This window comes from Culicoides brevitarsis, chromosome 1 (assembly GCF_036172545.1).
Source record: "Culicoides brevitarsis isolate CSIRO-B50_1 chromosome 1, AGI_CSIRO_Cbre_v1, whole genome shotgun sequence".
Taxonomy (NCBI): Eukaryota; Metazoa; Arthropoda; class Insecta; order Diptera; family Ceratopogonidae; genus Culicoides; species Culicoides brevitarsis.
In genome coordinates this window covers 39,042,382-39,174,542 of record NC_087085.1, presented here as the reverse complement: position 1 = coordinate 39,174,542, position 132,161 = coordinate 39,042,382, and the positions used below count along the sequence as shown (strand labels likewise).

At 27.2% G+C, this 132,161-nt stretch overlaps 20 protein-coding genes across 23 annotated transcripts in view; 11 read left to right on the top strand and 9 right to left on the bottom strand.

Annotated features, from left to right (window-relative positions):
• The window catches only part of LOC134837813 (zinc finger protein 780A-like), a 3,183-nt gene extending 3,134 nt beyond the window's left edge, over positions 1 to 49 (top strand). Inside the window, exon 5 of the mRNA XM_063853202.1 lies at positions 44 to 49. Coding sequence (XP_063709272.1) covers positions 44 to 49 — 6 coding nt within the window. The remainder of the gene's footprint in view (positions 1 to 43) is intronic.
• Positions 50 to 99: 50 nt separating this feature from the next.
• Positions 100 to 2,044, bottom strand: LOC134837812 (uncharacterized). The gene is made up of 3 exons (XM_063853201.1): positions 1,997 to 2,044; positions 201 to 1,937; positions 100 to 132 (listed from the first exon to the last, which is right to left on the bottom strand). The coding sequence occupies exons 1-3, from the start codon at positions 2,042 to 2,044 to the stop codon at positions 100 to 102; spliced, it is 1,818 nt and encodes a 605-aa protein (XP_063709271.1).
• Positions 2,045 to 14,526: 12,482 nt separating this feature from the next.
• LOC134838296 (probable tRNA N6-adenosine threonylcarbamoyltransferase, mitochondrial) lies at positions 14,527 to 15,919 on the bottom strand. Its single transcript, XM_063853796.1, has 2 exons — positions 15,737 to 15,919; positions 14,527 to 15,685 (listed from the first exon to the last, which is right to left on the bottom strand). Exons 1-2 carry the CDS (start codon positions 15,897 to 15,899, stop codon positions 14,586 to 14,588), a joined length of 1,263 nt encoding a protein of 420 aa, XP_063709866.1. The 5' UTR covers positions 15,900 to 15,919; the 3' UTR covers positions 14,527 to 14,585.
• A 1,360-nt stretch (positions 15,920 to 17,279) lies between these two features.
• Positions 17,280 to 18,994, bottom strand: LOC134827514 (large ribosomal subunit protein uL10). The gene is made up of 3 exons (XM_063840191.1): positions 18,913 to 18,994; positions 18,608 to 18,706; positions 17,280 to 18,375 (listed from the first exon to the last, which is right to left on the bottom strand). Exons 2-3 carry the CDS (start codon positions 18,659 to 18,661, stop codon positions 17,485 to 17,487), a joined length of 945 nt encoding a protein of 314 aa, XP_063696261.1. The 5' UTR covers positions 18,662 to 18,706; positions 18,913 to 18,994; the 3' UTR covers positions 17,280 to 17,484.
• Positions 18,995 to 19,343: 349 nt separating this feature from the next.
• On the top strand, positions 19,344 to 20,160 carry LOC134838114 (V-type proton ATPase subunit e-like). The gene is made up of 3 exons (XM_063853575.1): positions 19,344 to 19,528; positions 19,602 to 19,649; positions 19,808 to 20,160. Exons 1-3 carry the CDS (start codon positions 19,431 to 19,433, stop codon positions 19,917 to 19,919), a joined length of 258 nt encoding a protein of 85 aa, XP_063709645.1. The 5' UTR covers positions 19,344 to 19,430; the 3' UTR covers positions 19,920 to 20,160.
• Positions 20,161 to 23,105: 2,945 nt separating this feature from the next.
• LOC134837810 (cytochrome P450 4d2-like) lies at positions 23,106 to 23,789 on the bottom strand. The gene is made up of 3 exons (XM_063853200.1): positions 23,567 to 23,789; positions 23,322 to 23,504; positions 23,106 to 23,263 (listed from the first exon to the last, which is right to left on the bottom strand). Exons 1-3 carry the CDS (start codon positions 23,787 to 23,789, stop codon positions 23,106 to 23,108), a joined length of 564 nt encoding a protein of 187 aa, XP_063709270.1.
• Positions 23,790 to 32,035: 8,246 nt separating this feature from the next.
• LOC134837809 (zinc finger protein 69-like) lies at positions 32,036 to 35,648 on the top strand. Its single transcript, XM_063853199.1, has 5 exons — positions 32,036 to 32,879; positions 33,367 to 34,042; positions 34,106 to 34,259; positions 34,927 to 35,300; positions 35,356 to 35,648. Exons 1-5 carry the CDS (start codon positions 32,036 to 32,038, stop codon positions 35,630 to 35,632), a joined length of 2,325 nt encoding a protein of 774 aa, XP_063709269.1. The 3' UTR covers positions 35,633 to 35,648.
• On the bottom strand, positions 35,641 to 37,514 carry LOC134831643 (uncharacterized). The gene is made up of 3 exons (XM_063845436.1): positions 37,400 to 37,514; positions 36,705 to 37,344; positions 35,641 to 36,021 (listed from the first exon to the last, which is right to left on the bottom strand). The coding sequence occupies exons 1-3, from the start codon at positions 37,451 to 37,453 to the stop codon at positions 35,660 to 35,662; spliced, it is 1,056 nt and encodes a 351-aa protein (XP_063701506.1). The 5' UTR covers positions 37,454 to 37,514; the 3' UTR covers positions 35,641 to 35,659.
• Positions 37,515 to 42,086: 4,572 nt separating this feature from the next.
• LOC134833376 (DNA polymerase alpha subunit B) lies at positions 42,087 to 44,052 on the bottom strand. The gene is made up of 2 exons (XM_063847685.1): positions 43,982 to 44,052; positions 42,087 to 43,920 (listed from the first exon to the last, which is right to left on the bottom strand). Exon 2 carries the CDS (start codon positions 43,900 to 43,902, stop codon positions 42,154 to 42,156), a length of 1,749 nt encoding a protein of 582 aa, XP_063703755.1. The 5' UTR covers positions 43,903 to 43,920; positions 43,982 to 44,052; the 3' UTR covers positions 42,087 to 42,153.
• Positions 44,053 to 44,124: 72 nt separating this feature from the next.
• Positions 44,125 to 46,103, top strand: LOC134836994 (regulator of nonsense transcripts 3B-like). The gene is made up of 2 exons (XM_063852297.1): positions 44,125 to 44,261; positions 44,323 to 46,103. Exons 1-2 carry the CDS (start codon positions 44,142 to 44,144, stop codon positions 46,078 to 46,080), a joined length of 1,878 nt encoding a protein of 625 aa, XP_063708367.1. The 5' UTR covers positions 44,125 to 44,141; the 3' UTR covers positions 46,081 to 46,103.
• A 1,046-nt stretch (positions 46,104 to 47,149) lies between these two features.
• Positions 47,150 to 48,865, top strand: LOC134836733 (cyclin-dependent kinase 8). Its single transcript, XM_063851937.1, has 2 exons — positions 47,150 to 47,489; positions 47,543 to 48,865. The coding sequence occupies exons 1-2, from the start codon at positions 47,321 to 47,323 to the stop codon at positions 48,739 to 48,741; spliced, it is 1,368 nt and encodes a 455-aa protein (XP_063708007.1). The 5' UTR covers positions 47,150 to 47,320; the 3' UTR covers positions 48,742 to 48,865.
• A 1,911-nt stretch (positions 48,866 to 50,776) lies between these two features.
• LOC134827017 (TBC1 domain family member 4) lies at positions 50,777 to 95,154 on the bottom strand. 3 transcript variants are annotated; one of them, XM_063839546.1, is made up of 12 exons: positions 94,342 to 95,154; positions 88,774 to 88,871; positions 88,505 to 88,712; positions 56,765 to 57,244; positions 55,676 to 55,905; positions 55,515 to 55,583; positions 54,509 to 55,372; positions 53,858 to 54,003; positions 53,527 to 53,799; positions 53,296 to 53,460; positions 52,265 to 52,416; positions 50,777 to 52,200 (listed from the first exon to the last, which is right to left on the bottom strand). In XM_063839546.1, the coding sequence occupies exons 1-12, from the start codon at positions 94,459 to 94,461 to the stop codon at positions 50,905 to 50,907; spliced, it is 4,101 nt and encodes a 1,366-aa protein (XP_063695616.1). In that variant the 5' UTR covers positions 94,462 to 95,154; the 3' UTR covers positions 50,777 to 50,904. The 3 variants fall into 3 exon arrangements, with proteins under 3 accessions (XP_063695616.1, XP_063695623.1, XP_063695631.1); XM_063839553.1 differs by lacking the exon at positions 55,515 to 55,583; XM_063839561.1 differs by lacking the exons at positions 88,505 to 88,712; positions 88,774 to 88,871; positions 94,342 to 95,154 and adding an exon at positions 79,332 to 79,439.
• On the top strand, positions 66,166 to 67,227 carry LOC134827039 (uncharacterized). The gene is made up of 3 exons (XM_063839573.1): positions 66,166 to 66,394; positions 66,454 to 66,575; positions 66,636 to 67,227. The coding sequence occupies exons 1-3, from the start codon at positions 66,217 to 66,219 to the stop codon at positions 66,957 to 66,959; spliced, it is 624 nt and encodes a 207-aa protein (XP_063695643.1). The 5' UTR covers positions 66,166 to 66,216; the 3' UTR covers positions 66,960 to 67,227.
• On the bottom strand, positions 69,159 to 69,990 carry LOC134827049 (uncharacterized). The gene is made up of 3 exons (XM_063839585.1): positions 69,761 to 69,990; positions 69,582 to 69,703; positions 69,159 to 69,521 (listed from the first exon to the last, which is right to left on the bottom strand). The coding sequence occupies exons 1-3, from the start codon at positions 69,936 to 69,938 to the stop codon at positions 69,201 to 69,203; spliced, it is 621 nt and encodes a 206-aa protein (XP_063695655.1). The 5' UTR covers positions 69,939 to 69,990; the 3' UTR covers positions 69,159 to 69,200.
• LOC134827060 (uncharacterized) lies at positions 71,809 to 72,683 on the top strand. The gene is made up of 3 exons (XM_063839596.1): positions 71,809 to 72,159; positions 72,227 to 72,318; positions 72,382 to 72,683. The coding sequence occupies exons 1-3, from the start codon at positions 71,976 to 71,978 to the stop codon at positions 72,652 to 72,654; spliced, it is 549 nt and encodes a 182-aa protein (XP_063695666.1). The 5' UTR covers positions 71,809 to 71,975; the 3' UTR covers positions 72,655 to 72,683.
• On the top strand, positions 73,979 to 78,207 carry LOC134828108 (probable G-protein coupled receptor Mth-like 3). Its single transcript, XM_063841074.1, has 7 exons — positions 73,979 to 74,867; positions 75,902 to 76,185; positions 76,261 to 76,393; positions 76,446 to 76,524; positions 76,988 to 77,335; positions 77,573 to 77,769; positions 77,819 to 78,207. The coding sequence occupies exons 1-7, from the start codon at positions 73,979 to 73,981 to the stop codon at positions 77,938 to 77,940; spliced, it is 2,052 nt and encodes a 683-aa protein (XP_063697144.1). The 3' UTR covers positions 77,941 to 78,207.
• A 4,983-nt stretch (positions 95,155 to 100,137) lies between the features above and the next one.
• On the top strand, positions 100,138 to 108,453 carry LOC134830216 (ras-like GTP-binding protein RhoL). 2 transcript variants are annotated; one of them, XM_063843634.1, is made up of 5 exons: positions 100,138 to 100,724; positions 107,222 to 107,343; positions 107,408 to 107,517; positions 107,771 to 107,888; positions 107,955 to 108,453. In XM_063843634.1, the coding sequence occupies exons 2-5, from the start codon at positions 107,223 to 107,225 to the stop codon at positions 108,158 to 108,160; spliced, it is 555 nt and encodes a 184-aa protein (XP_063699704.1). In that variant the 5' UTR covers positions 100,138 to 100,724; position 107,222; the 3' UTR covers positions 108,161 to 108,453. The 2 variants fall into 2 exon arrangements, with proteins under 2 accessions (XP_063699704.1, XP_063699696.1); XM_063843626.1 differs by lacking the exon at positions 100,138 to 100,724 and adding an exon at positions 105,954 to 106,042.
• LOC134826972 (myosin-2 essential light chain-like) lies at positions 102,710 to 103,262 on the bottom strand. The gene has a single exon (XM_063839486.1). It carries the CDS (start codon positions 103,244 to 103,246, stop codon positions 102,800 to 102,802), a length of 447 nt encoding a protein of 148 aa, XP_063695556.1. The 5' UTR covers positions 103,247 to 103,262; the 3' UTR covers positions 102,710 to 102,799.
• A 938-nt stretch (positions 108,454 to 109,391) lies between the features above and the next one.
• On the top strand, positions 109,392 to 110,056 carry LOC134837808 (ras-like GTP-binding protein RhoL). The gene is made up of 3 exons (XM_063853198.1): positions 109,392 to 109,503; positions 109,561 to 109,670; positions 109,733 to 110,056. Exons 1-3 carry the CDS (start codon positions 109,392 to 109,394, stop codon positions 110,054 to 110,056), a joined length of 546 nt encoding a protein of 181 aa, XP_063709268.1.
• A 161-nt stretch (positions 110,057 to 110,217) lies between these two features.
• LOC134837807 (ras-like GTP-binding protein RhoL) lies at positions 110,218 to 110,933 on the top strand. Its single transcript, XM_063853197.1, has 3 exons — positions 110,218 to 110,409; positions 110,476 to 110,585; positions 110,640 to 110,933. The coding sequence occupies exons 1-3, from the start codon at positions 110,295 to 110,297 to the stop codon at positions 110,931 to 110,933; spliced, it is 519 nt and encodes a 172-aa protein (XP_063709267.1). The 5' UTR covers positions 110,218 to 110,294.
• The last annotated feature ends 21,228 nt before the right edge of the window (positions 110,934 to 132,161 follow it).

The following is a 132,161-nucleotide window of genomic DNA, read 5'->3' as shown; positions in this document are numbered from 1 at the left end:
AATTTTTTTTACAATATTTTCTTCTGTTTCTCTTTATCATAAGGCCTAAAATTCAAAATATCCGCTTCTCGACTCGGAAAATAGGCGAAAAAGGTATTTCTAATGCTTGGATGACACACCGAAGGACTCAAACTGTTCCAATAAACTCGCGAAATGTCAATTAATTCACGTTTATAATCTTTGTTATAATTTTCTCGCACTCTATTTGACAAATTTTCCAAAGATTTTCTCGAATCGTACGTCACAAAAGTTTTTCCCGGCAAAATTTCTTTGTTACTAATCAATTTTCTCTTTGGCATCGCTGTCGTTATAAAATTCCATTCCATCATATTTTGTTTTAAAATTTTTTCTTGCTGTTTTCTTGAATTTTTAAAGCCATAAAATTGTCTGAGCCATTCTTGCAGGACGGGATGATGATGCGCCTGAGGTAAGGATGCAAAAACGTATTTTGGATTTTTTGATAAAAGCAATAAATGGTCCTTGAGGAGCTTTGTGATGCTTTCTCGTGAGTCTTTTAACTCATATTTGATGAAATTTTCACTTCCTTGCTTCGAAAACATTTCTTTTTGTTTTTCATTCCACATTTCCAACTCAAATTTCCACACATTTTGCATCCAATTTCTTATCGCTTCGTCCTCTGTCTCAAAATTTTCCAAATCCAAGACTTTATTTAAGGCATTTTTAACGGGACACGTTTCCCGAAAGTCATCTTCGAAGATTTTTCGGTAGTTAAATTGAAAATTGTTCGTTTCAGGCGATTTTTTGACGTAAAAATCCCCATTTTCGCAGATTTTTTGTAGATTTTCCTGCGATAAATTTCGTAAAAGTAAATTTTTGTACAAATTTAGGTCTTCATTGCATTCCGAACAATTTTCACACGGCTCGATAAATTTTTTAGCAGTAACATCTAAAACCAACTCCTGAATTACTGATCGAACAATTGTCTGTTCCTGATATTTTTTCGCCAAATTTTCAAATTCTTCCCTTGTCGCAGCTAAATCCAACTCAATTTGATGAACGACGTCTCTTTCAATGTCCGAAGTGAAATTTCTCGGATTTTCTTGAAAAAGTTTCTCGAGAATTTTTCGTCGGCGGTTTGTGGTTTCTTCATTTTTGTGTTTAAAGCATAGCGCTTTCAGGACTTGAGATTTGTCAAAATTCGGCGAAGTAATTTTTTCAAGAGTTTCATCCAAAAATGCGTCAATAATTTTTTCGCCGCTGGATTTTGGACGAGGATCTGCGATTGACATGGCAGATTTTTGAGCGAACCAACGATTTTCTTCATTTTCGACGAAATAATTCGGATCATTCCATTTTTGATAAGGAAAAAGATCGACATTTTTCGGTTTGGGTCTCGTAAAATGCTTTGAAACAGGGATTTTTGGTTGCAGATTTGGAATTAAATACGGAGAAATTTTCTTTCGATGAATTTTTCTTGCAATTTTAGGCGGTTCATGAGAAGAAATTGAAATTTCAGGTAAACTTATTGCAGGTAAAATCCTCGCCAAGCCTCTGAGAGTTGTTATCATGTCCAAATGAGCGATGCAAGATATCAATAAACGTTCATTTAATGAATATTCTCGGATTTCCGTGAACTTTCTGAAGGTCAGGTAACAAATATCGAGCAAAAACCAGAGGAAAGCTAAGTCATTTCCACGACTAACTATCAAAACTTTGCTTATAATATCATCTTTGGCGACAGGATTCACTCCAAGCTGTTGTAAAATGCCTCTTACGCGGTAAGTTGTTCGAAAATCATGATCATCCCGAACATTTTCGTACAATTTATCGGCCAAAGTCATTTGTTTTTGCGATAATTCTTGATACCAAAGAGGTTTTTCCAAAGTTTTCTCGATAATTTGTTCGAAAATCTCCTCCGTTTGATTATTTTTATCCATCGCCTCGACCGCGATTCCCATTTTTTCGAGCCATGTTCGCTGAGTTTATGAGTTTTTTTTTAATTTTCAACGTTTTTTATCAAAAATTTTAAAATTACCTCTTTCGTTGAGCCACCTCGCTCGCAAACTTCTTTCAACCAACTCATTTTTGAGTATAAAAATTTTCATTCACAAAAAAAAATTTAGCAACAAACTTTTAACATAAAATTCAATGCTTACCTGTGTAAGAGCTGTAAGCCATATAGTCATCCAACATTTGTGTGTTCTCCTCGAAAGGATTGATGCCAAAACGCTCGTTGCAGACCGTGAGTTCATCCATGCCAGCGCAGCATCGTCGACATTCCTCGAATTCGCCAGGTACGTAGTAAAATCTTTATTAAAGGAAAAAAATAATTAAATTTAATTTTATTATTAAAAAAACATTTCAAAAATTGAAATTATTTTAAAAAAATAAATAATTGTAATAAAATAATCAAATTAAAAAAATATTTTGATTTAAAAAAAATAAATTAATGTTTTTAATTCACAAAAATATTTTTTAAAAATTTATTAGAATTTTTTTTAAATTTTTTTCATATTAAAAAAAATAAAATAATTAAGTTTAATTTATTAAAGAATTGAAAATTTATTAATTAATTAAATTAAAAAGTTTTTAAATAAATCCAAGATAATAAAATTACTCAATTTTAAATTTAAAAAAATTTTTATTTATTTTTATTTATTATAAGAATTTTTTTATTTCAATAATTTTATCATCATTAATGAAAAAATAAAATTGATATAAAATAATTTATTTGATTTAATTCAATTTTTTGTATTTTTTTTTTATTAATTATTTTATCTTAATGTTTTATTAAAAATTTTATTAATTTTATTCAAAATAATAATTTAATTAAAAAATTTTTTAGTAAAGTTAATTCTGATAAAGTAATTAATTCAATAAAGTAATTTTTAAAAAAAATTAATTAAAAATATTAATAATTATTAAAAATTTATTTATTTAATTTAATTTTAATTTTTAAAATAAAAAATATAAATCCCAATTAATTAAAAATTAATTATAATTTTTTTCTTTAATTTTTAATAACAAAAATTTAGAAACCAATTTAGGTAATTTAAATTTATAAAAAAAAATTAAACTAAAAAATAATTTAAAAATTAAATTTAATTTAATGTAATAATTTAATTGAATGTTTTATTTCATTATAATTTTTATGAAATTAAATTTAATTTTTTAAACTTACCTTGAATTAATAGGTTCTCCTGCAGGGCTTTGACTTCCAGATGATTCCTCAAATCCAGACTCAATTTTGCTTTAAATAACAAAAAAAAACAAAAAAATATTAATTTCTTTATTAATTCTCGAGGTTTTGATACAAGGGCATTCATGCGCTTCCAAATAACTTTCATGAACAAAAAAAAAACAATTGAATTAATTATTATTATTGAAATTTTTGTCCGAATTATGTTTGCGTGCAATATGCAATCAAAACAAAAAATAAAAATAGAGGAAAAAGTGTGTTAAAATTTTGCAACAATAAAAAGGGAAATCGCGCCTTGATACACTTACCTCTTCAAATAAATATAATTCTCCAAGTCCCACGGATCGATGTATTGCCGTGACTTTGGTTTCTTGCGATTTCCATTCATGCCGTCAGAGTCATCGGATTCCATGAGCACGTCGCGAATCGACATGTTGTAAATTTTTTCCGAGTAATGCGATGAAGGACGTCTCCCGGATGCCGACGATGACGCAAGTGATCGGGCTTTTCTCGGCATTCTACAAAAAACAAAAAAATATTTTGTAACATGAATCACGGAACACAAAAAAAAATATGAATCGGAACTAAAAACAAGAATCCACGCATAGATTTGAATTCTTCATTGACACTCGTCACGATGTCGCTTGACGAATATGAATAAAATTTGCATAAATTGAGTTTTGTAATCAAAAAGTCGTTCAAGTAGATCATTTTTTGGTTTTTTTATTTTTTCGAAGGAGACGACTTGTTACTCGCAACTTGTTAAAAAAATCATCCAAGTTTATCAATCAATAACGACGCAAAAGAATTTCCTGCCATTAAAAGTTGCTCAATTCGTTCACATTTTTTTTTTTTTGGTTTGCAATCGCAGCGATGAACCAACATAATGAGCGGCAGCGGCTTGACTTGACTCGTGTGCAAATTAGTGGAACGCTTCGAATATTTTTTTTTGTCAACACGCAGAAATATCTTTAATTTTTGTCCTAATTTCAGTGAACCATGGCTTCGTTTAATTGCTCTTTTCAAATATTTGGATAACGATATGGCGAGACGCGGCGTTGTAGTTCGATTCATGCAAAAATTACTGGTAATTGGTATTGTGCAATCGATGATTGCCTTCAACATGTGTACACTTTTTTTTCTTTAAAAGTGGTAATTGTTTGTATATTTGATAAAACGGTGATTTATTTATTTTTAACGTGAAAGAAATTTAAATCGCATTTGAGTTGTACGGTGAGTAAAGAAATATTTTTGTATTGAAGAATATTGAAGAAAAAAATTATATTAAGGTTATTTAAAATAATTTACATCTTTGAAAAAAATTATTTAATTTCGATTTATTTTTTTTAAATTAAATTCAATTTTTTTATATTATTTTTAATTATTAATTATTTTTTTTTATTTTTTTAATAAATTATTTTTTTTATCAATTTCTTAATTATTATTATTTTAGAATTTTATTTATTTTTAATTTAAATTTTTATTTTTTGTTAATTTGAATTTTATTTCTATTAATTTTTCTTCCAATTATTAAAAATTTAAACTTTTTATTAATTTTAAAAAAAAATTAAAAAATAATTAAAAAATGAATTTGTTAATAATTAATTTTAAATTTTTAATTTAATTTTAATTATTTTTATTATTTATTTAATTTTATTTTAATGCTTCTAGATTAAAATTTTATATTTTTTAGTTTTATACTGTTTTTGAATTTAATTTAATATATTTTTCCAATAGGTAGTTTATTGAAAATTTTTTAAATTAAAAAAAAAATTTAATAATTATCTTAAATTATTTTATTCTTTTAATTTAAAATTTTATAATAATTTTAATTAATTTAACATTAAAATTATAAATTTAAAAAAAAATTCAATTTTTAATTTAAAAAAAATAAAATATTTGTCAATATAAGATTTTGTTCGAGCTAAAAATTCATTTTTTTTAATTTAAAATATTAAATTAATTTTATTTTTATTTTAAATTGAATGTAAATTTAAAATAATTTAAAAAATTATTTAAAACTAGAAAAAAATAATTTAAAAAAATATATAAATAATTTAAATAAAATAAAAATAATATATAAATAAAAATTAAATTTGCCAATAAAAATTAGCAATTAAAAAAATAATAAAAAAAATTATTTTTTTTTTTTTTTTTATTTTATTCGAGCAATTTTTTAAATATTTTTTTAAATTTAATTTTAAAAAAATAATAATATATTTTACGTAAACCAACAATTTTTCATCAATTTTTACACGTAAAAACCATTTTTCAACCACAATCTCCCTAAACTTTCGTTTAAACCTGAATGCCTCATCTAATCTCTTGATTAAACAAAAATTGCAGTTGAAAAAATCAAGAAAAAGTGAAATTAATCGTGCACTTGAGCATTCAATCGAAAAACATGAAATATGACTATAAAACACGAACAACCACAATTGTCCGTTAAAAATCTACGGAAATCATGAAAAATATGAAAGGGTTTATTCACCTTGACTAAAATTCAACAAACAGGGCAAAATCATCTTCTTCTTCAACTTCAACAATGTTGTGAAAATTGTTCAACTTTTTAAGCAATTATTTTTTATTAGTTTCATCATCGATCAGCTTAGTCGTGATTTCCCTATTGCTTCGCTCAAAGTATGTGTTACACATCAATTTTTATTATTTTAAATTATAGTTCACATATTTTTACTCCATTTCCTATTTCAATGGAAAAAATGGGCGAAATGGATGATTGATCTAAATATTTAGAAGACGAGACACAATGAAATTTCACGCGCTCGTGATTTTGAAAGTAAAAATGACACAAGAGACCTTTAATTATTTCTTTATGAAGAAACAAAAAAAAAGTGACGACATAAACATTTTAATTATAGGTTTGGATTAATGACGTAATTTAGTTCTTTATAAAAAAAAAATTAATTTCTCTTTGCGATTATGCGAACAATGTCGATGGAAAAAATCTCCATTTAATTGCCGGTCATCATAAAATTTTTATATTCAATTAATGCTCATTGCTCATGGAAAAAAAAACAACAATAATGCCGAGTTGAAAGCGATTCACAAGCATTTCTCCAGCATGTAATTTAATGTAAAAAGCATAACTTGAACATTTCTCCGTGCATCTGCCGAAGATGTTGCATCTTTATTTATTTTACAAGTTTTGAACAAGTTTCGATTAAATTCCAAAATAATTTTTTTATTATTTAAAAAAAAAATTTCATTAAAATTCAAAAATTCATATTTTTATTGATTTAATGTTCGTCATAAATTTGTGGATTATGGAAAGAAAACAAATAAATAACCAAGTTACTTCCCCATATCCAAACACGCTTTACAAATACGAAATTTTCATGCTTTTTACTCATTAATTATCTTGTTTTCTCGTGTTTCTCGAATAAAAGAAGAAAAAACATGTAAAAAGTGGAAACTTGAATTCAAGTCCATCACAATTGAAAAAAATTATTAGAACTGGTTTACAAGTTGTTTTACTATTTTCTTCGCAACTTGGCAACACGTTTTTAATGGTAATGAAAGAAATGAAAAAAAAGGAAGTTATAATTTCACATTTTATATCAAGTGAAGTGCTGTATGTGATGCAACTGATCAACAATGCAACGACAGAAATAAATAACGTTAATGAAAAATAGAAATTGCAAGAAACGAGAAATGTTTTTTTTTGAGACAAACGGGGCGACACAATATGGCTTGAGGCGCTTTTGATATGTTAAATAGATAGAAAGACTGTCTTGTGGCTTTTCTATAATTTTAACTGATAAGCTTAATATAAATTATTCCTTGTAGGAATGACGAGATCGCTTTTTGAAAGGAGTCGAAATAAAGATTGAGGATTTGGAACAACAAAATTCTACTTGTAAGATATAATATTAAATTGAATTAAAATTTTAATTAATTAAAAATTTAATTATTTTTTTTTAAATAATTTAATTAAATTAATTAATTAATAAATTTTAATTAATTAATAACTTTATTATTTTTTTTTAAATAATTCAAATAAATTGATTAATTAATAAATTTTAATTTAATTTAATTAAATTAATTAACTAATAAATTTTATTATTTTTTTTAATAATTTAATTTAATTAAGCAATTAATAAATTTAATTTAATTTAATTAAATTTTAATTTAAATTAAATTAATTAATTAACTAATTTTTTAAATAAATTAAATTAAATTAATTAATTAATTAATAAATTTAATCTTTATTAAAATTAACTAATTTTATTAATTTTTATTTTAAATATCTTTTAGCTAGAATTAATTAATAAATTTTAATTCAATAAATTAATTAAAATTAAAAATTAATTTATTTTAAGTAAAATTTATTTATTTGAACATGACAACGAAGAACAAAGAAAATTAGATGTTAAGTGTGAAAATAAATTTGTTCAGTTAATTAAGTGAAATTATTGTCAAACGAAAATATGTAAGAAAAAAATGGATTTTCTAAAAGAAAATTCATTACGTGGAAAAGAAGAAAATAGATTCCAAAAGTAGAAGAAGTAGTAAGAATTAAAATTGAAGAAAAATGACCTAAAACCTATGAGGAAACTCACAGCAGAAAGCCAAAAGAGAAAATTTGAAAAAGTAAAAAATAGCAAGAAAACGACAAAAGCGAAAAAAAAATTAAAATGATACGAGAAAACTTTATTAATGTATCATTTGCAATTTATGGAAAGGAAAAAAGTCCAAATGCAACCAAAGCCTTACTTAAGGAATTATCGCCAATAAAAATGTCTTCATAATAGGCTCGAAAATTGATAAAAAAAACTGTTTACAAGCCCTAAACCTAATTCAATTAATTCAAACCAAGCAAAAAATAAAACGAATTAATTTTTTTGTTGAAGTCTAACCTAAACTGAAGATCTAACGGACATCCATTTAAACTACCATCACATTCCAATTTTCCAACTAAAACGCATTTAAACCGATAAACATTCGACAAGACAAGCGACATGATCAGCAATGGTCATAATTTAATTATAACTGTTCGTTTGTTTGTTTTTCCTTTGAATTATACATTCATGTACGTTTAGTAACAATTTTAAATGTAAATTCAATCAGATAATCGGCAAATTAATGTCTCGTATTCAAACAAGTATTTTTTTTTTTCAATAATTTTCTTCTACACAAATTTTCATCTGTACCAATAATAATGAAAGTAAAATCGAGAAACTTCCCATATAAAAGTTATTCAAAGCATCATTTTTGCTACTCTAATATTTTTTCACTACATTGTAGAGATTTTTTTCACGCAATGAAACTGTTTTCAGTTAAATTACTTCATTTCATAAGCAAAACAATAACAGAAAACAAAATGCGTTTAAATTGGTGTGAAATCGTTTTTTTTTCTTCTACACGTGGTCCATGCGTAGAGAAAATCTCACAAAGTAGTAAAAGAGTAATCGAAAAAAACTGCATTGTTTTTTTTTCATAGAAATTACTCGCATTTTAATGATAGCAAATAATAATAATAGATAGCATGCGAAAATGGGTGAAAATTTTTCTATAGCAACATTTATACTTAGCTGCATTGACAGAAGTTGTTGTTATCTCAATTTGAATACTTGACGTGCGTTTAAACTCACTTTCAATATCAAGGTAAAACATAAATTTAAATATTTTAATATTTTGCTCTAGATTTCACATGTGACTTAATTACAACTTTCAAGATTTTCATTTAATATTTACCTCGAATACAATTTTTCTCGTCACAAAACTAAACTTTTATCATTAAATTTTTCTTTCAATCGCTTGTTATTTTTTTTGCACTGAAACTTGTAATTTTGTGTCAGTCACAGATTTCCTGATCGTTAAAGATAATGGAGAGTAGCTTAGACAAACAGCAATAATAATAATAATAATTCGACGAAAATAATCGTTTGAGTAAAAAACTTGATTGCCGCTACTTATTTATTTATTTGCCACTTTCTTCGATAATATTTCTCGCTTTACCACGCATAATATTTTTTTTACTATTTATTTATATTCCGAAAAGGTTTGCGCGCACAACCGTTACCGTCGCTTGTTAAAATGCAACTAAACTCGACGATATGAAAGAGTTAATGAAAAATCGCGTATGTAGCTTAGGTGAACAGAGCGTGCGTACAAAAATGTCTGTTCGACTTGACTAGTTTGAAACTAAACATAAATAAATTATAACTATAGACATGGTTTGGATGATGTTGTGTTGATGGGTATGAATCTTGTGATTTAACTTTAAAAAATTTAATTTTAAGTTAAAATTTAAAAAAAAAATAATTAATTTAACTAATTTAAATTTAATTTAATTTTATAATTCAGGTTAAAAATATTTCAAATATTTTTCACAAGTTTTAAAAAAAATTTTATTTTTAATTTAAATTAAATTTATTTAACTTAATTAATATAAATTTAAAAAAAAGTTTTCTTATTAAATATGACTTAAGGTATAAATCACTTTTACTTAATTTTATAGATTTTTTTTCTTGTTCAAAAAATTCATAAAAAAAATTCTAAAATTAAGAATATTTCAAAAATTAAATTTTAATTAAAAAAAATTAAATTTTAAATATTTTAGAAAAATTTTTTAAAAAATTTAAAATAAATAAAATATTTTTAATTATTTATTATTTTTCATTAAATAAAAAACCTAAATTTTGTAAAAAAAATAAGGAAAAAAAATTTTTCAAAGTTTTTTATTAATTATTTTTTTTTAATATTAATTCATTTTTAATAATTTCAATTTTTAAGAATAAAAATAATTATTTATTATTTTATTATTTTTTTATTAATTTTATTTAAAGATTTTTTTTTAATTAAAAAATTTAAATTATGTAAAATTAAAAATATTTTAAAAAATATGTTTTAAAACTTAACTTTTTTTATAGCCCTTTATATTTTTTATTTTAATTTTTGTTTTGTTTTTTATTAAAATTTTTTTTATTAATTATATTTAAATCATTTTTTTTTTGTAAAATTGTAAAAGGAGTAAAATGTTTAAAATTAAAAATGTAAAATTTAAATTTTTTTATATGTTTTATAAATTTTTTTCTTTAAACTTTCTTTTTTTTTTTTTTAAAATAATTTTTTTATTTTCAAATAATTTCTTTTATAAAAAAACCGTTAAACTGTCGCCCTTTTCAATTGTTAAAGTCATTAAACCTTTCAATTTTTATGTTTTTCAGGGCATTTCAATACAAGCCACTGTCCAAACGACGAAATTGAATGAAATTGACACACCATTGGTCATTTGATTGTTTTGTTGCTTTTTAAAAATAAAATTGTTCGCGAAACAATGGCGCGATCGACAGACATGGAAATTGAGTGTCAACGTACTTTTTTCGACGTGCATTCGATTGTGCGATTGATTTTATTTGAAATAACATTGGCCTCTTTCGAGTAGCAAGGGCATTGCATCGTTTTGCGCTTTCGAAACAAACAAACAACGAAAAAGGTTCGTCACTTCATTTCCTGTGTGTGAATGAGACACGTTCTTTCCGAATCTTTTGTTTATTTAGAATATTTGGCGGAACGCACACAAAAAAACGTGCGAATTACACAAAAATTGACAACGCGTGGGCGTCAAGTGTGAGTGACACTGTGGGCTTGCATTGTTATTGTTAAAAAATTGCATTTAAATAATGATGGGTTTGAGACAAAAAAAGCAACTTTATAAAGCAATTCTTGCGATATTTTGTCTCTTTTTGGTAGAGTAATTAATTGTGTTGTGATTATTAATTCGAAAATAATGTTGCCCACTAATTCGTGTTTTTTTTTTGTTTTCAGGGCCACGATTGTTCGATGTAATAAGTAACAACAGGTGTAAGAAGTTGTTCAATAATTGAATGTTATTTGTTCTACGATGTAAATGATTCGTCGTGGCTGGCAGATCAAAATATTGACGATCAGTTCGAGGATACTTGTCAAATGAAGATTCTCAATTAAAAATGATACATCGATTGATTTCAACTTAAAGTGCGAATTTTCATCAATTCTATCAAGAATTAGTCAAAATCAAAAGTTTACTTAACTCGTTCTTAAGTAAAATTTTTAAGTCAGTTTTTAAAACTTTATTTAATAAAATATATTTTATTTTCCAAAAATATCAAAGAGGTTGAAAATCTACTCCAAATGTCAAACTTTTAATTAAATTTTATTTTATTTGCTAGAATTTCAGTTAATTTCAGACCAATTAAAATTAAAAAAAATTATAATATAAAAAACAAAAAAATTAATTTTTAAAAATTTAATAAATTTAAAAAAATTTAATTAATTAATTTTATTGACCTATTTTTTTTAAATATTAGGTACATTAAAAAATTTAAAATAATAAAAATTAATTTTTTGATAAAAATTAATGAAATAAATAAATATCTAAAAAAAATGTAATAAAAATATATATAAAAAATTTTAAAAAAATATTAAAAATTGAAAAAGAAAATATTTATTTTATTTCTAAAGCAAATTTATATTGAGCAAAAGTAATAAAATTTATTTAAAAAATATTTTAAAATTAAAAATTTATAAAATTAAAAATATTAAAATTTTTAAGTAAAAATAGTTTGAATTAAAAATAAAAAAAATAATTATTTAAACAAAAATAATTAAATTTCCTTAAAAAAAATATTTTAAAATTCAATATTAAAATAGTATTTAATTTAATTTAATAAATTTATTTTAGCAAATATTTTTATTTTTTTGTTTTAAAAATTAATAAAGTAAAATTTTTAAATAAAAATAAATAAATAAAAAAAAAAATTAAAATTGAAAAATTAAAATTTCTAAAAAAAGGCTGAATAATTTTTTTTTAGAAATTTTAATCAAAAAATGTGTCACAGACAATAACTGCAGTATAACACATACAAATAAAAATTAAAACAATAATAAACCATCAATTGTTATATTTTATTACCTAACCTTTTCGACCTAGTCTACCATTTGTGTTAATGATTGTCTTTATCGATAAAATATTTTTTTATGTTTAAATTAAAATCCAAGCAGCGTTAATTTTTATTATTTACTAACTCAACTCACATGATGACACTATCGATTATTACAAAAATTTCCGAGCAATGAATATTTTTTTTTCTTTGTGAATGACCTAGCTTAACTTTTTTTTCGTATTTAAATATTAACATTAACGACATTGACCAAATACGCAAATTAAATTAAAATGTGTCAATATTTGTAAAAATTTTCGTTTATGAGTTTTAATACAATATGTGATTTTAAATTTTTGAAACGAAAATCATATTTTCCACATAATTAATCGCAATTTCACATCAAATTAGTTTCAATCAGCTTTTACATCGATTGCAATAATAAAAAACGACTGATTGTCATCGATTTAGCGCACCGCAAAGCATATTGACACATCTTTTAATTAATACTGGTTCCTGCCATTTGGCGCATTACCATGAAGACAACTTGGGGATCACGTAACGAATGTGCGTTCTTACGACAAAAATATTTGCAAATATTTTTGTAAGAATTATTGCGGAGAACGCAACTTCGTTACGTGATCAACAATTGTCTTCATTCCGGTATTCCGTAAATGAGAACCAGTATTATTAAAATGATGTGTCAAAGAATTGCGGTTTCGCTAAATATGACAATCAGTCGTTTTTTTTTATTGCAATCATGTAATAAGCTAGATTGAAACGGTAAGTTTGATGTGAAATTGCGATTAATTATGTGAAAATATGATTTTTTGCTCACATTCAAAAAGTTAACCATGATTTGTCATTCAACTCGAAAAATGAATGTCAACATTTTGGACAAATTCTTGACACATTTTAATTCGTTAATTATGCGTATTTGGTCAATGTACGTTAATGTTAATACTTAAACACGAAAAAAAAGTTAAGCTAGGTCATTCACAAAGAAGAAAAAAAAATTATTCATTGCTCGGAAATTTTAGTAATAATCGATAGTGTCATCATGTGATTTGAGTTAGTAAATAATAAAAATTAACGCTGTTTGGATTTTAATTTAAACATAAAAAAAAAATATTTATCGATAAAGACAATCATTAACACAAATGGTTGACTAGGTCGACAAATAACGGTATCATTGTAATAAAATATAGCAATTGATGGTTTATTATTGTTAAAATTTTTGTTTTAATTTTATTTGTATGTGTTGTTGTGCAGTTATTGTCTGTCGCATTTTTTATGTTTTTTTGTTCGTAAATTATGATTTCATCGTTAAGTTTCAAATTAAAATTTTATAAATAATTTTATATAGTTATAAAGTTTTATTTATTTTTGAATTTTAATTGTTTTAATATAATTTTATTTAAAAATTTTACTATTTTTTATTTTATCAATTTTTAATAATATTTTTTATATAAATTTTATTATTTTCGTTAAATTTGAAAACGTTTTTTTTTGGTTTTATTAAATACATATTTTTAAATAAATAAATATTTTTTGTAATTTTTTTGAAATATATAGTATGTATTATAAATGATTCATTTATTTTTATTATAATAAAATTATTTTTTTTCCTTTAAAAAGTTAGAATAAAATAATTTTATTTTTTTTTTTTATTTTAGAATTCTTTTTTTATTTTGTTCTTTTTAATTTTAAATTATTTGATATTTAAGAAAAATTTTAGAGTTAATTCTGATTAATTTAATGCACCAAAACAAAAAATCTCTCTTTCTAAAAAATGACTTTGCATTATTCCAATTTTCTATTTTTTTATGTCTAAGCAGAAAATTAGACCATAAAACATAATCGACAGCATAAAAAATAATTTTTACAGAAAGCTATCAAATTAACAAACGGTTCAATGGACACGTGAAGGAACAATTTTTGCCTCGTTTTAAAAGAGTGCACAACGTTTGCACTAATAACATAATGAAACCAGACAGACAAAAATTATAAATAAATATTACGTGATGTTCAGGAAATAGTTTAAAACTTCATTTCTGGGCAAAATAATAATCGTTGTTTGTGTTTTTAAGCATTTCATTTTTATTTTGACCAAGTTATTAAATGTGTGTTACGTTAATGTGCATTACAGCATAAACTCTTGTTTAAAAATGCAGCGAAAGTACTTTCGATAGAATGTGAGGTCAGTTAATAATTTTAACTATTTATTACGATTTTTTACATTTGATGAGTGTTTTAAAAAAAATTAATAAAATTATGAAATTTTCGAAATTTATTTCTTCACAAGAATTTTTTTCTCAAAAAATTAACAAAAAAAAAAAATAACGATTGATTGAAAAAAGACTCAAAAAAAATAAATAAATTAAAAAAAATTTTTTTTTGAATATTTTTAAAAATAAAATCGAAAATTGAATAGAAAAAATAATTTTTTTTAGATTTTTTTTCTTTTTATTTTTTTGTCATTTCTACATTTTTTTGGCGTCTTAAATAATTTAAAAAATTAATTTTTTCCTAAAAAATTCTCAATCTTCATCCCTTAAAATTGGAATTTTCGCCCATTTACATGCCAATTGTCTTTTACTGACTTTATCTAACCAACTTTCGCCTAATTTGCATTTTCCCAAAGGCATCACGTGTTCAAAATTCTCCAAAACATCACTTTTAATTTTGTACCTCTCGATGCCATTCCACGCTATCATCACTCCATTATCGGTGCAAAGCTTCCTTCTCGGCCTCAGAACTTTGTATCCATATTGTTCGCCCAGCTGACTCACTGCGGTGAACAAAAAATCATTACAAGCAACTCCGCCTGAAACGACCAAAATTCGATTTTCCCCCAAAATTTTTTGATCTTCACAAAACTCGATTGCTCGTTGCGTTCGATGACAAATATGGCGAGTGATGCCTTTCAAAAGACCCAAACAAAGATTCTCGTATCCCGGAAAAACGTCATCTTTGGCAGTCCCATGTTCTCGTTCTTGGAAGTAAGTAAAGCGATTTGCGGTATTTTTCAGTCCGGAGAAGCTAAATTGACAGTCTTTCGATCTCGCAAGCGGCAGAGGAAAATCAAATTCGCGACTTTTATCAGCTCGCGACGCTGCAATTTCGATTGCTTGACCGCCGCTCATGTTCCGAAACTCAACCAAGTTGCGAAGTTTCATGCGACGCGCGATTTTGTCGAAAGCTTCGCCGGGCGCATCATCGATTGATTCACCCAAAAGCAGAAATTTGTCGATTTCTTTGCAAATGCTCAACAAACAATGCCCTCCGCTGACGAGAAGACTCAAAAAAGGAAGCGGAACATCGTTTTCCATTCGCACCGTTAACGCATGAGCTTCCATGTGATGAATTGGGATCAAAGATTTGCCATGTTTTCGTGCCAAATGCTTCGCGTATCGAAGTCCCACGGACAAACTAAGTGCCAATCCAGGTCGATTTGTCACTGCGATGCTGTCAATTTCCTCAATTTTCAATCCAGAATCGCTCAATGCTGTGTTGACGACTTTTTCGATGTTTTGTCTGTGCAACTCCGCAGCGACGGGCGGAATTATTCCTCCAAAAGCGAGATGTTGTCTTAATTGGGAAGCGACACAATCGCCCAAAATGTTTCCTTTGGCATCAACTATAAAAGAAAAAAATTATTTTTTTGTTGGAAGTATTGAAAAAAACTTACCGACAGCTGCTCCGGTGTCATCGCATGAAGTTTCAATGCCTAAGATGAAAGGACGTTCGAAAGTTTTTGAAGAAATGCAAAATTGCCTTCGTAAAGATTTGTTCCATGAAGTCACGAGTGATTTATTTAAGAATTTGTTACAAAAAATTGTTTTTATGTTCATGTCTCGTGTTGAGTGTCGTGTTTTTGTTTACAATTTGAAGCTACCCACGACACATTTTATCGCTAAAATCATTGATTTTATTCAAAACCGCGGTTTTCGAGTTGAATAAGTAACGGTTATTAATTAATTAATAAAATTAAATTTAATTAAAATTTTGTAATTTTTGAGCTTTTATTTAAAAAAAAAATTAAATTTTATTTTTTTCCAAAATTCAGATAAAAATATTATTTTTAAAAACTGTAAAAAAATGTCATTAATTCATGAAAATCGAATCTATTTTTTTAATATAGATTTTTATTATTTTTTAAAAAAATTTAAGAGTTTTGGATAAAAATTAAAAAAAAAATTTTGGAATTTTTTGTATAATTTTTTTTTTAATTTGATTTTTTTTTTATTTTTGTTTTTTCTTAAATAAGATAAGGCCGCTCCAATTTTTTTTTTGAACTTTTTGTCCCATGCCCCATTTCAAAAGTCGAAAATCCAATGGGGCAAAATAAAAAAAAAATTTAAAAATTTCATCAAAAATTACCGATTTTTGGTCTATTTTCATGATTTTTCAAGGAATTTCCCAAAATTTAAAAAACAAGTTCAATTTTTAAAAATTTTTGTTTTAAAAATCGTATTTCAACATGATTTTCTTCTTTAAATTTAAAAAAAATATATATTTTTAAAAATTTTTTGACAGTTATTTTTATGAAATTTTTTTGTTTTAATTTTTAACTTGAAATACTCTGAGATAAATTTTAAATTATCAAATCTCAATGTAGATACCATAAAATCAACTAAAATATTGATTAATGACAAAAAACTGTTAAAATTTTGTCATTTTGTATGAAAAAGTATTTCAAAAAATTTTTTTTTTTATTTTGCCCCCCCCCCATTTTGAAAAACAGTTTTTGGGACAAAAAGTTTGAAATAAATTTGGAGCGGCCTAATTTCATGATAAAAATATGAAATGAATAGCTTTCATTAAAATATTTAAATTTTTTTTTTTCGAAAAGTCTCAAATTTTAATTTTGTGAATTTTGATCTTTGGAAATAAATTTAATATTTTTCAAAAATTTTTTTATAAAAATTTCTTCTTTTGAACAAAAGTTTTACAACAAAAACATTATTTTTAAAGGAAATCTTTTAAAAATTTGCACTTTTAAGTAAAATAAAATTTAAAAATTTTTGTAAAATATTTTATTCACCTTTTTTTAAAAAATTTTAATTTTTTGTCAAAAAATTTTTGATAAGAGTTCATATCAATTTTGAAGCTCAAAAATCCGAAAAAAAATTATCTGAAGAAAATCTGAGGAAAAAATAAAGTTGAAGGATGAATTTTCAAAAAAGTTAGAAATAAAAATAGACAAGGAAAAAAGTTGAAAAATAAAACAATTTTTGATTCATAATTCATTCATACTTTTAATGCAACTATCATTTGAGTGTGCAGGGAAAAATACAAATGCCGGCTTCTGTTGTCGATTATTCTTCCGTTTATGTACGCAGCAAATGGTCGCCATTGAGGTGTCACCCTCGTGACGACTATATTTGCCGGCACACCCGAAAGCAATAACGCAAAGCAATGAAAAATGTAATTTTTTTAGTCGAAGAGACTGAGACCGATATCGTCATCGGATTCCTCAGATTCCTCCTTCTTGACTTCCTCCTTCTTCTCGGTCTTGGCAGCAGCAGCGGGTGCAGCAGAAGCAGCAGCAGCAGCAAATTTGCTCGGATCCTTGATGTACTCCTTGATGGTTTCAGCTTCCTTGAACTCGACATCGGTCGTGGCAGCCAAAGCCAACAAGTTTTTGAATCCGTTGGCGATGCTGTGAGGTGCCGAAGCGATAGTTGGGTATCCAACGGACAAACAAACGGCAGCCAAATTGGCGACTCCAGCTTGGAATTTGGCGCGCAAATCTTCGGGCTTGATGTCCAAAATCTCGGGCGAGAAAATGGATCCGCTGTCGTAAACTTGCTCGATCAACAAACCGTACGAGAAGGGCGAAATGTTCAACATGTTCAACAAAGTGGCTTCGGAGGCACCAACTTTGTCGCCGGGCTTCAAGATGGGCACGTCGTTGATGATTTCAATGGTACCCTTGGAGATTTTCGTGGGAATCGACAAAGCTTGGAAGAAAGAAGTCTTCTCGGGACCAAGACCGGTGTTTTGCGCAGGGATAATTACTTCGCAGGGAGCAATGGCGCCGGCACGAGCGGGAGCACGGACCTTGCTTTCGGTCAATTTGTCGCGAATTTCGTTCAAATCGCCCTTGGTGAAGACGAAACCAACGTTGCCCTTGATGTGAGGCAAGATTTTCTCGAGATTCGAGTTGTTCTCGATGTGCCCGCGAATAGCTTTGCGCATCATCGTGTTCTTGCCCATGAGGACGACGGCAATACCGCGCAACGACATACGGATTTGCTGCATTTGCTTTGAGCCGACATTGTCAGCGCCGACGATGAAGCACTTGGGGTACTCATCTAATAGTTGCTGCAAAGAAAAAACGAAAAAAAAATCATTAATTTTCTGAATTTTCGTAGAAAAAATCATTTTTAATGAAAAAATTCATTCAGCGGATAGAGGATAGTCTCAACTTGAGTTCGCCAGACACCGTTGGGTTCTGCTATTTCTAGCACAGCATCTTGACGGCGAACATTCAGAGAAAAAATTTTCATCATTAAAATTTTTTTGTCGATAAATCGCTTCAAAAACGAATACTTACCACAACTTTTAAGAAATAGTTCGCTTTCCATGTAGTTTTGTTCTCCCTACCCATCGTGGATTCGTGTTAATAGGGACTTCGTTGATTGAAATTTAAGAACTGAAAGAAAATTAGAAATTAAAATGACGCCACATGGATGATATTTTGAGGTTAAGTTTGAATTTCTTGATTTTTTATAAAAACTAACATTTTTTCCCATAAATTTTTAATATTTTTCTAAGCTTTTCTCATTTTTCTTTTAATTTTTAATATTTTTAAGCCTAAAAACTTGAAATAATTAATTAAATTTTAACTTTTTTACTCACCAAAACTGAAATACGTGTTCCTTGTTCGAAAACTTGGGACAAAAGAGGCGGATAGAGAGTCCCAATGCCAAAAGTTAACTTTTGTACGGAGTGTGATGACATTATTTTTTCGTCTATGGGCTTCAAAAAACGCCGTATGTTGTGTAGTGTGTGGATTTTTAATTTTTACGCACTGGGCAAGGGATTTTTTACGCATTGGGATTCTCGTACAGGATGCTACAGAAACGCGTATGACTTTGCGAACTCATATTTCGGGAGTTTTTCATGAATTTCCCCAAAACTTCTTCCAAAAAATGTAAAAATCGAACTTCTCTTTCGATGTTTCAGGGGTAAAAAGTGTCTCGGAGAACAAAAAATGCGAAAATTTTAACTTCAAACTCCCGAGCGGTTTATGTGTCGCTTGAGTCAGTTTTGAGCGAGGATAGTGACTCACAGCCCGTAGTCAGGTGACATTTTTTCCTCGTATTTTGGATCGATATTGAGAATTTCTCGCAAAAAATAGTAAAAAATCAACAAGAATGGGCGCTTCAATCCTTCCAATCATCATTTTTTCTGCCATTTTTGGCGTCATCGGGATCGTGCTGCCAATTATGGTGCCCAAAGGCCCAAATAGAGGGTGAGATAAGAGTTTTAAAATGTTTTCCTTGAAAATGTTTTTGATAAATTTTATTTTTTTGTGATTTTTTCAGGATTGCTCAGTGCGTGCTGATACTTACGGGAGCGACTTGTTGGTTGTTGTAAGTGTTTCAAGCAGCTAAAGCCAAAATTTTTAAATTTTTCCTTGAATTTTAATTCTCGTGATAATTAATTGTCTTCCTACTTTTAATTGACTGATGATTTTTTGACGTCACGAGAATCAAAAAGGGATTTTTCTAATTTTTATTTGCTTTTTTAGCTGGCTTTGTTGCTACATGGCACAAATGAACCCGTTGATCGGCCCCAAACTTCACAGTAACACTATTCTTATCATGGCTCGAGAATGGGGAAATCCTCTTAACGAAGGCTAAATTAACCAACTCGCATATAAATATATAAAAAAAAAACAAACTGTTCAAAATTTTAGTTAAAGTATTAATCATCAGTTGATTCCAGAGAAATTTTATGGAAAAAAACGCATTTTGTTGTAAATATTTTCTTGAACCCAAAATAAATGTATTAAAAAAAGTACATGAACTGTGTAAAAAAAAAATGTCAAAAATATCAGACAGAAAATGTTGAAATTTATCAAATAAATATATGTTAAACTTATTTTGAGTATTTGCTTCCTTTTTAGAATTCAATTTTTGTTTGTTTGACCTCAAGGTTCGCTTCATGCTTATTTTTTAAATTATAATTTTTTTATCATATTCAATACGAATTAAATAAAAAAGGAGAATCGCACTGAAGTTTAAAGCAGTAAAAAATGATGATTAGTTAGATAAGCGATTTTGCACATAAAAGAAGTTTCTTCAGTTTCAATTTAAATAGTTTAGATAAACCAGTGTGTTTGATTTCAGATGGTAGTAGTTGAGTATTTTCAGCCCTTGATGAAGAAAACAATTTCGAAAATAGTTAGTGCGTAATCGAGACGTCCTGAAGTGTGATTTTCTCCGAGGTTTATATCCGTGGTTTATGTATTTTTTTTTTATTTTATTTTATTTATGGCAAGCAGAGCCAGCAAAAAGGAACACAAACAGGCAGTGCCCAATTATATGTGTTCACAAAATGTATTGCGTTGTAAATATAAGAAATTCTTAAATTAATTGCGGGCACTCAAGTTGATCCATATTCCGTTGTAAGGTTTTAACACAACATCCCATGAGAGCTCCGGTTCAAAACCTTCTTTCAAAGCAATTTTATATGAATTTAACATTTTAACGACAAATGTTTTCAACTGATATTCTGCAATTTTGTTACCTATAAAAAGGAAAGAAAACAATTATAAAATCCAAAATTATTTACTTGAAGATTTTACCTCGGCATCCGCGTACTCCTGGAGCAAAAGCGAAAAAATTGAAAATGTTATTATTCTCTGCGCTCTTGATAACATCATGTCTCTCTGGCAAGAATTTCTCGGGATCTTCATAGTTTTCGGGATTATGATGTGCATTGTAGAGGCTTAGAACGAAAGATGTATTTGCAGGATAAGTGTATCCATCTAAATTTTTAAGGATCTTTTAAATATTATTCAAGAATATTGTATATTTTTATATACTTAGCACCAAAGGATCCGAATTAGTACGAAATACAGCAAAGCCAGGGGTATACATCCTCAGAGCTTCTTTTATGACTAAACTCGTGTATTTTAGTGTGTTCAATGTTTGAATGGTAAGAGGCTCATTTAAGTTAATGTTTTCCTTAATTTCCTGATAAACTTTTTCCTGAACTTCTGGATATTTGGCTAAGCAGTAAGTGAGGAACGATAGCGAAGAAGACGTTGTGTCGAATCCCTGTGAATAAAAAATACATAAAAAAATGTACTACTCGTGGTTCAGAATTTTCAACTTAAAGTTAATCTCATAAAATTCAAACATATTCAGGGAAGTTTTTTAAACCAACTGTATAAAAATAAAAATAAAATAAAAAAAATAAAATTACTTACACCAAAAATTACAGAAAGAAGGTCGTTTTGAATCTGTGCATCATTCAATGTCAGGGTGCCTTGACTTAAACTGCAGAAATTATCTACGATGGATTTTTGATGCTCTAAAGGTAAAAATCCTGTTTTCTTCGTTCTATCTATTGCCTCTTGGATGTAGGCTCGCAACTCTTTTGTCATCCGTTGGCTTTCTTTACATTTGCGTGTGAAGGAAAACAGAAAATCATTTCTATATATCGGATGAAGCGTACGCCATATAGTAATTTTTGTGTTTCTTGAAAAACAAAAAAAAAATAGAAAATTAAAGGAATTTTATGAAATGGTGAAACATACTCATTAATATAATGTTGAAAACTTGTAGGATTTTCATGCGAATTATTCCGATTTCCAAGTGTAAGTTCAATGATGACATCCATTGCAAATGATTCAAATTTTGGAAAAATATCAAAATCAAATCCTGCATTTTTTTTCATGGACTCAATTAAATTTTCACTGTGATGCTCGAATACGGGAAGTGCATTTTGAACAAATTTCATATTGAAAAACTGATAGTATTGCTTCTGTTTTAATTTCCATTCTTCACCATTGTACGTAAAAAGACTTTCACCAAGCCATTTTTTGTAAAAGTGATACTCAATGGGGCGATCTAGCATCTTTGGATTCGTTAAAATAGCTTTGATGTCTTTCTGTTCCGACATATATACATATAAACGGTTTTCGAGGAAAAAATGAAATTTTCCCCCGCACTTTTTAAATTTATTGTTCACTTTGTTGAAAATATCTCTACCGTCTTTAGAGTATAAGCTGAGAGCACTTCCAATAATCGGGAATGTTGGAAAACTCGGCATACCTTTTAGAGATTTTTTTATGATCCAAATTTTGATGCAAGAAATTGCAAAATATACGAAGAAAAAAGTCGCGAGAAGGTATTGAAACATTTTTGCGGTTAAATCTCATTCACGTCGGACAATATACTGAAATTGGTTCTTATTGCATCTTGATATTTTATACTGTTGAAAAAAAGTTGATTAACCTAATTAATTATTCTTTAAGTATGTGATAAAATTTAACATACCCATATGTTTTAAGTACTTTTTGAAGGTTAAAAAACTTTTGATTGCAATTTAAGCTTAAATACGATTTCTGCTTGAAATTGAGCCAAAATTCTATAATTTTCTTTGACTAAAAAGCTTAAGTTAAAGAATAATTGAATTAGTATTCTATTATTTTGACATTCTTAGGATAATGATCAATTTATTTTATAAAAAATTGCACAGTAAATTTCTAGCTTTAACTTAATTTAACTTTTACTATCTATGTATGAGAATTGCCCTTTAATTTACGATTCATTACGATTTTATGAACGATTCATGAATGACATAGAGGATGCATCGTATCCTGGTTACTCTGCTGCTTTGAAAGAGTGTTTTCCACAGCTAAATAATTGATTTTGCAATAAGAGTTCATTCAGTTTCATTTTAAATAATTAGCTATGAGCCCTTAATGAGCAAAATTATTTCGAGAATACTTAGTTGCTGTGTGATCTTCTTCAAGTTTCATATCCGTGGTTTAGGTATTGCGTTAATAGTAAATAAAAATATGGGAAATTTTTAAATTAATTGCGGGCACTCAAGTTGATCCATATTCCATTGTAAGGTTTCAGAATAACATCCCATGAAAGCTCCGGCTCAAAACCTTCTTTCAAACCAATTTTATATGAATTTAACATTTTAACGACAAATGTTTTCAATTGATAATCTGCAATTTTGTTACCTATAAAAAGAAAGAAAAACAATTATAAAATCCAAAATTATTTACTTGAAGATTTTACCTCGGCATCCGCGTACTCCTGGCGCAAAAGCAACAAAATTGAAAATGTTATTATTCTCTGAGCTCTTGATAACATCATGTCTCTCTGGCAAGAATTTTTCGGGATCTTCATAGTTTTCAGGATTATGATGTGCATTGTAGAGGCCTAATGCGAAGGTTGTATTTGCAGGATAAGTGTATCCATCTAAATTTTTAACGATTTTTTTTTAACCCTCAAGTATTTTTTTACAAGTTTTTCATACATACTTAGTTCGAAAGGATCCGAATTAGTACGAGCTACTGATGGGGCAGGTGTATACATCCTTAGAGCTTCTTTTATGACCAAATTCGTGTATTTTAGTGTGTTCAATGTTGGAATGGAAAGTGGCTCATCTGGATTAATATTTTCCTTGATTTCCTGATAAACTTTCTCCTGAACTTCTGGATATTTGGCTAAGCAGAAAGTGAGGAAAGCTAGCGAAGAAGACATTGTGTCGAATCCCTGTGAATTAAAAATACATCAAAAAAACTACTACTGCTACGTAGTTCAGAATTTAAAACGGGACATCGGTATTTTTTTTTTGAGCTTTAACTTCAAATTAAACTTCAAACATATTCACGGAAGTTTTTTAAACCAACTGTAAAAAATAAAAAAAAAAATAAAATTACTTACACCAAAAATTACAGCAAGAATGTCGTTTTGTATTTGTACATCACTCAGGGTGCCTTGACTTAAGCTGCAGAAATTATCAACCATTGTTTTTTGATGCTCAATAGGTAAAATTCCCTTTTTTCTCGTTCTTTCTATTGCCTCTTGGATGTAGGCTCGCAACTCTTTTGTCATCCGTTGGCTTTCTTTACATTTGCGTGTAAAAGAATACAGAAAATCATTTCTATAGATCGGATGTACCACGCGCCATATGGTAATTTTCGCATTTCTTGAAAAAAAAATAGAAAATTAAAGGAATTTTATGAAATGGTGAAACATACTCATTAATATAATGTTGAAAATTTGTAGGATTTTCGTGCGAATTATTTCGATTTCCAAGTGTAAGTTCGTTGATGACATCCATCGCAAACGATTCCAATTTTGGAAAAATATCAAAATCGACCCCTGAATTTTTTTTCATGGACTCAATTAAATTTTCACTGTGATGCTCGAATACGGGAAGTGCATTTTGGATTAATTTCATATTGAAAAACTGATAGTATTGCTTCTGTTTTAGTTTCCATGCTTCACTATTGTACGTAAAAAGACTTTCACCAAGCCATGTTTTAAAAAAGTGATACTCAATGGGGCGATCTAACATCTTTGGACTCGTTAAAATAGCTTTGATGTCTTTCTGTTCCGACATATACACATATAAACGGTTTTCGAGGAAAAAATGAAATTTTCCCCCGCACTTTTTAAATTTATTATTCACTTTGTTGAAAATATCTCTACCGTCTTTAGAGTATAAGCTGAGAGCACTTCCAATGATCGGAAATGTTTGAAAACACGGCATACCTTTTAGGGGCTTTTTCAAGGTCCAAATTTGAATGCAAGAAATTATTGAATAAACGAAGAAAAAAGTCGCGAGAAGGTATTGAAACATTTTTGCGGTTATTTCTTGTTCACGTCGTTCAATAAACTGAAAGTGGTCCTTATTGTACGATGATCTTTTATACTGTTGAAAAAAAGTTAATTAACCTAATTATTGTATAAGTATGTGATAAAAGATAAAAATTAACAAAACATACAAAAGTACTTAATAACATATGTTAATTGTTAATTGAAGGTTAAAAATCTTTTGAATACAATTTAAGCTTAAATTGAGTCAAAGATTCTATAATTTTTTTTGACTAAAAAGCTTAAGTTAAAGAATAATTGAATAAGTATTCTATTATTTTGACATTCTTAGGATAATGATCAATTTATTTTATAAACAATTGCACAGTGAATTTTTGTCTTTGACTTAACTTAACTTTTACTATCTTTTTATGAGAATTGTCCTTTAGTTTGAAGCTTACTTTGAGAGCGTATAGGTTTTCATAGTAAAAATATCAGATTCATGAATGACATAGAGGATACATCGTATCCTGGTTATTCTGCTGCTCTGAAAGAGTGTTTTCTACAGTTAAATAATTGATTTTGCAATAAGAGTTCCTTCAGTTTCATTTTAAATAATTAGAAAAACAAGTGTTTGTTGAAGGCTATGAGCCCTTAATGAACAAAATTATTTCGAGAATAGTTGGTGCGTGATCTTCTCCAAGTTTCATATCCGTGGTAAATGTACTGCGTTAACAATGAAAAAAATATGAAAATTTCTTAATTTAATTGCGGGCACTCAAGTTGATCCATATTCCATTGTAAGGTTTCAGAATAATATCCCATGAAAGCTCCGGCTCAAAACCTTCTTTCAAACCAATTTTATATGAATTTAACATTTTAACGACAAATGTTTTCAACTGATATTCTGCAATTTTGTTACCTATAAAAAAACAATTAAAGAGTTCTAAAATAACTAAAATAATAAAATTCTAGATTTTACCTCGACATCCGCGAGCTCCTGGCGCAAAAGCAACAAAATTGTGAATGTTATTTTCTGAGTTCTCGCTAACATCATGTCTCTCTGGTAAGAATTTCTCAGGATCTTGATAGTTTTCAGGATTATGATGTGCATTGTAGAGGCTTAGAACGAAAGATGTGTTTGCAGGATAAGTGTATCCATCTGAATTTTAAAGGATTTTTTAAATATTAATCAAGAATTTTTTTAAAAGTTTCTTATTTATACTTAGTTCAAGAGGTTCTGAATTAGAACGAAGTACTGAAGGGGCAGGTGTATACATCCTTAGAGCTTCTTTTATGACCAAATTCGTGTATTTTAGTGTGTTCAATGTTGGAATGGTAAGTGGCTCATTTGGATTAATATTTTCCTTGATTTCCTGATAAACTTTCTCCTGAACTTCTGGATATTTGGCTAAGCAGAAAGTGAGGAAAGATACCGAAGAAGACATTGTGCCAAATCCCTGTAAATTAAAAACACATGAAAAGTAGAAAATTTGAGCATTTTTAAAATCCTTAGAGTCTCAAATAAAAGCCTAAAGTTTTCATGACAGCTTTTCAACTTTTTGTAATTTTTTCGAAAAATAATCTTGAAAGAATAAAAATTAAAGGAAAGAAAACTTTTATTTTGAACCCTAAAAATGCCCAAATTTCCCACTATGTGATTAGATTCAATTTTTTTTTAGTTTAAACCAAATATAAAGACTTACACCATATATAGTAGAAAGAAGGTTATCTTGTATTTTTACATCACTCATTGGAAGTGTGCTTTGACTTATACTGCAGTCAATATCGATCAGGGTTTTTCGATGATCCATAAGTCCTTTTTTCCTCGTTCTTTCAATTGCCTCTTGGATGTAGGCTCGGAATTCTTTCATCATCCGTTGGCCTTCTTTATATTTGCGTGTGAATGAAAACAAAAAATCATATCTGAAGACCGGATGAAACATACGCCATACAGTAGTTTTCGAATTTCTTGAAAAAAATATATATTTTAAAAATATGCTTGAAAAAGAAAAAAGAATCTATTAAAAGTATAAATTAATTAAAAGAAATAAAATCCTTTATAAGAAGTTTAGAATAAGATAAAACATACTCATGAAGATAATGTTGAAAATTTGTAGGATTTTTGTTCGAAATATTTCGAATTCCAAGTGTAAGTTCGATGATGACATCTATTGCGAACGAATCAACTTTGTGATAAATATCAAAATCGATTCCTGTATTATTTTTCATAGACTCAACTAAATTTTCACTGTGATGCTCAAATACGGGAAGTGCATTTCGAACAAATTTAATATTGAAAAACGGATAGTATTGCTTAGATTTTAGTTTCCATGCATCACCATTGGCCGTGAAAACACTTTCGCCAAGCCATTTTTTGAAAAAGTAATATTCAATAGTGCGATCTGTCATGCTTGGGTTTGTCAAAATAGCTTTGATGTCTTTCTGTTCCGACATATATACGTATAAACGGTTTTCGAGGAAAAAATAAAATTTTCCTCCGCACTTTTTAAATTTATTATTTATTTTGTTGAAAACACCTCTACCGTCTTTAGAGTAAAAGCTAAGAGCACTTCCAATAATCGGGAATGTTGGGAAACACGGCATGCCTTTAAGGGGCTTTTTCAAGGTCCAAAATTGGAAGCAAGGAAGTATGAAATAAACGAAGATAAGAGTCGCGAGAAGATATTGAAACATTTTTGCGGTTATTTCTTATTCACGTCGTACAATATACTGAAATTGGTCCTTTTTGTACGATGATCTTTATACTGTTGTTTAGGTTGAGTTCATCAACCTAATTATTCTTTTAGTATGTGATAAAAATTAGCATACCCATGTATTAGTAAGAACCTTTTAGAGGTTAAAAAACTTTTGATTTCAATAAACAAATAAATATACTCTGTAACTTTCCATCGTCTTTAGCAGTGATTGGAACGATAATATTGTCAATAAAATATATTGCAATATATTGCCATACATAAGTTATTGTTTAAATAAAATATGGACAATAAAATTGTTCAATATATATATGGGCAATATATTGTAATATTATTGAAATCAATATTTTGCTCTGAATATTTTTTAATTCTCACAAAATAAAAAATTTTGAAAAAAAAAAATATTTTGGTCACGTGACTTGAAAAAAATTTTCTTCTACATTTCAATTGAAAAGTCCTATCAAAGCGAATTTCCTTTGTTTTTTGTATTATTTTATTGACAACAGTAATTTTTCAATTAAAAATTCCAGAAAATGTCAAAAATATTTAAATTTTTAATTTAATTTTTATTTAAAATGGATCTTATATGTATACTGTTGAAAAAAAGTTCATTAACCTAATTATTCTTTTAGTATGTGATAAAAATTAGCACACCCAGCATATAATATTCTTTGATTAAAAAGCTTAAGCTTAGGAATAATTCAATTAGTATTCTGTTATTATGACATTCTTGGGATTATGATCAATTTATTCTATAAAAAATTGCTCTGACGTAAGTTAACTCTTAACTTGACTTTTACTCTCTTAGTATAAGAATTGCACTTTAGTTTGAAGATGATTTCAGGAGCGTATAGGTTTACACAGTTCAGCCAAACGATTCATGATGATGATTGACTGACAGGGAAGAATGTCCTGATTAGTCTGCTGCCCAAAAAGAGAGTATTCTACAATTGAGATGAGTAATTTTGCAATAAAAGTTCCTTCAGTTTCATTTTAAATAATTAGATGACTTTTGATGGTAGTTCGTTGAAAGTTATGAGCCCTTCATGAAGAAAATAATTTCGAGAATAGTTGGTGTATGATCAAGGCTTCCTAAAGTGTAATCTTCTCCAAGTTTCATATCTATGGTTAATGTATTGCGTTAACAATGAAAAAAATATGAGAATTTCTTAAATTAATTGCGGGCGCTCAGGTTGATCCATATTCCGTTGTAAGGTTTTAACACAATATCCCATGAGAGCTCCGGCTCAAAACCTTCTTTCAAAGCAATTTTATATGAATTTAACATTTTAACGACAAATGTTTTCAATTGATATTCTGCAATTTTGTTACCTAAAAAAAGGAAAGAAAACAATTGAAGAGTTCTGAAATATTTTGAATATTTTACCTCGACATCCGCGTACTCCTGGAGCAAAAGCAACAAAATTGAAAATGTTATTATTCTCTGAGCTCTTGATAACATCATGTCTCTCTGGCAAGAATTCTTCAGGAGCTTCATAGTTTTCGGGATTATGGTGTGCATTGTAGAGGCTTAGAATGAACGTGGTATCGGCAGGATAGTTGTATCCATCTAAATTTTTAACAAAATTTTAAATATTTTAAAAAAATTTTTAAACTTTTATATACTTAGCGCTAAAGGATCCGAATTAGTACGAAGAACTGCAAGGCCGGGTGTATACATCCTTAGAGCTTCTTTTATGACCAAATTCGTGTATTTTAGTGTGTTCAATGTTTGAACGGTAAGAGGCTCATCTGGATTAACATTTTCCTTGATTTCCTGATAAACTTTTTCCTGAACTTCTGGATATTTGGCTAAGCAGTAAGTGAGGAACGATAGCGAAGAAGACATTGTGTCAAACCCCTGAAATAAAAAAAGACATACTCATTTAAATAAATTTGTATGCAAGAAACTGTCTGTTGAATTAAAAAAAACGATTCATACTGCTTGCTAATTTTTAATTAATTTTTTCTCGTTTACTTTGCAAAAATATTAAAAAAAAAAACTAAGTGCACAAAATAAGCCCTTGAATGACCGTGACAATGAACTCTCAATAAATCTTTTGCAAATATATAGTTTTAATTTAATAATTTTTTTTAACATTTCGATGAATAAATAAAGCAAGTTGAGTAGCAAGGAAGCAAAAAAAGTTAACAAATTTTTTGTGTGCTTCTTTGTTGTAGAATGAGAGTAGCTAAAACAATAACCTTTTTTTTTACAAAAATGCGTTTTCATGTGGATTCTCATCAGTCATCAAAATAAAGGTAGTAAAATTTTTTGCTCTTGTGATTCAGATTTTAAAATGTAACTAATTGAAACTTGAACTCAGTTTTTTTTAATTTCTCACAATTCTCGATTAATTTCAAAAGTAAAAAAAAGTCAAATGAAAATACTTACAGCAAAAATTATAAAAAGAAGGTCGTTTTGCATCTCTACATCACTCATTGGAAGGGTACTTTGACTTAGGTTGCAGATGTTATCGATTATGGTTTTTCGATGCTCTAAAGGTAAAAATTCATTCTTCTTCGTTCTTTCAATTGCCTCCTGGATGTATGCTCGCATTTCTTTTGTCATCCGTTGGCTTTCTTTACATTTGCGTGTGAAAGAATACAGAAAATCATTTCTGTAGATCGGATGTACCACTCGCCATATGGTAATTTTTGTATTTCTTGAAATAAAAATTATCAATTTTAATTAAAAATTAATAATTTTCTAAATTTTTTTTTCTTTAAAAATTAAAGAAAAAAATATTGCAAGAAAAAAAAGTGAAATTTAAAACAAAGCATACTCATGAAGATAATGTTGAAAATTAGTCGGATTTTCATGCGAATTATTCCGATTTCCAAGTGTAAGTTCGTTGATGACATCCATTGCAAACGATTCCAATTTCGGAAAAATATCAAAATCAACTCCTGCATTATTTTTCATGGACTGAATTAAATTTTCACTGTGATGCTCAAAAACGGGAAGTGCATTTTGGACAAATTTTATATTGAAAAACGGATAATATTGTTTTTGCTTTAGTTTCCATGCTTCACCATCGGCCGTAAAAATACTGTCTCCAAGCCAAGTTTTGAAAAAGTGATACTCAATGGGTCGATCTATCATCTTTGGGTTCGTCAAAATTGCTTTAATGTCTTTTTGGTCCGACATAACTACAAACAAACGATTTCCGAGAAACAACATAAATTTTCCTCCGGACTGCTTAAACTCATTATTCACTTTGTTGAAAATTTCTCTACCATCTTTAGAGTATAGTCTGAGAGCACTTCCAATGATCGGGAATGTCGTGACACACGGCATGCCTTTAAGGGCTTTTAAGAACCAAATTTGGATGCAAGAAATTGCAAAATATACGAAGAATAAAATCGCGAGAAGATATTGATACATTTTTGCGGTTATTTCTTGTTCACGTTGGACAATAAACTGAAATTGGTCCTTATTCTACCATGAACTTTTATACTCTTGATTGATTGAAATTCATCTTTTTAAAGAATTTGATGAAAGATAATTAAAACATGTACGTCATTTGACGTCATTGAAAAAGTTTGAACCCTTAAACTTAAGAGGTTACTCAAAAGAGTATTTTATCTGTAACAACTTGCAAAAAAAAAATACTATAAAACATCAAAATTGAGCATCTATACTTTTCGTTATACCTACTTTGTAATTTTTATAAAATTTAAATTAATTTTCAAAAAAAAAAGTTCATTGTTTGAAATTTACCGAAAATTTGGAAATTTCAAAAAGAACTAAAATTCGTAGAAAATTTGAAGTTTTGGACTGATTTTCAAAAAAATAATAAATAAATAAAAAAAAAATTAAAATGGAAAAAATTTTCAAATTTCAAAAAAGTCGTTGGGAAAATAATAAATTTTTTTTTTGTTGAAAAAATTTGTCTAAAGATTTTTTAAAAAATCTAAAATTACATTAAATACTCTTTATAAAATTAAAATTCTTATTAAATATTGAAGTTCTTTAAAAATATTAAAAAGATAGAAAAATTAACGATATAATTTATTTATTTTGAGGCTCAAAATGATTTGAAATATTTAATAAATAAATAAAAATATAATAAATTAGTGATTCTTTGTCAAAAATTTATAAAATTAATTTATAAAAGAAATATATTTATTTTAGTTCGAAAATTTCAGGAATATTTTACATATTTTTGAAAATTTGAGAATCCTTTTTTTTGTAATCCTACTCTTGCTTTAAAAATCTATTAAAATTATTTTAAAAAATATTATTTACTAAATTATTTATTTATTTTTTTTTTTTTTGTAAAAATTTAAAATGTTTTGACTGATGTTAATTTTATTTATTTCAATAAGTTTTGTGAAATTAAATTTATTTCTTTATTTTTAATAATTTTTTTAAAAATGTGTCGTCATCTATGAACAACCCCAAAATTGACAGTCTTGACATTTCGTCGTTTTGTTATTTTTCTTCTATTTTGAAAAATATTCGTCATGTCCCTTTTCCAAAATCTCGCGGATTTTCCGGAGCTATTGCCCGTAAGTCGCAATTTTTATACCGAAACATCACGAACAGCAGAAGAATCAACCTTACCTCAGAGAGTTTTTTGTTGTCCCGTTTGCCGATCTCGCTTTTTGCATCTGACTTCCTTCATCGTTTGCTGTGCAAATCATTTGCCTTTCCCGATTGACTTGAATGGACCAACTGATGAATTGGAGAGGGATTTCACACTTTTAGACGTAAAACCTGAGACTTCAGAAGGATACGAAGCACTTTACACGCAGCAACGTTCAACAAAAATTTGCAGGGAGAGCTCGGAAGAAACTGAATTTCTTGTTAAAAAACTAAAAATAATCGTAGAAAAATTATATTTGCCTGGAATTCTGAAAAATGATTGGATTTACGTGCCAAAACGGATGAAAAAAGACATTTCTTGGATTTCTGAAGACCAAATCAAAACAGAATCGATCTCGAGTAACAACAACAATGATTTTGATGATAAATTTTCAGAAATTGACTGTCCGAAAGTCGAAACTACAGACACTAAAGAGGCAAATTCGTACTTTATTAAACAAGAAGAAATTCCGAATATTCCCCAATTTCAAGGATCAAAATACATTTTTGGAGTTTACAGCGAACGAAGGTACAAAAAGATCAAGGAATCGAAGAAAAATGGAAAAATTTCACGGAGAAAAGTGAAAAAAGAAGAATTAACTGAGGAAGAAGACGAGTCACAAAATTTCTTGCGCCCAAAGAAAAATTATTATAAAGATGAGGCCAAAACTTGTAAAATTTGCGGCAAAACGAGGACAAAGTCAAATATTCGGAGGCATGTTGGTAAGTTTTATTTATACTTATTCTTTTAAAATTAAAAAAAAACTTTTTAAAAAATTTTAAAATTAAAAAAAATGTCAAAAATTATTCCAAAATAAATTTAAAAATAAAATAATTTTTAGTTATTTACGAAGAAAATTATTAAAAAGTTTGTCAAAATAAATTTAAAAAATAAGAAATAAAATAAAAAATTAAATAATAAAAAAAAATTAATAAAAAAATCAAAAAAATTTTTTATTTAAAAATTATTTCAAAAAATTAAAAATTATTTTGAAAGCAAAAAAAAAATATTTTAATTAAAAAAAATTAAAATTAAGAATTATTTAATTTAATTTTAAAATTATAAAAAAAACCATAATCTTAAAATGTATTAAAAATATTTGAAAAAAAAAATAAAATTTTTAAAAATTAGGAAAATTTATTAAAACTTAATTTTTCAAATATTTTAAAATTATTTTAAAAATTAATAATTTATTTTTTATATTTTTAGCTGGTCACTGTGCTGAAGAAGACGATCTTGACTGCAAAATTTGCTTCGCTACACAAACAGCTCCCAACAAACTTCGTGAGCATTATTCGCGCGTGCATCAAGTCAAATTCCGCGAATATCTCTACAACATGCAGAAGGAAAAAATGCAAAATGGCTCAATTTCTACAGATTCTGTCACCTGCACCGTTTGCTATACCAACATGAAATCCGAATCCGACTTAAAATATCATTACGAGATGCTTCACAGCTACAAAGAAGGCGGCGGCAAAAGCAAAGGAACTTTAGAATGCAACATTTGTGGAAAAACTTTCGCCGCAGTACAAAACCGAAATTTGCATATAAGACGCATTCACAAGCAAATTCCCGATGGTTCGGTATTTTGTCATTATTGCGGAAAGGATTTTGTGACGAAAGGTTTCCTTTTGAGCCATTTCCGGAATTTACATTTCGACGAAAAGGGAGAATTTAAAAGTTCCGGAGGTCAAACTACGAAAAAAAGGTACAAACATCCTCCGAAACAGGCAAATACCGAGGAAATTGCGAAACATTACATGCATTATAAAGTGCACTCGATTTGTGAAATTTGTGGCTTAATTAAGGAGTCGAGATTTGCTCTCATGAGGCATCGGTATGAGAAGCACGGAGTCGTTGATTCGGGTTATTCTAAAATTATTGAGTAAGTTTTTCGCAATTTTTAGATTTTTTCAAAAAGAATTTATCAAAAAAATTTATTTTTTAGTCGTGATCGCGAAGAAAATGATTGCTCGGTTTGTGGAAAACATTTTACGTCGCTGAGGAAATGGAAAGATCACGAAAAATATCATCAAAAGGAACAAGCTAACTTGTTTTGTCAAGTTTGTGGAGCAAAGTGCAAGACAATAACATATCTGAAGGTAAATATTTATGAAAAAAAAATATATTTAAATTAATTTAAAAATAATCACGTCGATTTTTTTTAAATCAGGCAAAAAAAAATAAAAAATCTTTTCAAATTCCTCCAATTTACTTAATTTTTTTTAAATTTATATTTAGCATCCATTTATGAAAAAAAATAAAATAAACGTTAAAATATGTTCAAAATTCAACAATTTAATTTTTAGAATTTTTTAATAACAGTTTAAAATTAAAAAAATTTTTAAAATTAAATTAAACTTTAAAAATTTTTAATTTTGTTTAAAAATATTTTTTTTAATTTTTAAAATTTAATAAAAGATTTTAATTTTTAGAATTTAAAATTAAATTAAACTTAAAATTTTTTAATTTTTTCAAAAAATATTTTTTTTTAATTTTTAAAATTTTATAAAAGTTTTTAATTTTTAGAATTTAAAATTAAATTAAACTTAAAATTTTTTAATTTTGTCAAAAAATATATTTTTTTAATTTTTATAGAAACAATATGTAAACATTTTTGAAAATTAAAAAAAAATTAGTTGAATTACCAAAAATATCAGCAAATCAGGGGTTTAATTATATAAATTTTTGAGATTTTACCATAATTTAAGATTTTCTTGTAAAACTTTAAAACTTTGCTTTAAAATTAATTAAAAAATTTCATTTCAGTCTCACATGTTACGCCATGGAGAAAAACAATTTGTCTGTGATTTCGAAGGATGCGGAAAATCGTTCGCCGTAAAGCACGACGTGAAAATTCACAAGCGACGCGCTCATTGTGACGATCTCGACTACATTTGCAAAATCTGCGGAGCTCCCTTCCGAACGTGGAATTACCGAAGATATCACGAAGAAACTGTGCATGGTCTCGTCAAAGTCAAGCAACAACCTCAAAAGAAACGAAATTTGCCTACTGGAGAGACAATTAATGTTCAAATCGAACCAAGTATCAATACTGCGCCCACAAATGAGACAAATTTCGGTTCACTCGACACAACGATGGCAAATAATTCTTTTAATGAAATCGCTTCGAACGTTTTATCGTAAGTTTTTTGAAAAAAATTATTTAAAATTGTTCTAAATTTAATTTTTTTTTAGTGAAACAGGAAAACACGACTGCCAATATTGCGGCAAACAATTCGACGACTACAAAAGATGGCAAAGTCACGAATATTACCACAAAAAAGTCAATTCGGATCTTTCGTGTCCCACGTGTGGCATCAAATGCAAAACTGTCTACTACCTAAAAACGCATTCGGAAAAGTGTCAAGCTGAAAAATCGCAACTTACTCAAAATTTTCAAGAAATCCCAATTGTCGTTGTGCCGCCGCAAGCAGTTTTGTGTTCTTATGGAGCAAATATTCAAATAAAATAAAAGAAAATTCACTTAAACATGATTTTTTTACAGATCGTTCATCTCGAGAGATGCTAAATGTTGCTTCGTTAGAATACATTTTGTCATGATGCAGTTGCAGGGCATCGGATGTTCCTCTTTTTCGGGATCTAAGATCTCCAAATGGAGATTGTAGCGTCTTGTTGACTCCAAACTGCGGGAAATTTTCAGTTGAACTGCGATTGGGACTCCGGGTTCTTCGATGGTTTGCGTTGCTTCGTCCGGAAATTCGATAATTGTTTGTTTCCAATGCGTTGGAGGGTCTTTGGGACCCGTGGGAAGAGCAATGGGCTCGTCAGATGAGGTTTCATTGGGAAATATTACGTCCCACCAAATGCAGAAGCCTCGAAGTTCGCCGGGTTTTTGAGCAACTACGAGAAAAAAATTAATAAAATTATTTATTTGATTTATTTTAATTTTTTTTTTTAATTTTTTGTCAACTAAATAAAAAAAAAGTTGAAATTTTTATCGTTTTTGGGTTTTAAAATTAAATTAAATAATTTTTAATAAAAAAAATTAAATAAATTGATAAAAAATTCTTAAAATTAATTTTAAATAAATTCAATTTAATTTTTAATAATTTTAATTAATTCAAAAAATAGTTAAAAAATGCATAAAAAATATAAAAAAATATTTTAAAAAATAAATTTATGAAATAATTAAAATGAAACATGAAACATGAAAATAAAAAAAATATTTTTTTAAATAATTATTTTTTCAGAAAATTAATTTATTAATTTTAAATTAACAATTTTTTTATTAATTTTAATTTTAAAAAATAAAATTAATTTAAAAAAAAATTATTTTTTTTAAATTTCAAAATTAAAATATAATTTTTATTAAAATAATTTTTTGAATTTTCATGCAATAAAATTTTTCAAATTTTTTAAAAATTTTTTCAAAAATTTTTTTATGAATTTTTTAATTATTTTATGAATTAATTAAAATTATTAAAAATTAAATTGAAATTATTTAAAATTATTTTTAAAAATTTTTGATCAATTTATCAAAGGCAAAAAATTTGGAATAAATAAAAAACAAAAAAAAAACTCACCGAAAACCTCTTTAATGTCAAATTCCTTCAAATCTTCCACTGAAGTCTCCTTCAAATCGATCCAAGCAACAACACTTCCTTCGTGCAACAAATTTTCCTCCTTCAAAACCTCAACTTGGGGCTTCTGACTCTTTTGCGTTCGCAATTCTTTCGCAAAAGTTCTTAAATCGAGTCCTTCAAAAGGTCCATCGAACCTATTCGGGAGCATTATTGGAGCGCAATATAACGACGCTGACGTTGGAAACATCAATCCATCACTTTTTAAGAATTTATCGCGAGCAAAAATCACCGAATCCAACATTGATTCGTGCAAAAGATAAAATCCCATCCATTCACTGACGATGATATCAACTCCATCGACGTCGCTTGGCAGCTCGAAACTCTCAACTTGCCCATGAAACACCGAAATTACTGATTCCAACTTGTTGTCGGCGATTATTTTTTCCGATAATCGCGCCGTGTTGGAAGCTTCGACAGCGAAAACCTTTTTAGCGCCGGCTTTTGCGCAAAACATTGAAAGAATTCCGGTGCCTGAACCGACATCCATTACTATTTTGTCCTTGAATAAGGAGGAACAAGCTTCGATTGCTTTTCGGTACGTTTGAGTTCGAGCATCGTCCAACAACATTAACTCGTGAATCTGAAAATTTGAGGTTTTTATGAAGTTTTTGATACGGATTTGATAGGAAAGTTACCTCCAAGTCTTCGTAACTCGTGAAATAGTCTTGATTTATTGTATCAACGTCCATTTTTAGTGAATTATTTTCTGGATTTATTCAATTTGTTTACTTCGTGCACATGTGTTTATTTTGGTTAGGCTGTTGCGAATTTTATCTTAGTTTTTCGTTTTTTCCCCAAATGTAAAAAAAAATTTTCATTTAATTTCAATTTTTGGCAGTTTTGAGTTATAAAATGATTAAAAATGATAAATTAGAGCCCTCTGACAAATTTTTATCCATTTGGAGCAAGATTTGACAAAAAATGGCTTTGACACAGTTTTTGACACAGTTTTTTTGCTCTTGATTTAGTTTTTAAAACAAAACTATGTCAAAGAAAAAAATTTTTTTCAGTTTCAATTTTTTGGCAGTTTTGAGTTATAAAATGATTAAAAATAATAAATTAGAGCCCTCTGACAAATTTTTATCCATTTGGAGCAAGATTTGACAAAAAATGGCTTTGACACAGTTTTTGACACAGTTTTTTTGCTCTTGATTTAGTTTTTAAAACAAAACTATGTCAAAGAAAAAAATTTTTTTCAGTTTCAATTTTTTGGCAGTTTTGAGTTATAAAATGATTAAAAATGATAAATTAGAGCCCTCTGACAAATTTCAATCCATTTGGAGCAAGATTTGACAAAAAATAGCTTTGACACAGTTTTTGACACAGTTTTTTTGCTCTTGATTTAGTTTTTAAAACAAAACTATGTCAAAGAAAAAAATTTTTTTCAGTTTCAATTTTTTGGCAGTTTTGAGTTATAAAATGATTAAAAATGATAAATTAGAGCCCTCTGACAAATTTTATCCATTTGGAGCAAGATTTGACAAAAATGGCTTTGACACAGTTTTTGACACAGTTTTTTTGCTCTTGATTTAGTTTTTAAAACAAAACTATGTCAAAGAAAAAAATTTTTTTCAGTTTCAATTTTTTGGCAGTTTTGAGTTATAAAATGATTAAAAATGATAAATTAGAGCCCTCTGACAAATTTCAATCCATTTGGAGCAAGATTTGACAAAAATGGCTTTGACACAGTTTTTGACACAGTTTTTTTGCTCTTGATTTAGTTTTTAAAACAAAACTATGTCAAAGAAAAAATTTTTTTTTTCAGTTTCAATTTTTTGGCAGTTTTGAGTTATAAAATGATTAAAAATGATAAATTAGAGCCCTCTGACAAATTTCAATCCATTTGGAGCAAGATTTGACAAAATAGCTTTGACACAGTTTTTGACACAGTTTTTTTGCTCTTGATTTAGTTTTTAAAACAAAACTATGTCAAAGAAAAAAATTTTTTTCAGTTTCAATTTTTTGGCAGTTTTGAGTTATAAAATGATTAAAAATGATAAATTAGAGCCCTCTGACAAATTTCTATCCATTTGGAGCAAGATTTGACAAAAATGGCTTTGACACAGTTTTTGACACAGTTTTTTTGCTCTTGATTTAGTTTTTAAAACAAAACTATGTCAAAGAAAAAAATTTTTTTCAGTTTCAATTTTTTGGCAGTTTTGAGTTATAAAATGATTAAAAATGATAAATTAGAGCCCTCTGACAAATTTCAATCCATTTGGAGAAAGATTTGACAAAAATTTATTTGACACAGTTTTTGACACAGTTTTTTTGCTCTTGATTTAGTTTTTAAAACAAAACTATGTCAAAGAAAAAATTTTTTTTCAGTTTCAATTTTTTGGCAGTTTTGAGTTATAAAATGATTAAAAATGATAAATTAGAGCCCTCTGACAAATTTCAATCCATTTGGAGCAAGATTTGACAAAATAGCTTGACACAGTTTTTGACACAGTTTTTTTGCTCTTGATTTAGTTTTTAAAACAAAACTATGTCAAAGAAAAAAATTTTTTTCAGTTTCAATTTTTTGGCAGTTTTGAGTTATAAAATGATTAAAAATGATAAATTAGAGCCCTCTGACAAATTTCTATCCATTTGGAGCAAGATTTGACAAAAATGGCTTTGACACAGTTTTTGACACAGTTTTTTTGCTCTTGATTTAGTTTTTAAAACAAAACTATGTCAAAGAAAAAAATTTTTTTCAGTTTCAATTTTTTGGCAGTTTTGAGTTATAAAATGATTAAAAATGATAAATTAGAGCCCTCTGACAAATTTTTATCCATTTGGAGCAAGATTTGACAAAAAATGGCTTTGACACAGTTTTTGACACAGTTTTTTTGCTCTTGATTTAGTTTTTAAAACAAAACTATGTCAAAGAAAAAATTTTTTTTTCAGTTTCAATTTTTTGGCAGTTTTGAGTTATAAAATGATTAAAAATGATAAATTAGAGCCCTCTGACAAATTTCAATCCATTTGGAGCAAGATTTGACAAAAATAGCTTTGACACAGTTTTTGACACAGTTTTTTTGCTCTTGATTTAGTTTTTAAAACAAAACTATGTCAAAGAAAAAAATTTTTTTCAGTTTCAATTTTTTGGCAGTTTTGAGTTATAAAATGATTAAAAATGATAAATTAGAGCCCTCTGACAAATTTCAATCCATTTGGAGCAAGATTTGACAAAAAATGGCTTTGACACAGTTTTTGACACAGTTTTTTTGCTCTTGATTTAGTTTTTAAAACAAAACTATGTCAAAGAAAAAAATTTTTTTCAGTTTCAATTTTTTGGCAGTTTTGAGTTATAAAATGATTAAAAATGATAAATTAGAGCCCTCTGACAAATTTCAATCCATTTGGAGCAAGATTTGACAAAAATGGCTTTGACACAGTTTTTGACACAGTTTTTTTGCTCTTGATTTAGTTTTTAAAACAAAACTATGTCAAAGAAAAAAATTTTTTTCAGTTTCAATTTTTTGGCAGTTTTGAGTTATAAAATGATTAAAAATGATAAATTAGAGCCCTCTGACAAATTTTTATCCATTTGGAGCAAGATTTGACAAAAATGGCTTTGACACAGTTTTTGACACAGTTTTTTTGCTCTTGATTTAGTTTTTAAAACAAAACTATGTCAAAGAAAAAAATTTTTTTCAGTTTCAATTTTTTGGCAGTTTTGAGTTATAAAATGATTAAAAATGATAAATTAGAGCCCTCTGACAAATTTCAATCCATTTGGAGCAAGATTTGACAAAAATAGCTTTGACACAGTTTTTGACACAGTTTTTTTGCTCTTGATTTAGTTTTTAAAACAAAACTATGTCAAAGAAAAAAATTTTTTTCAGTTTCAATTTTTTGGCAGTTTTGAGTTATAAAATGATTAAAAATGATAAATTAGAGCCCTCTGACAAATTTTTATCCATTTGGAGCAAGATTTGACAAAAAATGGCCTCTGAAAATTTTTATCCATTTGGAGCAAGATTTGACAAAAAAGCTTTGACACAGTTTTTGACACAGTTTTTTTGCTCTTGATTTAGTTTTTAAAACAAAACTATGTTTTTTTTTCAGACACAGTTTTTGACACAGTTTTTTTGCTCTTGATTTAGTTTTTAAAACAAAACTATGTCAAAGAAAAAAATTTTTTTCAGTTTCAATTTTTTGGCAGTTTTGAGTTATAAAATGATTAAAAATGATAAATTAGAGCCCTCTGACAAATTTCTATCCATTTGGAGCAAGATTTGACAAAAATGGCTTTGACACAGTTTTTGACACAGTTTTTTTGCTCTTGATTTAGTTTTTAAAACAAAACTATGTCAAAGAAAAAAATTTTTTTCAGTTTCAATTTTTTGGCAGTTTTGAGTTATAAAATGATTAAAAATGATAAATTAGAGCCCTCTGACAAATTTCAATCCATTTGGAGCAAGATTTGACAAAAATGGCTTTGACACAGTTTTTGACACAGTTTTTTTGCTCTTGATTTAGTTTTTAAAACAAAACTATGTCAAAGAAAAAAATTTTTTTCAGTTTCAATTTTTTGGCAGTTTTGAGTTATAAAATGATTAAAAATGATAAATTAGAGCCCTCTGACAAATTTCAATCCATTTGGAGCAAGATTTGACAAAAATAGCTTTGACACAGTTTTTGACACAGTTTTTTTGCTCTTGATTTAGTTTTTAAAACAAAACTATGTCAAAGAAAAAAATTTTTTTCAGTTTCAATTTTTTGGCAGTTTTGAGTTATAAAATGATTAAAAATGATAAATTAGAGCCCTCTGACAAATTTCTATCCATTTGGAGCAAGATTTGACAAAAAATATGACACAGTTTTTGACACAGTTTTTTTGCTCTTGATTTAGTTTTTAAAACAAAACTATGTCAAAGAAAAAATTTTTTTTCAGTTTCAATTTTTTGGCAGTTTTGAGTTATAAAATGATTAAAAATGATAAATTAGAGCCCTCTGACAAATTTTTATCCATTTGGAGCAAAATTTGACAAAAATGGCTTTGACACAGTTTTTGACACAGTTTTTTTGCTCTTGATTTAGTTTTTAAAACAAAACTATGTCAAAGAAAAAAATTTTTTTCAGTTTCAATTTTTTGGCAGTTTTGAGTTATAAAATGATTAAAAATGATAAATTAGAGCCCTCTGACAAATTTCATCCATTTGGAGCAAGATTTGACAAAAATAGCTTTGACACAGTTTTTGACACAGTTTTTTTGCTCTTGATTTAGTTTTTAAAACAAAACTATGTCAAAGAAAAAATTTTTTTCAGTTTCAATTTTTTGGCAGTTTTGAGTTATAAAATGATTAAAAATGATAAATTAGAGCCCTCTGATAAATTGTTAAATAAAAAAGTTTATTTCTTAAAAAAATCTATTTTTCGAATTTCTAAAATGGTTCTTTCATATCTTCACTACTTGTCCCGCTACATAGTTGAAGAATTTCGCTTGCGGACTGTCCGTTGGATGCAACACAATTCTCGCAAATGTTCCCGTTTCCTGTCCCTTGTGCAGCCTTCCCGGATTTATCGTCAAGCAATTGTTATAATCTCGTATAAATTCCTTCACATCACTTGGCAAAATCAGTAAATTCGGCAACGCACTCAATTTCGCATATCGCTGCGCCAATCCAACATCCAGCGGAACATTTCCCGGTCTTATCGGATAAAAAGACTTTTTATGAAACATGTGAAAAATCGATCTTTTTATCGCATCGGCGCCTTCATTGAACGAAAGTTCGTTGTCGCTCATCGTACTGATCGTATCGGTCGACGTGATGCCAATTTGCACTCCTTCGATATCAACGATGCACGGATCCGGCAAAAAATGCACATTTTCGAAGCGTTGTTGGCACCGATAGGGATGCGTTGGATAGACAAAAGTACTGTTGATGTCCTCGTGCGACGAAATAATCAAAATGTGCGTTTGCGATTCCAAATTATTGACAAGTTGCTCGATTATCCGCTCGAAATGGGCATCAAAACGGTCCGCCATGTTCGTGAGACTTGCGTTATTTGCATTGAGAAAAGGTCCCGTCATAATTAAAATATCCGGAGGATTGTCGTGACAATATTTGACCAGATCCTGTAACGGTTGGAATGATAAATTATCGTTTGCGGTGTAAGGACCTGACGTTGCAACAATGGATAACGGGACATTTTTGATAATTGGCGCTTGTGAAAAGGAAATTTCCGTTGCCGAGGTGATCCAATCGACTAAAATTGTGTCTCCGTTCTCATTTTTGCCACGAACCAACACGACTTGCCCCGGATAAAGCGAATAATTTTGGCAATTTGACAAATCCAGCTTCACCATGTGAAATTCCTCGGGATCCAAACCGACTAAAGTGACATTTTTCGGCGAAATTTTCTCATCTTTGAGCGTAATTAAGCGCCCAACTGCTGTAATCGCCTTCGTACTTGGCACATTAATGCTCGTATTCTTAAAAATTTTCTCAATTGTCTCTTCGCCTCTTTCCTCGGGGCGAATTTTATCAAAAATCTCCTTTCCCAAGGTCCGCATCTCGTCATATTGGATCGTCGACCTCATCGAGAGCGTATCAACCATGTACCGATCACTTTCGTTCATAAATTCGCCTTTTCCGGAAAGTTTTATTTTAACATTTCCGTTGCGAAAGTGCTTCCATTGACAATCTTTGATGAGCTGAGCGCGCCCAAAGGAGCACAAAACTTTACCCGAATCGATTTTTTCCTTTTTTTCACCTTCAGAAAGGGGTTGAAAGCTCGCCGGAGAGAACAAAGCCCCATTGGGAGTCTTTGCTGTCACTGTCGGAAGAACTTTTTTCCGCTTCGGAGACGTTGGTTCAATGTAACTGTCCATAATATTGTCATCCAGCTCAATTTCTTTGCTTTCAATGCCGTAAATTTTGAGAGTTTCGTCATTTGTGTCGTCTGTTCGTTGCGTTTTCTTTGTGTTTTCGTATTCCTGACGCACCATATCCTCAATTGTGGAAGGTTTTGGGTCAGCTCCGTTTAGTTTGTTGATTGTGTAAGCCATCCAGTTCTCCACGAATTCGGAAGCGTTGGAAATATTGTGTTCCTCACACAATTCGAGGCATTTTTCGACAATTTCATCGGTAATTGTGACCCCGTATTGGTCGAATTGCTCTTCGAGATCCGTTTTTAGCATCATTTTTTGAATATTTTAAACCTAAAATTGAAAAAATTTAAAGGTAAGTTTTAAATTTTTAAGAAATTTCACAAAAAATCACCTAAAAGTCGCAAATTTTTATTTTTTATTATTTTTTTTAAATCCAAGTTTTGCCGCGAAATTGAATTTTTTGACAGTTTGAATCAGCAAAAGGCAATTTTCTATTAAAATTTGACGTTTTCACAAAACAAAACAGACAAAAATTATTTTTTTCATGAAAAATGACTACCGAAAAAGAAGTTACGCCGGAAAATGAGTCCACAGTCGATAAACCAAAAGATGAAAAATCCGAAGGGAAGAAACATAAAAGGCATCGTCAAAGTGATGGAGTACCAAATCGGGTAAAATTCCCTTAAAAAAATCAATTTTCGATTTTTTTAAATTTTTTTAAAATTTTTTTAGGTAATAATTCGTCGTCTTCCCCCAACAATGACTGAAGAAGAGTTCCTGCATCAAATTGATCCGGTTCCCAAATTCACTGCCTTTTCTTTTTGCAAACCCGATTGGAGTTTGGGCGTCATGGCATCATCTCGTGCCTACATTACCTTCGAAAATCCCGAAGAAATTTTCGTTTTTCGTGACAAATACGACGGATACGTTTTCGTTGACGGCAAAGGCAACGAATATCCCGCCGTAGTCGAATACGCTCCCTTTCAGGGCTTCCCGAAGACCCGTTCGAAGAAACGTGATGCCAAAATGAACACAATTGAGCAGGATTCGCACTATATTGCGTTTATGGAGGCTCTGGCAAAGGCGGAAACCGAGATAAAAACCGAAACGAAGATGGAATATTCTTATCAGGTGAAGGAAGACACGGAAATTACGAGCACACCGCTTTTGGAGTACTTGGAGGGCAAGAAGAAGGAAAAATTGGCGGAAAAGAAGCGAAAACAGGAGGAAAAGAAGAAAAAACGGGAGGAAGAAAAAATGATGAAAAAAGTAAAATTAGCGCAAAAAATCCCGGAAGCGATTAAAGAAGAAGGAGCGACGCAGAAAAAAGAGCCGCAAGTGAAAATTGAGCAACGAAAGGAGAAAAAGGAAGAAAAACGGGATGAAAAGAAGAAATCTAACGAGAAAAAGGAAAAATCTCAAGAAAAACCTTCGACATCGAAAATTGAAGCAGATGACGATGGAATTGTAGTTCGCGTTGTTCCCTCTCGATTGGATCGAAATCAACGCAAAACCAAGGATGAAGCGAAAGAAGAAGCTCGTCGCGATAAAAGACGCGAAAGAGATCGGAAACGTAAAGAAGAACGAGCCGAAAGGGAGCAAAATCGTGGAAATCGCGAAAAAAATGACCGCGATAAAAAATCAAATCCCCCAAAAGAGAAAGAACCCGTCATCAAAGTCCTCAAACGTGAAACAGATCCAGCGAAATCCGATCCAAAAGTCGATTCGAAGCCACCTCCTCAACCCGAACCGAAACGCGAAGTCAAAAAATACAGCGAACGTCGCAAGGAAATTCGCGCTCGAGCTGAAACGCGTCGTAATGAAGCCGAAGAAAAAGCTGAAGAGCAAACTTTATCGAAAACTTCCTCGCTTGATGTCTCGGCGGAACCTTTCATCCCCGGCAAAAAAGTCGAAACGTGGATCGTTAAAGAAGGACCTCCCAGCCACATCGATCCGTTCCCCAAAAAATCAATTGAGGAGAAAATCGACAGTCACAGCGAGAGCTCGGCGATGGAATGTTGCGAAAAATCCGACCAAAAACTCTCGAAGGAGGAAGCGGAACAGCGGAGACGCGAACGTGCTGAACGAATTTCGAATTTGCGGAATAAAGATCGTCCCTCGATTGCGATTTATCAACCGCGACGTGTGCGGATTGCGGCGAATTTCGATCAAAGTACGGATAATCGGGAGGAAAGTGATGCAAAAGTTGAAGGAGAACGTCAGAAATCTGGTAAAGGAGAGAAAAAACGGCATGAGAGACGCAAATCGCATCGTTCGTCGGGCGATGAAAAGTCGGAGAAACCGCGTCACAAGAAAAAGTCGGTAACGACAGAAGATGAAAGTCGGGAGATGTCGCGGCAAAATTCGCAGGAAAAGTCTGAAAATGAGGGAAGTCATGAAAATTCGGAGAAAAAAGATTTTGTCGAGCCAATTGTGGAAGCGGTTCAACAATTAGCTATTAAAGAAAGTGAAAATCCGCAGGAAAATTAAATTTTGTTAAAATTAAAGTTAAATTTGTACTTTTTAAATGAATAAAATTCATTTTTGAAATATTTTTTTGTCTTTTGATTTTTAATTTTAAAAATAATTAATTTATTTGAAAAAAAAAATGCAAATAAAAAAAAATAAAATTTAAAATTTTTTTTCAAAACATTTTTTTAAATAATAAATGAGACTTTTAATTAAAAAAATAAATTAAAGATAAAAGAAATTTTTTATTTTATACCAAATTTTAAATTTCAGTGAAGTTCAAAAAAAAATTTTTTTTTTAAATTAAAGAAAAATATTTATATATTTTTTTTTTTGAAAAAAATTCTTCAAAATTTTTAATTTTATAAATATTTTTTTTTAATTAAAATTTGAAGAAGATTACTTTTATCAAAATTCAAATAAAAATTAAAAAAAAAAAAAAATTAAAATTAAAATCTAAAAAATTAATAAAAATTTCAAAGCTTTAAAAAAAATTTTAATTAAAATATTTGTTTAAAAAATGTTGAAAATTTTAATTTATTTTTTATATGATTTTTTTAAATTTAAAAATAATTTAATTTTGTTTAGAAAAAGGAATAAAATTTAAATAAATAAATTAAATGAAATAAAATTCTTATAATTCGAAATATTGAATAAATATTTTAATATTAAACAAATAAAAAAAAATTTAAAAATGTTTTTATTTAATTTAACTCTTTTTTAATAAAATTAAATAATTTTTAAAAATAATTTTTAAATAAATATTTATTTAGTTGATTAATTTTTTTTTAATTTAAATTGTCAAAACTTGATTTATTTAATTTAATTTTTTTTTTTAAACTTTAAAATAAAATTCTCTCATTTTTTTATAGTTCAATATTTTCCTATATTTTTAATAAATTAGAAAATATTTTAAAAATTAAAAATAAATAAATTTTTATTTTAATTAAATATTTTTGAATATCCAATTTGGATAAATTTTAAACTTCTTTATGAACAATCCCTTCACTGTACCGCATCTCCTACGAAAGAGCGGCTGATTGTGACATTTACACATGTAAACAAACATTACATCAAAAGAAATCACAAAAATCGAATTTTACTGCAATTTAATTGAATTTTCTCAAAGAAAAACTAAAAATTACAACACAAAAAATCAAAATTCGAATAAATTTGACTGTTTTTCATCAAAAAATCTCCAAAGCACGACGGAGAAATTTGAATTTCGTACTTTTTTGTCAAAATACCAAACAACTTTTTAATGATGGACTACGATTTCAAGTTACAAACGCAGAATAAACGGACAAAAGTCGAAGATCTCTTCGACTACGAAGGTTGCAAAGTAGGACGAGGCACTTATGGACACGTTTACAAAGCTCACAGAAAAGAAGGCGGCGACACAAAAGACTATGCATTAAAGCAAATTGAAGGTAAATGTCTCAATTTCATTAAAAATTCAGTTTTTAATTAAATTTTCACACAGGAACGGGTCTTTCCATGTCGGCATGTCGTGAAATCGCTCTTTTACGAGAATTGAAGCATCCGAACGTCATAAATTTAATTCGCGTCTTTTTATCGCATGGAGACCGCAAGGTTTGGCTTCTTTTTGACTATGCGGAACACGATTTGTGGCACATTATCAAGTTTCACAGAGCAGCAAAGGCAGCGAAAAAGTCCGTAATTGTCGTGAAAGGCATGGTAAAGAGTTTATTGTACCAAATTTTGGATGGAATTCATTATTTGCACAGTAATTGGGTGTTGCATCGCGATTTGAAGCCGGCAAACATTCTCGTGATGGGCGAAGGTAACGAACGGGGTCGTGTCAAAATTGCCGATATGGGATTTGCGAGACTTTTTAATGCGCCGCTGAAGCCTCTGGCGGATTTGGATCCCGTCGTTGTGACTTTCTGGTATCGGGCGCCTGAATTGCTGCTCGGAGCGCGTCATTACACGAAAGCGATCGATATTTGGGCGATCGGATGTATTTTTGCGGAACTTTTGACATCAGAACCCATCTTCCATTGTCGTCAGGAGGACATAAAAACAAGCAATCCCTATCATCACGACCAACTGGATCGAATTTTCAACGTTATGGGCTTCCCGCAGGACAAAGACTGGGAAGATATCCGAAAAATGCCCGAACATCACACGTTGTCGAAGGATTTCAAGCGATCCGCGTACGCAAATTGCTCTCTCACGAAATACATGGAACGACACAAAATCAAACCCGACAGCAAAGCATTCCATTTACTCCAAAAACTCCTTTTGATGGATCCGAATAAGCGAATTACGTCGGAGCAGGCGATGCAAGATCCTTATTTTTCGGAAGATCCGCTGCCAACGCAGGATGTTTTCGCCGGCGGACCAATTCCGTATCCGAAACGCGAATTTTTGAGTGACGACGATCAAGATGACAACAAACAAGACAATAAAAGACCTCAGCAGCAGCAGCAACAGCAGAATATGGGACAAAATTCAGGACAGCAAGGCAATAACGGAGGACACGATCATAATAATGCGAAACGAGTGCGAATGAATCCGCAACCGGGACAAGGAAATAACATGAACCAGCAAGATCAGTATCAGCAGAATCAACAAAATCAGGGACAAATGATGTTCAATAATGGGCAACAGCAGCAGCAGCAACAACAACAACAGCAACAGAATTTTAATCGATTCTAGGATTCGGAATAAAATTAATTTTAAGAATAAAAAAAAAATTTTTTTCATATTTTTTCTTTATTTTATTTTTTCATTCAAAATAATTCTTACATTTTTTTAAAAATAAAAACAAATTTAATCATAAAATAACTGATGATAATTAATATTGATATAAAAAAAAACAAGAAATATCAACAAATGAATTGTTTTAAGTTAAAATAAATTAATTTTAATTTATCTCTTATTATAATAAAAATTTGACTTATAATTTCAGACTGCATTTTTTTTTTCACGCTACATATTATTTTTTTTTTCTATTCTAAATTCATAATACATTCTAAGGACATTTTTATATTTTTTTTTAAATATTTTTATTTTTTATTAATTAATTATCATACAGAGCTTATTGATTATTATACATTTTTTAAGGTATTAGCCAATTTTTTTTTTATTATTTTTTTTTTCAATTTAACATTAGGATTGCTATTAAGTTGTAAGATATTTATTTGTATCATATATAATACGAATATTTATAGGTTAAGGATAAAATTGGTAACATAAGAAAATATTAATAAATTTCAGGAAATTATTTAATTAAAAATTAAATAAATTTTTATTAGAAAAAAGTACATTTTAAACGAAATTTGTTTAAAAAAAAATAGAAAAAAATGGATTTTGTCAAAAAATTATATTTTTTTTATTTTTTAAATTAGGCCGCTCCAAATTTTTTTCGAACTTTTTGTCCCAAAAACTTTTTTTCAAAATAAGGGGGGCAAAAAAATAAAAAAAAAATTTGAAATACTTTTTCATATAAAATGACAAAATTCAAACAATTTTTGATCATTAATGAATATTTTAGTTGTTTTAATGGTCTATATTGAGATATAATAAATTAAAATTGATATAAGAGTTTTCCAAGTTGAAAATTTCAACAAAAAAAATATTTCATAAAAAAACTGTCAAAAATTTTGAAACATAATTTTTTTGAAAAAATTTTTAGAGAAGAAAATTCATGTTTTATTTCGGTTTTCAATACAAAAATTCTTAAATATTAAAACTTTTAAAAAATTTGTTGAAAAATTTTTGAAAAACTATGAAAAAAGACCAAAAAACGGGCAATTTCGATGATATTTTCAACTTTTTTTTTTATTTTGCCCCATTGGATTTTTGACTTTTAAAATGGGGCATGGGACAAAAAGTTCAAAAAAAAATTGGAGCGGCCTTATTTAAAATTGTTTAAAAATTTTCTGAATTATTTAATTTAATTTTTTTCGAGAAAAAAACTTTGAAATGATAAAAAAAAATTAAGAAATTCTATTAAAAAAAGAAATTTTTAGATTTTTAAAATTTTTTCATAGTTTAATTTGAAAAAGTTAAATTCTTTTCAAATGAAAAATTTTGTAAATGTCAATTCAAAAAATGACCGTTAAAAATTTGAAAATTTTTCTTTTGTCATTTCAATTTAAAATATTTATTTTTATTCGAATTTAATTTTTTTATTGGGCTTTTCGCGAAAATTTTCACGAAAATTAAAGAATTTTTTTTTAAATTAATTTTTTAAAAAAAATTTAACACCATTTTAATTTTTGAAAATTTTCTTACAAATAAAAAAGGAAATTTTTTAAATTCTAACCTCAAAATTATAATAAAAAAAATTTTTTTTTCTACTAAAATGGCAGAGATTCTAACTACATATAGTCTTTACTACTTAAAAATTAATAAATTCAAGAAAAGGATTAAATTGGCTTACATTTTGCTAATTATTACAATTAAATATTTCTATTGAATCATTTTTGTATCATTATCATAGCAAAATAAGATTTTTTTCCTAACATTTATTTGTTTTTTTTTTCTATTATTTTTTTACACATATTTATTATTGATTTTTCTTATATATTTTCTGTCAAACTTTTTATTTATTTTTTTTTTCAAGAAAGCTTTAAATACTTTTAACTTTTTTCTTTGTATTATTTTTGCAAAAAGCGATTTTTTTAAGCAGATTGATTGATACTGTTTTCTTTGGTATTTTTTTTTCGCAGTGGTAATTTTTGAGAAAATTATTTCAAAAAAATGTCAGAAAAGTCACAGCCTAACTAAAAATTTAAAAAATATTTTTTTTAAGAAATAAATTTCGAACTCAATTTTTTTTTAAGAAAGCGCGGGAAAAATTTTCGAATTTAACGGTTAACTCTGAGAAATATTTTTGAGTGTGGCAGCGCCATTACTGAGCTTACCTTTCGTCTTAAGTTGCGTCGTCCCGTTGAAACGTACGTTGATATCACTCGAGCAATTGCTCAACGGATGATCCGAGGGCAACGATTCCGGCTCCGATTCTGTTTCGCTCTTATTGCTATTGTTGCTACTACTCGCTACGGAAGATATGTTTGTACCATTGCTCGGGCTGAGGGGTGTCGCGATGCCACTGTCGCCGTTATTTTCCGCCATTTTGTCGTTATTTTGGAAATTCAGGGAGCTGCCGTTGTTGTGATGACGTCGCAGTTGTTCAAAAGTGTTTTCGAAAAATGGAGATTTTTTGCGCCCATTCGAGGAAGTGTTTGCTGTTGTTGGAGTCGGAGCGTAATCTGGCGATGAGGGTTCCGTTTGTTCCTCCAAAACGCGTAAAGCAAGTCCGAGATGACTATTAACGGAAACGGACTTGCCAATTTTCCTGTCTAAAAAAACAGGGCGACGTCGGGATTGCTGCTGATCGATGTAATTCACTTGCTGAACGATGCGTCGAATGTCGCCGGGCAGATCGAGATCCGGATTGAGGTCTTGCAAGTGCGACAAAAACCGGCCTAACGTTTGAACGGTCACCTCCATGCTCTGAATTTGTGCCTGTAACGAGTTAATTTGCGACTGATGCGATTGTCTTTGTTGCTCGAGTTGCGCCAATGTCGATTGCGCGATTTCCAGTTGACTTTCCAAATGTTGATTGTTCTCCTTCAAGCGATTCAAGTTCTCCATGTGATGATTTTGCGACGTTATTTCTTCCTGCAACACATTGTACTCGACCTGATATTCCGTTAATTTATGCGAAATGTCGTTCGCGAAAGCTTCCTTCAAAATTAACTCCATCGTCGGTGAATCCATCTTCGGAACGACATTCTTCAAATAATTCATAATTTCCTCGAAATTCTCACGTTTAAGCAGCTCTTCCTTGTGAACGGACAACAAAGCAAGAGCGATGCGGAAAATCGTCTCCGATGACTCCAAAAAGAGCAAATCGAAAACGCGCGCAACGAAACCGAGCGGGAATTGCGACGAAAAAACTGTTAAAATCCACGGAGCGGCATAAAGTGTCGGCGAAACGTCATTTCGGTCCAAATGTTCGTACAATTCGGGGACGGTATCTTTCAGTAAACGTGATAATTGGTAGAGCTGAAGTTGGAATTGCTTCATGTCGGGCAAATATTTCAATCGCATCTGACGTCGGAACATCAAGTGTTTTAATAGGGCGAACGCATCAGCTTCTTCCAACTAAAAAAAATTAAAATTTATTAAAAATTAATTTTTTTTAAAGAAAAAAATGAGAAAAACTTACGTGCAAGAGCAAAATTCCGCATAAAAATCCGAGGCCTTGACAGTAACCGAGCTCAGGATCCAAAATTGAATAGGCTTTTAACAAATTAAATAACGCTAATTGCCCGACACCGAGTGCTGCCTTGTAATATTGATGATTCGGAAATGTGCGACCTATAAAAAAATTTTTGAAAAATAAAAAAATAAAAATTATTTTAAATTTAATTATTTTTTTTTATATTGATTGCTTCAAAATTCAATATTTTTTCTATAATATAAAAAATAAAATACTTTGAAAAAATGATTTAAAATAAATTTAGAAAAAATTAATTAGGCGAATAAATTTAAAATCAAAAAAAATTAGAAAAAAAAAATTAAAATAAAATACAAATATTTTTGAAAATTTTTATAAAAAAATTGAAAAATTAATAAAATTTTACAAAAAACTAAAGAAATTTGCTCAATTACGACATTTTTTATTGAAATGTTGAAAAACATTTTTTTGAAAGTCACGTGACCAAACTTATTTTTTTTCAAAAAATTTTATTTTGGGAAATTAATTTAAAATTGCTAAAAAAAATATTAAAAATTAATTTATAAAAATTCAAATTAAAAAAAAATTAAATAGGTATTCAACGATTTCAAATAAAAATCTGAAAATTAATAATTTTACTTTTGAAATTTTTTTTAATGTAACTTTTGATAAAATCGAGGCTTAAATTACAGTAATGCTTTTTAATGTTTTTAAGTAAAAATCCAAAAATTATTGATTTTACTTTAAATTTTTTTTAATTTAACTTTTTTTTACTTCGAAGCTAAATTTTCATTATAATTTTGTTTAAAAAATTTGAAATTAAAAAATAAATTTTCGAGTATTTTAAAGAGAAATAAAATTTGTTTAAATTTTTTGAAAAATATTTAAAATAAAAAAATCTATGAAAAGAATATTTAAAAAAAAATATTTTTTTTTAATTTTTACACGAATTTATTTTTTTTTAATTAAAATTTTAAACTAAACTATTCGAAATATTTTTAATCGAATAAAAAACTCACCTAAATCGATAAAAATGGCATGTTGATGTTCCGTGAGATTTTTCAGCAGGACATCGTATGGCGTGTGATAGTTCGGGAACTTTTGTGTGTCAATTGGAGGCGTATGTCGATTGAATTGTTCCGCCAAAAATAACCAAACTTCTCCTCGTTTAATTTTAGGGACACCTAAAACATCAAAATTTCATTAAAAAATATTTTTAAAATTTTTTTAGCAAACAAAAAAATCCTCACCATTCCTCACAGACATCAACATATGATGCGAATCGGGCTTTTGCGTGATTCGCGATTGTTGCTCCAGCAAATTGTCCCAATTATCGGATGCCATTTTGCTGCATGGCGTGATATCGTCGTATTCGAGCTTAATGCGTTTCGTCTCGTGTTCGCTGTGTTCATGTTGCAATCGTGCATTTTCTTTTTCCATTCGTGAAAGCATGATTATTTGCTTGGCGGTGTCTTTCCACAGGCGACGATAATCTTCGGAGGTCTTTTTACGTGGAAGAGTAGCTAAAATTTCAATTTTTTGAGTGAATTTTAAAGTTTTTTAAAGGTTTAAGGGACTTACGTCTCATGGGTGACATGAATTCTGCGGCATTTTCTTCTCCTTGGAGGCCTTTTGATGGGGTTACAACTCGATGTAGCATCGCTTGACGCCAAGATCCCTTATTTTGGGCTCTGTGTTCATCTGGATTGTTGCCAACTTTCATGAAACTATTGAAAAAAAATTTTTTGAAATTTTTTAATATATTTTTGATAAAAATAAATTTTTTTGAAAATAAAAATTTTTAAAAAAATATTAAAAATTTTGTTTTGATAAAAAAAAACATTTTAATAATTAAATAAAAATAATTAATTTAAAAAATTAAGCAATAATAATTTTTAATAATTTAAAAAAAATGTAATTTTTTTAAATTATATTTTTTTTTATAATAAATATTTAATATTTTTAATAAAAATTTTTAAAATTTTGTTTTGATAAAAAAAAACATTTTAATAATTTTTTAATTTTAATTTAAAAATTAATTTTAATTTAATTTTTAATAATTTAAAGTAAAATTTTTAATTTTTTTAACGATAAATTAATTTAATTTAATTCAACAATGAATTTTTTAATATTTAAAAATTTTTTTTTAAATTTTTGAATTTTTTTTTTGATAATTTTTTTTAAATCTAAATTTAAAAAAAATAAAAAATTTTAATAATTTTTTTTACTTACATATCGATCATTGGTGACTTCAACTGCGGCGTATCCATATTATTTTGCGAAAAATCTCCGGAAATGCGATTTCGACTTCCCGTTTCTTCCAAATTAATTTTCCGCTCTCCCGTCGTGATCACAGGCGCAGGCGGAAGTCCTTCCGATTGACTCCCCTTTCGCTTCAAAAGATGATCAAAACTGCTCGTTAACGATCTCTTCGCCTTCATAAAGATCGTACTTCCGCCCAAATATTGATTCAAAAATTCCGTACGATTTTCCGCTGTGTCATGCACATGTCGCTGTTGCCGTGCCTCACAATGCGCTCGCAGCAACATCATCAAAAATTGACTTTGCTCGGCGATTGTGTGACCCGCCATGTCATCAGCTCCATTGTATTTCGCCAAAATTATTGTCTGTTCGTCTTCGGCAAGCGTTTCCATGCGTTTGAAAATTGCCGCTTGTGTTTTTTTGTCGCTCAATCCTTCGATATCCTGACATAATTTGTGATACCAGAGCATTGGGCAGTGATCGCAGGAGAGAATTTGACTTTTTTCCTTTTGCTTGGCTTCGGAACACGTGATGAACGCTTGCGAAATGGCAGCGATTATGTCGTTTGCGACATTTTCCGATTGACATTTGAAGACGTAACCGATGTAGCCGTCATTTTGCATCTCGCGACAAATGATGCCAAAGTGATCGGCGTTTTTCTGACCTTGCGCGCAACTTGCGACGTCTTTGAAATCCTTGTAGAGAAGCACTTGTTTGCGATCCGGACTAATTAGACGCAAATCTGAACGCCCGATAAGGAAAACCATCGTGCGATTTTGCTCAACTATGGGAATGGAACCAATTGAAGCGGCGCGATCACGTTGCTTCGGGGGTCTAAGGACGAAAAAAAATCAAAATTAACAAAAAAATCTTGAAAAATTAAATTTAGCACTAAGCAACTAAGCCCTAAAACTAAAAAAAAAATCCTAAACTGAGCAAGCAATAGCAAAAAAGTCATGCAGGTTGCTCAACTTACTCTTCTACAACATCATCCGAATCGTTTTTCGGACAACTACTTTTCTTACAAGGACTTTGTTCGGCGTCACTAACATTTTTTTTTCAATTAAAATTAAGAATTAAGGGAAACAATTACGACATCAATCTAAAAAAATTTATAAAAAAATAAATTTTTCTCACCCATTAGTTGCTGAGATTGAATAATGACTTTGGGATCGCAGGACTGTGGGTTTGTCGCGTGCTTCTTCGACCTCAGCATCTTCGAGGTTTTCTTTATTTTCTTCCGAACCAGTTTCTTTTGTTTCATCGACTTCTTTGATACGTTCCGTTTTCGCTCGCATATCGTCCGTGATTTTTTGTGATGTTGAAATGTTTTCTTGTGATCCGGATTCGCTACTGACAGTTGATGCCTGAAAATTAAATTAATTTTAATTTTAATTTTAATTTTAATTTTAATTTTAATTTTAATTTTAATTTTAATTTTAATTTTAATTTTAATTTTAATAATTAATTAATTTTAATTTAATTTTAATAATTTTAATTTTAATAATTTTTAATAATTTTAATAATTTTAATAATTTTAATAATTTTAATAATTTTAATAATTTTAATAATTTTAATAATTTTAATAATTTTAATAATTTTAATAATTTTAATAATTTTAATAATTTTAATAATTTTAATAATTTTAATAATTTTAATAATTTTAATAATTTTAATAATTTTAATAATAATTTAATAATTTAAATAATTTTTATAATTTTAATAATTTAAATAATTTTAATAATTTTTTTAATTTTAATAATTTTAATAATTTTAATAATTTTAATAATTTTTATAATTTTAATAATTTTAATAATTTTAATAATTTTAATAATTTTTATAATTTTAATAATTTTAATAATTTTAATAATTTTATTAATTTTAATAATTTTAATAATTTTAATAATTTTAATAATTTTAATAATTTTAATAATTTTAATAATTTTAATAATTTTAATAATTTTAATAATTTTAATAATTTTAATAATTTTAATAATTTTAATAATTTTAATAATTTTAATAATTTTAATAATTTTAATAATTTTAATAATTTTAATAATTTTAATAATTTTAATAATTTTAATAATTTTAATAATTTTAATAATTTTAATAATTTTAATAATTTTAATAATTTAATAATTTTAATAATTTTTTATAATTTTAATAATTTTAATAATTTTAATAATTTTAATAATTTTAATAATTTTAATAATAATTTTTACTCACCCTTCTTTGCAGTTCCGTTTGCATTTTAATTTTTTGCGCATCATAAGCCCTAAATTTCGGCAATGCATCATCAATAAACGTAAATGGCACCCGTTTATGCGACACCTTGATCTTCCCAACGTACATAACCTCAAAAAATTGCGAGTTATTTGGCGAAATATCGTTTAGCAACGATAAATTCGACGAAGAAGCTGACGTTGGCATGTTGACTGCTCCTGCTGAATGACTCAATCCACTTGTGTAACTTTTCGATGCTGACATTCGTCCTACAGTACTTGGCGAAGTGTCGTGCGGGGCATGTCGCATCGCCTCCGAATACTTTAAATTGCTCGCAGGCGTCGAATGGACTCCGTTATTCCTCAGGGCTTTTTGGAAATTCGTATCGCCCGAACGCGGAGACGCTACAATACTCTGCGGAATATTTCCAACGGAACCTCCAATTGTATTTGTGTGCGCGATCTGATGCATCAACTCAGTCATCTGAAAGAAAAAAGAAAAAAAATGAAAAAATTAACATTTGAATGTGACATTTCGATGGATTGTTAATTAGAATGACAGACATTCGGAGCATGATTTAAAAATTAAACGCAGAGAAATTATTACGTTTGCCATTTTTGATTGTTGGTTGCCTGTCATTAATTTTAATTAGGATGCATTTCACAAACATAGCCGTTATTGGAGTGGAAGTAGAGCAAATTATCCACATGGGAGTGAAATTTCATGCCAACCATCCAGTGAATGCACTTCATATCGTGTTGTTCGTAAAAGGAAGTCGCGAACAAACACAGAGGAAATTTTAATATTGAAAAGTTGTTACCGCATTTCGAAGAAAAAATGCGGTTTTGTTCAGATATTGACGTCACGTGATTAAAAATATAAAAAATACATGAATTTTTAACAAAAATTAAAAACCACGTGGTTTAATTTTTTTTTTAATAAACTATGAGGTTAAAAAAACCACGTGGTTAAAAAATTTTAAAAAACCACGTGGTTTTAAAATTTTATTATTCTTTTAAAAAACCACGTGGTTTTAAAATTTTTAAAGAAAACACGTGGTTTAATTTTTTTTAATAAACTACGAGGTTAAAAAACCACGTGGTTAAAAAATTTTAAAAAACCACGTGGTTTTAAAATTTTATTATTCTTTTAAAAAACCACGTGGTTTTAAAATTTTTAAAGAAAACACGTGGTTTAATTTTTTTTAATAAACTACGAGGTTAAAAAACCACGTGGTTAAAAAATTTTAAAAAACCACGTGGTTTTAAAATTTTATTATTCTTTTAAAAAACCACGTGGTTATAAAATTTTTAAAGAAACCACGTGGTTTAATGAAATCGAAAGACGATACAATCTTTTTCGTTTTCAGAACGACAACTTTTTAACAAATTTTTTTGTTCGTGCCTTCCTAATGCATTTCATATCAACATTGTCGGGACTTGAAAGGAAATTTTTTTCGCATAGTAATAATGAGCTTCGCCAACAAAAAAAAAGAAAACCGAAAGAAGACATTGAATAATAGATAAGAAGAATGAAAATGGCGGTGAGTCGCTCTACTAAAAAATTGCGCTGCGCCAAGAATGAAAAACTACTTCAAAGACACATCATGTGTAAGGAAAAGTTTGTAATTAAATGTAATTGATGTGGGAAGTTTTCCTAACACATTTGTCTTTTTTTGTGTGCTGCCTTTGTGCTATTTTGTACAAATACAAAATCCGGAGTAATTTTAATGGAAATTTGTTGTCTTACAACGAAGAACATTGTCTCGCAGTTGGGGAAAATTTTCTCTCTCTCTCGTTGTTTCGTAATCGAATTACAAGATTTTCGCACACACAGTTGTTCATTATTAAAATATTAAATTAAAAACACGACTATGCCATCCGGATAAACAACCACACCGAAATTGCATATCACACAAAAACACAAGCCGTTGAAGCATATTTTGATTAAAATTGACATAACACTCGGTTTCAACATCGAAAATATTGATTGCCAGCATTTGTTGGTTTTTTTTTCTTATTTATTATCAAAGTTCATCACTATTCACGTAGGAAAATGTGTAACGTGATTTAATGTATTTTTCATTAGAAGTGACAATTTTTTAAATAAATAAAATAATTTTCAAAAAAAAAAAACCTTAAAAAATCTGAAGGTTTAAAAACTAAAAGCTGAAAACTAAAGCTGAATTAAAATCTAAAAACTAAAACGTATCAACAAAGGGTCTTAAAAGAGTTTGAGAAACTTAAGAGCTGAAAATGTAAAAACTGAAACTGAAGAGCTAAAGATTTAAAAACTGAAACTGAAGAGCTAAAAAAATAAAAACTGAAGATCTGAAAAGCTATGAAAACTGAAAAACTAAAATCTAAAACTGGAAACTAAAATCTGAGAACATAAAAACTGAAAATCTGAAAATCGAATAAAACCAACACTGAAGAGCTGAAAATCTAAAAACTGAAGAGCTGAAAAGTTATGAAAACTGAAAAACTGAAAAGCTGAGAATCTAAAAATTTAATAAAGTTTTAAGAGCTGAAAAGCTAAAAACTGAAACTGAAGAGCTAACTTCTAACCTAAAATCTAAAACGAGGAATTTGAGATCTAAAAATACTAAAGCTGAATAGATACTTCTTATACTAAAAAGACTAAAGTTCAAGACATCTCAAAATCTAATTCAAATTAACCTTTCAATGAATTTCTACACACGAGCAAGTATGTGCTTCTTCATCTATCTAAAAGGTTGTTGAACATCCGTTTTCATATATGCAATATCTTGTTTTTTTCTCCTTCGATGTAGTGTTACCAAAGTATGTCGAGAGTGTTCTTTATGCCAACACATAAAATTACATTCATGTCAGTCTTTCCATGTGAACATGCATGTCCTTTTAACATTTCTCAAATGGATGAAAAAGTGTTTCGGTTCAAGGTGAGTTGAGTTGGAGTTGAGGGCTTAACTAAATGGTCCTTTTTTTACAAAAAACATAACAAGTCCTTATATAAAATGTTGAAATAAGATACATTTTTCATTTTTATTTGATTTTATGCACTTTTGAACAATAAATTTACAAAAATGCATACACAAAAAAAAAGTGAAGGACTGACGGAAAAATTTCAACGACAAAGTTTTAATGTTTTTCAGTGTTATACAAATAAAAAAAAGTTTCTTCCTCTACTTTTTAGTTTGATGCTGCTGCCCATTGAGGAAAACTTTTCCTTCGGTACTTTTTCAATCAATATAAGAATTTTATGTTTATATAAATCGGAGCACTTATCCGACATTGCAATCATGTGAGAGAGTACATATAGTAAGAAGATGAGATGATGGCAAACGAAGTACATCTAGAAAAATATTTGATTTTTAAAGGTCTATAGAAGAAGAGGCTTGACATGAACATAAGGAGTTTGAAGAGTTGGATGATATTAAAGTACAAACTCGAGAAAAAAAATTAAGTTGAAGCTTTTAAAAAGGAAGAAATGAACGTGAGTCAACATTTTGAATCGATTTCGATTTGAATTGCAAATATTGGAAGATTTCGGTAAGTAAAACATGAGTTTGCTTAAATTTCAAGGTCTACTCTATGATTCGAAAAATGATGAAATTCTCTCCTTAAAATCTCGTTAAGAAGTGAATTTCATCCATTTTTGAATCATAGAGTACGAACAAAAAATCATAACAAGTCATATCTGTATCAAAATCCTATTCAAAGAGCAGCTAATGAAGCAATCTAAATAACAAAGTAGCAAAAAAAGAACCTATATAATAAAAGATGATCACGTAATAATAATAATTTCGCGCCGCACATGTGTTCGCTAAACTTTTTTTTTGTTACTTGTTCGGAATTTACATGAACCTAACGTGAACTAAGACAAAAAATGGAATGACGGACAGATGTTTGTTTCTATTTATGATATTTTTTCCGCTTCTCATAATAAGCGAAGTAATAATAAATCATTGCCGGTTTCTGTTCTCTTTAACTTTGATAACGTAATAAAAAAGATTTTTTCCTACCTACTTTTCACTTCATTCTCAGTCGTTTTAAGGCATAAAACGGATAATAAAAGAAATAATTTTTAATAATTTTGCAACTTTGACGTCAATTCATAATAATTTTCCTTAATGATGGACAATGGCTTTGTCTTAAAGACTTAATTTAACTTGAGTTTTTTTCACGAATCTTTTTATCCGCTTTCTTTTTATAGAAAAATATATAAGAAGTATTAATTATAACTTTTCTTACTACTTTTGCAACGTAGCTTCAGGATAATGTTTGTTTGTGACAAGAATCGCGGTTGCATAAAATAAATGGTTTTTTCAAACTTTATCTCTCAAATTTATTTTTTTCAGAAAAAAGCAAACAAAAACAGGCGAAACCACATTTATTTTAAATTTGAACGATTTCACGCCTTGGTTAAACCTTTTTTTCTTATTCATGAATGAGTGACGTTTTTTCGTGAAAATAATGGATGAATGAAAAACGACAAAGACAAACAAACACCCCCAGCGAACGATTGTTTGTTCAATCTATAATTTTTATAGTGCGTCATAGTTTTCCAATATTCAATAAACGAAAAATAAGAAAGACTTGACGAGTTAAAATTTTTGAAGAAAAACGTGAGCGCTTTTTGTTTTGGTCAAATAAGGAAGACAAGCAAAATTATGGATCTTCATGGAATATGGTAAGTTAAAAAGTTAACATTAGATCAAATAATTTAAAAACTTTAAACACATTTAGAAAGCTTCGATCAGTGTAAAGAAAAAATAAATATTTCCTTGATAGTATTTCAATTGCTAAACAACATCTCCTGAAAACTGAAACTGATATGAAACACTTCCTGCTAAATTACTTTATAATTTTCAGTTACTGTCCATACCATACCATACCTGCAGATTGATAGTACTTATAATTTAATCAACAGCAGGATAAAGTATCTTGGAGGAGCAATACAAGTCTTTGACTGAGTAACTGGAGTATTCAGTAAAATAATGATAATGCAAAACAAAGTTCCAAAAAAAATACAGAAAAGAAAGTAACATATATTAGATGTATAATAAACTGAACGTCCTTCTGACCACAAACTCAACATGGCGAGCTCACGAAACTAGCTCAATTTTGAAAAATCGGTATGTGAGCCCTCATAATAAGAGGATTTTGACTAAAATTTTTTTTCATCAATTTTTTTTGCTAACATCTTTAAATGGCTCCTGTACATCGGAAACGCAAAATTTAGAAAAAGTCCAAAACAAAAGTTGTTTCTAATGCCAAAACCTACAATTTGAGCCGGTGAACCGTGATCTCTAACCGTGACATGCCCCATCGCTTCCGTAGAACTTTTACAGACCTTTTTTCTTAAGATAATGAAGCGCATTGATTATTATTGCATTTCAACTATAAATTTTCGACCTTTTATTAAACTATGAATCAAATTAACCATCCAAAATAAAGAAAGTAGAAGATCAACTGAAATACAAAAGAAAAAAAATGTTCTTAAGAGACGAGAATCTCTCTTAAACGGACAGACAATTGCAATATAACAGTCTTTAGCAAAAAAAAAAACTTAAATTCCTCAAACTAACAGTAGCTATAATTTCCTGCTGCGACAAATTTTTCGCAATCCCTCCAACACAAAAAATATTCATAAAAAAAAAAATTTAATGGACATTTTGTCACTTACGGATCCTCATCATCATCATTTATTCATGGGGTTCCTGTCAAATGACTTGATATGTTAAGAAGGCATTTTATTATTATGATTTACATTCAAAAAAGGTTAAAAATCTCTCTTATTTTTTTTTTCGGGGTGTCATTGTATGCAAAAGTGTCTCTGTGATTATAAGTAGCTTACACATTTATCAAACAAGAACCTTCAATATATTTATGAAGCAATCCTTTCAACATGTAGGATCTTTCCTTTTGAACCGTTTTCTTTGTGAAAAAGGTTCGTATGGAGTTCTGTGGGCGTAGAAAATGACACGTTATTGATTGACAATTTATTTTTAGAGGTTCAGTAAAATATTAGACGTCTCCTCTCTCAGTTTTACTGAAAAAAATTTGACCTGACAAAAACAGTGCAAACATTAATCAAACGAAGCCTCTAATTTTTAAAATAACCATAAATTATCTCGTGCACCGTCATTGACCTGAACTTTTTCCGTAAAAAATTGTTGGTAAAAAAAAATATAAATATGAAAAAAAAAGTTTCGAGATGAAAATAATCTAATAAATTTCGCGAACACACGAACATTATTAAAATTTTCCATTGCAACAAAAAAAAAGTTAAACCAACGAATTTCATTACGCGGCAAAATAACAAAAAACAAGCCACACAACAATTATTTTAATTTAATCACTAATATGTTGTGTGGTCATGACTCTTGAGTACTTTTTTGTGGAGATTTTTATTGCTGTTGTTTATCGGAGTTCAGGAAAATAACAAAATAATTGAGAAGCGTTTATATTGATATTTTCGCGCGAATCGCTTTAATTGTTCAATGTTAATCGTCTGGAGGTCATGTCGAAATGGGTCTCAAAGTGATAATTTGTCGGGTTTTTATTTCCAAGTTGTTCAGTATGACTCGACATGACTAATTATCCGTTGAAATTAATGAAGTGTAGCTAATTTAGATGTTCTCCAAGAACATTAATATCGTTCAAAAGCCTGTAAAATGTCAGAAAAATTGCTCGAAGACGTCCATTTGAGTAATGAAACCAAGTCTCTTAGGAAGCAATTTTCCGAGTTTACTCGAGTTTTCTGACAGGCCAGAAAACGAGAAAAGCATAAAGTACCATTACCTTACTTCACGTGGAAAATCTAGGAAAGTCCCTTTGCGACATTAACGAACTATGCGGAAATGATAATGACACAAACATCAAGCAAAAATGGCTTTTAGTCACACAGAACTTCAGTGTTATTACTGTTATTATGGAAATTGTTGTTGCGAGACTTAACTTGCAGCACTCGACATATTTTTTTCGTGCTTCAGCTACGATAAACTCATAGACACCATTAAAACATTTGTGTATAAATTCCCTGTTTTTCGTGTGTGTGTGGAGCCTTTTTTACAACATTTCCCTGACATGGGATTAGCATAATGCTGACGATGTTGGAGCGCTGTAGACTAAGCCTCGTTCATGAGTGTTTGTGTCATGTTGTCTGATATTAAAAATAAAAATAGGCAATATAGCAACAAAATTTTGCGTGCCACGATCGAAATCTGGTTATTTTTATGCAAATATTTTAAATATTTTTATTTATTTATGATAGGAACGTAAAATAAAGTTTTTTAGTTGTATCCTGCTGGGAATTTACGGTTTTGTCACAGGAGAGAATGTTTTTTGTAAAGAACAAAATAAGTTCAGTGAAAAGTTTTGAAAGTTTAAATTATATATATTTTTTTAAAATTTTATCCGAGTACCTAAAATTTTGAAATTTTTTACATTAATTAATTTTTTAAAAATAAATTTATTCTTTTTTTTCAAATAATTTTTTAATGACAATAATTTTATTTAAAATATAAAAAAATATAATTTTTAAATAAAATTATTGTCATTAAAAAAATTATTAAAAAAAAATAAATTTATTTTTAAAAAATAATTTAATGTAAAAAATTTCAAAAGTTTTATTTTTAATATTAATAATTTTTTAAAAATAATTAAAGGAGAAAAATATAAATTTACGACTTTAAAAAAAAAAAAAAAAAAAAATTTCAATAAATTATTTTGCATAAATTTTAAATTTGAATTGAACACAAATTTTTAAAATTTAACCAAAAATTTAAAAATTTTTTAAATAATTGTCAATTTTATTAAATTTTTATTTGATTTAATTTGTTTTGAATTTTAATTAAAATTAATTTTTAGAAAATTTTCTCTTTATTAATACTTGAAAAAATTAAAAAAATATTTATTTAGTCTCAAATTAATATTGAAGAAATAAAAATTTAATTTAAAAAAAAATAAATTAAAATTTTTAACTTTTATTATTATAAAATTATTTTTTAAAATTTATTTTATAATTTGTTAAATTTTAATTTTTTTTTTTATAAAAATCTAAAATTTCAAGATAAATTAATTTTAAAAAAATTTACCTCTAAAATTTTTACCTATCAAAACGCACTTCAACTATTCCTTGGTTTGTTGCTTAAATTCACAAATATCCATCCTACCATTTTATGAAAAGTTAATTTATAAAACCTCAAAACAATATAAAACCCGAAAATAGTTTTGCACACTGACACAGAAGAAATTGTTTGAAAACAACTCAAGTATTTAGTTTAGTTTGTGGTTTTATTCAAAATATTGATTAGAAAAGTTTTCCTCTATTTTTCTCTTTCATTCTTGATTTCGTATTTCGAGCACATTTTAATTGAGATGTCACGTCCAAGTCATATGTCATCCATTGAAAAAGTGCTCCACAAAAAAAAAGTTTTTTAGGGCAAGTTTTTCGATTTGAATAAAAGGAATTTTGGGTTAATGGAACGAAATGTTTTTTTCTTCAGGATTTATTTACCGACGCGACTAAATTTAATTATTCCCGGAATTTATAACCTTCTTCATTGCCATAAATTGCAAAGAAAAAGTGGGTCAATTAAGGCTCGTGTTTCATTCTGGCACGTTTTGCTTCATTGAGTTGACTTAAAAAAAGAGGTAAAGTAGCATGAAGTACTTGAAGGTGTTTCGAGCATGAATTTGTATTTTTTTTGTTAGAAACTATTTAAACGTGTTCAAGTGAATAATGAATGTTTTAAATGTAAAATTCCGTTTCAATTGTTATCATAGAGTGGTTTACAAACAAAAAAAAATTTTTTTTTTAGAAGGAAAAAAATTATTTTTTACAGTTGCTTCATTGTAAAAATAAAAATAAACAGGAAAAACGCTCAGGTGAGTTTCATTTTAATACAAATTCTCACGTTTTCTCGTTTTTTTCATTCATTTTATGAATCCTTTTGAATGCGAAAAACCAGAATTTCTTTTTAATATTTTTTTTTTCATTTTTAGCAATGAATGGAAACAGCGAGAAGCTCTTTATGACGCAAAACTCGTGGAAATTTTTGTCAAATACTCGCGAAATGTAAGTTATTTATTCATTATTATTAATATTACATCAAACGACAAACTTTTCAAGTCCTTAAAATATTCAGAAAAAAGTTAAAATAGAAAAACAACGCAGAAAAAATGGGGCATCAACCTTAAAATAATCTTATCATCGTTATCATCACGCTTCTGACCTCATCAAGGCAGTTTCTTATCTATCTCCTTAAAAATCAGTTAAGGAAACATATCTTGAATGAAGAGCTTACGATTAAATATCACAAAACTTCGTAGAACTGATATCTTATCACTCGCATAATTCAATTCAAACTGCGATAAATTTATTGTTCTTGTTACTTCAGTATAGCCGTGACATTCAAAGCGACTTCAACTCGACATTTGTGATTAAATAAATTTAGTTTTTTGTCTAAAATGGATATTTTAAAGAGACTTCCTCTCTTCTCAAAATGCATCTGTGGCCTGAGTTTACGAAGCGGAATTATTTGTTTAGCAGTTTATCAACTCACATATGGCTTACTTTACATCTCGATAACACTTGATCATCACAGCTCGGAATTGTCTGATGTGATGGACATTGATGAGACTCAGTGTGAGTCTTAAGATTCTTCATTTTTAAAGAAATTTGAATTTAAATTAAATTTTTCATAGTTTTTGATGACTACGACGATAGAAATGTCGACGAGGAGCACATGAAGTACTTTTACATTCACTTGTTCTACGACACACTTGTCATTGTACTTGCTTTGACGCTACTTTATGGCGCACTTGGCGTAAGAAATTCCTTTTAATCAAGCAAAAGTGCCTTGTTCACATCTTGAAAACTCTTCCAGCGCAACGCAATTGCCATAAAAATTTACATAATAACCGAGTTTCTCATGACAATCGCCTATACGATGAATTTCGTGGTTGTCTTGACGGTAATTTTGGCGACAGCGACAACGACAGATCCCGTCCCAGCGCACCTCAAGACATTAATTCTCATCGAAGTAGTGCGACAATTGATCTCGTTGACGCTGACGACGTACTTCTTGCTTTGTTGTAACTCGTACGTGCAAGAATTGGAACGTGAAGCACGACAAAGGCGAACTGGCTCAACTGTGGATTACGAACCCATGAGAGAAAATGATGAGCAATATAATTTGCATGTTATTTAAAACGAAAAAAAAAAAATTATACGGAATAAAATTTTTTTTACATTAAAAATTACAAAAAAAAAGTATCAAACTGCAAAAAGATAACAAAAACAAAAAAAAAATCTGAATAGTTTTGTTGATAATCGATTTAGTAGCAGCGCTGAAAAGATAAGAATCTTATCTAAAATGTCGCACTCGAAAAAAGGGCTTGACTCATTCTTAATGGAGACGCCTTGTCTAATTCGAAATCTAAAACTATATTTTTTATCTATTAAAGTGATTTTTTTAAATAAAAAATTAATTAATTTTGTTAATTTTACATAAATTTTGACAATTAATATTTTGACAGCTGTCAATTTTTAAATAAATTAATTTTGTAATTTTTCCTTAAAATAAATTGCTTTGAACAATTAATTTTTTAAGTTAAAAAAATAAAAACTTCAGTTTTAAATAGAATGTTTTTAATTGAAAATTTTGACAGCTGTCAAAATATTAACTGTCAAAATTTTTTAATACTAAACAAAAAAAATTAAATTTGATGACAAAATAAATATCTTAATTTTATTGTCAAAAAAATATATAAATATTTTAATGTATAAATATTTTTTTTTAATTTATTTTTTGAAATTTGTCAACTGTCAAAATTAACTCAAAAAATTGTTTTCGAACTAGTAAGTAAACATTTTTTAATACAAAAATATTTTTTAAATAACTTTCAAAAACTAAATATTTTATTATTTTTTTTTTTGAATCAAGAATTTAAAAAAAGCTCATAACTTGACAGTTATGTCAAGTCAAATTTCAAATTTTCAAATGAATTTTAGCAAATCTCAATCTTTTCAAATTTCAAGTCAAATTTCAAAAAGCTCAACTGTCAAATTTTTTTTAACATTCCTAAAAAAAAATAAAAATTTTAAGAAAAAGAGACGACTTGTATTTTGTAAATTTAAATCTGAGATTTCTTCACTGTTGCAGAAACAAAACTTTATTGATTACTCATACATTTCTTATCTTTTTATTTTTCGTTTAGAAAATAAATGTTCAAATTTCATTCACATTCAGCAGAAAATTATTCCACCCAATAAACTATCAATAAAATATCGAATGTTCAACAACTCGATAAACAATGAACGGGAATGAGAGAGCAAAAAATGACAAACAATAAAAATGACAGAAAAGAACGAAAGACATAACAATTAATATCCGATCATGCTACAAAAATGAATAAATAAGCAAAAAAAAAAGTATTGATTTCATGAATTCAATTAAATCAAACAAAAAAAGGACAAGATTCACAAACAAAAATAGAAATAGTAAAACAAAGGATAACAACCTGACACGAGGCAAAAAAAAATTCAAACAAAACCTCAAAGAGAATAAAAATAAAAATTGCGTGCTACCTTTCTTGTCTTTTTTTCGTCGTCGTCTAATGACGAAAAATATTCATAAAAAAACGGATCAGTCACGACTTATTCACACGACACGTGTCCTCCAAGGACATTCGGTGAGAAAAAAATTCAAAGGCGACAATTGTTCGTCAGAGTTTTCATTTCGTTTAATGAATTTTACGACAACGAAGCATTTCGAGGGGAAGGATTTCGAAATGAATAAATATTTGATGAGCCATAAATTAACATAATTAAAATGTTGAAAGGTCTTGTTTGCCACATCTTTTTGTTGCGGATTATTTATTTATTCATTTTTGCTCTTTTTTTGACGTCATTCATTGTTAAGTCAACAACTTTTCTACGTAATGTGTTTAAAAGTTTCTCAAGTTTGATGGATAAAAAATATTTTTTAATAGAAACGTTTTAGATTTCTAATAAATGACTTGAAAAAAAATTCAACAAGACGAAAAATAAATAAAGTAGCAATAAAAGAAATCTTTTTTCTCTCATCTCGAAAGACAAATTGCAAAATTGAAAGTTAATCCAAGGAAAATGTTTTATAGGTATCACAAATCCTTTGTTAATACCACGATTCGTTCAACATTTTCCCCTGTTATTGTTCGAAGTTGGTTTCTTTCATGACAAATTCTCATAACAGACAAGGCGTCTCCATTAAGAATGATTCGCGCCCTTTTTTTCGAGTGCGACATTTTTGATAAGATTCTTATCTTTTCAGCGCTGCTACTAAATCGATCATCAACAAAACTATTCAGATTTTTTTTTTTGTTTTTGTTATCTTTTTGCGGTTTAATTTTTTTTTTTCGAATTTTCAGTGTAAAAAAAAATTTTATTCCATAATTTAATTTTTTTCGTTTTAAATAACATGCAAATTATATTGCTCATCATTTTCTCTCATGGGCTCGTAATCCACAGTTGAGCCAGTTTGCCTTTGTCGTGCTTCATATTCCAATTTTTGCACGTACGAATTACAACAAAGCAAAAAGTACGCCGTCAGCGTCAAATCGATCAAAAGTAGCACCACATCGATGAGAATTGTCTTTTGGTCCGCTGGGTTGGGATCTGGCGTTGTCGCTGTCGTCAAAAATTTCGTCAAAGGAACCACAAAATTTATCGTATCGACGATTGTCATGAGAAAGTCGGTTATTATGTAAATTTTTATGGCAATTGCGTTGCGCTGGAAGAGTTTTCAAGATGTGAACAAGGCACTTTTGCTTGATTAAAAGGAATTTCTTACGCCAAGTGCGCCATAAAGTAGCGTCAAAGCAAATACAATGACAAGTGTGTCGTGGAACAAGTGAATGTAAAAGTACTTGATGTGCTCCTCGTCGACATTTCTATCGTCGTAGTCATCAAAAACTATGAAAAATTTAATTTAAATTCAAATTTCTTTAAGAATTTTTTTTTAAGACTCACACTGAATCTTATTAATGCCCATTACATCTGACAACTTCGAGCTGTAATGATGGAGAATTTTCGAGATGTTAAGTAAGCCAATTGTAAGTTGACAAACTGCTAAACAAATAATTCCGCTTCGTAAACTCAAGCAACAGAGGCATTTTGAGAAGCGAGGAAGTCTCTGTAAAATACCCATTTTGAGACAAAAAACTAAATTATTTAATCACAAACGTCGACTTGAAGTCACTTCTAATGTCACGGCTATACTGAAGTAACAAGAACAATACATTTATCGCAATTAGAATTGAATTTTGCGAGTGATAAGATATCAGTTCTACGAAGTTTTTGTGATACTTAATCGCAAGTCTTTCAGTCAAAATATGTTTCCTTAACTGATTTTTAAGGGGATAGATAAGAAGCTGCCTTGATAAGGTCAGAAGCGTGATGATGACAACATTATTTTAAGGTTGATGCCCCATTTTTTATGCGTTGTTTATTTATTTTGAATTTTTTAAACTATTTTTTATTAATTTTTTTATAAGTAATAAATGTACATAGGGACAAGGTTGTAGAATGTGCATTGGGACAAGGTTTTTTGATGATAAAAAAATTATTTTAAAATTTAATTTATTAAAATCGTAAATATTTAAAATTTAAATAATTTATTATAAATATAAATATAAATATAAATATAAATATAAATATAAATATAAATATAAATATAAATATAAATATAAATATAAATATAAATATAAATATAAATATAAATATAAATATAAATATAAATATAAATATAAATATAAATATAAATATAAATATAAATATAAATATAAATATAAATATAAATATAAATATAAATATAAATATAAATATAAATATAAATATAAATATAAATATAAATATAAATATAAATATAAATATAAATATAAATATAAATATAAATATAAATATAAATATAAATATAAATATAAATATAAATATAAATATAAATATAAATATAAATATAAATATAAATATAAATATAAATATAAATATAAATATATAAATATAAATATAAATATAAATATAAATATAAATATAAATATAAATATAAATATAAATATAAATATAAATATAAATATAAATATAAATATAAATATAAATATAAATATAAATATAAATATAAATATAAATATAAATATAAATATAAATATAAATATAAATATAAATATAAATATAAATATAAATATAAATATAAATATAAATATAAATATAAATATAAATATAAATATAAATATAAATATAAATATAAATATAAATATAAATATAAATATAAATATAAATATAAATATAAATATAAATATAAATATAAATATAAATATAAATATAAATATAAATATAAATATAAATATAAATATAAATATAAATATAAATATAAATATAAATATAAATATAAATATAAATATAAATATAAATATAAATATAAATATAAATATAAATATAAATATAAATATAAATATAAATATAAATATAAATATAAATATAAATATAAATATAAATATAAATATAAATATAAATATAAATATAAATATAAATATAAATATAAATATAAATATAAATATAAATATAAATATAAATATAAATATAAAAATTTTCCCATATTGTCTAATGATAAGGATATCAGCAATTATATTTTTTTGTTTTTATCAATTTTTTTCCTCTGTAAGTAATAAGCTCTGAAAAAAAATCCCTCAGAAAATCAATTGAACTCGAATCTCAATTAAAATCATTGGTCATGGTCCTCGATTAAAACCGTTTGTCTTATTAATAACAATCACATAACCGCTGATTGCACAGAAAAAAATTAAACTTTGAATAAACAAACACTTACTCACACATTTTTCGTTCTAGATATCGTTCATTGTAAACACCCGTTGTCGCATATTGCAAAAGCAAAAAAAAATTGTTTAAAAATAGATTATTATAAACATTGTCTCATAATTCTCTCTAAGTATACATGTTATAGGTCGTGGTTGTCTTGTTCGAAAATTAGTTGCGAAAAAAGAGAGACGGGAAGAGGTTGTCTGAATTTCACTAATATTTACTCAAAATCTAAATAAAAAATCACTTTTGACAGTGACAACCGATGTTCACTCTATTTCTATTCCCATTCGCTCCCGTATGAAAAACTATTTTTGTCTCAGTATTATGAAAACTTTTGCAAAATCCGGTTGAAAAGAAAGATTTTTCCGGAATGGGTTGGCGATTTACTCCGCATTTTACGCGTTGTTGCTGCTGTAACAGCCTCCGAAGTGGCCTGATTGGGTTGGGAAAGCTCATGATGCTTTTCAGCTTTATCTTTTTGACGTTACAGCTGTACTGGTTACAAGATACGAAAATTTTTATACGAAAAGTGGAGCGCGAGACGGAACTCATATGTAATTTTTTAATGAAGAAATTCAAAATAAAATAAATTTTTGTTTATTTTTCTTTGAATTTTTATAGATTTGCAGTACTTGAGGAATGATTATGTTTTAATCTTGAGTCACATTTTCCTGCTTGTACTTGGATTAATTTGTTACAGAGGAGCAAAAACGGTAATTTTTGAACTGAAAATCATGAAAAATGAAAAAAATTTCATAACAAATAATTTTTTTTAGGTTAATCGATGTCTTATCGGTCTTTTTGTTTTCTTCGAAGTAATCCTCACAATTATTTTCGGAGCTTTTGCCACGTATTTAGGCATCGGAATTGATGCGATTTTCGGCTCAATCGACACTCACAAATTAATTGTTCCCGTAACAATGTTCTGTACCTCCGCAATGATGTCACTCTTGTCACTTTACTTTGCGCTCGTCGCGAGATCGTATCTTCGAGAGATCCGATGGGAGAATGAGCGGGAAGTGAATATCAAGAAATATAGATTTTACTAATGCAGCATGTAATTTTTTCGTAAATAAAAATAAAATATTTGACAAACATGTGTTTTTGTTATTTTTGACGTTTTTTGATGACTTTTGTCAACGGCTTTTAATTATTTTAAGTGGCAACGTATTTAAGGATTAATACGAAAAACTGAAGCGCGCGCAAAAGTGAACAAATAAAAATGTAAACAAATATGTTCTTGGAATTTATCCGTCAATATGACAACAAGGGATTGGTTTAATGATGTTCACTAAAAGTTATGACGACTGATGATAATTGTTTGCGCCCAATGGTGAAGCAGTATGTTATAAAAGTAGGTCGTAATTTTATCCTTTGACTGAAATTTCCACAAATTTTTGTCAAAAACTGAAATTTATGATTTTTACATTTTGAAATAAAAATTTTGTAAATGTCAGTTCAAAAAATGACAGTTAAAATTTGTAAATCGCTTTTTCGCTAATTCAAGTAAAGTTTTACTTTTAAGAATTTTTAAATAACTTCACATTTTGTTCTAAATAAAATTGTTAAAAAAAAATTTCTCTTATTTTTTTTTTAAATAATTTAAAATATTAAAATTTTACAAATGTCAATTTAAAAAATGACCGTTTAAATTCTATAATTAACTTTTTACAAATAAAAGTACATGCTAAGTCAAAAAATTGTTCATCGGGTCAGATTTTATTTCAAATACTGAGATATATTATGAAATTACAAGATCTTTACAGAGTTGTTTTAAAAAAATGACAGCTAAAAAATTTGAAAATCGCCTTATGGCTGATTCAAAAAAATTTTAACCTTAAAAAAATTAAAAAGAACTTGAAAATCAGGAAAAAATTCAACATTGGAACTATTTCTTTGCTTGGTAAAATGTCAATTTCAACTAAAATTTGTACATGTCAAGATGTCAATTCAAAAAATAACCGTTAAAAATTTTAAAATTATTTTTTTTTTCAAATTTAAATAAAATTTAAGTTCTTATCTATTTTTATTTTAATTAAATATTATTTTTTTAAACAATAATTTAAAAGATTTTTCTTAATTTAAAGTAAATTTTAATTTTAAAGTAATTGAAAAAAATATTTATTTTCTCATTGCTCCATTTAAATCGATAAACAATCAATCCGACATTCAGTTCGTCGGTAATTTCAGTTAACCATGAATTTCATTCATTAAAATAATTGTTACAAATAATTTTTTTTACAAGCGCGGAGCATCTTCGAACGCAATTCTGCGTCGTTCAGTCTTTGTCTAAACCGCGAACGATTCACACCTCCAGAAATTTTTCTCTCCAGTTTATCCAAATAATAATTATTTAAAATCTTCACACACAATATGCGAACCTTTAAATCGTCGCCATCGATTATTTCGCCGAACGTTTGTTTGCTTTTCCATTTGCTTACATACCAAATATTTTTATTGGTATCAAGCTCGCAAACATCGTCGTCGTCGACGGCGAATAATTTTCAAGTTCGCGATAAAAATTTATCTCAAATTAGAAGATGTTGTCATCCGAACTACGAATTGCTGCATGATCGAACGGGAAATAACTATTTTTGCGGGAAATTGACACAAAATGAGGCGAAAATTGACTTTTTCAACCTTGAAAGTGAGGAAATTTACGGAATTCCCGATTGTGGAAAAAATTTCGAAGCGAATTTCAAGTGCTTGGATGTCTTGAAGGGACGTCCCGTGGAAGTTTTTTGTGCGGAAAGTCGAAATAATGGAAAAATTTTCGGTGTTATTAGTCATCGCACGTATCGGACAATGAGAAAATGTTGTCCCTTTGATAAAATTTACGATTCAAAGGAGAAAATTTGTGTTTCGAGTAATATTTCAAAGGAAATTATCAGTGAAAATTTATCACGAATCGGTTCAAATTTCATCTCGAACTCGAGTTTTAATTTGTGTCCCATTAACGAAGTTGTACTCGAAAAAAGTCACCCAATAAATATCACAAAATTCGATTATTCCACGGATTTTTGTCTGGATCTCGCTTCTGATGACGAAGGAAATCTTCATTGGATCACCCATTCTTGTCATTCGCCGAAAATTTGTTATTTTGTGCCTTGCGTTCGGAAATGCTGCAAATTTGGAGATATGATTATTCGAGCAAATGGCAGTTCGATTTGCGTTCCATTTCAAGGAAGCATCAAAACCGACTTTCACAGCGTCGAAAATTGGTTGGCGACGGAACAAGCAATTCAAAAAGTTGATGTGAACGGTAAGTTTGTAACTTTTTTAATGAGTAAATTGTCAACAAATGTGGATGGGGATTCAAATTTTGCTTCCCATTCATGCCAAATGTAAACCTCGTTTCATTAATTGTTTATTTATAATTTTGCTAACGTTTGTTTTTTTATGAAAAATTCACGTGTTGGTAGATATGTCTAAAATGTGGGAACAAAAAGCAACGAAGTACACCTGTTCATGATATATTTTTAAAGCAAATAAAAAAAATTAAAAATTGTTTTGAAGTCTCTTTTGAGGAATACTGTGAAAAAACTGAAAAAAAAGAAATTTGACAGTTTGAAATTCGTAAATTGCCTTTTGCTAATTCAATCAAATTTTTTAAAATTTAAAATGAGACAAAATTTTTTCTTAATAAATATTTCATAATTTTTTTAAAAAAATTAAAATTAAAAAAAAAATCATTAAATTTTTTTTTATAATTAATTTAAAATTTTTAAATAAAAAAGGAGACAAAAAAAGAAAATGTTTCTTTAATAAATATTTTATATTTTTTTTAAAGTTTAATAAATTAACCAATAGAATTTCATTTCTAATATAGAAAAATTGTGACAAAAAAAAAATCGAAAAAAATTTGAAAAATTTTTTTTATTAAAAAATTTGACAGCTATGAATTTTAATTTTTTTTTCTAAAGTTTTGATAAATTATTTTTTAATAATAAATTTAATTAATATTATTTACCTAACAAATAAATTAAAAATTAAAAAAAAAATATTTTATATTGAAAAAATATTGAATTTCACATTTTTGTACTCCTTGTACTTTTGTACAAAATTTCATAATTTATTTTTTTTTTTAAATATTTTGTCAAATTCAAAATAATTAATTTTTTGATTTTATTTTTATTATTTTTTTAAATATTTATTAAAAAAAATAATTTTATAATTATTTTAAAAAAATTAAATTATTTTTTTTATTCCATCAAAATATTTTTTTTTTCAATTCACAGAATCATAAAAAATCCGAAAAAAAAATTAAAATTTATTTATCTACTTTTTTATCCTCAGTTCACGGCATCCTTCAAACGCAATCATGTCACAGATACCCACTTGATCCCGATTTCCCCGAAGACGCGCATTACTTCGAGCACACAAGCGGCAATTTGTACTTGAATTCTACCGAGACCCCGTTCAAAAACGACAATTATTGTCGCGAAATGGTGAATAGCACTCTAATGACGTTCGTTTGTGCGTTGGAACCTCCTTCAATCAACTACTTTTACGTCGTTGGATTCGTTTTGTCTGCCATCGGATTTGCAATGACAATTGTGGTTTACTTGTGTTTCAAGCAGGTAGGTCAAACATCTGTTTTTTTTTGTGTCGCGTTGCGAAGAGAGAACTAATGAATGATGCTTTTTTGATTGCAGCTCCATGGAAATTTGCATGGGAAAATTGTCATGTGCTATAACGCGTGTTTCCTCATCGCTTATTTGATACTTTTGACAACGACCTTTATCTACAGTCATAGTGACACGTTTTCGTTGCGTTGCAGGATTTTTGGTAGAATTTAAATTTTTTGATGAATTTTTATTTAATTATGCTTTTTTTGTAGGATATACTCTTTACTTTACATTTATTTGTGGATTTGTTTGGAGCAATATTTTGTGTTTCGATATTTGGTTAACGATTGTGTAAGTTTTAACAAAAAATTTTTAATAATTTTAATCAAAATTAATTTTTAATTTTAATTTAAATCGATTTATTTTATTTATTTGTTAAAATAATTCAATTTTATTTAGTTTTTAATAATTAATTAATTAAATTCAAATAATTATTTAAAAAAAAAAATTATTTAAAAAATTCAATTTAACTAATTTCAAACTTATTAAATCTCAATTTAAATCGATTTATTTTTTTTTAAATTCATTCTTTTAATTTTATTTAATTTTTATTATTTATTAAATTAAATTCAAATAAAAATAAAAAAAAAATATTTTAAAAATTAAATTAAATTTATTATTTTAAAATAAAAATTATTTTAACTAATTAATTAATTTAATTAATTTACAATTTATTTTTTTTTATTTTAATTAACTAATTAAATTTAATTTTTAATATTTTTTTTTAAATTTTTATCTTTTTATTTTTTTTTAGAAAAGGAGCCACGAGAAATTCCAAGCGATTTTGCTTTTATTTCATTTACGCCAAGATTGTTTCGGGTACTTTGGTGACAATTCTCTACGCAGCTCGAAACACAAATTTGCTCCCTTATAAATGGAGACCGACTTTCGCCGAAGATAAATGTTGGTTTGATCCTGTGAGGGACAGCACGTCGTTTGTTTTGTATTTTATCACGCCATTGGGCATCATGATCGCCATCAACTCAATTTTTTTCGTTCTTACGGCGATACATTGCAACAAAGTGAAGCGTGAAATTATGAGAGTGCAAAAATCAAGTATTCGGGAAAAAAGGAGGAGACTTTTTAAAGTCGATCGAGCCATGTTAGTGACTTTAAATGATTTTTTGACAGATGTCAAAATTTTTATTAAAATGTCAATTTTTCAAAGAATTTTTTCAAAAAATTTCAATTTTTTGTGATTTTTAGTTTTTTTCATTACATTTTTAGTCAAAAAATTTGAAAAATTCATCAAAAATTGACATTTCAATGAGAAATTTTGACATCTGTCAATTTAAAAAAAAATCCGTTAAAAATTTTTAATTTTTTTTAAAAATTTTAGAGTTGCCATGAACTTAAAACTCTTCACAGTAATGGGCGTGTCATGGATTCTCGAAGTAATTTCAGCGCTCGACTACAAAAAGCATTACTTCGTTTTATGGCATTTGACGGATGCGTTCAACGCTTTTCTTGGAGTTTTCGTTTTCCTCGTTTTCATCTGCAAAGGACGAGTTTTCAAGCTAATCAAGAAACGTTTAGGTAAGCAAACAATTTTCCCTGAAGACCTTTGCTGCACCTTTTCCCACAGGAATTCAGGAGGAAGTTGGTCCCATGACGAGAACCACAAGTGCCTCTTCGCGAAAATTCAACACGATCGACTCGAAGAAGGGAATTGCGGCAGTCATGGCTTTGCAACCGCTTGAAAAATAATTTTTATTTTGCTTCAATGAAGAAAAAAAAGAAAATTTATCCGCTTAACCGACTTTTAATGAGAAAAGTTGAGCATTCCTAAAAGTGTTACGAAGCCTAGTCAAGTCAAGCAAAAGTTAAGTTAATGATATGAATAACAATAAATCAGACAACTAAACAATTTTTAATTATCATTGAAGCTTCAAGTGTTTCTTATTGTCGTTTTGCGATGAACAAAAATTACGTTAAAATTAAATGGAGATAAAAGATGAATGTGACGGAAGTGCTTGATGGCATTTGAGAAACAATTGATGGAAATCGTCTCTTGTCTAACCGCTCGGAAATATTTTTGGTTGGCAACAGTCATTGGAATGGAAATGAAAATTTATCCCTTTTTAGTCGATTTTCTCGAGGAAAAATGGGTCAAATATTGATTTTTAAGAGATTTAGAACAAATTATTTGAAAAAAAAAATTTACCATGAAATTTTCCGGAAAATTTTGAGGTTTTTCACAATTTTTCTGAAATTTTCTTTTAAAGCTTTTTCCGTAAAAATTGGAGACTTTCCATTAATTTTTCGAAATTTTCTTGGAAATCTATTTTTTTTAATTTTTATTTAAATTAGTAAAATTTTTTTTTCGGGAAACTTGAAGATTTTTCCTGAATTTTTCGAAATTTTCTTAATATTTTTGGTAAAAATTTCTCAAAATTAAAGTTTTTAACAACTTTCGTTTGTAACCTTACAAAATTTTTAGAACCATCTTAATTTTTTTTGAAAAATTTTCCGGAAAACTCAATGAATTTCCTTACATTTTCCGAAATTCTCCAAAAAATTTCGAAGCATTTTCTTTTTATCATAAATAATAAAATTTTCTTTTGATTAAAATTAATAATTTTTTTTTAATTAAAAAAAAATTCGGAAAACTTAAAGGTTTTTTCTGAATTTTCCGAAATTTTCTTAATATTTTTTTTTTTTTGGTAAAAATTTCTCAAAATTAAAATTTTTAACAACTTAGAAAATTTTTAGAACTATATTAATTTATTTTTGAAAAATTTTCCGGGAAACTCAATGAATTTTCTCAAATTTCCCAAATTTTTCCTCGAGTTTTCCTCAAATTTCCACGAAAAAATTAACAAAATTTCCAGAACACTAATTTCATCGTTCATCCATCACTCAGTAGCTCTCATTTCCTCCTCCGTTTTTGTGAATCACTGAAACGTGCTCTGAATGAAGTTTTCCAATTACTTCATTCCATATTTTTTCTGTCCAGCTCAAAACCAGCGAAATAACACGTAGCTAATTAAAGCAGCAGTGTGACAACCAAAATATTGCCCATCGTTCATGCAAATGACCCAAATTTAAATGGAATAAATATTTCTCTACTCTACTTCTAACTACGGGAAAATACATACACTTTTACGAGTTTCCAATGACGAGGCATCACTGTAGGACGTCACAAGGAACTTTGGATCGCACATTGTGTACATTTTCGATCCTTTTTCTGTTTTTATTTTTGTTTCAGTTGAAGTTCGAAAATGAAAACAAATGTTTGCCTTTCTATTGTCGGAATTACACTAACAAAATGTTGCTTTGGAATATATCGGCTTGACTTTCATCCAATTTAGTTTTAATTAAAATTTGAATTGACTTTGCCGAGGTATTAATTAACTTCAATCTGGATTCGTTTTTTGTTGCTATTTTTGTAATAAACTGCACGAGTTGACATTTTTTTTTCAATATTGGCAACACGGAGCGACTACAGAGGGGTGTTCAATTCCAGGATTTTCATGGAAAAAACGCAATAAAATGCAATTTATCGATTAAATTGCTCTTCCCACACATCCGAGAACAAATTTATTCGCAATCAAAATCGACAAGAAGTGAAGTGTGTGGAAATATTAATTGCATTTTATTGCGATTGTTATGCAATTTTAATCTTATTAGTGCGGTTATTATTATTAAATGAATGTGACCATGGCCCTTAGTTGTGTGAAAATCTATGAGACATCAAACTGTTTCGATGTGAAAATCAATCAGCGGCGGATGTCGTGACCTGATAGACATGCGAAATTTAATGGAAATGACATGAATGAGGGTCGAAAATAGGTTCAGGAACAAAAACGATGCAAAAACAATCAATGAATAAACAATCAAAATGCTTTTTGGAGCAAAAAAAAACATCAGATAAGCTTTGATATGAATTTTTCAGTGTTTTTGATGTGTGTGTTTTTTATTAGAATGTCACATACACATCAATATGTTTTGCTTTTTATATAAATACATATTGAAAACACATCAGAAGAGATAAAAATGTTGGAGAGTCGTCTTGAATTTGAATATTTGAGCGTATTTTTAGTTCATATAATCTCAGAGGAAATTAAAAGTTTAAAAAAAAATTAAAAAATTTTTCTACTCAGAATATTTTTTTTGTTTGAAAAATTTTTAAATTTTATTTTAATAATTTAATTTAATTTTTGATAAATTTAAAAAAAATTATTTTAAATTAATTCATAATTAAAAAAAAAATAATTTTAAAAAAAATAATTTTTAATTTTTTAAATTTTTAAAAAAATAATTTTTTTTTTAATTTTTTAAATTAAATTTTTTTTTAATACAAAATTTTGAAAAAAAAAAATTTTTTTGAAATATATATAAAAAAATTAAATTTAATTAAAAATAAAAAAAATAGACAAATATTTTGAAGACATTGAAATATTTATTAAAATTTAATTTTTTACAAAAAAATTAATAAAATTAAATTATTTCAATAAAAAATTAATAAATAAATCATATTGATGTATTGTCTTGATTTTTTATTAAAATAATTTATTTTTATTTTTAATTTTTTGTGAATAAATTAATTTAATATTTAAATAAATATTCATTCAATGTCTCTAAATTAAATTTCTATATATTTAAATTTTGACTAAATTATTTTTTTTTATTTTTAAAATATTCTTACATTTTATTTTTATTAAAATTTAATTTAATTAATAAAAATGTAATTTAATTTAATTAAAAATTAATTATTTTTTATAGGAAAAATTATTAAAGGACATCAAAACGTATAAAATACCACATTTTTTCAAATTTCTCCAGAATCCGATAGAACGGAAAATAAACAAAATACAAACAGGAAAACATTACGTGCTCGTACATGAAACTCTGCAAATCCTCTAGACAGGATATGGAAATGTTTTTGGCATGTCACGCCTTTTTTTTTGCAAATCAAACATCACTCTGAGCTGTTCAATATTGGTTCAATATCCCAACATTAGCTTTCGAGAAACGGTAGATTTTTGGCCAACAACTGTTCATTTCAAATCTTGCCAAAACGCAAAAAATCCATTTTTTACAATTTTTTTTTCTTTATCTTTTTAAAATAAAAAAAAAATGACTGAACTAGTCTGAGTGACGCCAAACCAACAAAGTAAAAATATTTCATTCTCACATGTGAGCGAGTGTACGTTCATGCCAAGAGAAAAAAAGCAAGTCAATGATATTTTAAAATAAAAATCTAAATTTGTCTTAATTGATTTGCTTCATTTCAAACGAAAAAAAGTGAACAACTGGTCACTCAACAAGTGAATGATTGACGAATTTCGGAGAAAGAATAATTTTTTTTTCGTTCGTCGTGGATGAATTTAATGGACAGGTGTTTAGATAAAATTTAATAAATGAAAGACAAAGATAAATTTTAATTCATTTTCTCTTCTTAAAATTTCTAAAATTAGAAACAAATCGGATGAAATTGAATTGAATTGAAGCAATTAATTGATAGAAGGATGTTGGCGAGGTTTTTCAAAGGTTGATATTGAAAATCAAATGCAAGCTAAAAAACTCGAGATGACTGATGAAAAAAATTATTTAAGGGTAATGACTGAAAAAAGCATAAAAAAACCGCACGTAAAAAGGAAAATTTACATGAAAATTATCCTTGAACTGAAGTTTGTTGTAAAATTTCTTGAGCTTTTAGCAAACACGTGACGAAAATCGTAAAAAAATGTTCAAGCACGGATCATAAATCATTTCGTGAGCGTGAATGAAAACGATGTGAGGGCTCATAAACTCTTAAAGTTTAGTACTTGAATGAATTATGTTTAAAGAAACGTTTAATTTGACAATAAATTGTGAAAAATCTCGCAAATAAAAAATCATTGAAGAATATTTTTAAATAAATTAAAAAAGGGTTTAAATGAATTTTTTTTTTTAATTTTTATCAGTTTTTTTAATTTTTTAAATTTTGTATTAAATTTTAATTTTAAATTAAGTCTTAAGCCGGAGAAAATTAATTTTCCTGAAATTAATTAAATTTTTTAAAGTTTTTTTTTATTTAACTAAAATATTATATTTATTTTTGATTTAAATTAAATTTTTAATAATTTTTAATAAAAATAATTATTTTAATATTTTTAATTTGAAATTATTTTTAATTAATTATTAAATAAATAGAAATTATTTAAATATTATTTTTCTTTTAAAATTAATAAAAAAAAGAAATAAAATTAATTAATTAATAAATAATAAAAGTTTTTTAGAGATTTTTTTATTCAATTCAATTTTTGATCAATTAATTTAATTTTAATTTAATTCTCAATTAATTTTTAATAAAAAATAGTAAATTTAAAATTTTAATTATTTTTTTATTTAAAAAAAAAATTTTTTTTATAGAAATTATAATTTTTTATAATTTTAAAAAATAATTTAAAATTTAAAAATTTTATTTATTTAAAAAATTTTTAAAAATATTTTTTATTAAAAATATTTAAATAATTTAAAAAATATTTTAAATAAAATTATTTTTTTAATTAAAATAATTAATTAAATTAAATAAATTATTTTTTTTTAATAATTTAAATATAAAAAAAATTATTTAAAATAATTTTTAATTTATTTATTTAATTAATATTAAAAATTTAAAAAAATTATTAATAAATATTAAATAATTTATTTAAAAAATTTATAAATATTAAATAATTTATTTAAAAAAAATAAGGGAAAAAAATATTTTCACAACTAATAATAAAAAATCATATGAATTTTCCATATTTTACCAAAAATTTCATAAAATCCTGTCTGAACACCCCTTCTATATGACTAGTCGCTATGCCGCCAATTGCATTTCATGCTCACATGTATAAATTTACATTTTAAAGAAACTAAAAGTTCTTGAGAAAATTAGGTTAATTATAGTTGAACCCAAGTTTCTAACGTTGCACTCTATTTTTATTCTATAAAATTAAACAAATTCGTTCGTTCTGATTTTTTTTTACTTTAAAAATAAATACATCAGCATTTAACAATAACAACACGGTAACGATAACCACACACAAAAAATAATAATCACCTGTTTTTTATCAAAATGTTTTGTAATAAAATTTGGGATTTCTCATTTTTGAAAAAAACATTTTTTTTCACAATTATTTTCTGGATTTTTATTTCTTTGTTTATTCCAATATTTATTTTTATGTTTGTGTTGTGACACAGCAACCGATGAAAACAAATGGATGAAATTTAACACAGAATTAAGCACAATTAAAATCCATTAAACGGAGATTTTTTTAAATAAATTATTTTTTAAATGGCTTTGTTGTTGTTCCAGCAATTTTATTTTTATTTTCTACTTAATTAATTTCAATTTTTTTTCTCTTATTTTTCTCTCCGAGAGAATTTTTATAACAATATTTTTTTTATTTCATTTTTTTATTATTTTTATAAATAAATGACTTTCGCTACAAACACACTTGATGCACCGAAGACTTTTTTTTTGTTTAGACTATTTTTATGTACTTGACCACTTTTATTATACGGCAATTACGTCTCGTACGACATTCATTGAATTATTTACTTTTTTTTCTTGTGTTGCACTTTTACAATGACAACGCTGCAAATTATCTTTTTTTTGTGTGCTGTCATAAAAATACATGTGAAAAAAATTTCTTTTTTTTTGCGTTTTACGACTTATTAGTGATATTTATCTGGATAAATGGCACGATAATTATTTTTTTTATTGATTCAATTGATGAACATTTGCTCGTAATAAAATTTTCCCTTTTCGTGTTAATTTTGTCACAATTGACGCGACGAACAAACGACTGAACAAAGCGTTTCAACGACGACGACTTGACGGCACTTTTTCAACTGAAGCAATAATTTTTCACTTGTCTGTTCAATCTTGTGTTTGTGTGTTGCGAGTTGAGTTGCGAGATTGTCTGAGAGTGTCAACGATGTGTGCTAATGAATGAGAAGAAATTCGTATCGTCACTCAATTTAATTTACGAGTTGGTGAAAATGACGTCGGTCAATGTTTGTTTTTGTGTGAGAAAATAAATTGTTTCGGAACAGCTGTACGAGAAAAAAAACTGTTGGAGAGTCTGATAAAATTTTTTTTTTTTGAGAAATTTTTTTGAGCAAAAAATCGAGTAAAAACGTGATTTAGAGAGCACGTGATGGCAGAATGATCCGGCAATTTATTTAGTATTAATTTGTTATTAAATGCTTGTTAAAGCGGCTTTTATCGTGACAATGTAGAACTTTGTAATTATTTGTTTGAAGAGACGACAGTTGGAATGCAATGCAGAATTTATGAGTTATTAATATCCATTTGTCAGAGATTTTTTTGCTCGGAAAGCTGGGATGATATGAGAGATTGCAAATTAAGGGAATTTTTCAAAATCGGGTTTTTGAGCATTTGTTTAAAAAATTTTCGAATTCAATTATTTATTTAATATTATTTTTTTATTATTTAAAAATAATTATTTTAAATAAAAAAAAAATAAATTTTAAAATATTTTTTTAATTATTTAAAAATGAATAAATAATTAAAAATAGAAAAAAATCTTAAATAATTTAATATTAATTAAATTTAAGTAACACGCCTTGTAAAAATATCAAAAATTATTTAAAATTATTTTAAAATTTATTCAAAAAATTTTTTTAAAGAGCAGTTTATTCATCAAGAATTTTTAGAAAAATTAATAAAGTTTAGAATAATTTTTAAAAAAAAAAGTAGTAAAATTCATACTCAAAATTTTTTTTATAATTTTGAAATTTCAAAAAATTCATTATAAAATTATTGAAATTATTTTTTTTATAAAAATTTGGTAAAAGGTTAAAATGTTTTTAAACTGTTTTATTGAATATTAATACTTTTAAAAACCAATAAAAAAGGTAAAAAATATTTATTAAGGCGAATAAACTTTTCCCCCTGAATTTTTTCGACTAAATCCGAGGGGGGGGGGAGAAAAAAAATGGATATAGTAAATTTATTCGCCTAAACTAATTTTAAAAAAATTAAATTATATAAAAAAAAATAAATAAAATAAAAAAATTAAATTATTTTCAAAAAAAATAAATAAAAATAATTTAAATTAGCTATTTATTAAAATAATAAATTAATTTAATTATTGAGTTCCAAAATCATGTAAAACATTTTTGTTTTTGAAATTTTAATTTTTTTTTTTTGAAATTTAAACAGTCAAACTTCCCGAATCTCCGAAAAATCGATATCTTAATCTCCCCTCGATTTTCAATCCCCTTTCTTCCAACCACTCACTCAATCACACGTCTTGTCACACAAGTGTTTGAACAGAACAATGCTTTGGATAACAAAAAAATCTCTGTATGTGACAATATTTAATTTGTTTAAATATAATCTCAGTTCAGTACTTAACGAGATTGCATGTTTATTTACTCTTTTATTTTAGTTTTTTGTTATTTTTTGCATTGTCTTGTTTAGAACTTGAAACGTTACATGAATCTAAATGAAAAAGTTGCATGGAAATTAATTATTCTCGTAATTACTGGAATTAGACGCTGCGTTAAATATAACTTTTAATGTAAATATTTGAAAATATTTGCGCAAAAAAATATTTTCCACACATTTGAGGCGCTCCTTTCTTTACTTTTTTATGGTAACTTGATGACTGACCAGTGTCATTATAAATTTAAATATTTGCGATTTTTATTTTATTGTTGTACAAATTTGTATAATTTTTGTCCATTTTTATGTAAATTTTCTATGAAAATCGAAAAAAAATAAAAAAAGGAAGAAAATTTTCTGTCCCCTTAAGCAACGATATAATATTTCATGTTCAATAAAAAGGGATGCCGAAATGGAAATCATCGCACGTAATTTTTATATTATTTTTTTTTCAAACCAGGTGACTTTTATTGAACATTCAAATCCATCTCCGAGCAAATCCAATAACGTCACGAGCCAGAATGACGAAAATTGCCGACACATTTGTCGCATTAAATTACAATATCTTCAGGATAAACGAAAGAGACGTAAAAAAACTCGACGATGGAGACGTCTGGTTTTTAACATTTATTTATTTTATTCATAAAAAGTAACATTTTTCATGGATGAGCGTTCGGAACTGGGGCACATTACTCGTTTTCCATTTTTTTTTCGTGTCATGTCGAAAGAAGTCCTTAATACGATTATTTGTTCACGTGCTAGATATAAATCTTGAAAGGAATTTCTTTTGTGTTTCGTTGATGAAAATATATTATCTTTTTTTTTTCTTCCTTTAAACTACTTGCGAAGGAGGAAAAGAGGCGAGTGTCAAAAGAAAAGAGCCGAAGGAAATTTGATAAGATACAACAAAAAAAATGCCTGAAGACGAAAAAAGATCATCAGATAGTGGAGTTTTTCGTGTTGAGAAAACAATTTGCGAGCAAGGGTTAGGTATACGAAGTAAAAGTTCTAAAGGTACGGTCGTTATCCCGTCATTTATTGAAACATTAGGTACAAAAAGTTCATGAAAGAGCTTAAAAATTGTGCCATTCAACTCAAATTACCAACAATTTACTTTTATGGGACGATCAATCATAGCTGACTCTCCTTTTTATTTGTTTTTTTTTTGTTGAGAAAGACAAAGTTTGCGACGCATGAAATGGGTTTTTGTTGTATTTGATCATGATATTTTGTGAAAAGTTTGTGTTATTGAATTGAAATATTTTTTGAAAAAAAAAATTGTAAGTCAAAATTACAACTTTTAATTTTTCGCGCCAAATTATTTTAAATTTTTAACAAAATTTTCAGAAACTAAAAATTTAAAAGGAAACTTAAAATGAAAAATTTTGTTAAAAAAATAAAATATTAAGATTTTTGATAATTTTTAAACATTTTTTGATCATATTCGGATCAAATTCAAGATCTGAAGCCCCAATGAGCATAAAATTGTAAGTCAAAATGTCAACTGGGGCATTTTCAATTTTCCCGCCAAAATGGATCTCATTATATCTTATGAACAAAATTGAAATTAAACTAACCTCAATAAATTTAAATTAATGTCAAAAGCGAGTCAAATAATGTTTAAAGAAGAAAATAAGAAAATTGGAAGTAAAAAATTAAATGAAAAATGATCTTATACTTCAAAGGTCATTTCAAGGTTAAATTTAAAACAAACTTAAAAATCACAAAAAAAAATTTTAAATATCTAAATATTTGTTTTTACTTAAAAATTGATTTCCTTAAAGACTTTTATTTTAATTTTGGTTCAAAAAACTAACCTCAAAAATTAATGAAAATTTTTCTCGTTAATTTTTTAAGCTTCATAAATTAATGCGAAACACAAACTTCTCACAACGTATCAAATTCATCTTTTTTATTTATCTTCACAGTTCTTAGCGACTTATTTCGACTCTTAGTACACTCAAAGAGAAGAAAGAGGTGTTTTTGCACAAATATCATGAAACACAAGAAGACGAAGACAAATACACTTTAGGCAATCATTTAACTCTCTTGTCTTTATATTACATATTTCATCTTTTTGTCTACTTTTATATTTTTTTTTTCATGTAGGAACAAACCGAATTATTATTTAATTTTATTACATCTCATATTTCTCGCGCAAAACTTTTTTTCTGCTCGTGTAACTGCTCCGTCGGTTTATCTCCGTCTTCGCAGTTAATCAATTATTTAACAAGGCGAAATATTTATTTGATTGCTGAAGAAGCGCACCTGTATTCAAGGATTTTTTTTTAAAGAAAAAAAAGTACGAAAGTTGCTGTTCTGGGAATGACAGATAAACGCAGAAAATAAATAAATTTGCTTTGAAATGAAGCAACGAATGGGAAGGAAAAAGTAATGAAAAACTAAAATTGAAGAAATTCTCAAGAGTTTTTGCGAAAATGTCTGTCTTATGCTGTCGAGCCGTAATCAAGTAACGTTTTGAACCAAAAACAGAGAAAATGAGGTAAAAAATATATAAATTATGTCAAAGTTGTAATATCTAAAAAAAAACTAAATTCTTAGTGTTTTATCAACTTTCAAGGACTTAAAAATGTGATATCACGATAAATTTCGCTCTCAAAGTCTAATTGATCGCTAAACGACTTTCATTCAATTGCCTTTCAAACTTTTTCAATATCGTCGAAAAACTTTTTCTTCTCACGCCTCGCATAGATAACAACGGAACAAAAGTAAATTCCATCAATTCAAACATTTTAAATGCCCATTTCAATGTGAAAAAAAACTTTTGTTGCTCCTTATCAGTTTTTTTTTGTGTTATTATATCGACTCATCCCTGAATGTCATTCACAAACATAAAAAATCCATAAAAAAAATTCAACTTACCTCCTCGACAGACTCACTCTCGAACAAGTGAATGTGCAACAATGGATCGCGTGGATTCTTCAAAAGGTAGACCATCCCATTTTCCGGTCCATATATCTCGGCAATTTGATTTGATTGTGTATCCGACGTGGAATTGCTGCGATTCACGGCTTTCGGCGCGATAAATTCAAAATTGCGACTTTTTGATTTTTGGGGTTTTTGAATAACTCTAAAAAAATCAATTGATAAAAAATTTGTTCATGTGAAGTTTTATGAAAAATTATACTTACCGACACATGCCAACAATGTATTTGAGCTGATGAGCAAACTGCAACTCGAAATCGACGTTGTATGCTTCGAATATCCCGTGCTCGATACCCACTGAGAGCTGCAAAAAAAAATCAAGAGAAGTTGTTAGTGAAAAGGAAGAAAAAAACGAAGGGAAATGAAAAATAAATCATCATTCATATTTTATATCAACCAGTTTTGCAACACAGCAGAGGATGAAAAACACACAAAATGCTCGGAAATTTTTTTCTTCTATTTTTGTTCAAACATTCACAATGAAAATCATTCAGTTTGTTGCATAGAGGAAGTGGTTAGAAACAGGAAAAAAATTACTACAAAATCAAAATGAATAATGCAGATTCATAAATTTAAATATCAATCTTCAGACCAGAGAGAAACGAAGATTGGTTAAATTATTTTCAGAGCAAAAAATAAAAATTGCTGGGAAATCATTCGAGTGACATTTATTTGATTTAGTCAGTGTTGCAGTTTAGTGTGATGACGATGAGTGATGTACTTGCTTGTTGAATATTACTGCCGAGTTTTAGTGAAATATGGAATAGAACATTTGTGTGGCAGGCGTTGAAATGAGCTGACAGGCTTTTTTTATAATTTGAGAGTTTTAGTGTTGAAAGGATTTTTCAACAAAAAGTTAACAGGAAAGTAACAAATGTAAGAATTTTAAATCTTTTTTAAAAAACAAAAAAAAAATCTACGATTAAAAGTTTAAAAAGATTGAAAATTTTTAAATTTATATTCAAAAATCTAATTTTTGGTTTCAACGAAAGAATTATCGAAATACTTTGGAAGTTGAAATATTCCTGACTTTTTAACAAAGTAAATTTATTTTAAGTAAATTTTAAATTTCACTTAAAAATTTTAATATTGATTCGATATTTGTTAAATCTCACTTTTTTTATTTGAACTGAATTTAACAGATCGAGTTCACTTGTTCATGTGAAATTTCATCGTGATAAGAAAATCCTCGAGCTGACGTGAAGTGCTTCAATTTATCAATTACATCTTGAAATTCAAGAAATACGGATTTTTAATGTAGCCTTATAAGCAGGTTTTTCATTTTAAATGAGCAACTTTAATAAGAATGCAAAAATAAAAGAATTGCTTTTTGTAAAAATTTAAGTAGTTTTTTTTTAAAATTTTGTAACTAAAATTAGTAACTTTGTTAATTTTATGAATAATTTTTTAGTTAAATATTTTTTATATGCCTTATCGAATTTCGAGTTGATATGATTAACTTGAACTCTTCAAACTATTTAATTTGAGAGTTCGGATAAAATAATTTGTAACTATAGTAACTTTCTTATTAATATCTATTAAGTCATGTATGTTCTTCGATTAACTTGAAATTCAATGTTTATCCGGTAAAAGTTCTTGCAAATAGTACAAGACGTAAATTTTTGCACAATTTCCCTTCCTTCAAACCACTAATAGTGTCTTTTAACTCCATAATTCACAGATGTTCTACTTCTAAATGCTGCTCCATATTCTCCATTATTTCACATAATTTTTGCGCGATCTCATAAATACCTAAAATACTTTATTACCTCTCCCCAAGTATGTATCATAAACAATCGACCGCAAATGGCACGACGACAATAGAACGGGCAGCAGCGACACACATTAAATAACTTCATGCAATATCCTGGAATCATAAATAACTTTACCGGGACATAAATGCGAGAGCGAGTAAATTTTTGCTCCGAATGACGTCAATAAATACCATGTTAGCCAACAGCATATGTCTCGATAGGATTTTCAATCTTAATCTACTGTCAAGCCAAAAATAAATACCTGTGTGGCTATTTTTGCCCCAACTTTATTTATTTATAAACTAAATTTCCATTCAATATGTATCATCATCAAAGAGAGTAGATTAGTCGTTTATCCTTCTCTTTAGGACGATTTAATAGCAGCTTTTATATTTATAGAATTTTTTTTTTAGATAAAAATATATCGATTTAGTCGTGTATATGGCATTTGAACGACGACATATTCTAGCAAAAAGCAAACAAATAATAAAAATAAATAGGTTCAAGTATATTTACATATATTAACGACAGGGCACGAAACCGCCTCGCAAAAAAACGGAGTACATACAAAACTATTTTTTAGTAAGCCGAACATTTATCATTGTTTTTTGTAAGGCATTCATGTACGTTTCAGGTGCCTCTCCCAATACAGGCTACTTTAAACAACACAAAACCAAAAACAACAACAATGGAAGTCTGGTTGGTAGCGCACGTCAACCGATTTCAGCTTGAGACTGGCACATTGGCACAATATATATGTGAAACCGATATGTTGTTCTGTTCGTTGGCTTGTAAGTGACGCGGCTCGTTGATGTTATATAACAATAAATAACAAGTAATCGTTTCGTGAGAAGTGAAGAATATGTGTAATGTTCTCGTGAGCGAAATTAAGTTTCAAATGTTGTACTAAATGTGAGAAGACGATGAATGGAAACTTTTATTGGGTCGTTAATTTTTTTTTGTTTGTTTTTAGGATGAACGAGGGAAACATTCAACGTGGAAGAAGCTTGTTTCTTGTCATGTAAAGTATCGTAGTGACTTTGGTAATTGTTGTCAGGAATGTGTGAGATAATGTGTTGTATGACACCTTTTATTGTTTTTTTAGATGCGAATTTAGGGATCAGTTGCTACTGAAAGCAATTTTGTGGATAGCTTGAAGCGACGTTAAACAGAAGGATTTTGGTAATACAGTTTTGAGCTGTTTTCGTGGAATTTTGGCAGAAAAACAACATTTGTTTTGTAATTCAGTAAGTGCTGACTGACTTTTGGAGTGTACTTTGGTAAGTTTTGGAGATGTTTATTGAATTATTTTGTTAGAAGAACTTTTGTCGATTTCAAGGATTTCACTCTTCGTGAAGTTTTTTCAGCTGATATGTATCCTAATGTTGAATATAAGTCTCTTATATGTAAATGCCATATACTAAAAATTTTTTTATACTAAAGATTTTTCACTTTCTGAATGAATTTGATTCAAAAATTCTTCATTGACAGCCACAAAATGTAACTTCTGATAAATAATTTTTCTAATATGGGTTTCTATCGTGTATTTTTCGACTGTTTTCCAAATATTTTTTTCATTTATTTCATCTCACGTTCTTATTTCGTTATAAGATATTTCTTGTTAAAATTCTTCAAACACATTTTTGTGTCATTGAAGTTAAGTTTACTCATTTTCGTTTATTTTAAAGCAATTTAAGTAAAAAATCTTTGACGAAACCCTCTGTCAAGATATCAAGATCTCATCACTGTTGATACATAAGTAACACATTCCTCATGTACTTATGATTAAATTGTTTGTCAAATATAATTTCATTAACTTTTTCCTTGTAATTTCTTGTTTGCCCGACAGTACCTCGAAGATATCTAGACCGATGTCAAACAATCTCCAAGACAAATATTCATGAATTACATTGCATAAGTAAATGTTATATCATGAATATTTTACTTGCGTATTTAGATACCTCTATCGGGAAAACCAATGAACGTGATTCAATAGAATATTTGGTGCGTAGGTTTTCTCGTATTATGTCCAACACATCAAATGAATAATTGAGCTCCGTAGTTTATTGTCCAATTCAATTTTATCCGATTTAATTCTTGGGTCTTATCTTTCTTAATTTTCCATTTTTCCAAGTCTGCCATTTTCTGTTAGATAAAATAAAATAAATTAATGTGGACAGTTTAAATGGATGGCAATTTAAAATCGATTAGAGACGATGTCTTAGTTTCCTTTTGGTCTTCTTCTCCGTAAAAAAAAATCTACAAAAAAAGATGATTTAAAGGATATCTAATGGGAAAAATAAAATGATTTAATGGTTGAAACATGTGTCTTTGCGCAAGAAAATTAATGACGAAACTGAGTGAACAAACTCATTAATTAATCGTAAAAGCTTTCCTTTCTCTCTTAATTAGGTTAAAATATTAATTCGCTTCTGTAGGCTTGTCATCGTTCATCTGCGTTAAGCTAAGCTGAACCGCGTCGCGACATCATCCACTCAAAGTCACGTTTGACAAATAATCATGATAATCCTTTTAATGTCGTAATAATAAACATCCATAAAAATGTTCACTGACATACCTAAGTAACATCATAATTATTATTTTTACGTTTTGTGTATTTTTTTTATTGATTAATTAATTATGTTAATTTGCATTTTAACGACGTAACGCCCCGTTCACGAGTTTTTTTTTTCGTGAAAATATGAATAACGATTCGAAAATTATTTAATCGCGAGTAAAAGAGTAAATATTTTTCGCGAGAAGGGTGGGATTGACGTTAAAAAGTCTCGCAAAAAACATGCCAAGACCAACTGATATTATTTATTCGTTTTTTATATTTTGTGTGAATTTTTCTGAAAATTATGTTATAATGGAGGATATTAACAAACAAAATTGTACATTACGCGGGGGTTTTTCACTTCGCTAGCACGCGATTCGATTCGCGTAAATTTGTATTTAATGGAAAAAGAAATTATTTTGCTCCAGTTCTTAGTTGAGTGAATGAACGTTCGAGTTAACCAACCTCAAAAAACGAGGGAGATTTATGTTATATCATAAAAATTGGAGAAAAATGTTTTTTTCCTTTAAATAAAGGCAATAATAATTTCGATTTGATTGTGTTAGAATTCAAGGAAGATCCCGAGAGAGACATTCGAAATTTTCTTACGCTTCGTTTATTTATTTGATTATTTTTTTTGTATTTTTCTTTCTTGTTTGATTTTTGATAAGAATTTATTGATTTTTTTTCTATCTAAGAGAATTCTTATAAAAAGTTAAAAGTATATTTTTTTTGTATAAAAATATTTTTTCATAAGGATTGATTTTAAGAAATAAATTAAATTTGAATAAAAAAAATTAAAAAAATATTTTATTAAATTCTATCTGCATTAAATGCTTTAAAATATTTAATGAAATAAATTTAAAAAAAATCTTTATAAAAGTTTCTTTATTTTTTTTTTTAATATTTTTTTTATTTTTTAATTTATTTTTTTAAGTTTTTTAATTTTTTTTCTTTATTTTGCTATTTTTAGAATTAAAAAATTAATAGTTTCAGTAAAAATTAATAAAATAAATAAATTTAAAATATTTGGAAATAAAGCTTTTAAATAAAAAATTTATTTAAATAAAAATTTGTGAAAAATTTAAGCTTTGAGCCTTTTATTTTGCTTCAATTGCGAGAAAAACGAAAAAAAAAATTTCATTACTTCCCTTCGTAACAAATTTCACGTAAAATCCAAATAATCCAATATTTTATCTTAAATTTATGTAAAAAATTCAAATAATAAACTGCAAGCTATTTTCTTATAAAAAATTCACTCTCTATTTTCTTCGCCATTTTTCCTTCGTTTTTTCCGTAAATGGACCTGCTGTGCATAATTTCACTTTCACCCCTCTTGACAAAAAATTCCATTTAATATTTCAATGCCATCATTGCACCCCAATGTCATGCAAAACACTCACATACACACACGAAAAATAGCAATAGTCGTTTATTAGATTTGATTAGATTAGAAAACTTACCCTTGTATGGTTATCATGATTCCGGATGTCAGCAAGAGTCCATGGCAGCATAAAGGACGAGAATCGCGGATCGACACTTGACTCGCCTCGCCACACGAGCTGAACGAGTTTTGTTTTCATGATTTTTCTTCTGGTTTTCGGAGTCAGTTTGAAAGATTTTTATTTAAATTTTTTTAAGAATTTTTTTTATTTTACAACATTTGACACTTTTAATCCTTAACTCTATTTTTTCCAATATTTATTGTATGCGATTGGAATAATAATAGCTACTTTCAATGTTTTTAATGTAATCTATACATTTTCTACGGATATTTATGTATATAGCTTTATATAGCGTTACACATTTACACACACTCACAACAACACAAATATTGATTTTTTGCTTTGACAAAAAATTTTCCTTTTTAACTTTTTTTTTGTTTCTCGTGTTTGACGTTTTTTACCGCGAACTATTCACTATTAATGAAATTTGCTTTTTATTGAAATATTTTGATATTCTGTGCGGCAATTACGACGCTAATTATAAATATTTCTTGCACTTGTTTCTGCCGCTCCGAGTAAAGGTAAATATTTTTACTTGTATTTGGTGAAAACAATCGATTTTTTTGTGTTCCTTTTCATTCCTTTACATTTCGCTGCAAGGATTCACTTGTTTTGGCGTCGTTTTTCACAGAATCGCTCCTTTCTTACGTTAAATTGTCAATTTTGCGTGCGTTTATTTATTGGATTTTTCTGCAAAATTGCATTTTTTAACTTGCACGGACCAACGATGGAGCAAAAGGATACAAAGAAATGCCGATTGAATCTGTTAAAAGTCCGTAACCGACTGAACTGACAGCTGAAGAATCGCAAATGAGAAGGCTTGGAGTGATAAAATCACATTTTTGAACGCCTCGAATTTTTTGAAGAGGATAGTGACTGAAATTTGAATGAAATCCAAGAGTATCTGAGAAATTTTCAGAAATTTTTGGATTTTTTCGATATTCAATTTAAAAAATCGAAAAATTAATCATTGAAAAATCCTAAAATTGTGAGTTTTATTTTTCGTAAAAGACAGTAGAAGCGAATTTAATTCGTCGAAAGACATTACCCCTCGTCGCCAATGCAAAATGCGGTACGATCGGTAAGAAAGCGGTACGAATTTCAAAATAAAAAACCGTTAAAAACGCGAGAAACGAAGAAGAACAAGAAAAGAGACGAAAAGAATGTGAGTTGCATACAAAAAATGCGTGAGAAATCTACTTTTTGTCTCGCGCGACACTTGCATTAGAATGTTTCGTAAGACAAATAGCTTCCGTTGGTGGCAACTTTTTTCGTTCAATAATTTTTTTTTAAATAAAGCGTCACGAGATTCTTTTTTAAAAGAAACAATAATAAAGAGTAAACATCTTTAATAACAATAAATTTCAATATTCATCTAAAGTGGTAGAGAAGTGAGTAGGTGAAGTGCGATAATATTACTTTAGTTTCTGGTCAAATATGGGTGAGAAGGTTGCTGTAAATGTCATCGAAAGAAATATTTTTTGGTTGTAAATCTATTTTATTGTGGATTTATTGGATCTTTGACATTCTTTTGTTTATGGAATTCGTCAATAAATTGATTCTTGAAGTCTTAATATTGAATTTTAATTTTAAATATTTATTTTTGTGCATATTTAGACTCTCATTATGATTTTTTTTTTTAAATTATTAAAGTAATTTTTATAAAATTTTAATTTTAATCGACGCAAAATTGAGTTTTGATTTTTTTTAATATTTTTTTGGACCACTGTGTGACCTTCAATGAAGGTCAAATATAATTTTTTTGAGTTTTTAAAAATTTTTCATTGAATTTGGTTCAATAATTGGTTTTTGAAAACACAAAATTAAATTTTAATCAAAAATAAAATCTAATTAAGGATTTTTATTGAATTTTATTTAAAATTTCTTCAAAAATATAAAAATTAATTTTTGAATAAAATTTCAATATTTTGAGTACTGAATTAAATTTTTTAGGATTTTTAAAATTATTTATCAATTTTTCTTTCGAATTTTGTTAAAAATTCAATTCGTGAAGACTTAAAATTAGATAATGATCAAAAATATAAATTTTTGGCCCACTGTGATTTTTTTTGGTTAGAATCTTAATACAAGTTTAATGGATTTTAAATAATTTTTGGAATTTTTTGGCTTATATTTCATCGTAAATTGATCAATTAAGACTAAAAATAAATTTTTAATCAAAAATTGGCAATTTTGGAACACTGTGACTCTCAACATAGGTCTTAAAAATAATTTTTAAATAAAAATTTGACCTAAAATTTTTACGAAGTCACCTCTGAGGACGAATTTTGCATCGCTTCATTTACCAGTTCCTCCAAATTCACGATTTTCTCATTAATTTTTGCCATTTCTTCCAACACGGTCTTTTGCATCTTCTCCAATGCACCCAAGGTCGTTTGTAAGTCATCTCCAATTAAATTTTGACTATCATCAATGTCATCACATTGTTGCATTTTCTTGTTCGAATAATGTTTCTTGTAGTATTGCGATGCCATCCACGAAATATCTGGCACACATTTGAAATTTCCAAAGACTTTTTGCATCGGATAATATCGTACTTTGTTTCTCGCTCCATAATCGTACAAAATATCACGAGATTTGACGAAATTTATGGCTTCTACGGCTCGAGCGCAGGAAATTTGATTGTCATCCCAATAAAAAACCGTCAAATTCGGGAGTAACTTGACAATTTCTTCGACTTTTAAGTCTAAGAGGTCATTCGAATGCATCCACAATGACGTTAGCTTGACGTTATTTCGCAATAATAAAGGAGAAAAATCCGTAAAATTATTCTGATGCAATGTCAATGCCATTAAATTGTGCAAATCCACAAACATGTCGGGATCAGTGAATTCAACCAATTGATTGTTGCCCAAATCGAGATGTTCCAAATTCGTTAAGCCACGAAAAGTGCCTGGATGCAATTTTTTGATCTGGTTCGTGTAGAGGAACAAATGTCGTAATTTTGTGCAGTTACGAAACGCGTTCTCGTGAACTTCTTGCACCTCGATGTTTTCGTGCAGCCACAAAATCTCCAAATTGACGAACGTGTCGCACAAATTGCTCGTGACGACGGGAATGACGCTCGACACAAACTTAATTACTTTCACCAAATGAGCTCTTTCCGTTGTTGGTCGCCATTCGAATTCATCAAGCGTTAATTTTACATTCGAAAATACGCAAGTTTCCTGTTTTCTTTGGCATTTGTGCAACGGAGGCAAGTCATCAGGTTCAGGCTCTTCGTTGTCAACGTACTCGATTCCAGAACAAACGGAACTCAGCAAGAGCAAAGCACTCACGATGAAAATTAATTTGGGCATCTTGAAGAGTTTTGCTGATTTTTGGTTGAAATCTTGAAAGAGACTGAGCTCGAGTCGGGTGAAGAGCTAAATTTATATAGGTCGACATAATTTGTTCGTGTTCTGCGCACAAAAACCTAATAAATTTCATTTATTGCATTAGCATATTTATTGCACGTGAGGAACAAAAACATCTGCTGATTAGGTCTTCCTGAGTTACTTTCTATTTATTTATTTTTTATTTACTATTTTTAGCATCAACAAGTTATTATCAATCAATGATGTTTGCCAGAACAGTCAAAGAAGACTTTACGATGGAAAAAAAAATTATTACTTTGGATAAAAATTTGCAAAAACTGAATTTTTGGTAAGTAAATATTTTATCGAATTTTAAAAGTTTCTGAAATTTTAATTAATTTTGATTGAAATAATTTTTATTTAATTAATTAAATTTTTAAATCAACTTTCTTTATTTTTTTTTATAAAATTAAAAGTTGAAATTTTATTAGAAATTAATTGAAATAAAAATTAACCAAAAATTTTCAAGCTTTTTAAAAATATCCGCTAGAGGGCACTTTTGAAGTAAAATTCTTAATTTAAACCGAAATATATTTAAATAATTAATTTAATTAAGACAATATGCTTAGTTTTATCAAATCATGCCTTCTGATGTTTTAAATTTTTTATTTAAAATCTATAATTTTTTTTTAAAAGTGCCCTCTGGCGGATATTTTTTTTAAGTTCAGAAAACAAAAATATTAATATTTTAATTAAAATAATAAATTCATAAAATTATTTGACTGATTAAAAAAATTATAAGTTCATAAATTTTCTTTGTCGTTTTGTAAGTTAAATCAAAATCCTGTTGAAATTTTTTACATAAAAATTAATTAATTAATTAAAAAATTAAATTTAAAAAAAGTAAAGCAATAAAAAATTAATTAAATAAAAAATTAAATTGAATAAAAAAGAAATAAATAAATAAGTTCATAAATTTTAGGCAATATTCATGATAATTTGAAGAAATTCATATTTAAAACCTTTAAAAAATTATTTAAAAAAATTAAAATTAAATTAAGAAAGATTTTTTTATAAAAAAATTTAAATTTAATTTAATAATTTAATTTTTAATTATTTAATAAATTTTTTTTTTTGTAAAGTTAATTTATTTAATATAATTTATTTATTTAAATTTTAACTAATTTGATTTAGATTAATTCTTTCAATTTTTTTACAATTTTTTCATGTCAAATTTATTTTATGGAGTTAGTCAATTATAATTAAAAATTAAAAAAAATGTTTAAAATCAATTAAAATTAAAAAATTACAATTCAAACTTAATTTTTGATAATTTATTTTTAATCAAAAACTTCTAAAAATGAACAAATTTTTAATTAATTAATTATCAATAGTTCATCATGGTTCAAAGTTCTTCTCAAAAAAGCTCAATTTGTATCACAAAAAAATAATCTTCAAAAGTCATCTGCTTCGCATCAACAAAAACTTTATGTCATACTTGATAAACAACTAACGATAAATTAGTTTCGATGCAAACAAAGCCTTCTAAACAAATCTTCTCTTTACAAATTCCTCCCGTAGAAACACGAACGCCATGTCAGACAAGATATCCAACGACAATAAAAGAGTTTTACGCGAGTTAGTATTGCACGTTATAAACACAACCACATGTTCAAAAAATTCCTTCGTTACGACGAGAACGCTGAGAGCGACACATTTTGTGAATAATTTTTTTTTTTTTGTATTTAATATGCAACAACAATCCATGTGTGGCTCGCTGTACGGTTATTGGGAGAGGCATCAGTTGTCGTTCAACCGTTGTGGCAATCACATCGAAATTTAGGTTTTTGTGTGCTTTAGTGTGTAGAAAACTATTATTATTATTATTTATTTATTATTTAAATATACACAAGAAAAAAAAAATTCACTCACATGTGACACGATGTACGTGCGTTAAAACTATCAATATTGACGATAAAAAATTGATAACCGATTATTTGTTTTGTGGTTTCTTCGTCTTTCTGTGAATTAACTAAAAAACCTGTTGAACATAAAAAAAATATTAAAAGTGCTCTTATTTAAAAAAAAAAATTAAATTAAAAAAAATTTAAAATTTAAAAAAAAATTAAAATAAAATAAAAAATTTAATTAAAAATTAAATAATTAAAAAATAAATTAATTAAAAAAAAATTAATTAAATTATAGAAAAATAATAAAATAAAAAAATAATTTAAAAATTAAATTAAATAAAAAATTTAAATTAATTAAAAAATAAAATTAATTTAATAAAATAAATTTAATTAAAAAAAAAAATTTAAATAAATAAAAAAAAATAACTTGACTCATCATTTAATGAAAAAAGTGCTGAAACGTGTGCTTACTATTAAGATATTGCGAAATGACTAAAAGTACTAAATAAACAAAAGATAATATCTCACGAAAAAAATTGTAAATAAAATAATTTTGCAACAAATTTTGCTGAGTTGTCCTCATCATCATCATTGGCAGTTTCTGCAGCTCATCAAGATTTAACAAAAAAAAAAAAAAATTAAATCGAATGAAATTTATGTGAATCCATAAACAATTTGGAGTATTTTTAGATTATCGGCAATTAAAACTAAGTGACCTTGCTTGCTTGCCTCAAATATCGAAACATCGAAAAAATCTGGTTTTTCTCCAAAAAAAAACATTCGTTTCCATGTGCGTGCTACAAAAATAAAAGTAAACGACTTTATTATCAATATTATTGAAAAACGCGCAGCAGTAAAGGAGAAAGTGGTTATTTAGCCGCTACTTGTTATTTTTATGTTCATTCATTGCACTTTCCTTTATGTCTTTGCGAGGCACATTAAATAAACAATAAGTTCAAGGCAATTTTGCAGTGAGTGACAATTAACTGGAATTCAATTAGTGAAATATTATTGCGTTTAACAGAAAGTTGGTAAAAGAAATAATTGCGAACCGTTTATTTAGAGAGGAATAATAATTGAGAAATAACAGAAAATAATCACGAGAAGCTAACAGGTGAGTGAATTGTTTTTTCTTGCATTTTTTTGCGTGTTTGAGATGAATGAAGAGCAATTTTGAGTTTTTAAAGAGAAATTAATCACTAAAAGATTCTTGGAATGCATTTGATTTGTTAAGTTTTTTGAATTTTAAGAATCTGCATCTCAGCAATGACGCCAATTTAATTAAATGTTTGGGAATTACAAAATATTAGAAAATCGTTTCCGGCAGTTTTGTTGGTGGAAAGAACGAAATTCTTCAATCAAAGTGAATTTTTAGTTGATTTATGAGAAAATAATTATTTTTTATTAAATTATTGAGTATAATTTAATTTAATTAATTAAGTCAAATTAATTGAAATTAAATAAAATGTGAAGAAAAAAAATTAAAAACTTTAATGTTCAAAAATTAAATTAAAAAATTTAAAATTTTAATTTATTTTAATTAATTTTTTTTACAGATTCAAAATAATTTTTATGAGTTTCTTGATTTTTGAAAAAAATATAAAAAAAATTAAAAAATATTTTAAATTATTAAAATTAATTAAATATTTTTTTTATTCGTTATTAATTAATTTTTATTTAATAATTAATTGAAAATAAGGAACGCAAAATCAATAATTTTTAAAAAAATTTTTAAAGTATTAAAAGAATTAAATTTTTATTTAATTTAATGTTTCTACCTTAAAATTAATACCTTCAAAGTATTTTTAATTTTTTTATATTTTTTTCAAAAATCAAGAAACTCATAAAAATGTTTTTAGACGTAAAATTTAAATAATTTAAAATTTATAAAAATAATTAATCAAAATAAATAAATTAAATTAATAAATAATTAATTAATAAAAGAAAAAAAATAATTTTTTTATAAATTAAAATTTTAACTTTTTTATTTTAAATTTTGACCATTAATGTTTTTAATTTTTTTTTTCTTCACATTTTATTTAATTTCCTTATTTTCAAAATTTTATTATATTTTTTATTTTTTTAAATCATTATTTTTTATGAATTTTAAACCATCTAAGACAACTTCAAAAACAAGGTACTATTTTTTTCGAAGAAATATTTGAACTTCACAAATTTATTTTGGATCCCCTTTTTGTACCTCTTTCGTCAAAACTTGTTGATTGAATATTGTTAACATTTTTCAAAAACCTTTCTTTAAACCAGTTTCTAAACGCCACTTAGTGTCTTTTCACACAAATTCCATCGTTGCTCGTTGAACGTCTCCTTCCGTTTCAAAACACTAAACTGCTAGAAGAACAATTAATTTAAATTCTTTAGGTTTCACGTCTCATATTTCTCTTTAATTTTTTGTTATAAATGCATTTTGTTATAAATATGAGCGTGCGCTTGTTTGACACTGATAAAGTACTTTTACAGCGAAGATGATAAGTAGTCGTCGGAGGAGAAGAAAACAAAGAAATTCTCCAAATAAAAATGATTAATTGGAATTAAAACGGTTGTCAGCTGATATTTTGTGAGTAAATAGAAACAAAATTATAAAATTATTTATCAGTTTACCTTTTGTTGTTAATATGGGTTAACGGTACGTCATGTCACTTGAGCACTTATGCATGAGCAAAGTCGTGTTACGGAGAAAGATAATCACGTATAAAATGAAAAAAAGTTGTTGATGAGTGAGTGTAAAACATGACAAAACATTTTTTCGTGCGCGCGATGAATCACTCTTTATTTGTAATTCTTGGAATTTGTTCGTTTTTTACTCTTAAAAAAAGTATGACACATTGAGGTATGCCCCCAAACGTAAAAATTAATTTCAGTATCTTAAGTTATAAATTTGACTTAAGCTTTTGACTTAACTTAAGTTAGAAAATTTTTTAAAATAATTTTAAGATTCATTTTTTAAAATTTTAGCAAAACCAATTTTTTTTGAAATTTTTTGACCTAAGAAATTCATTTAAATTTGACTTAAGCCAATTTAAGTAACTTAAAAAAATTATTTTCGAAATTTTGAATTAAAATTAAACTTAAGCTGAAGTCAAAGATTAAGTCTTATGTTTAAATTTAAGTCAAAAATTTTTTTTTCTTTATTTTTAAATTCTTAAGTCTTTTAAGTGTCAGCTTAAGTCGTCAACCACTCATAACCATTTTAACGAAATTCTCATAATTAATCATTCCTTCGGCATCTTCGAGTCCCGTCAGCAGTTGATCCGCCTCTTCATCCGTCAATTTGTCCCCCATCGACATCAAATGATGCTTCAACTCCACGAATCCAATTGCGCCGCTTCCGTCTCTGTCAAATTGCTTCAACTCCTCAACGAACTCATCTTGCGTACATTTGCTCTTTTTCTTGCTCAAAGCCTCGTAAATGGGCAAAAATGTTTCGTACGAAATGCGATCGTCATCTTTGAACTGCTCGATGACTTTTTTGACATCCGCTTCCGTTGGATTCAAACCCAGTGCACGAAGACATTCGCCAATTTGCTTGTGATGAATTTTGCCGTCACCCAAGTCGTCAAAGAGATTGAACGCCTCTTGAAATTCCTCTTGTTGTTGTTCGTTCGTTAATTTTGACATAATTTGAACTGTGTCACGTCTATTGTATGCAAATGCAACGAGAATACTAAAATTGTCACCGAGAGGCATAAAGAGAAATAGAGCGAGAAGTTTTTTTTATCATCTTGAAGCTGGCAGCTGGTTGGTTGAGTTGAGATAAAGTGAAGAGGAAGTAGAAGGAAGTTAATTTTTATCTTGGATTGATGCAAATTTCTTGTAAAAAAAAATTTTTCTTGTAATTTTTATCTTGTAATTGGCTTTAACTTTCGAAATGTCTTAAAATTTCCATTGGGGAAAAATTTTTAAATGTGCATTGGGTCAAAAAAAGAATGTAGATTGGGAATATTTTTGCCCCAATGAACATTTATAATTGTAACTTGAGAAAAATTTTAAAATTTTTATCCCAGAGTACATTTCAAAATTTTGACCCAATGCACAATATCTTTTTTTTTTACCTAATGCACAATCAAAAAAATTTAAGTCAGTAACTTTTATAAAAAAAATTATTCAAATATTTAAAATTGTCAACCTGATGCACATTTTAAAATTTTACCCCAATGAAAATTTGAAAATTTTTACCCCAATGCACATTTTTTGAACATTTCTCTGATAAAATCAGCTAAAAACTAGTTTTTTTTTGACAAATTTACAGTAAAAAATGAATGAAGCGTCAAAAATTCGTGTTACAACTAAATCAATCACGAATTGTGTTCAAAAGTAACAGCTTTCAATCAAAAATCAATTAGCACATCCATCATTTTTTTTGTTAAAGGCTTTCTCCAAAAGAGTGTTAAAAGCTATTTTTTCTTACACGCAATTTTTTTTCATCTAAATTCTTCACGAGATGTCTTTAATTTGAAGCCGCAGAGTAAAAAATGACCAAACCATCCAATTATCTAATTAAATTTAGATTTTTTCTCGCATTTTTACAAATGTTCTTTTGATTAGATGCCTCTCTATGGCTGACCTGACACACTTTTTCTGCTATTATTTAATTTAAAAATTTTGCGTGGATCAAAACGTAAAAATTGCATTTCATGCTCTTTAACGTCTTATTACATCACACGAGAATTGTGTGAATCACAAAAAAAAAATATCAAAGCATGAGTAAATAAACACAAAAAGCAAACTTTTTTTTCGTCGTTGCATTGAACAAATAACGAACGGAAGTGAATTGAAAGATACGCGTCTGATAAAGTTGTCAAACAAGAGAAAGAAACAGAAAATTGAGAAAGTGTTGAGACAAAGTTGGCATGTGCTATGCTAGGTTATGGTTAAGGTCTTGTGCGTTGTTCGTGATAAAAATATTCTTATCTGCTATTCTAAAGAGGAAGTTGACTTTTTCAGAATTGAATTGAACAATAAGAAAAGAATCGTCATGATTTTTTGTTGCAAAGACGTGAAGTGAGTAATTTTTTTGTGTTTCATTCAAGTTTTAAAAAAACGTCATGCAAATAGAATATTTTTTATGGGCAGTCAGGGATGTGAAAAAAAAAATAAATTTAAATGCGGGAAACCTTTTAAAAATTTTCATTTAATTTTTTTTATTTTAATTTATTTTTTTTAATATTTTTAATTTTTTAAAATTTTTTTTTTAATTTTTTTAATTTAAATTAATTAATTTTTTATTCTTATTTTTTTTAATATTTAAAATAATTTTTTTTATTTATTTATTTAAATTCGTAATAATAATTTTCCTTTGATTTGTAATATTTTTTTTAAATAATTTATAATTTAATTTTTAAATAAATTATTTTTGGAATTTTTTTTTTTTTTAATATTGATCTATAAAATAAAATATTAAACAAAATTTATTATTTAAAAATATATTTTTTTTTTTTGTTAAATTTTTTTTCCTTAAAAATAAACTTAATAGTCGTTAGTTGAATATATAAAATTATAAAATAAAATAAAAATTTTAAGTTTTTGCAAAAAAAAAAAATTGAAAAAAAGAAGAAATTTTCAAAAATTTTACAATTTGACAAATTTGAAAAAATTTTTAAATGATAAATTTTTTAATAATTTTCTTGAAATTTATATCTGCCTCAATTTTTCTAAATACGGCATAGTTTACAACTAATTTCACTTTAAAAAGGGTTAAAGTTGAATATAATTTATAAAATTTCATTAATTGAGTCAAACATGTCATCTCATCGTCACCATTGTCTTAATTGGACAAATTAAATTTGTTTCATCTTCTTCAACTAGATTCATGCAATTACACATTATGACGTTCCAGAAATAGTAAAGAGTGAAGAATATCAATTGAGTCACCCGTACAAGTTACTCGATCGATAAATTCTTCACAAATGAGAGAAAAAAAATTGTGAGAAGCATCGGATTACATCATTAGTCGGCTTGGATTGTTATTATTTTCAATTAAATCTCATTACGGCTTCGATTAGATATTTGTTTGTTCAACTCATTATCGGATTGAAATTAATAAAATTAAAAAAATAATTTTTCGAATTCTTAATTGAGATTATTCAATTAAAAATTAATTTTATTTTTTTTGAGAAATTTGACCTTAACCCGATTTTTGTTCAAAATATCGAAACTTTCCTGTATTTTAAATTTTTTAATGTTTACAAAACCACTCACGTTTATCAATGCGAACATTTATCGATAACAGAAAATGTCTGCTAAACTGATACCGAATTTCAAGTCAACGGTGTTCGATGATAAGAAAAGCGATACGCACTTGCTGTCAATTTTCGTCATTGTCATAGTCTAGTCTGGAACTTTGTGGCGATAAAACAAGAAAAATTACGAAATTGCTCAGTCAAAATTTACGACAAGTCCAAAAATGGCAGCGAGGTAAATAAAAATTTATCGTGACTGAATAAAGTCGCAGCAAAGTCAAGTGAAACGTAATTCGGAACATCAGTAAAGTAAACATTTGCAAGTGTGTTAATGACTTGTCTAATTGACTAAGACGTTCCTTCATTTTATGCAAGTTGGTTAGATAATGATCAGATGTTCGAAAAAGTGTCGTGAAATGAATTATTTTGTCGTATATCAAGCGATTTTTGCACTTTTAAGAAATTTTGTATTTTTCAAAGACCTTCAAGGGTTGAAAGAATTTTTTTCAGTTTTTTTTGAAATATTTTTTTTTTATTTTGAGACAAACAAAAAATTAAAAATTTTTGTTCTAGAAGTTATTTTTTTTGATATTTATTCAAGTAATTTTAATTATTTTTTTTTTTAATTTAATTAAAATTATATTTTTAAATCGGTAATTTTTTTCGAATTTTAAACAAAGCTTATCAATTTTGATTTAAAACAAATTAAAATTATTTTATACTTATTAAATTAAAAATTTTTTATTAAATTATAAACTTTTTTTTTAATTTATTTTTTTTTTAAATAAATTTTGTTAACCATAATGATAGAAGTGATAATAAGTTCAAAAATTCATTCATTAATAATTAAAATTTTTATTAAGAGCTTTGAAACATAAAATATATAAATTTTGGTCAATTTCGATAATTTTTATTTTTTTGATAAATTTTTTATAATGTTATATTTAAAAAAAAATCAGAAATGATGAAAATTTTAAAAAATTCTTTTCAAACTTATTTTTTATATTTTTTTCAAAAATATAAAATATTTTTAAAATTTTTAAAAACTTACGTTTCTTTATTTTTTGTAAAAAAAAAACATTTTTAAAAATATTAAAAAATAAAAAATACAAAATTTTGTAAACAAAACTTTATAATTCCTTTTAAACCAAAACCGAAGGAATTTCGCGGTTTTTAACTTTATTTACTCACATTTGTGGTCATGGGTGTTACGATGATTAATAAAATTAAAATTTATCGTATTTTTTATTGTATTAGATAGAAGTCCCTTACGTATGAATTGTTGCAATTTCTTAATGATGAATATATTTGTTTGTGTTTCAAGCACGGTCTGGCCTGCAATTTATTAGCTTTAATTAATGCAAAGATGTCTTTTTCGCATAAATTTGTAACATTTTCTCGCTTTTTATTGCAGAATGGCGCATTTAAGACCGCTTAAGATCACGACAGTCGGCGACGGAATGGTTGGCAAAACTTGTCTGCTGATCACGTACACACAGAATTCGTTCCCGGAGGAATATGTTCCAACAGTATTTGGTAAGAAACTTTTTTTTTTGCTGAAAATAAGATTTTTATTTGAATTTTTTGGATTTTTTTATAGACAATCATGCCACAAATATTATGGTCGATGGCAAGGAATATAATTTAACGTTATGGGATACCGCTGGGCAGGAAGATTATGAAAGACTGAGGCCATTATCTTATCCAAATGTGAGTTTTTTTCGTCATTTTTAATAATTTAAAATTTATTTTTAATTAAAAATATTATAATTAATTTAAAAAAATTAAATTCATAAAAAAATTTAAAAAATAAAAAATTTAATTAATTAAATTATTTTTTAACTAAAAAATTAATTTTTTTAATTCAAAATTTATTTTTTTAAATTTTATTCAATTAAATAATATTTTTTTTTATTTTACTTAATAATAATTTTTTTTATTTTTTTTTTTTATTTATTTTTAGACTGATTGCTTCCTAATATGTTACTCAATATCCAGTAGAGCCTCCTTCGATAATGTTTTGTCAAAATGGTATCCAGAAGTCAGACATTTTTCTCCCAATGTTCCCATAATTTTAGTTGGTAAGTCCTGTTTTTCCTCATTTTTCCATAAAAATTTTAATTTTCAATTAAATTTCTTTTAAAAAGGCACCAAGATGGATTTACGCGTTCCCAATTCCGAAAAATTCGTGACGACAGCTGAAGCAAAAAAGTTGCGAGCCAAAATTAAAGCTTATGCCTTGGTAGAATGTTCTGCGAAGAAAAAGAGTCATCTCGGGGAAGTTTTTGACGAAGCTGTGCGCGCCGTAGAGAAGAAACCTCGGAGAGTTCGAAGACCGTGTCAATTCCTGTAGTCCCGCTGTTTGAATGAAATCCTCGGAAATTTTCTGCCATTTTTTAGTATTACTTTTGAAAGAAGTGTCGATAATTTTTTTTTGTTGTTTACATGCAAAATTACAAGCAATTTGATCACATTTTGAGCAATTTAGAAGGAAAAAAAAATTAAAATATTTATTATATATTTTTTTTAAAATACAAGAAAAAAAGAAGAAAAATATGAAACATGAGGTTTCTAAAATATTTTTGTTATAAAAATTAGTTGTAAACTAGTCATTTAATAAATAAACAGATACCGTATGAAAGTGAATTTGAGTTCTTTTTAAGTAAAAATCTTTTAAATTTCGCATTTTTTATAAAGTAAGTTGTTTTTTTAGATTTATCTTCAGTTTCTAAGAAATTTTCTTGATTAATAAATTTTTTCCTCGATTTTGTCTGTCAAGAGTAAAATTTTTATATTTTTGGGTCTCTTAAAAAACTTAAAAATTAGGTCCAAAATTTTTGTGAGCTAAAATAAAAATTTAAAAAAAAAATTAAAAATATTTTAAAAATATTTTTTTTTTCATATAAAAATTATAAAGTTTTAACAATTTTTGACCATGGAAAAATATTTTTGTTATTTTAGACCGTTTTATTTTATTTTTATTAAAATTTTATAAATTAAAATTGAGAAAAAGAGGATTGAGAAGTAAGTTCAGTAATTTTATAATAATTATTTTTAGAGAAAAAAAAATATTATTAAACTCGATGGAATAACAGGATTTGATTTAAAAAAAATTAAATTAAAAAAAAAATTAAAATTTCTTTAAACATTATAAAAAAATTATAAATTTAATTTTATGAAATTTTCAGTTTTATTTATTTTTTTAATTTAATATTTTTATTTTAATTTTTTTTAATTTTTATTTTAATTTTTTAGTTTTAGTCAAACCTTTTGTTATTATTTAAAAAAAATGAAAAAATTTAACTTTTTTTACTCCTTATTAAGAGAAATTTTATTATTTTAATTTAAATTCATTAAATTCGATAACCAAAGAATAAAATTTTTATTATCTAAAGTAAATTTTCTTATGAGGTAATTTTTTTCATTGTTAATTTTGCTTCAATAAAAGGAAGTTAATTCTCTATCATTTCACTTCCTTCGAGCTGAGTCACTCAAAATCCTTCAATTCTATAAAAATTCATTATTTCACATCAATTCAGAACTATCGTGCATTGAAGAAACAACAAAAACCTTGAAATCTGGCAATGAGACCTTTGAAAATCGTCGCTGTTGGCGACGGAATGATCGGAAAAACGTGTCTTTTGATGACTTACATCCAAGATGCCTTCCCCGAAAAATACGATCCGACAGTTTTTGGTAAATATCTTAAATTTTCCAATAAAAAATAATTTTTTAAAATAAATTTTCTTCCAGATAATTATTTCACAACCATGACAGTCGACGGCAAAGAATACAATTTAACACTTTGGGACACCGCTGGTCAAGAAGATTACGAAAAATTACGCCCTTTATCGTATCCAAATGTAAAAATTCAAATTTTCACATGAAAACTGCACAAAAAATCTCATTTTAGATTCATTTTCAGACGGATTGCTTCCTGATCTGCTACTCAATCGCGAGTAAGGCGTCTTTTGAGAACGTTTTATCCAAATGGTATCCGGAAGTCAGTCATTATTCACCCCATACGCCCATCATATTGGTTGGCACGAAGATGGATTTACGAGTTGCGAACTCGGAAAAGTTCGTGACGACGGCGGAAGCGAACAAAATGAAGTCTAAAATTAAAGCTGTGTCGCTCGTGGAGTGCTCGGCAATGAAAAAAGTCAACATTGAAGACGTTTTTCACGAAGCGGTGCGGGGAATTGAACGACGTCAAGTTGGAAAGACCTTTTTGTGTAATTGTTTCTGAAAAAAATTCAATAAAAATCGAAAATTTTAATCATTATGAGAAATTTTCTGCTGTAACATGATCGGAAATTAGTCAGAAATGAAGAAAAAGTCACTCCAGAACGGAAATTGATTAAAAAATTCTTAATGAAGTCACTTCCGTTTGACATAATTACAGAAATTTCTTATAAAATTATGACTTTTCCTTGCATTTCATTCATTTTGTTCAGAAAATTCTAAAAATAAACACTTAAGAAGTCATGAAACAATTAAAAATCGTCTCAGTTGGGAATCGAGTTGGAAAAACTTGCCTCCATTTCACCACTATTCACGGAAATTTTCCCGATGCTTACGAATTAGCAGTTTATTACAACAGTTTGAACGATTTTTTCACCTAAAAAAATATTTTTTTTAAAAATTTTAATTTTTTTTCTGTTTTAGATAATTATTCCATGACCCAAACCGTCGACAACAAAGAATATCACTTGCAAGTTTGGGATGTTCCGTGTCAAGATGACTCTGATGACATTCGTCCTGCTTCCTTGCCTGATGTAAGAAGAGCTAAAAATAAAAAAAAATGATTCATCAAAAAAATTCTTCAACAGGCGGATTGCATTTTAATCTGTTACTCAATCGAGAATCGAGCTTCCTTCGAGAACATTTTGACGAAATGGTATCCGGAAATGAAGTTTTTTGCACCAGATGCGCCCATTATTCTCGTTGGAATGAAAGCAGATTTGCGAGATCCGAAATCAGGTGACTTCGTAACAACTGAAGAAGGCAAAAAGATGAAGGAGAAAATTGGGGCATTTGCATTTGTGGAATGTTCGGCGATGAAAAAAATTAATCTGGATGAGGTTTATTGTCAAGCGGTGCGTGCTGTGGAAGAGAAAAAGTAATTTTTTGAAGAAGTTTTAATAAAAATATTTTAAATTTGATAAATCGAAGAATTTTTCATAAGAAATTCATAGAAAAATTGTGAAATTAATCATTCAAAAGAACGGAAATTGATAAAAATTACTCAAGAATAAACTTGTAAGAGCATAAGTCAGTCAAGAAATGTTTTTTCTCGGAAGAAGTAATAATGAAACCTCTTAAAATTGTCATCGTTGGTGATAGATTTGTTGGAAAAACTAGCCTTCCATTCACTTACATCCAAAAAGATTTTCCGGAGCCTTGTCATTTACAAATTTATGTCAATAGTAAGGTTGAATTTCCTGAAAAATATTTTTATTTATTTTTTTCAAATCAAATTTTAAATTTTTTAAAATTTTTTTTAATTAAAATTAAAAAAAAATAATTTTTTAAAAATATTTTTAATTAAATTTTTTTTTTTTTTATTTTTTTTTTTTTTATTTTTTTTAATTAAATTTAATTAATTTTATTTTTTTTTTTTAAATTTTCATAATTTTTTTTTAAAATAAAATTTGAGGCACTTACCTGACAATCAAAACCATCGACGACAAAGAACACATTTTGAGCATTTGGGATGTTCCATGTCAAGCAGGAAATGATGAACAACGACCTTCGAATTATCAAGAAGTAAGAAATTTGCCGTAAAAATTAAATTTCTTACCATTTCATTGAGGAAAAATCAATTTTTAGACAGATTGCTTTATTATTTGTTACTCAATCGCTAATAAACTTTCGTACAAAAATGTTCGGTCAAAATGGTTTCCGGAAATTAAACATCATTGTCCCGATGTTCCCATTATTTTAGTTGGTATGAAATTTTTATGAAGAATTTAAAAAAATCTAAAATAAATATGTTGAAAATTAGCCACAAAATTGGATTTACGAGAGCCAAACTCAAAGAAATTTGTGAAAACAAAAAAAGGAATGAAAGTGAAAAATAAAATTAAAGCACATGCCTTCGTGGAATGTTCGGCAATGAATCAAATCAATTTAGAGAAAGTGTTTGAAGAAGCAGTTCGTGCCATAGAATTGAACAAATCAAAGGAAAAGAAGAGATTTACGTTTTATTGTGTGTGATTTTTTAATCAGATCTACAAAAACTTATGACTTAAACTTAAACTCAAGAATATTTTGACTTTAAAAAAATTTTCTAAATATTTCAAAAAAAATTTAAATAAAAAAATTTTTCTTATTAATTTTTTAAAAAATTTCTTTTTTTTTGAAAATTAAAAAAAAATTATTAATTTATAGTTAATTATTAGTCTTTTAATTTTTAATTAATTATTTAAAATTTTTCTATTTTTTTTTTTGTATTTTTTGTATAAGTTGCTTTAAAATTATTTTAATGAATTTTTTTTTGATAAAACTAATTTTAACGGTTTTTTGTCTTTCACAGAATTTGAATTTCAGTCATTGGGAATTTCCCTTTACATGAAACCATCTTGCTCACTGGACCTCTTCTTTCAAAGTAAGTTTCCTTTGAATAATTCTTTCTATGTAAATGGTTTCATTACAAGAAAAATATTTTTATTGCCAATAATTACTTCCTGCTGCCATTTCACGCCAATCTAATCAACCATATCTTCATTAAACTCAATATTTCACTCATTCGCAATTTCATCAGTTTATTGATCAACGTGTCTCAACACAAAAGAACAACAACGAAGAAAACTAATTCGAAGCCATGACGGTGCACAAATTGACACGAAAATACCGTTTAAGCTTTCGTACTTTGTTTTCTTGCTGAGTCACTTTTCTCACCGCCTGCCCGCCATCCGCCCAAACAACAAACATAAAGTTGCTTTGTGAGCCAACGTGTTTCTCTTAATCGACCTGCCTTAATACGGTTTGTTGCCTATTTTAATTTTTCACCTTCGTCGTCGTTTTCGTCGGCAGGTAAAAGTTTAAATTGAATTTTGCAAAAAGGTTGTGTGTCACAATTATGACGAAAAATATGAAACTCTGCATATTTAAAACAATATCGCTAGCGTCGTAGTTAAATGGGAGAATTTTACCGGCACAAAAATTCCCGACTCTACATATCACGTAATTAAATTTGTGCGTTTAAAATTAAATCTATGTGCTCGTGTCGGTTCGTATATCATAATGTGTGTGTTTGTGATAAGAAGGAAACATTATAAAATATTCAGTTGAGTTTTTTTTTCGTCTAAACTTTAGGTTCAACTAAAAATATTAAAATAATAATATTTTGCATGAAATGTACAAAATGCACGATGGCATGAAAAGAGGTGAGTTTAACACTTTTTGAGGTAAGTATTAATTTTATTTTTTTTATAATTTTTTTTTTTAAATAATATTATAAATATAAATAATATTTTTCTAATTTTACCTCTTTTAAGCTTCGAACCAAAAAATAAATCAAAATGGATACATCTGAAAAAGGGTTTAACAAAAAGTATCTTCATTAAAAGAACTTTCAAGCTCGATGATAAAATTTCTTAACATATACACAAGTAAGTACACAGTAAAAAATCTACGTCAGATCAGCGAAGTACCGCGAAGATCGAAAAAAACGCCGGCAGCGAATCCGCCAACGGCTCGCGGCCAAGCAGTAGTAGGGCTCCTGTTAAGCCGTGACTCCCAAAATTTTACTTTCTGAACTAATCATTAGTTTAATCATTTTTAGATCACTGAACTCATAAGATGAAAAAATAATTGAATACTTAATTCTGTCAGGTGAGATGAATTTTCTTTACTTTTCTTTTCTTAACTATTATATTTAACTGTTTTACGGAAATTACCATCATATTTAGCATTCAATATTATGTTATTATATCAAAAAACTGAAGTGCAAAAAAAATATAAAATGACCTCATCAAGTTCAAACAACTTGGATCAATCTTACAAAATACATATAAAAGAGCAAGACTCGGGGAAGGTCACTTCTTCAAAATGAAATACTAAAATGTCAATAAAGTCAAGTAATGGTAAGAATTCTATGAAAATATGATAAATTCAAAGATGGACCAATTAAAAAATTACATAAACCTTCAATTTAAAAGATCATTATCAGTTAAAAATTAAGTAGAAATTTTATGATGTCTTGTAAAAGCTGAGATAATAATTTTATGAAGACATTTCAGACCTAATTTTATAGACAAACAGTACAGAAAACCATTAATATGATATCTCCGTGAAGCTAATGTACTAAGTAGCATACATGCTCTTAAAAGAATGAAACACTGAAACAAAGGCTACAAGTTTGTACTTTTTAGAATGATTCACATTGATGATCAGTGCGAAAAAAATATTAAGAGCAGCAATGACAATATCGCCAGAACTTATTTTGAAACGAAATAATAAGATTAAATAGTCTGTAGCCATATTCGAAGGAATCTTAACTTAAAATACTTCAATTAGATTTTCGAATTTTCAAAAAAAAATAATTTTTAAAAAATTACCAAAAAAAGCTAAATTCCCTTCATTTTTTTCCACAGAGTCGAAAAATTGGTTGAACAATAACTTTTTATTTTAACTCGGTTAGAAACTCGCAAAATTTTCCTCTTCATATACGGAAACCGCAACCTTCTCTCTTCTCAACATCCTTCCTTAGTTTTTACACATCATTAGCTTTTTTTTTGCTCATTTTCTCAACACATACACTCCGACTGATAATTGTGCGAGAAATTTCTCCTCGATTGCTTTTCCAAATGAACCATATCGGAATGTTGTGTGTCGTTTGTCTCTCGTGTTTGTGTCGAAGATTATCTTTCGACGGATAACAACATGCAAAAATTGATTCCACGAATTTGTGTGTGAAAATTTTGCGGTTATCGTCTCGTTCAAAAGTTCAGATAAACTCGAGAAAAGCAAAACTTTTGATACGAAACAATTAAAGCACTAATTGATCGGCCTGTGCTCTTCGACTGTTGACGAAATTCTCGGAAAATCTCGTTTTAGCACCGATAAAAAACTAGTTGTTTGTAAAATTAAGCCAATTTGAGCTCTAATGTCACGTGAATTTTGATGATTTTTCCTTGGCGTATTAAATAAATATTCCCCCGCATTTCTTTTTTCTCGCATTCCTAATGAAAAATTATTGCGTTTCCTCTGTTTTTTTCTCATTATTTGCATTCCTCCGTTCTCGTTATTGCCTCATTATGGCACCGTGCCTCGTCTATAAGAGTCTCTTGAATTTTATGCGTCAATTTGAAGCACACGAGGTGATGCGTACAAAAAAAAATAATAAGAGGCAAAATTCAGACGACAATTGAATTTAGAGCTGATAAAAATGAGACCAATTAAGGCGAAAATGTGCGTTGAGGAAAAAAATTGCGCGCAGCCGAGTGGAACATAATTAAAAATAAATTAAGCAATGAGTAAACATTTTCGGAGCACGACGCAGCATTATTAATTTTTTTTTTTGTGTCTCTCGCTTTTTTTTTTGGATAGAGTTGTAAAAGGATGTACTTTTGTTTTGTGTTTTGGGCAGAACGGGAACATTGCGACACCTGTTTTTGTCAAAATTTTGATGAGCTTTTGATGTTACAACAGAGTGAATTAGTGCGGACTAATTACTTTTCGGCGAGAAATTGCCGCGGGTTGTGCAGAAAATAAAGGAAAAAAATAAAAATTTGATGTTGCTTAAAAATTATGAGATGACGTTAAAAAGATTTTATTAATTTAACATTATTGAGGATAAAAAATTATTTTTTTACTAAAATTTATTTTAATTACGAGTTTAGAAAATAAAATTAGCTTAATGTTTGAAAATAAAGAAGGTTAACTTCTCAAGGTATTAAAGTTAATGATTAAAAAAAAATATAAATATATTTTTAAAAAAATAAAATAAAAATTTAATTTAATTTAATAAAAATTCACTAAAAAAGTAAAATTTACTGAAGAATAAATTTTGTAAAAAATTTAAAAAAATTGTTAAAATTTTTTTTTAAGTTTTAATTAATTTTTTGTGAATTTTTAACAATATTTTTTTTTATCGTAAAAAATTGATCTCTTGAAAAATATTTTTTTTTTGTTATTTTTTCTCCATTCATAGGACGTATTTAAGCCTTTTTTATGCAAATCATGAAAATATAGTCAATATTAAAAATTCCTAAAGCATGGAAAAATATTAAATAGGGAATGTTCATTTTTTTTTTCATTTAAAAAAACCTCGCAGTCTATAACAAAATATTTAATTTTTATTACATTTTTTACAAAATTGTCAACAGAGATGCATCAATTGAAATAAAAAATAAATTATTTTAAATACCGATGATGATAAAAAAAATCATCCATCAAAAAAAAAAAATAAAAAATAAAAATGTTCTGAAAAAACGACAGTATAATTTGATAAAATTTAATTTACGCATCAATATTTTTCATTTATGACAGATGTGTGCAATTATTTGCGAAAATTGCCAATAAAATTGGAATTGCATTTTATTTAATTAGTTATTTGACAAAAATTAAAAATATTTGCAAAAATAAAAGACTTGCCGATATTGATAAACAAATTTCATGAAAAACTGTCAGACATGCAATTTCTTGTTCAAACACACAAAATTCCAGAGTGTTTGCCCACAACATGTACATTTGCATCTGCGGATAAAAGACAACAAACCACCTGTTAGATGCCATTTACGGTTTTAATTAAAATAATTCCGAAGCAACATTCGCCACAAAATTGCTTAGCAAACAAACTCTTCACTTCATTCATTGCATCCGCATCAAAGTTTGCCGAACAGAACAACCAATTAAACTGCTTCGCACCACAATTATTTCAATTAAAACAGGAAAAAATTTTTTTTTGCATCTCCATCATTCGATTCGAGTTAGATATTTCCGAATGTAGCGTCAATAAAATTAAAAATTTTTCGCATAAATTACGTTGAAATGATAATAAAAGTTTTAATCTCTAATCTAATTTGAAAATGCCATTGTTTGCCACGTGGCATGAATTCAACTGAAATTAATAATAAATACCGTTCGCCACAAAAATCGTATTAGTTCCGCGTGGAAAATTGAATTAATTTATTTTTAATCAGAAAAATCATCGAATCGTCGGACATATCAAATATGCAAAATTAAAATATTTATTTAGAAAAATCGATAATTTGTTGATGTATTGCAATGACAGCAACAAGTGCTGCAAATTTATACAAAAAGGAGAAATTATATTCTCGGTCAATCTGTTTCCATGGAAATTTATTTAACTCAGGGATACTTTTCTTACAATAGCACATAATCAAATTGTGGAATGAGAAAAAGGTAAGTTTAAAACTTTAAGATGCTACTTTATTTAAATTAAAATTAAAATTTAATTAAAAAAAATAATTTTAATTTATTAAATTAATTTAAATTAAATTTTATAAATTTGATTTTTAAAATAATTAATTTATTTTTTTAATAATTTATTTAATTTAATTTATTTAATTTAATTAATTTAATCAATTTAATTAATTTAATTTAAATTAATTTAATTAATTAAAATTATTTTATTTATTTAAAATTTAATTTTATTTATTTATTTTTAATTTTAATTTAAATAAAGTAATTTAAATTAAATTTTATAAATTTGAATTTTCAAATTAATTAATTTAATTATTATTAAAAATATTTAATAAATTAAATTAAAAATTAAATTAATTAAAATTTATTTTAAAATGTTTTAATTAGTTTGATTTTTTTAATTAATAAATTAAATTTAAAAATTATTAAATTATTATTTAATTTATTTTTAAATTTAATTTATTTAGTTAATTATATTTTAATTAATTAATTATATTTTTTTTTAAATAATTTTAAATTTATTTTTTTTAAATTTTTTTCTTTAAATTTAATTTAATTTAAATAAAATTTGAATAAAAAAATTCAATATGAATTTTAAAAATTAATAAACCACTTAAAATGTAAACTCTTACAAACCAACAGAGTATCGTCATCATTTTATTATTGATAATAATGTTTAAGAGATTTTCATGATACCCTTGAGATTGTATCATTCCATTATTATTATTATCAATGTAAAAATAAAAGTTAAAAAAAAATTGAAAACCTCACGACAAACTGCGAGTAAGAGAAAGCTTATCTCTTTCACAATGGCATCAAATTTATCCTTGAAATCAGTTCTTTTCTTCCAATTATTTCGCAAGAAAACGAAAACGCAAAAAGAAGGAGAATTTTTCATTAAAGTCCCGGTGAAAATGATTACAAAACGAAAAGAAGATTATCGCGTTTCCGTCTACTTTTGAGTCTTCTTTATAACTCTTTTATAACGAGAAAAGTTCTGTTCTGAGAAAATAATGTTATTAAAAAGAAACTTAAATGACGACAAAGATGCCGTCTCGCACATATTGCTGTCATCGAACGGATCAAGGTAGGAGCTTATTTTTAAAGGATTTTATTTAATTTTTTTTCTTTTGATTATTTTTTTGTTTTTTCTAAGTAAAATGTGAACGACTGGTACTTTTTTTAAATCCAAGACAAAAACAAGAAAAGAAAGTGAGAATAAATTAAAAGAGCAGTAAATGCTTTTAATTAAAAAAAAAGAAAGGAGAAAAAAAATAACAGGAATGAAAGGAATGCTCATTTAAATTTTTTTAATGCTCGTTTTGTGTCATAATGAATGAACGACAAAGGTGTTGTTGCAAAGTCGTTAAATAAAATAAAGGAATTGTTCAAGCATGTGATGGACAACAAATAAAAAAAATAATGGAAGAAAAGATATTTTCTTCAGTAAAATTTTTGTTAAAAAAAAGGATCTTCGTTTTTCGTTAAATTAAAAAATTAAACAATTTTTTTAAATATAATTAATTAAATAATAATTTAATTAATATTTTATTAATAAATAAAACTGAATTATTTTTTCTTAGAATACTTATTTTTTTTTATAAAAAATATTTTTTAACTTAAAATTAAAATTTTTTTTTTTAATTTCTTTGAAATAAAAATTTTAAAATAAATAAAAAATAAATCAAAAAATAAATTTTTATAATTTTTCTCATAGCTTTTTTAATTGAGATTAATTTTAATATTTTAATCTAAAATTAAATTAAAATCAACTTTTTTTTTTTATTTTTAAAAATTTTGAATAAATAAAACTAAATTAAATTTTTTTAAATAAAATAATTATTAATAAAATTAAAATAATTAAAAAAATTTTTTTTTAAAAATAAATTTTATTATAAATTTTTAAAATGAAAAATTATTAAATAAATTAAATAAATTATTAAATAATTAAATTATTTAAAAATTATTTTAATTTAATATTTATTTATTGAAAAATATTTCATGAAATAATAATTATTTTTTTAAAAGTTTATTTTTTTATTTATTTATGTTTTTATTATATAATTTTAATTATTTTCATAATTTTCTTCTATAAAGATAACAGACAACCTTGATTCGCTTGAAAAAAAAAAGACAATAACAACCACTCTTCATTTCAAGAACCATTCAACAATACAAGCTTTTAATAAAATTCACATGAAAATTGCACGATACTCATCTATTATGCACGCCTCCTTTCATTTTATGACATTGATATGATAATAAAACGTGTTGAAATGCAAAATTAATTCTTAGCTCATTAAAAGTTTTTTCTTTCTATTTTTCTCATTTTCGTGTCTCTTATGAGACGTTATTTTTTCACATAAATCGCACATTTTCCATATCACAACGCAAAATACATATTTTTCCATCACATTTTACGATTACTTATCTCGTTTTCATCTCATCTCATAAATTTCTCTCACCACTGTCAAAAGTTCGTTAGTTAAATACACTTTGAAAACAAATGAGTCTCAAGCAAAAAGAGGAAGAAGAGGAAGAGAACGGAAAAAAGACAAATACCTTGATATGTAAAAGTATAACCGAAACATGCATAATTTTTCTCCTTCTCATATTTCTCGTGAAAAGGCAAAAAAGTGTCATTTTTATCATGAATGAACGAAATTTCCGCTTCATTTCACCGAGGCACGAGGAATATGAGACGCGTGTGAGACGGAAATTGTATTTATTATCGTTTAGCGAGGTCTTGACTTGAAATTCCAAAAACCTTTATTAAAATATAATCATTCATTTTCTCCGTCATTGGCTTCTTAATACGAAAAAATGGAACGTTCAAACCCATTAATCAAGCAAACTTTTCTATGTGTCTACTTTCTTTGTATTTTTTTTTTTTTTTTTTTTTTTGTTAAAAGCCAGACCAGTTAATAAAATTGTTTGTTTACGAAAGTTGCGTGAATTTTTTTTTACTTTTTTTTAATCGACTTTTTTGAATATTTGTCCTTTTCTCGCAACATAAGATGGCACATGCGCCATTGGAAGTATTATGGAAATTTCCAAGATTTTACCTTTGCTGACTTTTTAGACGGTAAAAAAAATGACAACAAAAAAAAAAGAAGCGCAATTGATGCCACGTTATGCAAGGTTCGGAATGATTGAGCGATTTCTTGCTCATTTTCAGAAGACTTTCTTCGGAAATGATATGCGGTAAGTCAGTCCATTCCATTTGTTTGTTTTTTTTTTTTTGCTGAGCTGTCAGCTCATCAAGTACACGGATTATTAATGGACAGCTTATTAAGTTATTTATCTTATCACGTCACATTACTTGCTTAAGAGAACGGAAAAATAACAACAACGGAAAATTACGGATTTGAAGGTTTTTTTTGTGTTCAGTGGATTGAAGAGAGGGCAATTTTAGATCTGAAGAATTTTTTTTCCAATTAATTTATTAAATCAGATTTCTAAGAAATTTGTCTTGGTTTACTCGAATTCGAGTAATTTTTCCTATTAAATCGACTTGTTGAAGAAAATCATCAGCATGAAATTTTTTTTGTAAAAAGTCTTTTTTTTACTAAAAAGTCTTGAGGGAATAGAAAAGCAAAGAAAATCATTTAATAAAAATATTTTTTTAATACATAAAAAATTATAAAAATTTTTTTTTGCATTTAATCCAAAAAAAAAGTCAATTTTTTTGACAATTTAATTCTAAATATTTTTTTTTATACGATATCTAAATAAAAAAAAATTCATAAATATTTAAAAATTAAATTTTTATTTACAAAAATTAATAAATAAATAAAAAATAATTAATTTTTTAAATTAATGGAGTAATTTTTTTTCTTTTTTATTTATTTTATTATTATATTTTTATTATTTTATTTATTATATATTTTATTTTTTATATATTTTATTTATTATATATATATCAATATTATAAATTTATGTTAGGTATATTATTTTTTATAAATTATATTAATTTTATTTTTTAAATTGATTTTTTAGTTATTGAAAATTTTAGTATTTTTGTTAATTATTTTCAATAAATTTAAAATTTTTGTATTTTTTTTTTTTTGATTTTCAAAAATTCTTCATTAAAATGAAAATAAATAATTTATTTATTTTAATTATTTTATTTATTTATTTTAAATTATTTTTTATTTAAATTTGAAGAAATTAAATTGAAAATAATTTTTTCTATCCTAAAAAAATATATATTTATTTTTTTTATTTTAAAAATTCAAAAATAAAACCAAAAAAAACTGCAAAAAAAAAATTCGTAGCAAAGCTTTAAGATTTGTAAAAAATTATTTCTGCCTCAAATTCGCCCCTTTTCATCTCTTTGGGTGAGTAACACACAAAAAGGTCCCAAAATATAGATTTATTTGTTATTTTAGGCGGTTACCTCACACTCAGCGGGCACAAACCCTAAAATCCGCACGAAAAACAATTATTCTAAAGTGTTTTGAGGTTAATAAGTTCATTAACGAACAAAATTCCAAAATCCTCTTGTAGGCGTAAAATGACAAAAGTTTTTTTTTCTTCCTTTGAAGACATGGCTTAATCGAAATCCAACGTTGTGACATGAAATGGTTTTGACATGGAAAGTTATGTAATTACGTAAATTGTATCAACATTGGTCTCTCAGTTTTTTGTGTCATGTTTCGCTTATGAAATGTCACTCATGTGCGCGCTAAAATCATAAGCCGTTAATTCTTCTTTTCACTCGCCATGCAAAATGAGAACAATGCGAAATCTGGAGTGCAGTGATAGTCGCATAACGAGACGGCGGAACGACGAAGAAATTAATATTTTCATGGATGGATGCATAATCCCCATTAAAATTTATATTATTTTGTATTATTTTACGCATTTTGTGATGCAGAAAAAGACTTAAAAAGTAAAATGCATAAAAAATGATAAAAATAGCGGTTTAGCAGCTTTTAAAAGGACAGAAAAACAATGAAACGGGAAAATTTTCCCAAAAAAATGTCCTAAAAACTGAATTTTGTCATTTTGACAACGAACAAGGCAAAGCCGCGCCTATCACAATAAATAAATTTAACATGCAACGACCATTGTCAAAAGAGGCTTAAGTTTGTACGGATGCCTGATTCCATTAATTTATAGTCCGCGCCAGCTAGATATGTACTTTTTCGACTAAATCCGGTGCATTTGCGTTCGACTTAACTTCCATTCGAACGTGCTGTCATAAAATTCCGTGCTTTATCGCTTTAATATTTAATAAAATACCACAACAAAGTTTTTATTTTTTTTTTGTCAATTGAAACATTTTTTTTTTATTACACGAGAGTTTCATTGTTAAAGTTTTCTATTGAAACCCCTTTTTTCGCTATAATTTTTAGTGGATGCTCGTTTTATTTTTTTCTGAATGGAATTTTTTGTTCAACGCGTTTTATTCAATCGCAAATAATGCGCGGGGATGAAAATTGAGCAGGTGCTTATGCCATTCAATAATTTTATTGAATAGAAAATTTTTATTTCTGCGGTTAAAATTATTATCGGGAAAAGTTCAAAAGGCGATGCGTGATGTTAATCGAGCGCTTCCTTTTTGAAATTTTTGTTTCGTGGCATGACTTGATATGCAAATTTATGCTAATAAAAATAACAACAAACTGCTTCAATTTTTCCCAGAAGATAAATGTCTTGCGATATTTTGCGGTATGAATACACAAAGTACAAAAAAAATCAAAACTAAATGCAAATTACATTACCTTTAGGTATTTTCTTTTACGGTACAGTGTTACGGTACACTGTCAAAAATTTTAAAATTTCTTAATTTTTTGACAAAAAATTTATTATTATTTATTTTTTTTTTAGGTGAAATTGTAAATTATTTATGAAATTAAAAAAAATCAATTTTATGACAAAAAAAATTACATTTTTACAGTGTAGAAAAAAAGTATTTTTAAAATATGATTGTTCCTTATTTACATTTAATAACTACTATTGTTTTCGATCAACATCAGATATTATATATACGCCATATTCATTGTTTTAATTTCAAATATACTATAGTTGTTAATATGGGTTCTCGATACGTTCATAAATTGTCAATATTATTCTAAACTTGAGGTTTTTTACCGCATTTCGAAGAAAAAATACGGTATTAAACTCGACTGGTCGTGTGTGTCACCTGTGCTCCAATTTTTTTTTGTAATTCTTAGTTATTTGAATTAGAGCCCCTCTGACAAATTTTTATCCATTTGGAGCAAGATTTGACAAAATAGCTTTGACACAGTTTTTGACACAGTTTTTTTGCTCTTGATTTAGTTTTTAAAACAAAACTATGTCAAAGAAAAATTTTTTTTTCAGTTTCAATTTTTTGGCAGTTTTGAGTTATAAAATGATTAAAAATGATAAATTAGAGCCCTCTGACAAATTTCAATCCATTTGGAGCAAGATTTGACAAAATAGCTTTGACACAGTTTTTGACACAGTTTTTTTGCTCTTGATTTAGTTTTTAAAACAAAACTATGTCAAAGAAAAATTTTTTTTCAGTTTCAATTTTTTGGCAGTTTTGAGTTATAAAATGATTAAAAATGATAAATTAGAGCCCTCTGACAAATTTCAATCCATTTGGAGCAAGATTTGACAAAAATAGCTTTGACACAGTTTTTGACACAGTTTTTTTGCTCTTGATTTAGTTTTTAAAACAAAACTATGTCAAAGAAAAATTTTTTTTCAGTTTCAATTTTTTGGCAGTTTTGAGTTATAAAATGATTAAAAATGATAAATTAGAGCCCTCTGACAAATTTCAATCCATTTGGAGCAAGATTTGACAAAATAGCTTTGACACAGTTTTTGACACAGTTTTTTTGCTCTTGATTTAGTTTTTAAAACAAAACTATGTCAAAGAAAAAATTTTTTTTCAGTTTCAATTTTTTGGCAGTTTTGAGTTATAAAATGATTAAAAATGATAAATTAGAGCCCTCTGACAAATTTCAATCCATTTGGAGCAAGATTTGACAAAAAAGGCTTTGACACAGTTTTTGACACAGTTTTTTTGCTCTTGATTTAGTTTTTAAAACAAAACTATGTCAAAGAAAAATTTTTTTTCAGTTTCAATTTTTTGGCAGTTTTGAGTTATAAAATGATTCAAAATGATAAATTAGAGCCCTCTGACAAATTTCAATCCATTTGGAGCAAGATTTGACAAAATTGGCTTTGACACAGTTTTTGACACAGTTTTTTTGCTCTTGATTTAGTTTTTAAAACAAAACTATGTCAAAGAAAAATTTTTTTTCAGTTTCAATTTTTTGGCAGTTTTGAGTTATAAAATGATTAAAAATGATAAATTAGAGCCCTCTGACAAATTTCAATCCATTTGGAGCAAGATTTGACAAAAAAGCTTTGACACAGTTTTTGACAAAGTTTTTTTGCTCTTGATTTAGTTTTTAAAACAAAACTATGTCAAAGGAAAAATTTTTTTTCAGTTTCAATTTTTTGGCAGTTTTGAGTTATAAAATGATTAAAAATGATAAATTAGAGCCCTCTGACAAATTTTTATCCATTTGGAGCAAGATTTGACAAAAAATGCTTTGACACAGTTTTTGACACAGTTTTTTTGCTCTTGATTTAGTTTTTAAAACAAAACTATGTCAAAGAAAAAATTTTTTTTCAGTTTCAATTTTTTGGCAGTTTTGAGTTATAAAATGATTAAAAATGATAAATTAGAGCCCTCTGACAAATTTCAATCCATTTGGAGCAAGATTTGACAAAAAATGCTTTGACACAGTTTTTGACACAGTTTTTTTGCTCTTGATTTAGTTTTTAAAACAAAACTATGTCAAAGAAAAAATTTTTTTTCAGTTTCAATTTTTTGGCAGTTTTGAGTTATAAAATGATTAAAAATGATAAATTAGTGCCCTCTGACAAATTTCAATCCATTTGGAGCAAGTTTTGACAAAAATTGTTTTGACACAGTTTTTTTGCTCTTGATTTAGTTTTTAAAACAAACCTATGTCAAAGAAAATTTTTTTTTTTTCAGTTTCAATTTTTTGGCAGTTTTGAGTTATAAAATGATTAAAAATGATAAATTAGTGCCCTCTGACAAATTTCAATCCATTTGGAGCAAAATTTGACAAAAAATGCTTTGACACAGTTTTTGACACAGTTTTTTTGCTCTTGATTTAGTTTTTAAAACAAAACTATGTCAAAGGAAAAATTTTTTTCAGTTTCAATTTTTTGGCAGTTTTGAGTTGCAAAATGATTAAAAATGATAAATTAGAGCCCTCTGACAAATTTTTATCCATTTGGAGCAAAATTTGACAAAAAATGCTTTGACACAGTTTTTGACACAGTTTTTTTGCTCTTGATTTAGTTTTTAAAACAAAACTATGTCAAAGAAAAAATTTTTTTTCAGTTTCAATTTTTTGGCAGTTTTGAGTTGCAAAATGATTAAAAATGATAAATTAGAGCCCTCTGACAAATTTTTATCCATTTGGAGCAAAATTTGACAAAAAATGCTTTGACACAGTTTTTGACACAGTTTTTTTGCTCTTGATTTAGTTTTTAAAACAAAACTATGTCAAAGAAAAAATTTTTTTTCAGTTTCAATTTTTTGGCAGTTTTGAGTTATAAAATGATTAAAAATGATAAATTAGAGCCCTCTGACAAATTTCAATCCATTTGGAGCAAGATTTGACAAAAAATGCTTTGACACAGTTTTTGACACAGTTTTTTTGCTCTTGATTTAGTTTTTAAAACAAAACTATGTCAAAGGAAAAATTTTTTTTCAGTTTCAATTTTTTGGCAGTTTTGAGTTATAAAATGATTAAAAATGATAAATTAGAGCCCTCTGACAAATTTCAATCCATTTGGAGCAGGATTTGACAAAAAATGCTTTGACACAGTTTTTGACACAGTTTTTTTGCTCTTGATTTAGTTTTCAAATCAAAACTATGTCAAAGGAAAAATTTTTTTTCAGTTTCAATTTTTTGGCAGTTTTGAGTTATAAAATGATTAAAAATGATAAATTAGAGCCCTCTGACAAATTTTTATCCATTTGGAGCAAAATTTGACAAAAAATGCTTTGACACAGTTTTTGACACAGTTTTTTTGCTCTTGATTTAGTTTTTAAAACAAAACTATGTCAAAGGAAAAATTTTTTTTCAGTTTCAATTTTTTGGCAGTTTTGAGTTATAACATGATTAAAAATGATAAATTAGAGCTCACTGACAAATTTTTATCCATTTGGAGCAAAATTTGACAAAAAATGCTTTGACACAGTTTTTGACACAGTTTTTTTGCTCTTGATTTAGTTTTTAAAACAAAACTATGTCAAAGGAAAAATTTTTTTTTCAGTTTCAATTTTTTGGCAGTTTTGAGTTGCAAAATGATTAAAAATGATAAATTAGAGCCCTCTGACAAATTTTTATCCATTTGGAGCAAAATTTGACAAAAAATGCTTTGACACAGTTTTTGACACAGTTTTTTTGCTCTTGATTTAGTTTTTAAAACAAAACTATGTCAAAGGAAAAATTTTTTTCAGTTTCAATTTTTTGGCAGTTTTGAGTTATAAAATGATTAAAAATGATAAATTAGAGCCCTCTGACAAATTTCAATCCATTTGGAGCAAGATTTGACAAAAAATGCTTTGACACAGTTTTTTTGCTCTTGATTTAGTTTTTAAAACAAAACTATGTCAAAGGAAAAATTTTTTTTCAGTTTCAATTTTTTGGCAGTTTTGAGTTATAAAATGATTAAAAATGATAAATTAGAGCCCTCTGACAAATTTCAATCCATTTGGTGCAAGATTTGACAAAAATTGCTTTGACACAGTTTTTGACACAGTTTTTTTGCTCTTGATTTAGTTTTTAAAACAAAACTATGTCAAAGGAAAAATTTTTTTTCAGTTTCAATTTTTTGGCAGTTTTGAGTTATAAAATGATTAAAAATGATAAATTAGAGCCCTCTGACAAATTTTTATCCATTTGGAGCAAAATTTGACAAAAAATGCTTTGACACAGTTTTTGACACAGTTTTTTTGCTCTTGATTTAGTTTTTAAAACAAAACTATGTCAAAGGAAAAATTTTTTTCAGTTTCAATTTTTTGGCAGTTTTGAGTTATATAATGATTAAAAATGATAAATTAGAGCCCTCTGACAAATTTCAATCCATTTGGAGCAAGATTTGACAAAAAATGCTTTGACACAGTTTTTGATTTTGTTTTGCTTTTTTTTCAATTTGAGTTAATTAAATCAACCAAACGTAATTTTTTGTTAGTGACAAGATCTTCAAGTTTCAGTTTAATAATTTTTTTAATAACGAAACATCTGAAATTCGGGGTTGCACGTTTTGTATGGGAAAAAATGACATTCCAGCTGGGGCAAGTTCATAAACGTGTTGTTTAGAGCCTATTTAAGCTATTTGACACGTTGATCCAGATTTAAGTATTTTCATCAATGTTCGAAGTTGCATCTACTAAAGTTCAAGTTTCATGATTTCGCACCAAATATGAAACGCAGAACTTTCAGGTTTAAGCGATCGTCAATAATTACTCCTAAATACTTCATCTCTCTTACGCATTGGTATCTTTGTCCATTTAATTCAATATCATTCCATTCATAATCGTGATCCATTAAATTTTTATTAAGTTTCAATTGAATACTTACCATACTACTTCCAATTTCGCTCTCTGCTAATTCGTCATCCTCTTTAAAAAATAAAACAACTATTATCCGTGTTATGAAGTTGTTCTCCTGCACAATATTGTTGCACTCCTGGGTAAAAGTTAAACTACTTCCAATCAAGTTGCCTGAAAAAAAAATGAACAACCATAAAATATGAATGCTCTTCCTATCATATGCACACAGACTTTACTTTATTGCCATATGTTACGACTCGTTCTGTTCTATTTGAGGCAAAAAAAATGGCTAAATGCACAGCAATTTTATACCGTTGTACATGATTTGCGGTTTCATAGAGAGAGGTACGAAATAAAACGAAACCAACTTTAGACAAGATTATAAATAGTTTGAAATTAGTTTTTCAAGACTTTTAATAAAATAAGTGGGAAATGTAGCTTCTGTTCGCAATTACTTCGAGAATCGATGTCATAAATAACAGAAAGCCCCACAACAACAAAAAAAGAAGAGAAATAAAAAAACACAAAGGAAACTTTGTCCATCAATAAGAAGACAAGACAAGGGTATAATAGGGAAAAAAATACTTGAAGCACTCAAATCACTGACCTTCAAAAGTTTTCCTTTATTTTGTGTATTTTTTTCTGCTGAAACATGATTTTTCCTTGTAGTAGTCTTAAAGTAGTCTCAATGTGAAAATCTAAGAAAGAAAGGTACGAAACACTTGAGAAAGTTAATGATGTGAAAAATCAGCAAGAATCACTAACCAGAAAATATTTAATGTGCCTCTTTTGAACAAAAAAAATATTTATAGCTACGAAATCTCAACAAGGCACAAGAGTCACAATTCTTATAACAACGCTTCAATTTCATCACTTGTGTCGAGCACAACTGCCGTTCACTTACACTTCAAAGCGACGAGGAAGAAAAGATTTCTCATCTCGCGCGAATAAAAATAAATTTATATTTTTATGAAAATGGAATCATAATACAAGAAGAAATTAAATAAACTTTGAATTGGAAACGTCTCAAGCAGATATTTCCTTATCACTCTCGTTTTGCGTTTTTTCTTCGTTGTCGTTTTCGCTTTAATATTTCTTACGGGCAAAATATCGTAATTTATATTGCTGCCACAGAAATAGTGCCGGCATGAATATTTTTATTTTTTTTTTATTTATTTTGCTTTTTCTACTCGAAATTGCTTCAAGTAAAGAGAATGAGAAAATTGAATCAAAAATTTAATAATAAGAAATATTTTTAACGAAAACGAGATTATTACTTTAAAATGATTAATTTATTACTTTTAATCATGCTAAAAGCCACTTAATGAACGATGTCGGGGTTAAATGTCTGAAAATGACGACAGCAAATTAAAGACTTTAAATTTCTTTAATGTTATAAAACCTGAGCTTTCTTCGAAACTATCTTAATGAAATTAACATTGTTAAGACACGTAGGTTTGTGAAAGAAAGGGAGCAAAATTTCATTACCAACTCTTCATTTTCATATTTGTCTAAAGATTTAAGCCTACGTATGTGTGGAGAAGTATATCTGCACATGCTTTCATCAAAAACATCCTTGACAAAGTAACAAACGTGTGAGTGGTTTGGCAGAGGTGTTATCTCCATGTCAAATTTCGTTTTTAAGAAGTATTTTACGCCCTACTTGGATTGAAAGAGTTTTTTCTGAAATATTTTTTTTTCTTTTTTAAATTTAATTTTTTAATTAGACAGAAAATTTTCACGAACTGATTTTTTAACTTTTTCTTTAAAATTTTCTTTGGAGTTAAGTTAATATTGAATTATTTTAACTAATTATTTTTTTTTAAATTATGAATATTTTAAATATAAAAAAAAAAATTCAAATATTTTTTAAAAAAATTTTTTTTTCTAATTTCTAAATATTTTAATAAGTTTTTTTTGTTAAATCATAAAATTTAGTCTTTTGAATAAAAAAAAAATTGTTTAAATAAATATTTAAAAAAAAAAAAATTTTTTTTTAAATATTTTTAGCAGTTATTGAAAAATTAACGAAAGCTGTGAAAGTTCATAGAAATTTTGAAATGCAATAACTCAAGTTCTGTTTCACGAATCTCTTTGAGGTTTTTTGTAAAATGTGCTCAGAAGCAATGAGAGTGTTTCTGTGATAGAAAAATGTAGAAAATTTCTTGGAAAATCGAGAAAAATTGTAATTTTGTTATGTAATGTTCATTGCATATCTACAAAGAGCACATTTTATAAAAGAAGATATTCAATGAATTATTTAAAGATTCTTGAATTTTTCGATTTCGTGACAAAAAAACATTTTTCAAGGAGGATTGACATCATAAATAGTTCTTATAATATTTTTTTTTTATCTCTTTCAAACGTTTACTTTGTCTGAAAAAGATCCTCAAATGAATTTTAAATATTTAAATTTTTTTTTGTTAAATCATAAAAATTAGTCTTTTGAATAAAAAGAATAAAAATAAAATTATTAAAATTAATTATTAATAAATTAATTAATTATTTGAAATTATTAAAAAAAATTAAATCAAATTTAAAAAAAATAACAAACTTCAAAAAAAATTATTCGAAGAAATTTTTTCTAAATTTTAAAATTTGCTTAAAAATATTTGCTTATAAATATACTTGTACCTTGCCACACAAAACTTGTTAGAGTCCCTGCTTACTTCCATCTAACCTAAAAACAAGAAAATGAGAAGTAGTTTAAACAATGAATAATTCAAAGAACTTTAATCATCTCGAAATTCAATTAAATTAAAATTAGATTAGAAATTATGTGTTTTTCGTAAAATTAATTTAACTCAAAACTCTTTAATGAGTTCGTTTGTCTCCCCTCCATCTTTCCCACAGATGTTTGTTTAAACATAAAATTTACCAAAAACGTCAAATACCTTGAATTGGATCATCATTACACCTCATTATGACAATTTTCCGATAGTTTCACGTACATCGCATCAACATCATCATCATCGATATTAATAACACGTCAACAGGTTTTCTCGGCGAAAGTAAAGGAAAACAACAATCATCATAATAATTAGATTATTATTGGTAATCTTTAAAACGTGCCATATCGCAAAATGATCCATCCAAACTATTTCTTTATGATGATTGCCATTGAGATTGCCCTTCAATCCGTCCTCCGTGAGAAAAGTAAACAGCGAATATCGATAATGGCATTGTTTACCGGATAAGGCGTTAATGTCACATAATAAAATAAAAACGAAAACACGAAAAAAAGCAGGTGGCTGCAAAGGTGTACAAAATTACCTTTTCAAAAGTTTTTAATGGTTTTCCAAAGTAAAGTAATAAAAAAAGTATCAAGTCGAATAAAAAATGAAAAAAAAGTGCAAACAAAAAAGTTTTTTATACAAAGACAGAAAAGCAACACAAAAAATGTGGCAAAAAGGGTTTAACAGCAAAGCAAAGGCAGTAAATTAACTTTTAAAAAAATAAAAAAAGGAGAAAAAAAAATCGAATAAACTTGATTTTTTTACTTTTTTCGTCTCTTCTTACTTTCTTTCATTTCGAGAGGAATTTTAAACAAGTGAGAGTGAAAAAATTCAATCAGACTCAAAGTCAAACAAACCACACGCCCTTTCACATAGATACCGTAAGGTAGATAAGAAAAGTGATAAAAAATCTTTATTATAATAAATTTTGCTTCTCATCTCCGCAAAAATGTGAAAAGAAGACGAAATATATTGAAGAAGTAAAAGAATTCCTGACCTTTATTAGCATCAGTAACTCAATTTGCGTAAAAGAGGTAAATTCTTCAATATTCTTACAACAAACTCGGTAACAAACTCTCTGATGGCTTATTTGTGGGTTCACGGTTCGTTCGGTCCCTTATGAATATTTCAAATGACTAAAAATTATTTTATTTTTAGGTTTTTAAGTAAAATACCAGACGTCTCCTTTGCCTGTAAAAGTTTTACATTAATTTTCTAAATGTAACATTTCCAGACGGCGTAAAAAGAAAGCATAAATCTCATTTTCTTTTTTAATGTTTTTGTGATTTTTTTTATAGTTTATGCCTAACTCGGAAAAAAGTTTGTTTTTCTTTTGATAAATGATGAAAGAACAGTTCGTAAAGAACATTTTTCATTCATGCTTTATGACAAAAATCTGTCACATGTGTGCATGGTTAGAGTACATATTTAAAATTTTTAATAATAAAACATTCATGAGTTATAAGGAGAAACATAAATAGGAAAATTGTATCACGAGTACACGGGGGTTCATGAAAATTTTATTCTTAATTTTTTTTTACAAAATTTTGTGAAAAGTTTTGAAATAAAAAAAAATAAATAAAATTGTCTTTTATGTGATGAAGAGTTCAAAATTGTGAATT

Bases quoted from the DNA above. Each gene is read 5' to 3' on its own strand.
- LOC134833376 (XM_063847685.1), bottom strand. From the start codon at position 43,902: ATGATGCTAAAAACGGATCTCGAAGAGCAATTCGACCAATACGGGGTC.
- LOC134827049 (XM_063839585.1), bottom strand. From the start codon at position 69,938: ATGGGTATTTTACAGAGACTTCCTCGCTTCTCAAAATGCCTCTGTTGC. The intron at 69,704-69,760 runs GTGAGTCTTAAA...AATTTTTCATAG, and splicing joins GGGCATTAATAAGATTCAGT to TTTTTGATGACTACGACGAT. The intron at 69,522-69,581 runs GTAAGAAATTCC...AAACTCTTCCAG, and splicing joins TACTTTATGGCGCACTTGGC to CGCAACGCAATTGCCATAAA.
- LOC134830216 (XM_063843626.1), top strand. The intron at 107,344-107,407 runs GTAAGAAACTTT...ATTTTTTTATAG, and splicing joins ATATGTTCCAACAGTATTTG to ACAATCATGCCACAAATATT. The intron at 107,518-107,770 runs GTGAGTTTTTTT...ATTTATTTTTAG, and splicing joins GGCCATTATCTTATCCAAAT to ACTGATTGCTTCCTAATATG.
- LOC134837808 (XM_063853198.1), top strand. From the start codon at position 109,392: ATGAGACCTTTGAAAATCGTCGCTGTTGGCGACGGAATGATCGGAAAA. The intron at 109,504-109,560 runs GTAAATATCTTA...ATTTTCTTCCAG, and splicing joins ATACGATCCGACAGTTTTTG to ATAATTATTTCACAACCATG. The intron at 109,671-109,732 runs GTAAAAATTCAA...ATTCATTTTCAG, and splicing joins GCCCTTTATCGTATCCAAAT to ACGGATTGCTTCCTGATCTG.
- LOC134837810 (XM_063853200.1), bottom strand. From the start codon at position 23,789: ATGTCTTCTTCGCTAGCTTTCCTCACTTTCTGCTTAGCCAAATATCCA. The intron at 23,505-23,566 runs GTATGTATGAAA...TTAAAAATTTAG, and splicing joins TTCGGATCCTTTCGAACTAA to ATGGATACACTTATCCTGCA. The intron at 23,264-23,321 runs GTAAAATCTTCA...TTCTTTTTATAG, and splicing joins AGGAGTACGCGGATGCCGAG to GTAACAAAATTGCAGATTAT.
- LOC134827017 (XM_063839546.1), bottom strand. From the start codon at position 94,461: ATGAAAACAAAACTCGTTCAGCTCGTGTGGCGAGGCGAGTCAAGTGTC. The intron at 53,800-53,857 runs GTAAGTCCCTTA...TTGAAATTTTAG, and splicing joins ATTCATGTCACCCATGAGAC to CTACTCTTCCACGTAAAAAG. The intron at 52,417-53,295 runs GTGAGTTTTTTA...ATTTTTTTATAG, and splicing joins TGCCATTTTTATCGATTTAG to GTCGCACATTTCCGAATCAT.
- LOC134836733 (XM_063851937.1), top strand. From the start codon at position 47,321: ATGATGGACTACGATTTCAAGTTACAAACGCAGAATAAACGGACAAAA. The intron at 47,490-47,542 runs GTAAATGTCTCA...ATTTTCACACAG, and splicing joins TGCATTAAAGCAAATTGAAG to GAACGGGTCTTTCCATGTCG.
- LOC134838114 (XM_063853575.1), top strand. From the start codon at position 19,431: ATGGGCGCTTCAATCCTTCCAATCATCATTTTTTCTGCCATTTTTGGC. The intron at 19,529-19,601 runs GTGAGATAAGAG...TGATTTTTTCAG, and splicing joins CCCAAAGGCCCAAATAGAGG to GATTGCTCAGTGCGTGCTGA. The intron at 19,650-19,807 runs GTAAGTGTTTCA...TTGCTTTTTTAG, and splicing joins GGAGCGACTTGTTGGTTGTT to CTGGCTTTGTTGCTACATGG.
- LOC134837809 (XM_063853199.1), top strand. From the start codon at position 32,036: ATGTCCCTTTTCCAAAATCTCGCGGATTTTCCGGAGCTATTGCCCGTA. The intron at 32,880-33,366 runs GTAAGTTTTATT...TTATATTTTTAG, and splicing joins AAATATTCGGAGGCATGTTG to CTGGTCACTGTGCTGAAGAA. The intron at 34,260-34,926 runs GTAAATATTTAT...ATTTCATTTCAG, and splicing joins AGACAATAACATATCTGAAG to TCTCACATGTTACGCCATGG.
- LOC134837812 (XM_063853201.1), bottom strand. From the start codon at position 2,044: ATGAGTTGGTTGAAAGAAGTTTGCGAGCGAGGTGGCTCAACGAAAGAG. The intron at 1,938-1,996 runs GTAATTTTAAAA...TCATAAACTCAG, and splicing joins GAGGTGGCTCAACGAAAGAG to CGAACATGGCTCGAAAAAAT. The intron at 133-200 runs GTGCGAGAAAAT...TTATTGGAACAG, and splicing joins TGGAAAATTTGTCAAATAGA to TTTGAGTCCTTCGGTGTGTC.
- LOC134826972 (XM_063839486.1), bottom strand. From the start codon at position 103,246: ATGTCAAAATTAACGAACGAACAACAACAAGAGGAATTTCAAGAGGCG.
- LOC134828108 (XM_063841074.1), top strand. From the start codon at position 73,979: ATGCGAACCTTTAAATCGTCGCCATCGATTATTTCGCCGAACGTTTGT. The intron at 76,186-76,260 runs GTAGGTCAAACA...TTTTGATTGCAG, and splicing joins TTTACTTGTGTTTCAAGCAG to CTCCATGGAAATTTGCATGG. The intron at 76,525-76,987 runs GTAAGTTTTAAC...ATTTTTTTTTAG, and splicing joins GATATTTGGTTAACGATTGT to AAAAGGAGCCACGAGAAATT.
- LOC134827060 (XM_063839596.1), top strand. From the start codon at position 71,976: ATGGGTTGGCGATTTACTCCGCATTTTACGCGTTGTTGCTGCTGTAAC. The intron at 72,160-72,226 runs GTAATTTTTTAA...GAATTTTTATAG, and splicing joins GCGCGAGACGGAACTCATAT to ATTTGCAGTACTTGAGGAAT. The intron at 72,319-72,381 runs GTAATTTTTGAA...AATTTTTTTTAG, and splicing joins GTTACAGAGGAGCAAAAACG to GTTAATCGATGTCTTATCGG.
- LOC134827039 (XM_063839573.1), top strand. From the start codon at position 66,217: ATGGATATTTTAAAGAGACTTCCTCTCTTCTCAAAATGCATCTGTGGC. The intron at 66,395-66,453 runs GTGAGTCTTAAG...AATTTTTCATAG, and splicing joins GGACATTGATGAGACTCAGT to TTTTTGATGACTACGACGAT. The intron at 66,576-66,635 runs GTAAGAAATTCC...AAACTCTTCCAG, and splicing joins TACTTTATGGCGCACTTGGC to CGCAACGCAATTGCCATAAA.
- LOC134827514 (XM_063840191.1), bottom strand. From the start codon at position 18,661: ATGGGTAGGGAGAACAAAACTACATGGAAAGCGAACTATTTCTTAAAA. The intron at 18,376-18,607 runs GTAAGTATTCGT...TTTTCTTTGCAG, and splicing joins ACTATTTCTTAAAAGTTGTG to CAACTATTAGATGAGTACCC.
- LOC134837807 (XM_063853197.1), top strand. From the start codon at position 110,295: ATGAAACAATTAAAAATCGTCTCAGTTGGGAATCGAGTTGGAAAAACT. The intron at 110,410-110,475 runs GTTTGAACGATT...TTTCTGTTTTAG, and splicing joins ATTAGCAGTTTATTACAACA to ATAATTATTCCATGACCCAA. The intron at 110,586-110,639 runs GTAAGAAGAGCT...ATTCTTCAACAG, and splicing joins GTCCTGCTTCCTTGCCTGAT to GCGGATTGCATTTTAATCTG.
- LOC134831643 (XM_063845436.1), bottom strand. From the start codon at position 37,453: ATGGACGTTGATACAATAAATCAAGACTATTTCACGAGTTACGAAGAC. The intron at 37,345-37,399 runs GTAACTTTCCTA...TCAAATTTTCAG, and splicing joins CGAGTTACGAAGACTTGGAG to ATTCACGAGTTAATGTTGTT. The intron at 36,022-36,704 runs GTGAGTTTTTTT...TTTTTCTCGTAG, and splicing joins TGACATTAAAGAGGTTTTCG to TTGCTCAAAAACCCGGCGAA.
- LOC134836994 (XM_063852297.1), top strand. From the start codon at position 44,142: ATGACTACCGAAAAAGAAGTTACGCCGGAAAATGAGTCCACAGTCGAT. The intron at 44,262-44,322 runs GTAAAATTCCCT...AAATTTTTTTAG, and splicing joins GTGATGGAGTACCAAATCGG to GTAATAATTCGTCGTCTTCC.
- LOC134838296 (XM_063853796.1), bottom strand. From the start codon at position 15,899: ATGAACATAAAAACAATTTTTTGTAACAAATTCTTAAATAAATCACTC. The intron at 15,686-15,736 runs GTAAGTTTTTTT...TTTCTTTTATAG, and splicing joins TGACACCGGAGCAGCTGTCG to TTGATGCCAAAGGAAACATT.